Source organism: Oncorhynchus keta, chromosome 32 (genome assembly GCF_023373465.1).
Source record: "Oncorhynchus keta strain PuntledgeMale-10-30-2019 chromosome 32, Oket_V2, whole genome shotgun sequence".
Classification (NCBI taxonomy): Eukaryota; Metazoa; Chordata; class Actinopteri; order Salmoniformes; family Salmonidae; genus Oncorhynchus; species Oncorhynchus keta.
This window is the reverse complement of record NC_068452.1, coordinates 7,629,925-7,773,214: the sequence shown is the minus strand read 5'-3', so window position 1 is coordinate 7,773,214 and position 143,290 is coordinate 7,629,925. Positions and strand designations below refer to the sequence as shown.

The 143,290-nt window shown below is 44.1% G+C and overlaps 4 protein-coding genes across 11 annotated transcripts; all 4 read left to right on the top strand.

Moving 5' to 3' along the window:
* The first annotated feature begins 34,546 nt into the window (after positions 1–34,546).
* Positions 34,547–38,076, top strand: LOC118364976 (myeloid-associated differentiation marker-like). Its single transcript, XM_035746833.2, has 2 exons — positions 34,547–34,827; positions 35,047–38,076. Exon 2 carries the CDS (start codon positions 35,092–35,094, stop codon positions 36,013–36,015), a length of 924 nt encoding a protein of 307 aa, XP_035602726.1. The 5' UTR covers positions 34,547–34,827; positions 35,047–35,091; the 3' UTR covers positions 36,016–38,076.
* Positions 38,077–39,810: 1,734 nt separating this feature from the next.
* Positions 39,811–105,186, top strand: LOC118364975 (testis-expressed protein 2-like). 2 transcript variants are annotated; one of them, XM_035746830.2, is made up of 13 exons: positions 39,812–39,988; positions 40,742–40,826; positions 70,027–71,578; positions 80,232–80,432; positions 82,681–83,005; positions 83,260–83,486; positions 83,627–83,791; positions 84,540–84,639; positions 93,833–93,959; positions 100,884–100,997; positions 101,161–101,370; positions 101,745–101,865; positions 101,965–105,186. In XM_035746830.2, the coding sequence occupies exons 3-13, from the start codon at positions 70,052–70,054 to the stop codon at positions 102,118–102,120; spliced, it is 3,273 nt and encodes a 1,090-aa protein (XP_035602723.1). In that variant the 5' UTR covers positions 39,812–39,988; positions 40,742–40,826; positions 70,027–70,051; the 3' UTR covers positions 102,121–105,186. The 2 variants fall into 2 exon arrangements, with proteins under 2 accessions (XP_035602725.1, XP_035602723.1); XM_035746832.2 differs by lacking the exons at positions 93,833–93,959; positions 100,884–100,997; positions 101,161–101,370; positions 101,745–101,865; positions 101,965–105,186 and adding an exon at positions 87,273–88,468 and having other exon boundaries at positions 39,811–39,988.
* Positions 105,187–105,385: 199 nt separating this feature from the next.
* Positions 105,386–117,827, top strand: ccdc40 (coiled-coil domain containing 40). 7 transcript variants are annotated; one of them, XM_035746824.2, is made up of 20 exons: positions 105,386–105,416; positions 105,899–105,935; positions 106,225–106,407; positions 106,677–106,791; positions 106,950–107,089; positions 107,209–107,292; positions 107,692–107,911; positions 108,468–108,625; positions 109,867–109,989; positions 110,158–110,279; positions 110,848–111,091; positions 111,450–111,632; positions 112,161–112,406; positions 112,673–112,886; positions 113,260–113,429; positions 113,859–113,950; positions 114,243–114,363; positions 114,680–114,868; positions 116,843–117,001; positions 117,245–117,827. In XM_035746824.2, the coding sequence occupies exons 3-20, from the start codon at positions 106,264–106,266 to the stop codon at positions 117,497–117,499; spliced, it is 2,979 nt and encodes a 992-aa protein (XP_035602717.1). In that variant the 5' UTR covers positions 105,386–105,416; positions 105,899–105,935; positions 106,225–106,263; the 3' UTR covers positions 117,500–117,827. The 7 variants fall into 7 exon arrangements, with proteins under 7 accessions (XP_035602717.1, XP_035602718.1, XP_035602715.1 ...); XM_035746825.2 differs by having other exon boundaries at positions 105,416–105,511; XM_035746822.2 differs by lacking the exon at positions 105,386–105,416 and adding an exon at positions 105,425–105,690.
* A 3,538-nt stretch (positions 117,828–121,365) lies between these two features.
* Positions 121,366–135,983, top strand: card14 (caspase recruitment domain family, member 14). The gene is made up of 21 exons (XM_052490618.1): positions 121,366–121,442; positions 122,576–122,913; positions 124,631–124,768; positions 125,187–125,512; positions 125,820–125,978; positions 126,143–126,262; positions 126,415–126,540; positions 128,976–129,122; positions 129,283–129,411; positions 129,612–129,715; positions 130,475–130,533; positions 130,894–130,957; positions 131,265–131,481; positions 131,649–131,775; positions 132,632–132,872; positions 133,147–133,210; positions 133,460–133,565; positions 133,976–134,140; positions 134,668–134,786; positions 134,971–135,086; positions 135,331–135,983. Exons 2-21 carry the CDS (start codon positions 122,700–122,702, stop codon positions 135,536–135,538), a joined length of 2,949 nt encoding a protein of 982 aa, XP_052346578.1. The 5' UTR covers positions 121,366–121,442; positions 122,576–122,699; the 3' UTR covers positions 135,539–135,983.
* The last annotated feature ends 7,307 nt before the right edge of the window (positions 135,984–143,290 follow it).

Here is a 143,290-nt window from a genome sequence, read left to right as displayed (position 1 = left end):
ACAAGGTCTCCACATGCCTCTTCCATTGCTTGCAGAAGAGGCAGGCGGGCATGTGGTTGGCGGTCATACACTTTCCAACGCCAAGCCAAAAATAATTCCTTTAATTGGATTGAGAAATGGGGCGAAAGGGGGCAAGTATACAACTGTGAAGTTATTGTGGTTGGTGAACCAGTCCCTGACCAGAGCAGCCCGGTGGGAACTAACATTATCCCAGATGTCAACAAACATGGGCTGCTCTGGTCCGTCCTGTACAACTGCATTATGTAGTGCATCCAGAAATATGATTATGTGTGCAGTATTGTAGGGACCGAGGGTGGCATGGTGATGGAGAACTCCTTGCAGACATGGGGATATTTCCCCCACGCTGCACAGGGACATTCACAACGGCCCTTAGTTCCATAACATTTCGGCCTCGACGCCTGGCTTTAGCTACATTTGGACACAATCTACCTCCATTACATTACATGGCCAATAGGACACAATCTACCTCCATTACTGTGTAACAGTATAGTACAGTGAAACTTACTTGCACGTCGTCATAGCGAAGCTCTTTGACTCTAACACTTGTTCCTCTCAAATGGAACCGTGGACAGCGGCTTCATCGTACGTTGGCGTTGACAAAAGAAGCGTCGACATACTGACACGGTTGATTATTATGGAATGTTGTGTGGTCTGCGCTGAGTTTTCTCTCGTAGTTGATGTTGGCGGATGGGGTTGTTCCTGTTCATGGGTGAACAGACTTTGCCGTCATCTGGCAGTTCTGTAGAAAAAAACAAGAATGTGATGTTATTTTATATATACTGTACCGTCATACTGTACACAGTAACCTAAACTGTGTTACATGTACTTCACAGCACTATACCACTTTGTTTTGAGGAGCATAGACCTAATATTGTAGGACTACATTGTACTGTACTGTACTGTGATGCAGAATGGTTCTTTTGTTCTTGTTTTTGTCCTCGTCCTCCTCTCTCTTCCTCTTCCCCTCGCTCTCACTGCCTCCATGTTTACATAGTTCTCACTAAAGAGGTGATCTTACCTGAGGTCTATTTGTAGTGCTGAGGCTCAGACTAATTGGTGTTCAATTACTGTAGAAGTGTTTTGTGTGTGTGTGTGTGTGTGTGTGTGTGTGCGTGTGTGTGTGTGTTGCCAATTTCAGGTATGTTTTTGCATTTTGAATAGAAGTGTTTTCCCGATGATCGCAAGAGATTTCATTCTTGAGCCGAGTGTCTAATGTAAGAAACGACATGTAGTGTGTTGCAGAATTGCAAAGCAAAGTGCAAAGCAGAAAATGTGTCCGTACTTTTGGTGCCTTTTTGTTTAAGGCCCGGTTACAAAAGATCAGGTTTTGATGCTTTTGTCTACGCATTCACTTTCAGTATGTATGCAATCAGCAAAAACGGTACATTTTACATTTAGGTCAATGGGAGATTTGCACAAACGTTCAGGTGGTGCGCCTGCTTCCCAAGTTAGGTTTCAGCCTTATGTAGACCCGTATACATGATGAGAGCGCCTCAGTACAAGTCTGAAATGAGTGACACTGAGACTAGACTGAGACAGAGGAAACGCACAGATCCATTTCACTGAGTGTTATTTGCTACAAGCAGTGGGAGACATCTTACCAGGAGGAGGTCCCACTCATTTTGAGCTTGTCTCTCTCACTACAGAGGAACGGATAGTGCTACCGCCTTGCAGCATTGTGAGAGTGGTGAAACACACAGGGGTTATGACAGAAACCATTACACTTACTGTAGATTACAGACACTGATTAGCGTGGCAGGGAAGTTAGAGGAGGGGAAGGCATCCTGGGCTTTCGCGTCTTTCGTCGCCAAATTATGACAGGTGCGCAACACGAAGACGAGGACTTGGAAGAGGAGGAGGAGGTGTGCTGACGATATGACTAAAGTAAATTGCATCAGACACTGAGGAGTCAGCGGGAACCTCCGACAGCATCTCTTTCCTGTGTCTCTCTCTTTCTCTCGGTCGCTCGATTCTCTTGCTCTCTCCCCCCCTCTCTCTGCTCAGTTCAGAAAGACGAAGCCACCTTCCTTTATTCGGAGAGAAAGCTGTTCCTGTCTCAAACTCCTCACACATGAAACGCTAACTGTATGTAAATGTCGTCTTTGATTCTGTTTAATATATCCGGGGTACAAGGTATCAGAATAAAAGAGCCTTTTTCTCTTTACCCATAAAGCACTGAAGTGCACGGGACAGTGGCTCCCCTGCTGCGAGGATAATGGGGAGAAATTGTTTTTTTTTTGCCATGAGATGAAACGATAAAGTAGAAGTGTGCTTCAATGCTTTATGCTTTTCAAAGTCACCCCCTCTCGTTTTTGGAGAGCGAATGAGAGAGAAAATTGTTGCGCCCTAATTGAATGATTGCTGATTGTCGGAGGCTCACCTTTGATGATTTTTTTTTTTTGCGTATGTAAATGAGAGCATGGGTAGAAGACGGGTATGTCAGGTTGTGTATTCAAAGTATGCTGGAAGTTAAACTATGTTAGAAGTGAAGTTTACATAGACTAAGGAATGGGTTGGAAGATCACGAGAGAAGTGTGTGTGTCTGCATATGTCATCGTGCATATTATCTGTGTGTGTGTGTCTGCGTGTATATTCCTCGACACAGTCTAAGTCAATGTGTGTGTCTGGGAGGACAAGGAGCTGTGGGATGAGAGGGTGAGAGGGGTTGTTAAAGCCGTCTGTTTTAAAAGGGAGCCGCAGCCGTGTGACCTATTCAGCCTGGCCGGGGCTTGGTTTACACACAGATCAAGGGGCTGGGCCTCCCATCTGTGGCTAGATGAGGAGAGGCTGTCATGGGCGTGCAGGGTGAGGAGGGTAAGGAGTGGAGGGTGAGGGGCTGCGGGTGTGGGGCGAGAGGGGTGGAGGATTAGGCTGAAGTCAATGGGCCTTGGAATATATCTGCCACCACCAAAGCAAAGCGCCATCTATGGATAGCACAGACTCAGGAAAAGCTATACAGTGTGTGTGTGTGTGTGTGTGTGTGTGTGTGTGTGTGTGTGTGTGTGTGTGTGTGTGTGTGTGCGTGTGCGCGTGCGTGCGCGTCTGTGTGGCTCCACCTCAAAACAAACTATGGATACACGTGTTACATACAAACCTCACCAAACAAGGCTTTTGCCCGTTTTGTAATGAACAACAATGTCATCTTTCTTCAGGATGACAGGGCTCTGTAAGAAACTCTTCCACTGAGGGGTATTCAGTTCATAACTCCCACAGACCATTTCAACACTGTCAGCCAATCACAATGGAGACCGCAGGGCATGTCTCACAATATCTCTCTTTTATTCATCTTTCTTTCTCTTCTTCCTCTCTCACACACACTTTCCACCACCAGCGTTGGCTTGGTGGTGTTTGATGCCACAGTATCATTGGCAGAGCCATGGACCACAGGAGTGGGAGAGGACCACACATGATTCAAATGTTGCCATAAAATGACCAAATATGAAGAGACGGGGTCGGTCAGTCTGCATTTTGATGATGTCATGGGGTCCATTCACAAAAGTCTCAATTCCTATTAAGTCGAACACACATCACTTTTAATGGGTGCTGGGCAGGGGAATGACAATGGAATAGAGCCACCACCACCACAGTCTCCTATAGGCACCATTTCTATTATTGTTTGCTTTCAACAATTACAATAAGTGAACTAAGAGTCTGGATAATATACAGCATGTGTCATTTAGAAAATGTTTTTCTCCAAAGTGACCTCCAATACAGTGTGTTGATACACTTTCAACATGTGTATGTGATCGTTGCGAGATTTGAACACACAACCTTCACATTGCTAGTGCCACGGTCTTACCAACTGATTCACAGAGAACGATTACTTCATTTCACGGGACTTGAGTTGAGCTTGGGTGAGCTGCTCATGTGTACAGTAGCTCACAGATATACTATGGTACCACCCCACAGTATTAGATATACTATGGTACCACCCCACACTAACAGATATACTATGATACCACCCCACAGTAACAGATATACTATGATACCACAGCACAGTAACAGATATACTATGATGCCACCCCACACTAACAGATATACTATAGTACCACCCCACACTAACAGATATACTATGATACCACCCCACAGTATCATATATACTATGATACCACCCCACAGTAATCAAATCAAATCAAATCAAATTGTATTTGTCACATACACATGGTTAGCAGATGTTAATGTGAGTGTAGCGAAATGCTTGTGCTTCTAGTTCCGACAATGCAGTAATAACCAACAAGTAATCTAACTAACAATTCCAAAACTACTGTCTTATACACAGTGTAAGGGGATAAAGAATATGTACATAAGGATAAATGAATGAGTGATGGTACAGAGCAGCATAGGCAAGATACAGTAGATGGTATCGAGTACAGTATATACATATGAGATGAGTATGTAAACAAAGTGGCATAGTTAAAGTGGCTAGTGATACATGTATTACATAAGGATGCAGTCGATGATATAGAGTACAGTATATACGTATGCATATGAGATGAATAATGTAGGGTAAGTAACATTATATAAGGTAGCATTGTTTAAAGTGGCTAGTGATATATTCCCATCAATTCCCATTATTAAAGTGGCTGGAGTTGAGTCAGTGTCAGTGTCAGTGTGTTGGCAGCAGCCACTCAATGTTAGTGGTGGCTGTTTAACAGTCTGATGGCCTTGAGATAGAAGCTGTTTTTTATATACTATAGTACCACCCCACAGTAACAGATATACTATGATACCCACCCCCCACAGTAACATATATATAATATGATACCCCCCCCACAGTAACATATATATACTATGATACCACCCCACAGTAACAGATATACTATGACCCCCCCAGTAACAGATATACTATGATACCACCCCACCGTAACATATTTACTATGATATCCCCCCAGTAACAGATGTACTACGGTACCCCCCTCCCACAGTAACAGATATACTATGATACCACCCCACCGTAACATATATACTATGATCCCCCCACAGTAACAGATATACTATGGTACCACCGCACAGTAACAGATATACTATGATACTCCCCACCCCCCACAGTAACATATATACTTTGGTACCCCCACCCCCCACAGTAACAGATATACTATGGTACCCCCCACAGTAACAGATATACTATGGTAACCCCCACCCCACAGTAACTTATATACTTTGGTACCACCCCCCACACACACACACACACACAGTAACATATATACTATGGTACCCCCCCCCCACACACACACACACACACAGCAACAGATATACTATGGTACCACCCCACAGTAACAGATATGCTATGATACCACCCCACAGTAACATATATACTGTGATACCCCCCCACCCCACAGTAACAGATATACTATGGTACCCCCCACACACAGCAACAGATATACTATGATACCCCCAGTAACAGATATACTATGGTACCCCCCCCCCCACACACACACACAGCAACAGATATACTATGGTACCACCCCACAGTAACAGATATACTATGATACCACCCCACGGTAACATATATACTATGATCCCCCAGTAACAGATGTACTACGGTGCCCCCCTCCCACAGTAACAGATATACTATGATACCACCCCACCGTAACATATATACTATGATATCCCCCCACGGTAACAGATATACTATGATACCACCCAACCGTAACATTTATACTATGATCCCCCACCCCACAGTAACAGATATTCTACGGTACCCCCCCCCACACAGTAACAGATATACTATGGTACCCCCCCACCCCCACAGTAACATATATACTATGGTACCCCCCACCCCACAGTAACATATATACTATGGTACCCCCCACCCCACAGTAACAGATATACAATGATACCACCCCACAGTAACAGATATACAATGATACCACCCCACACCCCACAGTAACAGATATACAATGGTACCACCCCACAGTAACAGATATACAATGGTACCACCCCACAGTATCAGATATACAATGATACCACCCCACAGTAACAGATATACTATGATACCACCCCACAGTAACATATATACTATGGTACCCCCACCCCACAGTAACATATATACTAGGATACCCCCCCACACACACACACACACAGCAACAGATATACTATGGTACCACCCCACAGTAACAGATATACTATGATACCACCCCACAGTAACATATATACTGTGATACCCCCCCCACACACACACAGTAGCAGATATACTTTGGTACCCCCCACCCCACAGTAACAGATATACTATGGTACCACCCACAGTAACAGATATAATATGGTCCCCCCACAGAAACAGATCTACGTTGGTACCCCCCACAGTAACAGATATACGTTGGTACCCCCACAGTAACAGATATACGTTGGTACCCCCACAGTAACAGATATACGTTGGTACCCTCCACAGTAAAGATATACGTTGGTACCCCCCACAGTAACAGATATACTATGGTACCCCCCACAGTAACAGATATATTATGGTACTCCCCACCCCCCACAGTAACATATATACTTTGGTACCCCCCCACCCCCTCAGTAACAGATATACTATGGTACCCCCTCCCCACAGTAACAGATACACTATGATACCCCCACAGCAACAGATAACTATGATACCCCCCACCCCACAGTAACATATATACTTTGGTACCCACCAACCCCCACAGTAACAGATATACTATGATACCCCCCACAGTAACAGATATACTATGGTACCCCCCTCCCCACAGTAACAGATACACTATGGTACCCCCCACAGTAACAGATATACTATGATACCCCCCACAGTAACAGATATACTATGGTACCCCCACCCCACAGTAACAGATATACTATGGTACCCCCCACACACAGCAACAGATATACTATGATACCCCCCCCCCAGTAACAGATATACTATACCCCACACACACACACACAGCAACAGATATACTATGGTACCACCCCACAGTAACAGATATACTATGATACCACCCCACGGTAACATATATACTATGATCCCCCAGTAACAGATGTACTACGGTACCCCCCTCCCACAGTAACAGATATACTATGATACCACCCCACCGTAACATATATACTATGATATCCCCCACGGTAACAGATATACTATGATACCACCCAACCGTAACATTTATACTATGATCCCCCACCCCACAGTAACAGATATTCTACGGTACCCCCCACACAGTAACAGATATACTATGGTACCCCCCACCCCCACAGTAACATATATACTATGGTACCCCCACCCCACAGTAACATATATACTATGGTACCCCCACCCCACAGTAACAGATATACAATGATACCACCCCACAGTAACAGATATACAATGATACCACCCCACACCCCACAGTAACAGATATACAATGGTACCACCCCACAGTAACAGATATACAATGGTACCACCCCACAGTATCAGATATACAATGACCACCCCACAGTAACAGATATACTATGATACCACCCCACAGTAACATATATACTATGGTACCCCCACCCCACAGTAACATATATACTAGGATACCCCCCCCACACACACACACACACAGCAACAGATATACTATGGTACCACCCCACAGTAACAGATATACTATGATACCACCCCACAGTAACATATATACTGTGATACCCCCACACACACACAGTAGCAGATATACTTTGGTACCCCCACCCCACAGTAACAGATATACTATGGTACCACCCCACAGTAACAGATATAATATGGTCCCCCCCACAGAAACAGATCTACGTTGGTACCCCCCACAGTAACAGATATACGTTGGTACCCCCACAGTAACAGATATACGTTGGTACCCCCCACAGTAACAGATATACGTTGGTACCCTCCACAGTAAAAGATATACGTTGGTACCCCCACAGTAACAGATATACTATGGTACCCCCCACAGTAACAGATATATTATGGTACTCCCCACCCCCCACAGTAACATATATACTTTGGTACCCCCACCCCCCTCAGTAACAGATATACTATGGTACCCCCTCCCCACAGTAACAGATACACTATGATACCCCCACAGCAACAGATATACTATGATACCCCCCACCCCACAGTAACATATATACTTTGGTACCCACCAACCCCCACAGTAACAGATATACTATGATACCCCCCACAGTAACAGATATACTATGGTACCCCCCCCCACAGTAACAGATACACTATGGTACCCCCCACAGTAACAGATATACTATGATACCCCCACAGTAACAGATATACTATGGTACCCCCACCCCCCACCCCACAGTAGCATATATACTATGATACACCCCCCCGCCCCCGTTTGTTGCCACACCAACAAAGACCGCGTGACTACACTGGCAATGATGATCCAGCTGGGCTTGACAGCAGAGCACACATGAAAGGAACGGAGGGATGGATGGAGTGTGGGAGAGGAGGGAGAGAACGAGGGATGAACAGAAACACACAGAAGGATCATGCTGTTCACAGCAGCAGGTGCAAGAGAGAGCAAAGGGACGGGGACAGGGGACGGGGGGTGAAGAGAGAAGTTTCATAGAAGAGGGGGGTAACATGTAACATTCATTGGCTACAACTACTACACCATCAAGTCCCAGAGAGAGAACCCCTGCATGGGTCGAAATCAAGCACACTCTGTTTGATGTAGAACCACTGAGGTTTTAGTTATAAACCCTTGAACTTGTGGTGGTATGCGGTGATGACATTCAATGTCCCAAAGGGTGGTGGTGGTTTAGAGTATCAAATATCTATATTTTTTTGTGGGGGTTGCCTTGCAGTGTTTTTAGTACAAAACCCTGGTTTATATGATGTTGAATGTAAAAGATGAGGCAGTGGACGCCACCAATGTTGCAAATTCACAACTGTTTCGTTTCCACAATATAAAATGGCTGCCGTTTGTCAGACTTGGATATTGAAGGAGCCGTTATCCATTACATCTACAATTAGTTTTGCCTACATACAGGCATTTCCTCTTTATGAAGTAATTTTCATTAGCTACTACTTTTCTCAGAACTTTTATGATATTTAGCCCTGCAAAGTAGAACAACGAGTGCTAACACTTTAGCCTATTCCACGGGGGGAACTGGTGCCCTGCGAAACATTGGAAAACATACCCAGTGATATGAAGCTAGAGAGGGAAGAAGAAATCAAATTACAGTAGATATCAGTCTGGAGGAGACAATTCTCTCTGAAAGACATGGCGTTGACAGACACCAGGAGAACAGGCAGGGGAGGATAGCTAAAGATCTTTCCCTTTGATGAGACATAACAATATCCAAATCCCCAACCGCCTCTTATTTAAGTTACTGAGGACTCTAAAAAGGGAAGTTCTCCAAAGTCGCTCAGAAGCTTGCGCTTTAGGTGAGGGGAGGGAAGGAGAGAAGAAGAAAAAAACGAAGATAATGTTTATGCATTAGATTTTCAAAGCGCTTTTTTTCTGCAAGGAAATTCTGATTCAAAGGTGTACTTCTTGCAGAAAGATCTGAGGGTTTTTCTCCCTCCCTGTTCTTGCTTGAGTGACAAAGTCTCTCTGTAGCTTAGCTGAGGCTTTGTATGCATATAGTTTCTGTGTGTGAGTATTATATATAGCTCTATCAACCACGCGGACTGAGTGATGCATAGCTCTATACATTATGGATGACCTTTTCAATAGGCAAACTACAATTTGCATGTGACACTAGAAGGAGCAGTAACACTAGTACGTGTGCTTGTTAGGATATTAGGTGAGGAGGTTCTACTCCCGTACCTAATAAATATCAGTACTGTAATCTTACTCATCTCAATACAACCTCTCACTTCACAATCTCATCACTTAGTCACCACCAACACAATATAAGACATCCAAGACATCACAAAACGATGTCACCACCATTGCAATGTAGCCCATCCATCAGAAATCTATGTCAATAGCATCACAAATGATGCCTGATATCAAAATACTATTTTTGATTTGTTTTATTTCACCTTTATTTAACCAGGTAGGCCAGTTGAGAACAAGTTCTCCTTTACAACTGCGACCTGACCAAGATAAAGCAAAGCAGTGCGACACAAACAACACAGAGATACACATGGAATAAACAATCATGCAGTCAATAATACAATAGAAAAGTTCTATATATAGTGTGTGCAAATGAGGTAGGATAAGGGAGGTAAGGCAATAAATAGGCCATAGTGGCAAGATAATTACAATATAGCAATTAAACACTGGACTGATAGATGTGCAGAAGATTAGTGTGAAAGTAGAGATACTGGGGTGGAAAGGAGCCAAATAAAATAAATAACAGTATGGGGGATGAGGTAGTTGGATGGGCTATTTACAGATGGGCTATGTACAGGTGCAGTGATCTGTGAGCTGGTGCTTAAAGTTAGTGAGGGAGATATGAGTCTCCAGCTTCAGTGATTTTCTGCAGTTCTTCCAGTCATTGGCAGCAGAGAACTGGAAGGAAAGGCTACGGGTGAGTGCAGCTATGGTGACCAGTGAGCTGAGATAAGATGGAGACTTCTAGATGACCTAGAGCCAGTGGGTTTGGCGACGAATATGAAGCGAGGGCCAGCCAACGAGAGCATACAGGTCGCAATGGTGGGTAGTATATGGGGCTTTAGTGACAAAATGGATGGAACTGTGATAGACTGCATCCAATTTGCTGAGTAGGGTGTTGGAGGCTATTTTGTAAATCGCTGAAGTTAAGGATTGGTAGGATAGTCAGTTTTACGGGGGTATGTTTGGCAGCATGAGTGAAGGAGGCTTTGTTGTGAAATAGGAAGCCAAATCTAGATTTAATTTTGGATTGGATATGCTTAATGTGAGTCTGCAGGAGAGTTTACAGTCTAGCCAGACACCTAGGTATTTGTAATTGTCCACATATTCTAAGTCAGAACCGTCCAGAGTAGTGATGCTGGACGGGCGGGCAGGTGTGGGCAGTGATCGGTTGAAGAGCATGCATTTAGTTTTACTTGCATTTAAGAGCAGTTGGAGGCCACGGAAGGAGAGTTGTATTGCATTGAAGCTCGTCTGGAGGTTAGTTAACACAGTGTCCAAATAAGGGCCAGAAGTATACAAAATGGTGTTGTCTGCGTATAGGTGGATCAGAGAATCACCCGCAGCAAGAGCGACATCATTGATGAATACAGAGAAAAGAGTCAGCCCGAGAATTTAACCCTGTGGCAACCCCATAGAGACTGCCAGAGGCCCTGACATCAGACGCCCTCCGGTTTGACACACTGAACTCTGTCTGAGAAGTAGTTGGTGAACCAGGCAAGGCAGTCATTTGAGAAACCAAGGCTGTTGAGTCCGCTGATAAGAATGCCGTGATTGACAGAGTTGAAGGCCTTGGCCAGGTCGATGAATACAGCTGCACAATATTGTATTTTATCGATGGCGGTTGTGATATCGTTTAGGACCTTGAGTGTGGCTGAGGTGCACCCATGACCAGCTCGGAAACCAGATTGCATAGCGGAGAAGGTACGGTGGGATTCAAAATGGTCGGTGATCTGTTTGTTCACTTGGCTTTCAAACACCTTAGAAAGGCAGGGTAGGATATATATAGGTCTGTTTGGGTTGAAAGTGTCTCCCCTTTGAAGAGGGGGATGACCGCGGCAGCTTTCCAATCTTTGGGGATCTCAGATGATACAAAAGAGAGATTGAACAGGCTAGTAATAGGGGTTGTAACAATTTTGGAGGATAATTTTAGAACGAGAGGGCCCAGATTGTCTAGCCCAGCTGATTTGTAGGGGTCCAGATTTTGCAGCTCTTTCAGAAAATAAGCTATCTGGATTTGGGTGAAAGAGAAATGGGGAGGCTTGGGAAAGTTGCTGTAGAGGGTGCAGGGCTGGTGACCGGGGTAGGGGTAGCCAGGTGGAAAGCAATGTCAGCCGTAGAAGAATGCTTATTGAAATTCTCAATTATCATGGATTTATCGGTGGTGACAGTGCTTCCTAGCCTCAGTGCAGTGGACACCTGGGAGGAGGTGCTCTTATTCTCCATGGACTTTACAGTGTCCCAGAACTGATGGTGAGGAAAGCACTTTTAAAGAATAACCAGACATCCTCTACTGTCGGAATGAGTTCCAAATCCTTTCAGGATACCCGGGCCAGGTCGATTAGAAAGCCCTGCTCGCTGAAGTGTTTTAGGGAGCGTTTGACAGTGATGAGGGGTGGACGTTTGACCGCAGACCCATTACGGACGCAGGCAATGAGGCAGTGATCGCTGAGATCCTGGTTGAAGACAGCAGAGGTGTATTTGGAGGGCAGGTTGGTTAGGATGATATCTATGAGGGTGCCCGTGTTTACGGATTTGGGGTTGTACCCGGTGGGTTCATTGATCATTTGTGTGAGATTGAAGGCATCAAGCTTAGATTGTAGGATGGCCGGGGGTGTTAAGCATGTCCCAGTTTATGTCACCTAACAGCACGAGCTCTGAAGATAGATGAGGGGGACAATCAATTCACATATGGTGTCCAGGGCACAGCTTAGGGCAGAAAGTGGTCTATAGCAAGCAACAACGGTGAGAGACTTGTTTCTGGAAATGTGGATTTTTAAAAGTAGAAGTTCAACTTGTTTGGGCACAGACCTGGATAGTAAGACAAAACTCTGCAGGCTATCTCTGCAGTAGATTGCAACTCCACCCCCTTTGGAAGTTCTATCTTGTCGGAAAATGTTATAGTTAGGGATGTAAATGTCAGGGTTTTTGGTGGTCTTCCAAAGCCAGGATTCAGACACGGCTAGGACATCCAGGTTGGCAGAGTGTGCTAAAGCAGTGAATAAAACAAACTTAGGGAGGAGGCTTCTAATGTTAACATGCATGAAACCAAGGCTTTTACGGTTACAGAAGTCAACAAATGAGAGTGCCTGTGGAATGGAAGTGGAGCTAGACACTGCAGGGCCTGGGTTAACCTCTACATCACCAGAGGAACAGAGGAGGAGTAGGATAAGGGTACGGCTAAAGGCTAGAAGAACTGGTTGTCTAGTACATTCGGAACAGAGAGTAAAAGGAGCAGGTTTCTGAGCACCGTAGAATAGATTCAAGGCACCATGTACAGACAAAGGTATGGTAGGATGTGAATACAGTGGAGGTAAACCTATGCATTGAGTGACGATGAGAGAGATATTGTCTCTTGAAACATAATTTAAACCAGGTGAGGTCACCGGCATGTGTGGGAGGTGGAACTAAAGGGTTAGCTAAGGCGTATTGAGCAGGGCTAGAGGCTCTACAATGAAATAAGGCAATAATTACTAAACAAAACAGCAATGGACAAGGCATATTGAGATTAGGGAGAGGAATGCGTAGCTGAGTGATCATTGGGTCCAGTGAGTAGCTAGGCAAGCTGGAGACATGGCAATTCAGACAGCTAGTGGGCCGGGGATAGCAGGCTAGCAGAAGGGCCTTAGAGGAACATCACGATGGAAGAAGTCAGTTGTAGCCCCTTCATGCGGTTACGTCGGCAGAACAATTGTGATGGATCAGCAAGGCTGCGTGTAATAGAAGGTTCCAGACCAATTGGCAAAATCGGGAGAGTAGCCCCAAAAAATTGGCTGATGGACTTCTTCAGCTAACAGTCCGGTGTGCTCTAGACAGCTAGCGGGCTGCGGAGAGCAGGCTAGCAGATGGGCATTCAGGGGACGTCGCGACGGGGCAGCCAATTGAAAAAAAAACCTTGGGCGGAATACGTCGGTAGTCCAGTCGTAAAGGATCGGCGGGGCTCCGTTTCGGCAATTAAAGGGGTCCAGGCCAATTGGCAAAATAGGCATTGTAGCCCAAGGAGTAGCTGATGGACCTCTTCAGCTAGCTGGGAGATCGGTCTAGCATAGGCTAGCTCGCTGCGATGATCCAGGTGAAGAGGTTCAGAGCTTGCGTAGGAATCTGGGCATATGGAGAATAAGAAGTCCGATACACTCTGGGTTGAATGGCATTGTGCAGACTGGCAGGAGTTGTCCGGGCTAAAGGTTAGCTGATGACCGCTAGCAGTGGCTAGCCGGCTAGCTTCTGTTGGGGGTTCCGGTTCTGAAGTAAAGAAAATAGCAGATCCATACCACATTGGGTGAGGCGGGTTGCAGGAGAGTATGTTAAAGTTGGAGTTAAGAAAAAGATTTAAAAAATATATGCGAAGAAAATAATATAATAAGATATATACACGGGACATGACAAGACGAAGACAAAAGACTCCTGACTGCTATGCCATCACAATGTCACCACCAGAACAACATATCACTTTCACTGTATTACCATCACATCATAATACAGCCACCATATAAGTCTAATATCTCTGCTCCCTATTCCAAGCCATTTCCATCAATACTCCATGATGTGTGGCTTCTGCTAAGTAAAAGTCTTAACTTCGAGACTTCAAGAGGTTGAGAGGACTTTAAAACGGCTGCAAGAACAAGCGACGCGAGAGCACGCATAGTGCTGAGCACAGCTACAATACATACAGTATGTGTGATTAAATATTCAAATGAGCTCCTTTAGAATCAATGGAAGGCTTTGAGGGCCCCTAATGAGGACGATGTGTGAAGTTAAACATTCGGAGTCGCTTGAAGTGCCACCATGGAAGAAAGCAAGACCCGAGAAAGGAGGGGAGGAAAAGGGAACGATTCGCGGCTTTGATGCAGGGATTTCACCGTGGGGCAATGGCTTTCTGGCTCCGCTCGGGATCCGGAGATGCTACGGAGCTGGGATGTTAGCGACGTTCCCCAAGACACCGTTTCTAGCAATCCCTCGCCAACACTCTGGGAGAAATGAGGAAGAAGAAGGGAACGAGGCAGAAGGAGATGGAACAGAGAGAAAAGAAAGGAAGAGAAATACAAAAAAATAAATGTAGTGGTTCGTGAGGAAGAGAAAAAGAACAGGGATGTGATGTGGAAAATTAAGGGATAGAAAAGGGGCAACGAAAAAGAAGACAGGAAAGGGCACCTTTTCCCGCTCATCCCTATATCCCTCCCATACTCACGAGAAGGACGTTGGCCAGGGTGGGCTTGGGAGAGGGACAGAGGGAGAGAAGTATGCGCACACACACACACACACACACACACACACACACACACACACACACACACACACACACACACACACACACACACACACACACACACACACACACACACACACACACACACAGAGACTGGGGCTGTGCTATACTTCTATCTCTCCAAAGCAGTGGGAGACGAGTGGCACGACGAACATGCCCACCATTAAAAGCCAGAGAGTACTGAAGAGGCCTGTTGAAAAGAAACCTGTGCGTTTATGATGTAATTAAATGTTGTTCCACTCCTTTATTCATCCCTTTTCCATTTTGATGTGCTTTGAAATGTCATATACACATCCAATTTAACCGACACAGAGGCTTTCTTTTGCCCCCTTTTAACATGTGTAAAAAGATTTGGCTGCATATTTGCCCTTGTTTTTCCAATCCGATCGTCACTGTTGAAATATTTGAACCGCGCGTGCATGGAGTCACAGTACAAGTCAAACGTTTGGACACACCTACTCATTCAATTGTTTTTCTTTATTTTTACTATTTTCTACATTGTAGAATAATAGTGAAGACATCGAAACGATGGAATAACACAGGTGGAATCATGTAGTTACACAAAAAGTGTTAATTAACAAATGAAAATATGTTTTATAGTTTAGTTTCTTCAAAGTAGCCACTCTTTGCCTTGATGACAGCTTTGCACACTGGTTTACCTGAAATACTTTTCCAACCGTCTTGAAGGAGTTCCCACATATGCTGAGTACTTGTTGGCTGCTTTTCCAACTCAGATGATTGTGGGGGCCAGGTCATCTGATGCATCACTCTCCTCCTTGGTCAAATAGCCCTTACGCAGCCTGGAGGTGTGTTGTGTCATTGTCCTGTTGAAAAACAAATGATAGTCTCACTAAGCGCAAACCAGATGGGATGGCATATCGCTACAGAATGCGAGCCATGCTAGTTAAGTGTGCCTTGAATTCTAAATAAACCACTGACAGTGTCACCAGCAAAGCAACCCCACACCATCACACCTCCTCCATGCTTCACGGTGGGAACCACACAAGCAGAGATCATCTGTTCACCTACTCTGTGTCTCACAAAGACACAGCGGTTGGAACCAAATATCTCAAATCTGGACTCATCAGACCAAAGGACAGATTTCCACTGGTCTAATGTCCATTGCTCATGTTTCTTTGCCAAAACAAGTCTCTTCTTATTATTGGTGTCCTTTAGTAGTGGTTTCTATGCAGCAATTTGACCATGAAGGCCTGATCCACGCAGTCTCCTCTGAACAGCTGGTGCTGAGATGTGTCTGTTACTTGAACTCTGTAAAGCATTTATTTGGGCTGCAATCGGCATTTAATTGCCCATTTCTGAGGCTGGTAACTCTAATGATCTTATCCTCTGCAGCAGAGGTAACTCTGGGTCTTCCTTTCCTGTGGCGGTCCTTGTGAGAGCCAGTTTCATCATAGCGCTTGATGGTTTTTGCGACTGCTTTCAAAGTTCTTTACATTTTCTGGATTGTCTTAAAGTAATGATGGACTGTTGTTTCTCTTTGCTTATTTGAGCTGTTCTCGTTTATAGGATGGCCTGGATGACCTGTCTGACTGTCGGCCGAGACAACGTCACTCTAACCCGCCTGACACACTCTGACCCCTGACCCCCCTTTGCCGCGATGAAAGACGAGGGGATGCCGTGACGTCTATTTATTCTTCCTCTCCAATCTCTGGATTTATGTGGAAGAAGAGAGGGAGGAGGTGTGGAGGGGAGGGGTGAAGGGGGTTCAAAGCTTCCAGCTGGAGGCAGCAGTGGCTGAAGGAGGAGCGAGGGTGGAGGGCTGGAAGGGTGGAATGATAGAGGGGGGTATATAGAGGGCGAGATTGGGGTGTGGTGGAGACAGCTGGATCGTGACCGTGGTTCACACGCTTCTGGACCTGATACCCACTTGTCAGGGCCCCCTCCCTCCCCTCCAACCGACCCCTCTACAATGCCTGAATAAAGCTACTGTGACAACCACAAGGGCCACTGGCTGTGAACATGGCCCCAACAAACACACACATAGAGTGAACACATGCATACCACGAGTGGACATTTCTGATTTCTGGTGAGCTCATTCGCACAGCATGGAGTTCTGCACCGCAACAATGTTGTAAGGAAACTTACAGCATTATGTTTCATACTGTTGACTGGGTGTAAGGATACAGATTGATGCTTACTGGATGAACATTGAGTGGAGATTTGTGATCTTGTGAAGAAAAAAAAGGCATGGTGACAGGAATGTGCGTCTGTCTGTCTACAAATATGAGGCTTCAAAGTGAAACAAATGTCACAAACTTCAAAGGAGTTTTGAAAGTGATGGCATTTGGAGAATGTGGATTTCACATGCTTCACTACTTGACAACAGAGGGCTAGTGCGCCATTTTAGAGCTTCAAGAGAATTAAGTATTACAAAGCAATTTTGTGGACTCTTCTGTTAGAAGAGTGTTGATGATTAATTCAGTGGAATAAAGTGTCTCAACCCTGACATTAGTATTAGCAGTTAAACCATCAAAAATCGCAGTTCAGGAGAGGAAAAAGAAATGCGTCAAGTGAGGTTCATGGAAGTGTCTGTTTGATAATGAGGTCTTAAAGCTGACTCACTCAAAAGGCGGCCATTTTGTTTCTGGGTTCAAATCAGGGTTCCAGATGGTGACAAAGAAACCCAACACACATTTAGAACACGTTCAGGGCCTACAGCTGGTCCCAAGACTCATCCGTTTTCTACAGCCATCTTTGAACAGAATTAGATCGACCAATTGTTATGTTTACCTTTGACCTCTCGTTGCGTTTGTGCGTGCCAACAGAGCCCTTGTGCACGATGCACTTCCCATCTCCTAAACTGTCAGTCATATTAGAGAGTGTGAGGATTCTTAATCTGTCCAATCCCTCCATTTCAATAACGTCTCGCTTGCCCCCTAGGGCTGGACATCATGTGCGTATTGTGAGGTGATACTCTCCAAACAGTGCTGCACTGTAAACACTTTGGGATTGAGATATTTATTACAGCTTCCCCTAAACACCCCCTCCTTCAGAGGACAGCCTATAGATTGAAAGATATGCTTTGTGTCTCATCCCTTCACTCTCAGGCCCAGCAAGACACACACAGTGTGTTGTTGTGTGTTTTGTGACTGTTGTCGTGCCCATCCTTCATGATTGAGACTTAATAAAGCCTAATCCCTGCCACGTTGTCCTCTCTCCGTTCGCTCGCTCCCGCTGGCCAGAGTGTCTTGAGTGTTACTGTAGTTTGCAGAGAGAAACCGTCTCAAACCGGCCGTGGCGCACTAGTCCACGGCACACATGAGGGGGGGAACACAGCTCCCCCGGTTCACCGTCACACTCGCTAGATCTCGCCCCCCTTTCTTCCTTCCGAACAAGAGAAGAAAAGGCCTTCAGAAATAATGGGAATACAAGTATTTCTCTCTCCCTCAGACACAACAGCAGTTCGCCCAAGCATTGTTTTTTTTTCTCTCTCTCTCTCTTTTCAGTGAAGAAAAAACAACAAAAAACGAGGATTTGTCGCAGCACCTGGCGACGCGCGACTGCTCTTTGATCACTTGTCGAGCCAAATTCCGCCTCTGGATTAATGCGAACAAATGTAGCTTTTTTGAGACACATACAGTGGGGAGAACAAGTATTTGATAACCTGCAAATCGGCAGTGTTTCCTACTTACAAAGCATGTAGAGGTCTGTAATTTTTTTATCATAGGTACACTTCAACTGTGAGAGACGGAATCTAAAACAAAAATCCAGAAAATCACATTGTATGATTATTAAGTAATTAATTTGCATTTTATTGCATGACATAAGTATTTGATACATCAGAAAAGCAGATCTTAATATTTGGTACAGAAACCTTGGTTTGCAATTACAGAGATCATATGCTTCCTGTAGTTCTTGACCAGGTTTGCACACACTGCAGCAGGGATTTTGGCCCACTCCTACATACAGACATTCTCCAGATCCTTCAGGTTTCGGGGCTGTCGATGGGCAATACAGACTTTCAGCTCCCTCCAAAGATTTTCTATTGGGTTCAGGTCTGGAGACTGGCTAGGCCACTCCAGAACCTTGAGATGCTTCTTACGGAGCCACTCCTTAGTTGCCCTGGCTGTGTGTTTCAGGTCGTTGTCATGCTGGAAGACCCAGCCACGACCCATCTTCAATGCTCTTACTGAGGGAAGGAGGTTGTTGGCCAAGATCTCGCGATACATGACCCCATCCATCCTCCCCTCAATACGGTGCAGTCGTCCTGTCCCCAAAGAATGATGTTTCCACCTCCATGCTTCACGGTTGGGATGGTGTTCTTGGGGTTGTACTCATCCTTCTTCTTCCTCCAAACACGGCGAGTGGAGTTTAGAACAAAAAGCTCTATTCTTGTCTCATCAGAACACATGACCATCTCCCATTCCTCCTCTGGATCATCCAGATGGTCATTGGCAAACTTCAGACGGGCCTGGACATGCGCTGGCTTGAGCAGGGGGACCTTCCACGGTAGGTAATTGACTAATTCATGATTGGACTCCTACGTCTGAATCAGTCCCTGATTGGAGGATAATAATGAAAATCAGCTGTATTTCTGACCTTGATGTCCAAATTTGAGAAAGTGTCACTAGCTCCTTTTGTCATTTAGAAGTGGAAGAAGTGAGAGGACCAGAAGTAAAGGGTGAGTGTGAAGGAGAGAAGGAAAGCGAGAGGGGTAGAAAGGCAGATATCAGGGCCCTGTTCTGTGGTGGACAAAGTACCCAATTGTCATCATTGAATAAAAGTAAAGATACCTTAATAGAAAATGACTCAAGCAAAAGTGAAAGTCACCCAGTAAAATATTACTTGAGGGAAAGTCTAAGTATTTGTTTTTACATTTAGTTAAGTATCAAAAGTAAACCGAATTGTTAAAATATATTTCAGCATCAAAAGTAAAAGTATAAATCATTTAAAAATCCTTATATTAAGCAAACCAGGTGGGACAATTTTATTTTCACTTTTGTATTTACAGATAGCGAAGGGCACACTCCAACACTCAGACACAATTTACAAATGAAGCATTTGTGTTTAATGAGTCCGCCAGATCAGAGGCAGTTAGGGATTACTAGGGATGTTCTCTTGATACGTGAGTCAATCGGACCATTTTCTTGTCAAAATGTAACTTTTTGGGTGTCAGGGACAATGTATGGCGTAAAAAGTACTTTATTTTCCTTAGGAATGTAGAGAAGTAAAAGTTGTCAAAAATATGAATAGTAAAGTACAGCTACCAAAACAAACGACTTAAGTAAAAGTACATTAAAGTACTACTTAAGTACTTTACACCACTGCTAGTAACGGGAGATGCCCTGTACTGAAACAACCTAATCTTCTCCAGGTGTCAGTGAGTGTGTTAGTGTGCGTGTGTCACACGTATGTATGTGCCTGGGTGCATGTTCATAAGAGAATGTTGTCTGCTCCGAGAGGTTGCTGGTTTCAAGCCCCGAGCCGATGAGGTGAAAATCTGTCAATGTGCCCTTGAGCAAGGCACTTAACCTTAATTGCTTCTGTAAGTCTGCTAAATTACTCAAATGTAAAGGTAAAATGAGGAACTTTGAGGATCCCCTAGTCCATCAATCCCCTTGTCTTCTCTTGGTGAATTGTCTCATGACAGGTGACAACCGCAGGCTACACCCCATGCTGAGGCTAGCTCAACTGGGCCTCTCACAAACTATCCCTTTAAGTGGTCTTCAAATTCAAAGAGACAAACCAAGCTTAACAGTGAGCTTGACGGAGTTAGCGCCTAGCGTGGGAGCGACCTTTGACCTAGCATTGGAATCTAGTTCATTTGACAGCTGCCTCTAAGGCCTCCTGACTTTAGCAGTGCTAATGATGCTAACAGAGATGTTGAGGATGGAGGCGTATGCCATGTAGGCTAGGCTAGCTCTGCTGTCTGTTGAGTGGACAGTGAGGTGAGGACAAGGGGCTAACAGTTGCTCTAGTTGTCCAATCTGCCACTAGGGTGGCATAGGGAGATCAAAGGGAAACGAGGCTGGGCTGGATCGGCATGGCAAATGGGGGGGATCGTCACGGCAGCTAATCCCACAGCGATTTCACCAGGGGGGACTACCATCACCACAAGACGAGGCTTCTACAGTACATTATGTCCCTCCTTCCTGCCATTCTGGGAAACTGTTTCTCCTCAGAGTGAACGTGGTGAGAGAAAGGAGTCCGGGAAGGAGTTATCCTTTCTTCATTACAAGTGGTCAGAGAGTGTTGAGGTTTGTGTGTACATGTGTACATGTGTTTGTACGTACATGTGCGTACGTGGATACAGTGCCTTCGGAAAGTATTCAGACCCCTTGACTTTTTCCATATTTTGTTACTTTTACAGCCTTATTCTAAAATGGATGAAAAAAATAAATAAATACTCAGCAATATAACCACAATACCCCATAATGACAAAGTGAAAACAGGTGTTTAGAAGAAAAAAAAACATTTATATAAGTATTCAGACCCTTTGCTATGAGACTTGAAATTGAGCTCAGGTGCATCCTGTTTCCATGGATCATCCTTGAGATGTTTCTACAACTTCATTGGAGTCCACCTGTGGTAAATTCAATTGATTGGACATGATTTGGAAAGGCACACACCTGTCTATATAAGTGACAAAAGTTGACAGTGCATGTCAGAGCAAAAACCAAGCCATGAGGAAGGAATTGTCCGCAGAGCTCCGAGACAGTATTGTGTCGAGGCACAGATCTGAGGGAGGGTACTAAACCAATTCTGCAGAATTGAAGGTCCCCAAAAACTTAAATGGTCTTAAATGGAAGAAGTTTGGAACCACCAAGACTCTTCCTAGAACTGGCCGCCCGGTGACCAAGAACCCGATGGTCACTCTGACAGACCTCTCGAGGTCATCTGTGGAGATGGGAGAACCTTCCAGAAGGACAACCATCTCTGCAGCACTTCACCAATCAGGCCTTTATGGTAGAGTGGCCAGAAATAAGCCACTCCTCAGTAAAAGGTACGACAGCCTGCTTGGAATTTGCCAAAAGGCAAAGACTCTAAGATCACGAGAAAAAAGATTCTCTGGTCTGATGAAACCAAGATTGAGCTCTTTGGCCTGAATGCTAAGAGTCACACCCGGAGGAAACCTGGCACCATCCCTACGGTGAAGCATGATGGTGGCAGCATCATGCTGTGAGGATGTTGTTCAGCGGCAGGGACTAGGAGACTAGTTAGGATCGAGGCAAAGATGAACGGAGCGATCCTTCATTAAGGTTCACCTTCCAACAGGACAACGACCCTAAGCACACAGCCAAGACAACGCAGGAATGGCTTCGGGACAAGTCTCTGAATGTCCTTGAGTGGCCCAGCCAGAGCCTGGACTTGAACCCAATCGAACATCTCTGGAGAGACCCGAAAATAACTGTGCAGCAACGCTCCCCATCCAACCTGAAAGAGCTTGAGAGGATCTGCAGAAAGAAATGGGAGTAACTCCCCAAATACAGGTGTGCCAAGCTTGTTGCATCATACCCAAGAAGACGCTGGGCTGTAATCGCTGCCAAAGGTGCTTCAACCAAGCACTTAGTAAAGGGTCGGAATACTTATGTAAATGTGATTTCAGTTCATCTTTAATAAATGATCAAACATGTCAAAAAAACTGTTTTTATTTTGTCATTATGGGGTATTGTGTGTAGATTGACGAGGGGGGAAAAAAGCATTTAATCAATTTTAGAATCAGTCTTTAACCTAACAGAATGTGGGAAAAGTAAATGATCTGAATACTTTCCAAAGGCACTGTATGTGCATGCATGTGTGTGTGTGTGTGTGTTCATGCCTGTTTGCTTGCACATTTGCGTGTCTGTGCATGCATGTGTGTAACCCCCATTATGATTGATGTGGTGGTGTTTCATGGGAACCTGCGTTCGGGTAATCCCACATTTGGCTGGAGAGGGCTTCTCCAAACAAACCCATCCAATCTAAGACCCACTGCTTCTGAAGTGGCTCCGGGCTCTTACACACCAACCCTCACCAAGACCCAAGTCTCCCTTTCTTTCATTCTCTCCCCCTTCTCTCCTTTCTTCCCTCATACATTTCATATAAAACAGCAACCTACCATGAGGCAACCCCCCCCCATCTCTGTGTCTTTCTTTCAGGAGAAGAGGGGGAACGAGAAAGGAATGGGGTGTGGATAAGCCGAGGCAGCGTGGGATTGTCAAACTGAAAAACTAGCTTGCCTTTTTTGTTGGCCCAGACTGGATAATAGAGGCTAGCTTGGCAGAGCGGTCTGGCTGCTGGTCAAACAAGAGAGAGGGTGTTGGAGAGAGATCCTATTGGACTTTATAGTGCTGCCAACGTGGATACGGATGCCATGGGACCTACCCTGGCCTGGCGGTAATGCTTAAGGGTGATGTTTACCTTCGAAGCAGATCTTGGGTCAACTCTGTAACTGTGCTGTTTGTCTTGTTACAGTCGACCAGTACATTCTATGGCCACAGAAATATGACAGTCTCGGCAAGCTACAATAGGCTATATTGTTGTTATTGCTGTGCTGTAGTTACAGTAGAATTAGAATATATTCTTGAATACATTATGTGTAGCTCGACGCAACTCAGAATTTGAATCATGTCTATCACAATTCAGAGAACACAGTGTACATATGTATCTTCATTTGATCACCCTTTTGTCGCTGAGGATTTTCCTGCAGCGCGGGAAATGCCAATGAGCTTTGTGATGGACATGAATTCACTGAACACACACTAACACAGTGATGTTGACAGTGCTGCCCTTTTCACGTCGACTACTTTTGGCCAGTTAATAGCCCAACCATCTATCAAGCATCATTATGGACTCAAAGTGCAAAGCCTGTTTCTGCAGGATTATTTTGCTGGGACAATACAGGTCAAATTAAGATCCTGTAGCTAACTTGCCTGAAATCCAGACCTGTTATGTGCTAACATTTCAGTCCTACTCTGTGTCATATGCCAAACATGTATGCTAAGTTTGGCATTGCAATGAGTGGAATGTTAGCTCAAGCAGGCTGGTACCCAGGCCAGAAATGTACTATATGTCCCTACCATAATGTGACTGTAAGCGCATCACTGTACGCTAGTAGTCTGTGCGAAGACTGCGCACCACTGTGTTCCTCCCTCTCCGATGGTGTAACACTCCTCATAAACTAAAGAGCCATTGCTTCTTATCCTCTTGTTCTCATTTGACATTTTAGTCATTTAGCAGACGTTCTTATCCAGAGCAACTTACAGTACATTCCTCTTATGATAGGTAGGTGGGACAACTGCATACCACAGGGGGGCAAGCACCATGGTCTTGTAGTGGATGTGAGCTTCAATTGGAAGCCAGTGGAGTGTGCAGAGAAGCAGGGTGCCATGAAGGTTTAAAACCAGGCAGGCTGCAGCGTTCTGCGAGGGCGCCCGGTGATAGATGACAACAATGTTGAGCTTGAGTCGACAAGTGACAGTGACAGCATGGAATTCAAATGAGGAGATGGACAGGTGAGAGAGGGAGAAAAAATGAGAAGGGAAAAAATCTCCAGTTACAAGAAATGAGTAGCCCTGTGCCACCACCACAATGACCAGATGCTCTTGGACTAGGAGAGAAAAAGTAATCCGACGAAGAGAGCAGCTGGAATATCAATGTTCTCTGTAGTGGTCCATGTTTCCTTCAGGACCAAAAAGTCCAGGGACTGAAAGGGCAGCATAGGCTGATCGCCAGAGACCCGGAATTCCACACGGGTCGTGCGTGCAGGGTTCACTAAATTAGAAGGGTTGCAGCCAAGGGATCGTCTGTAATGCATTCGTTTTGCCGACGAGACCGACACGACCTCCTCCTGCAGCTGCTGCTGAGAAACCAAGGGAGACTGAAGTACTAACACTAATTGCCTAGCAGAGGTGAAGAGCACGCCACATTCTACTAATTGCTGATTGCCTAGGAGAGGAGAAACCACTCCCCCTCCAATACAGCCACTGATTATCAAAACAAGTTACAAGTTGCCCTGCCCCTGAATCCTGGTTGATGTGTCAACAATCATCTGCAAATGATGAGCAGTCAGCAGTTCACACACCAAGTAGACTACTGGGAAGACAGGCAGCACTTAAAGTAGATGGCAGTACTAGACAGCAGATAAAGACAACATTATACTTCTCACTCCTGGAGATACCAGGGGTCCTCTAGCTATAGAATGAAGCGCACGTTCTCCATCACCTCGTCCACGTGGTGCTCCATACATCACTGGTGTTGACTTCACTAGTCAATGCGTCAGTCCCAAATGGCATCCTGATCCCTACATGGTTTTGACCAGTGCCCTGTGGGCCCTAGATTGCCCATAGTGATTAAACATCAAGCTTGCGCGACAGTCACTCGCGTCCCCTTACTTCTTCTCCTGTCTGATATGACAGTTTCCTGTCTTTGGATGGGTTAAAAAGCACACACAGAGCTGTACATCAGAGGAGAGAAACACCGTAACATCTTCACGCAACCAAGATAACAGAGATGGCAGTGTTTGTCAGTGCTGAAGTCGTTGTGAAATCCATGAGATTGAAACAAACCTTTCTGAGGATTCGGCAACGTATGTCAATGCAATGTCCAACATGACAAAAAACCTAAATGTGGCCCAGACATCTGGTAAGAGAGAAGATTGTACTGTAAACATTTCTGTATGTTAAGTTGAAATACTGGTTGTTGTTTTTAGTGAAGGACTCCAGGGAACCACACCGTTTTTGAAGTCAGTAACTGCAGTCCAACCATGTTCAGTGGTGCAGGAAGTCAGGGGCTGTGCCTCAAAATGGAACACTATTCCCTATGTACCGCACTACTCCCCATTTGTTAGTAGTTACTGTCTTGTCACTACAACTCCCGTTCGGACTCAGGAGAGAAAAAGGTTGAGAGTCATGCGTCCTCCGAAGCGCAACACAACCAAGCCTCACTGCTTCTTAACACAAGCAACCCGGAAGCACCAATGTGTTGGAGGAAACGCTGTACACCTAGCGACCTGGTCAGCGCGCACTGCACCCAGCCCGCCACAGGAATCGCTAGTTTGCGATGAGACAAGGATATCCCTACCGGCCAAACCCTCCCTAACCCGGACGACGCTAGGCCAATTGTGCGTCGCCCCATGGACCTCCCGGTCGCGGCCGGCTGCGACAGAGCCTGGGCTTGAACACAGAGTCTCTGGTGGCACAGCTAGCACTGCAATGTAGTGCCTTAGACCCGAGAGGCCTTGTACTGCACTACTTTTGACCAGAGCCGTTGGAAATAGGGCGCCAGCAGAGTAATGTGTGTGTTGTTCCTCAGGTCCTAAAGGCAGAAGGCTCTACAGACTTGTGGCTCTCAGCTTGGCACTGCTGTGTGTTCCACCAGTCCCTCTCGACACCTCCCTGCATGTCTAAGGACTTCTATGTGTAGTGTGTTTTTTGAACTTTACATACTGTATAGCTCGGCAGCAAAATTAAGGCAAACCTCTGGCACAATGAAGACAAAATGTTAGTTAAAAGTGAAATAAATAAAGCAGAACAGCATTTGAACCTTTCTCTTTGAGGTTCTTACGTGATAAGCACGATTTCTTTCTAGTGGTGAGATAACAGACAAGCTTCAAACCCACTGGACAGCAGAACTATGCCTATTGCCATCGACAGGACAGTTTGTGGGGTTTTTAAAATAGGTTATCGTCACCCTTCTCTCATTTTGGTCTTGTCACAGTTCGCCCAGTGTAGGCGGCATTTGATCACTATCGTCTAGGTATCGTCGCGAGAAATCAGGTCTTCAAAGGACACCTCCTTCCTCGTTGAGGTTGACAAACTTTCTCAACGGACCCACAGATTCCTATCTTCTTCTGGACTATATTTTTGATTCTCTCAAATGATGTTTGTCTGTCTATTACTCCTCTGATGTCAATGCGGTCAGCGTCAGCTATCGATGGAATAATCAACGACGTCAGCTTGTGCCAGTACCATTCCTTTATGAACTTTGATACTGTGTGGTGCCGAATTGAATTCAAATCAAATCAAATTGTATTTGTCACATGCGCCCGGATGCAACCTTGGAGCGAAACGTACAAGCTCTTTGATGATGCAGAGTTAAACAAGAAGGTAAAATACAAGACAAATAAAACACACAAGAATGAAGCTATATACAGGGATTACCAATACCATGTAAAAATTAATTGAATATCTCAACCCAGGTAGTCTGGTTTCTTATAAGGCACCTGACCAGAAGTGAGGTGAGCGAAGCCACATAGCCCAGGATTGAGTGGGTAACTCTAGTGATGTTTGGGCTGTCTGATACAGCTGCAGTGTCCTGTGTGTGTTGACCCCTGGAGCTCCTTCCATCTGGACAGACAACCTAACAGCTGCTGACCCCTACCTCTGTGTGTGTGTGTGTGTGTGTGTGTGTGTGTGTGTGTGTGTGTGTGTGTGTGTGTGTGTGTGTGTGTGTGTGTGTGTGTGTGTGTGTGTGCGCGCACACTAGCCCCATCCCAGAGCAAGGTGCTGATCTGGTGTGTCATCTGATCACTGTAACTGAACTCTACGGCAGAAACTTCACCATCCACCTTCACTAACCTGTAATTGTTTGTATACTGATCTCAGTCCAGTTGTTCTGTAGAGTTGATCCATCCTGTTTTCCAGTGCAGGGGAGTCAAAGATCTGTTCTGGTGTCAGTCAATCCTGTTAGCATACTTTTTTGTCCCTACCTGTTTTTCACCTTGGGCTATCCTGAGAACAGTGTCCTTCAACCATTTCCATAACCACAACATGACGCCACATCACTGATACGGAACCAGAGACTTAACCTTCACACTGTGTCTCTATTACATAGAAACAGTATTCCCGCGACACGGCCATAGGAGCCTGCGGCCTAACTGACGATTGCTCAAACATCCCCTTTTCGATCTAAAGTCATAAAGGGTTATTTTAAGAGCATTTATGTAACGTCTCAAGCAGATCAACTGTCATTATATCACCCTGAGGTGGGAACATGAAGCACACCTAGTATTGTTTGTGGTGATTGTGTTTCATTGTGCTACTGTGTGAATATAACTATTGTTGTAGTCCAACTGGCTAAACATATTATATCTCATGGGAGACAAAATAGTTGTATGTATCATTGGAATCATTACATAGTACCAGCAGATAAGAGCTGAATTCCTTGATTCAATGAACAATGTTCGGATTGAAAAGACAACGTCTTCAGTTAGAGGGCGCCCTCTATAGACTGGAGGACTGTATGCGGAAGAATGCCCAATCCCATATCAACCCCTCCCCTACCCCTCAGCGTTTTGTAGGTCATGACGAAGCATTTACCACATTCCTTATCCAGTCCTCTCAGGTCTCCACAAGTGCATGAGAGCAGGGGTAAGGGATAGAAGCTAGTGGTTGTTTTGGGATGAGCACCACATGAATGTTCCGTTACAATGACATCCTCTATTCTATTGCACTCCCAGTCACCCCTTTTGTCTAAAGCCCTGTTTGTGTTACAGTCTTTTCAGTGAGAAAGATTATGATTATGAAATGCAAATGGGAAAACAGTGGAGCTTTTCACTAAGATGTGCTACAGGAAGCCAGTTGAAATCAGACAGTACAAGGACTTTACTGCTTGCCCTACCGTGAACACATGCCAACACACACATACATTCACACACAACAAACACACATTTGATGAAGTGATAGGTTCCTAACAAAACTAAAGGGGGCGGCGTGTTTGTGTGTGTGTGTGTGTCACAGGAGGCTGCTGAGGGGAGGACTTGCTCATGATAATGGCCGGAACAGAGTATATGGAATAGCATCAAACCATGTGTTTGATGTATTTGATACCATTCCACTTATTCCACTCCAGCTGTTGCCACGAGGCTGTCCTCCCCAATTAAGGTGCCACCAACCTCCCATGGTGTGTGTGTATGTGTGCGTGCCTGCATTCGTGTGTGCACGGGTGCATGTTCGCGCGTGTTTGGGTTCACGTGTGTGTGTAATGTGTGTGTGTGTGCCGTATGTGCATGCGTGTGTGTGTGTACGTGCGCATCTGTGTGTGTACACGTTTGTTGTGTGTGTGCATTTATGTGTGTGTGCATGTCGTGTGTGCTTGCGTGCAAGTGTGTATGTGTGTGTGTGTGTGGGAGGTTCTGACCAAACCTGATGTTGCCCTGTGGCCTTATAAGGCCCGGCAACTTCAATAGTGTTCTTCAAGTCCGTATCGACTGAAGCAGACAGTGTGTTCACAAGCCTGCCTCACGCGCTCACTATACACTGTGACAAAGCTTTAATGTCCCCTTCCAAACACACACACACACACACACACACACACACACACACACACACACACACACACACACACACACACACACACACACACACACACACATGCCTTCTCCCAGCCCCAGCATGCAGTACAATGTTGTTTGGTTTAAAGCGGAGAACAGAGGCGATTCTCTGCTTTTAAATGATTAGTTCCTAAGTCGGCCGTAATGATATAGTTTGACTGAAGTGTGCAGTTTATTAACTGCATAAAGACGATATTATTAGTGCTGGCGAGAAGGCAATCGGCGGGCTTCGCCTTTCAGCTTAGCAGCGGGAGTCTGTGGCTCTTTGATCTGAATCATTGCTAAACGTCTTTGTGCGATAGTGTGAGCTGCTGGAACCAGCACCGGGACCGGGGCCACATCAATTATTCACCCTCCTCTGCTTTTCTTTCCCTTTCTTTCCCCTACCCTCCCTTCTTTCCTCCCTTCGTCTCTCTTTCCCCCTCTCTCTCTCCAAAATGAAATAGTTGCTCGTCTCTTCTTTGTGTGTGTTTAGTTAGGCTAGTGAGGGGACAATTCCTCCTCTTTCCGTGAGGTGGCTGTGTCCTTCTGGGTAGTCAGTGGTGCCCTTGTTCATTGCTGTGTTACACCATCTACGGCCGTAGATATACAAACTCAATAAATAGGGCCCTGAGTTTTTCCTGGTCAGATCACATGGTCCTGGCAATAGCAGACAGGTAATGATATAGATCCGTCAGTGTCTATGACTCCTTATAATGCATAGCGGTAAAGGATACATAGCATTGAAAACTGCAGTGAGAAACAATTCTACATGACTTATGTGAATGCCGCATACAGGATACGATCGACTCTCTGTCCTCTGGTTGTGTCTTACATTCAGTTGCAGAAGGACACAGTTCACCTTTACACTTTGTAAACCCAGTTTCTTCACTGTTGTCTAATGCCTATAGTCATTGTCTGTATTCATTGGTTCCAATCAGTATTTTCATCTGAATTTTAAAACATTTACATGATTGTTAGTATGATGTGTATGAAATATTGATTCAAATAGACTGAATGTCAATATCAAGTTGTACACAGAAACTATGGTTGTCTGTAATGAGTACATTTGTAGAAGCAGTAGGAGAGTTCACCTCATAGTGATACATTGGGGGTCCCCTCCAAGCCTGAATTAGTACGAGGTCTGGCAGTTTAAAAGAGCCCGTGTAATTCATATATCTACCACATTGTGGCACTGTTACCCAAATGACCTCCTTTTTCAGGTAAGATGGACCACTTTCATCATGGCAGACGTTGAAGATCAGTCATACAACAGACGCGCCTTTTTCAACAAAGTTTCTTCAAACCAAAACTGATAACGATTCATCCGGAGATATTCGACTCCATCCTACATAGAATGAGAGAAGCTCCATCACCACACAGTCAGTTCAAGAAATGAATTAACATTAACAATTCGAAATAAAACTCATTTAAATCAATGAGCAATTTCCACTTTGAAATTAAATTCCAATTTAACTAATTATAATTGTATTAATTCATCCCCAACCTTGAAGCGCTAAAGCCTCATACATTACTTCCAAACAGCGAGCTACCTTGCATGTGTTTCTGTTGTTTATCTGCTATTGTGTCTTTGTGGCATGTGTCTTCTCTTGTCAGAAGGCCGTTTTTGAACTTGAGCAGTGTGAACACATGGGAATTGATGTATCCCGTGTCTATATATAACACAGAAAGCAGGTTCGACAACTGAAGTGACTGTGTCGGATCGTGACAAGACTCTTTGTGTTTGTGTACAAAGACACACACACACACACACACACACACACACACACACACACACACACACACACACACACACACACACACACACACACACACACACACATAAACAAACGGACGCACACGCGCACACAAACACATAAACAAACGGACGCACACGCATGCACACAAACACAAACACACACACACACACACATCATACACAGAGTACACCAGAGGTGGGACCAATTCACTATTATTCCAGTCACAAGCAAGTCTCAAGTCACAAAGGTTCGAGTCTCGAGTCGAATCCCAAGTAGAACGGGGCGAGACTCGACTTCAGTCCAAGTCGTGCATTCTAAGAGCAAGTCGAGTCGAGTCACACATTTTTCCAAGTCAAGTAAAAAAAATCTATACATGCAATGAATTGATCAACTACAAATCGAAAGCTTGGGACTATAAGGTTCCGTCTGACATTTTTGTCAAAAATGAGTTAATCACATTTCATAGATCTTTAGATGGTTCTTCTTATGTCTGTGAAGTTCGATTGTTCAGAAAGTACATTTTAAAAATGCAAAACTAGAAAGATCTGCATAAAGCCATTTGAACTTGGCACTATAAGGTTCTATCTGCAGTCCAATCACAAGCCTGAACAATTAGAGATGGTCCAATCAGAACACATGTCTGTGCCATCACCCTCTAAGTATGGTTTAGGCTAGTTTAGACAGCAATAATGGCACCCAAGCAAAAAAAAAATCAATGATGTCACAACATTGTTCAGTGATGACTGGAGTTTATCTGATGATCCTAATACATGTCTTAATGTATTTGATGATGTGTTCTGACTCTATGTTGGTAAAATGGTGTTATTCTATCGTTTATGTCGTCAAATAGCTAGTCTTCTTAAAAATGGAACATGTCTAACACGCACGCATACGTCATGAACAGAATTCACAGATACATACGCACACACAGACAAATAAACAAATGTACACACACACACTAACAAACACATACGCATAAACTTAGAAACACACTCAGACCAACTTACTCACGAACACCCAAATAAACACATGCATATGCAGAAAAACAGACGATATACTGTTTGTACACACACACGCGCACGCACGCACGCACGCACGCACGCACGCACACACACACACACACACACACGCACACACACACACTCATGTATCCGCACACCTCAAGCACACATACTAGTGTTGTCAAATGAAAGAGCAACTGAGATATTCTTCTCCACCTCCGGTACCCCCCGAGGACTGTGTAGAATCAAATGTTCCACATATAGCTCCTCTGAAAAGCACTTCAGTCAAATGATCTACGACACCCTCCAATTGTCAATGGGCCTTGGCTTGCTTTAGGAGTACCCAGCTGTACATCCAGACCTGATATATAATAAATAGAATCAAACACCTTGTAAACAACATTCAGTTCAAACTGACCATATTTATGCCTCCATAAACAGGGGGGGGGGCAAAGGGATTGTGCGTGTTTGCGTGCATGCCTGCATATGTGTGTACCACATTGTTTACACGAACCAGAAATGAATTGCTCGCCATAATTCTAGAAAAGGGAACAGCATGTCATGCGAACTGTGTCAGGGAGACAGATAGTGATGTTTTGCGACAGCGTTATTGCGGTCACCTGCAGCTACCTACACTATGAGACTGAGAGTGCTGCAACCATAACAGGAAGTGGAGCCAGTGAAGTGAAGAGGTGGGTGGAGGAGAGGGGTGGGGGTATACAACCTGGTCTCAGAGTATTTCGTGTTATTCTCTATGTGAATCCAAGTACCTCCATTTAAAATGTTAAAAAAATTGTATTTGTCACATGCACCAAAAATCAACAGGTTTGGACCTTACAGTGAAATACAAGCCTAACCAACACTGCGGTTTTAAGAAAAATAAGTGTTAAGTAAAAAATAAGAGTAGCAAATAATTAAAGAGCAGCAGAAAAATAACAATAGCGAGGCTATATACAAGGGGCACCGGTAAGTCAATGTGCAGGGCACCTGTTAGTCGGGGGTAATTGAGGTAATATGTACATGTAGATAGAGTTAAAGGGAATATGCCTAGAAAATAAACAGAGAGTAGCAGCAGTGTAAAAAGAGAGGGCGTAACGCAAATAGTCTGGGTAGCCATTTGATTAGCTGTTCAGGAGTCTTATGCTGTATAAGCTGTTAAGAATCCTTTTGGACCTAGACTTGGCGCTCCAGTACTGCTTGCCGTGTGGTAGCAGACAGAACAGTCCATGACTAGGGTGGCTGGAATCTGACAAATTGTAGGACCTTCCTCTGACCCTGCCTGTCATGGATGGCAGGAAGCTTGACCCCAGCGATCTACTGGGTTGTACGCACTACCCTCTGTAGTGCCTTGCGGTCGAGGGCCGAGCAGTTGCCATACCAGGCGGTGATGCTCTCGATGGTGCAGCTGTAGAACCGTTTGAGGATCTGAGGACTCATCTGAGTCTCCTGAGGGGGGAATAGGTTTTGTCATGCCCTCTTCACGACTGTCTTGGTGTGCTTGGACCACTATAGTTTGTTGGTGATGTGGACACCAAGGAACTTGAACTTCAACCTGCTCCAATACAGCCCTGTCGATGAGAATGGGGTCATGCTTGGTCCTCCTTTTCCTGTAGTCCACAATCATCTTCTTTGTCTTGATCATGTTGAGGGAGAATTTGTTGTTCTGGCACCACACGGCCAGGTCTCTGACCTCCTCCACATAGGCTGTCTCATCGTTGTCGATGATCAGGCTGTTGTGTCATCGGCAAACTTAATGATGGTGTTGGAGTCGTGCCCGGCCATGCAGTTATGAGTGAACAGGGAGTACAGGAGGGGACTGAGCACGCACCCTTGAGGAGCCCCCGTGTTGAGGATCAGCGTGGAGGATGTGTTGTTACCTACCCTTACCACCTGGGTGTGGCCGTCAGGATTTTGTATGATATGTTATGTTTCGTATGTATGTATTCATTTGTGGGTGTCCTTCACCCATTTCATGTGATATGTTACGAATTACAATTCGTATTATAAGTTACACATTTGCAAACGTACAATATGTTACAAATTTGCTAAACGTATTATATGTTACGAATTCTAGCTATGTGGCTAGTTGCTCGGCTAGTGGTTAGGGTTAGGGATTAGGGTTAAGTATAGGAGTTAGGTTAAAGGGTTAGCGTTAGGGTTAGGGAAAGGGTTAGCTAAAAGGGTTCAATTTAAGGTTAGGCTTAGTGGAAGGGTTAGCTAACACGATAAGTAGTTACAAAGTAGCTAAAAAGTAGTTGAAAGGTTGCTAATTAGCTAAAATGCTAAAATTATCCATGATGAGATTTGAACTCACAACCTTTGGGTTGCTATACATTCGTGTTATATGCCCATCCATCCTCCTCGACCAACCACCCTACTTTAGATTTTTGCCTCATGTAACCATACTAAACGTAATATATCATACTCATTTGAGTGTCCCGGCTTTATGTTTACTATGATACGTCTAGTCTATGAGACCAGGCTGGTGTATAAGAAGCATGAGATTGAAGAGTGGTGGTTTTAATCGGGTTTGCACTGTGTTTGCATTGTGAATGGTATTGGTGGTACAGGACAGAGTGAAGATGACCGTTGGCTCATGCGCTGAACTGTTGGTTTAAGTGATTTTTGGGGCCTTTAATTTTGGGCCTACCATATTCTTTTTCCGGAGGGTTCTTTCCAGGATTTGGAGTTAGCAGAAATGAGAAATGTACAAGGGGGTTTGTCATCTGACTGAAAGAGCTCAACAAGACAGCGTTCTTTTTCTCAGTTGGTGGGAAATGTTTTTGTGAGTTGAATCTATACTGGTGCAGTACATTCTCCTGGTTAAGGTTGTTGACATCCTTTCGGAAGGTGGAAGCAAATTTCTGTTTTAACCGAAATAGATGTTACAACTTGAAATTGAGCTTGTCCAAACTGAGGTTTAAAGAAGTAATATAGGAATCAAGACACCTCTTTGCTGCTCTACAGCAAAGCCTGTTACAACATTCTAAATCTCTGTCTACAGCCTTTTGGACTTTCTCGTTTTGGATTTTATTTGGGAACCAACACCATGCCTGTAATTGTACTGGAGGCCAGTGATTTGACCAGCCCTCTGTCGCTGGTGCGTATGTGGGCTCTCCTGTCCGGTTGCCTCACCTTCAGCCTGGTAGCCTCCCTGGTTTCCCCAGAGCTGACCTCTGACACCCTCCAGCCCTCCTTCAGGATCCTCTGCATGCTCACCTGGTGCCTCTTCTTCATCCTCACCTTCCTAATCCACGTGGTCAACATCATCCAGTTCCACAGCCTGGTCCCCATCTCCTGGAAGAACCTAACCGTGACTGTGGCGGCTCTCGCCGCCCTCATGACCTTCAGCGCCTCGGTCACCTTTCCTTGGGCGGTCATGGGTCATGAAGGTGTCTGGCCCCGTCCGATCGCCGCCTCCTTGGCATCGTGTCTCACCTTCCTGGCCTATGCAACCGAGGCCTACCTCATCCGCACCCAGACCCAGGACCAGAAGGGCTACATGGCCAGCGTACCCGGCCTGCTCAAGGTGATCCAGCTCTGGGGAGGATGTGAGATGATTGTCCTGGTGGTGGAGCAGGTTCGTGGAGCTTTGGGAAAAGGAGCTGGGGTAGGGTTGGCAGCTGTGGGTTGGCAGCTATGGGTGTCTGGGGCGGTGTATGCCCTCTGTCTCCTAATGTCCCTGGGTACAGTGATGGTGGTTCTAGGGGACTGTGCTGGGCGATGCCCTCTGCCCTTTGACCGCCTGCTGGCAAGCTTCAGTCTGACAGGGGTGCTTCTCTATGTGGTCGCCACCATACTGTGTTTTACCAGAGTCCTGGAGCAGCAAAACCCCGGCCAAGAGTTCACAGACAGGAAAACTGGGCCCACCCTTGTTGTCATGGAAGCAGTGATGACCAGCATTACTCTGCTAGCTTACACAGTGGACCTGGCCTTCTCTATCAAACTGCTGCGGGATAGGAGTCATGCCTGAAAAAGACAAGCCTGGATAGTTGACCTTCAGAACACATAACATGTACATTATGGATATTAACAAAGTCATCGTGTATTATAGGAGAAGGGGACACATTGCCAAAGTCCAAGAAATATTACATTCTGTTGATGTCAATTGTATATTGATTGGAGCCTTGAAAATGAAGAACAAATGTCATAGATATTTTCATGTACGATATCATGTGCACAGTTTTGGGGATTAGTTCCAGCACATGTAATTCAACTAGTAATTTAATTAACTACATGTTGCAGTAGCTTGGTGGTAGTTTAACTAAATTCAAATATTTGTAGTGTTTTCAGTGGTCAATTACTTGTTTGCCATGTAGTGATGTAGCTTTTACTGCAACTGGGTAGTTCCACCAATTCGGTGCCTTTTTGAGATTCTTTAATTTGGTGAAAAAAACCTGTTTGATTTCAACTCATTTGAACATTCTGTCATAATGAGCACGTGTTCAACTTAATAAAAAACTATTTTTCTTATCTCAAAAGGTTAAATAAATAAAAAATGATTATTGTAAGCCTTACAATAATCGTTTTTTATTTATTTAACCTTTTGAGATAAGAAAAATAGTGCCAAATAAAGTAACAGGGTTAACGATTTCACCTTAAATTAGCCATGAATCCCCTTGTGACACGTGGAATGGAAGCTTGTTGTGTACAACAGGTAGGGGCAATTGAATGCAAGCGTCACCCCAAAAAATGTAAGTGTCAAAATATTTCTAGCCTATCTATGAGTTACAGGGTTGACGTGTTATGCTCGACCCACTCAATGATCCATAACAAAACACCAGAAAATAGCCAAAAAGAGTGGAACCAGCCCACCTGCTTTTCCAGAGAATTGAATCGGTCACATTCTAAATGTAATCCGTCAGTTACTAGTTACCTAAAATTCTAATCAGTAAAGTCAATTATGGATTACCTTAGCTCAGTAACATCATTTGATTACTTTCAGTTACTTCTGAATTACTTTCCCCTTAAGAGGCATCAGAAGAAGATGACAAAAATGGATCCATCAAATGTATTTTGTGTGTCATCACTCGCTCAGGTGGAACAAAGTTATGCTGCGTTTGTAACCAAGTGAGAAGTGCGGATTTACCACATACGACTGGGAAAAACCCACTTTAACGACCCTCCAACTGGTCATTACTGGTGGGAAACTCGTCTATCATCCTGAGCGCCCACTTCTTTCACATGCTGACTTCTGATGTCATCGACTAGAAATGACCTTGATATCAGCATTTTCTGCAGTTAATTAAATGCAACAAAACAATATTTATAAAAAGCTATCTATTCACATGGTTTTGAACACTATAATTTGTTGACAAGCATGATAGCTGTACTTTTAGTGTATTAGTTTACACAGCTTGTTGGCCATTAGCCAATCAGTGTTCAAAGTACATGAATGCCTCCAACTGGTATTTACGACTTCACAACTGGTAAATTCCTACCTCCCACTTGGTTACAAAGCAGCAATTCACTTGCACCCTGTTTTTCAATGCTGAATCGAATGTCATTGAGAAAACAGAAAGGTGTCATAATGTATTTTTTCCCCCTGCAAACGCCCTTTCTGAATTTAAAAGTAATCAACAAAAATGATCATTCTAGTCTTTCAAAAGTATCTGTTCTCTGATTAAAAATCTTTTTGCTGGCAGCTAACCGATTACAGTCATTTTTTTTGTATTCAGATTACATGTTTACTACCCAGCTCTGCATTAACACTATTATTTAACTATTAGATGTTCAATGTTTCTTTTAGTCAGAAATTATTTAAACAGGAATAGTTTTACCATATTAAAACAAGAGTTCAGTTCATGTAACAGGGTTGACCTTCACATGAAATAAATAATCATCTTCAGAAATGACTGTAAAAGCAACAAAATGACTAAGGCTTTACAATGATGGTGTATACTTGGATATATTTTGGGTTTAAGTGGGTTACAAACTTCCTGGAAGTCACAGAGGATGCGTGGAGGGATATTTGAAAATGCTGGATTTTGGCACTTGAGAAAATCTTTATTCAAATAAAAAAAAATCTGATTGATTGAATTCTCCATGTGGTTTATATTAAAGGGCACTTCATTGAAAATAAAGGGGTTTTAAAATGTAATATTGGTGCACAATTTTTACTTAAACTATCAAAAGGTACTCATTTCGTGGAACAAGCCAACTGCCCACTACATTTCCTACATTAAAAAAATATATAGCTAAAAAGAAAAAGAATAACTCAATATTAGGATGGTGTTCCTAATGTTTTGTATACTCAGTGTATATTTGTATACTCAGTGTATATTTGTATACTCGGTGTAGCTTTACTCTAGCTGAACTTCTTCCAGTGTGAAGTAATTGGTAACTTGGTAAACCATTTTTATATTTCTTAGATTTGTAAAATAAATGTGAAATAATCAATCATTTTCATCTTTTGAAACTGACATAATGCACAACGATTTGACTGATCCTGAGACATACACATATACATAAGAAGACTACAGTTGAGACTTGAGAAGCAGTGAGGGCGTATTAAGGGAATAAATAAATTAAGGGAATAAATGAAAACAAAAGACTAACATTACATTTATTTCTGTGTCACAACTCATTACCATAACCCAACTGGGGAGTTGGTAGGCAGACAAATGTCATCACACTGCAGATTTCAGATACGGTGCCAACTGCCATGTTTCTATCTGGGCAGAATTCTCTTTCATCTTGTCTGCATGCAAGGGGCTTAGTGATTTCATTTAGAATACTTTGAGTTTGTAACTTGTCTTGCATATGGTTCTGTCTTTGAGAGATGAAAGATACAGAGTTAGGAAGGAAGTGATTGAATTGATAAGACATCTTGAACAAGCAAGGTATGGTGCAATTGTTTCTCAACACTCTTTGTTTATTTTTGGTATTGCCTAGTTTTCTATAAGAGTTTGAATAGAGTCTGTGACGAATCTAAACCTAGTCTAAATGTAATTTGTATAAAGTAAACATGTGCATTAAATGTAATGTAGCTAGATTCCAGAGATGAGTTTCTGTAGTGGATACAAACATGTCACAAATGTGTTGGGGGAGTAGCAACAGTTATAAGTCATTAACACTAGATGGCGATGCTTTCATTACCATATAAGCCTTTAATTCAAATAATTCAACTTCAAACTAATTGCACTTTTCTCAACCAAGGTCAATCTTAAACTGTGAAAGTCATAAAATGTGGAGGTGAAAAAAATCCAACTGTGATTAAATTACATCATGATCTTGATAGTAGTACTCAATACCGCATCAACGTCAGGACCATCAGCAGGTTTACATAAAAAAAAAGATAGAATTCCATTATATTATATAAGAACAAGCAATGTTATGTTTATTTTTTACAATGGATTCAATTACACAAGTACTAATCTACTCTTTGAAATCAAGAAACTCAATGGTGCATCATTTCAAGTGAATGCTGTGCATTTAGTGTGCGTGTTAAGTGTATATGATGGCTAGATAGTCAAGAACAATTATTGCTTATTTTTGTAGTATTATGAGACAATCCACAGTGGAAAGACACAGAGACCAAAGTTACAAAGTGTATCTGTGTCTGTGTTTCGGGAACTTTTTTTAATCTGTGACATGTATTTCAAGTCCATTTTATAGTTCTAAAATAAATTTAAAAAAATAAAAAATAAAATCCGAAAAATGTATGTATAATCAATCCCCGAAAGGGTTCGGGTTGATGATCCTACTTATCTACTTTGATTACTCTAGCCTTGGAAGACGTAATTTTTTTTTTTTTTCACTCAGGAACTCTGTGCTTTCAGCAGTCAGCTGTCAACAGGCTGGGCATGAAATGAGGCTCAAACAACGACGCAGTACGTGGAAGTGATAACAATACAACGTTTTGTTACTGTCCTGTAAAACTGTTCATATCCATTCAGTGGATTTTGTAATCGTGCTTGCTCGAGAGATGATGAACTCGGGACACGGTAAGGTCGCGCTTGTTTAGGCAAAACACACCTCTTTATCGGAGTTTCAGTTTTGACACCTTTGGCTTCGTCGTCGAGAAATCTCACGTAGCCAGCGGTTTACAGAGATTTGTTTTTCCACAAACGACTTCGTTGTTATTTCGTCAAACAAACCGTTTCGAGCAGGGGTTTCACAAGAGTGAATGTTGAAATGTAAAAGCGAGAGTTGTTTTGAGACAATTAACGTTAGCTAGCTAGCAACTAGCTAAGTTAGTCATTCGGTGTAGATGCATCCCAAACTAAACTAGGGAGTTTGCTAGGGCTTTTGTTTACCCGTAGCTAAACGCTAGCGAGTCACTGTTAGCTGGCAAAGCTAGCAGTGTATACATAGTTTATTATGCAACATAAACTTACTGATCGATACAACATTGCCCGCGTTTCCTTATAGTTCATAACATAAGCAGGAAGTTGCTTTCATATGTTTTAAACTGTTCTTTGAAGCAACTCCAAAGCCAGATTGGTAACGTTAGTCATTGCATACGTATACTGTTCTGGCTAACATTTATCTCAAATGCACACTGTGGGTAAATTGGAATACATCTTTGGAAACATTTCTCACCTGAGCAAATGTTTGAGTGATGACAACATCATGAAACCTGCTTAGTTACACAGCAAGTCCAATGTGACGTTACGTTAGTGTGTGTGTTGTGCGATTGCACATGTTTGATGTGCAAAAATCTGTATGACCATTGTTGATTTTGTTCTCTTTGGCAGATCATTGAACACTATGGACATGTGAGACTCGACATGAATGCAGACGCTGAGGCGATGCTGGATTGAATGGCACTGAGGATACGAGGTAAGTACTTTGCCAGTAAATTTGACCCGATCATTGATCCATTCTCTGACACAACTGACCTTTGAGACATGGGGGGGGGGGAGAGAGAAAATAAAAGATCATGAGAAAGAGAGACACTGATTTCTGTATCACACAGCCTTTATTCTATTGGAAAATATTGAGATTACAGCAGCAGTCAAGGACAGGTTCTAGGCGACCCATAAAAAGACAGACAGGGCTCGTGGTAATGCCTGGAGCAGAATGAGTGCAATGGTATCAAATATGTGTTTTGATGCCATTCCATTCGCTCCTTACCAGCCATTATTATGAGCCGTCCTCCCCTCAGCTGCCTCAACAGATCTGTATGTCTCTTTTCAGCCCAAAACAAATACAAGGAAATAAACGCTGTCACTGACGTTCACTGCTGCTGAGACGAGGGCAGAATGCCCTCTGCTGTTAGTCTTTTTGAGCAGACCTGAGGTATTTGTCAGGTACTTTGAAATGGATTTGACTAATTGGCCAAGTGAAAAGTAAATGGCTCTCTGTGGCTGCCATTCAGCACTGGTGATAAAAAATAAACAAGTCCAATAAACAAGTCCTGTAAAGTGATTGTTCAACCGTTTTCCTTAAACAAATGTATCTCAAGAAAGACTCAACAGTTTTGGTTTAGCAACCTTTTGCACTTCTTGTAGGCCTAGGCTTGGCCTTCCTATTCTGCATATACAAGGTGTATTTGTTTTCCATGGAGTTTCCCATAGGCCCGTGTGTAAGGGCTTATCTGTTTGTGCTATTGATCATATGTTTGTGCTATTGATTATTATGCGATGTCCTGATAGTGTGTGCGAAACCTCTCCAAATGGTATTTCACCATGGTAACGGTTTGGTTACAGTGTCATTGGTTAATGATCCAGTGTTGGTTGCACCCTTTTTACACTGCCCTCGAGCATGAGTCATTTCAAGGGACCTCATGTGTACTCAATACAATATTGTGTGTGCTAGGCAAGCTACCGTATATCCTTTACGTCACTCTCGCAACACACATCACCAAGCCTACCACTAAGGCTATTATTAGAATTGCTCGGTGTTTTAGTCAAAAGCACTTTCCCCACATCCGAAAAAACACCATCCACACAATACACACGGCCTTGAGTAGTGTGAAATCCTCTGGAATTGTGTGTCGAGTTATAACGTGTGAAAGCGAGAGCATGGATAGAGTGCCGAAGCACCTGTTTAAGACTCACTAAGCTTAGCCTAATTTCTGTAGCAGGTCCATCAGAAAGAGAAGTTATGCTTGTCCATCCTCAGCAAAACACCGGAGGCATAGTGAAATGGATGTCTGGTATACAGTAGAAAGGAAAATTTAAAAGCGAGCCTTCTGTTCCTGTCAGGCAAAAGCTGCCGTGAAACAAATGTTTTGTTTTCTCACTGGTATTCGTGGCGACTGTTCACTTTGACCACATTGACACATGTGGTCGTGAGGTCGAGGTCTTAGAAGGTCTCACGTTCATTTTAGGCCGGATAGTGACCCCCTACATAACAGCTTTCTGCTAACTTAACTGATTTGAGAACAGGCTGAAATGTTATGTCTTTTTCTTTTTTTTCCAAGCCGAACATCCCATGCTTGTTGTTTAACTTTGGCGACTGATGACGGATCTCCATCTATGCTGTTTTGCAATGTCATAGAACAGGTGTGTGTAGGCTGTTTTCTTCACAGTGCAGAGGCCTCCCTGTAGAATGCTGGTAATACCACACTGCAGTGTGTTATTTGTGCCTGTCGTGAGACTGGGAAAATGTGCTGTTTATCACAGTTTTATGCGGGGCCTACGGATTACACCCTGTTGACTCGGCACCTGTTCATGGCTTTGGAAATATATGCAAATTAATATTAATATGAATACCATTTTAAATGTAGATGTTTTTTGCATTGGATGTATTTACTATATCTTATGGAGACAAACATAAACCTTTTACCGTATCATAAGTAGACATAATTGCAAATGATTAAATCCTTCCAATAATAAAAATGTTAAAACGATTTGGTTACGAATTGAACTTTAATTAAATGAGTTGACTCTTCACATGCGATGATTTCACTGTACAACAAAAGAAAGGGAATATTGAATGATCCCCAATTATCCAACCCATCTCCCAAAAACGTTTTCAACATACATCTGTAAAATGATAGAGGAAGACTTTAGTTTCTAGACTAAGGCTTCCATGTCTTCTCCCTGGACCTCCTCAATGTCCATCTCTTGAACAACAGACTGGGGCCTCATCTTCACTGTCACTTTCCAACCTTGAGGATGGCTCGTTGTCACGCTCAAAAAGGCAAACATTTTCCCGGATGGCCACCAATATTTTTCAACCCTTGTATTGGTCAGCCTGTTGCGTGCTTTGGTGCATGTGTTCCAAAACAATGACCAGTTGCGCTCTGAGGCGGCTGATGTTGGTGGGATTTGGAGGACGATGGAGGCAACAGGGGAAAGAGCCTCAGATCTACCAAGTCCCTTCCACCAGGTGGCTGATGAGATATGTTGGCATGACTGCCATATTGCATCTACACCCCAAAGCCCTTTCTTGGAAGTGTACTTCCTTCTCCAGACTGCCAAGAACCTCGCTCTGATCCAGGCCAAGGTGGTGAGACACGGTAGTGATGACACCATAGGCCTTGTTGATCTCTGCACCAGACTGGATGCTCTTGCCAGCATACTTGGGGTCCAACTTGTATGCTGCGGCATGTATTGGCTTCAGGCAGATGTCTTCACACTTTTTGATGTATTTCAGAACGGCAGTTTCCTCAGCTTGGTGCAACAGTGAAGTGGGCAGGGCAGTATGGATTTCTTCTCTTACATCTGCAAGCAGAGTCTGAACATCAGACAGGATGGCATTGTCTCCCTCAATCCATGCGATGGCTACTGCTATAAGTTTCAGGTTGCTTACCACGCTCTCCCAAAATACATCATCCAGGAGGATTCTCTGGATGGGGCTGTCCATATCGGCAGACTGTGTTATGGTCATTTCTTGGAGAGACTCCTTCTTTTCCAGGAGACTGTCAAACATGATGACAACACCACCCCAACAGGTGTTGCTGGGCAGCTTCAATGTGGTACTCTTATTCTTCTCACTTTGCTTGGTGAGATAGATGGCTGCTATAACTTGATGACCCTTCACATACCTAACCATTTCCTTGGCTCTCATGTAGAGTGTATCCATTGTTTTCAGTGCCAAAATGTCCTTGAGGAGCAGATTCAATGCATGAGCAGCACAGCCAATGGGTGTGATGTGAGGGTAGGACTCCTCCACTTCAGACCAAGCAGCCTTCATGTTTGCAGCATTGTCTGTCACCAGTGTAAAAGCCGTCTGTGGTCCAAGGTCATTGATGACTGCCTTCAGCTCATCTGCAATGTAGAGACCGGTGTGTCTGTTGTCCCTTGTGTCTGTGCTCTTGTAAAATACTGGTGATGTAGTTAATTATTCATTGCCCACGAACATTCGACCACCCATCAGAGATGATTACAATACAGTCTGCTTTCTCGTATGATTTGCTTGACCTTCACTTGAACTCTGTTGAACTGCATCCAGCAAATAAGTAAATAAAGCATGTCTGGGTGGAGCAGTGTAGAACATTCAGAAATCTCTTCCAATACACATTGCCTGTGAGCATCACAGGTGAACCAGTTGCATACACAGTTCGAGCAAGACATTAATCAGCATTTCTCTGAATACGTTCTTCCATTGGGTCAAAAAAAGACCATGAGCTGTTGCTATCGGTAAGGTGTCTGTAGTAGAGGGACTTTTCTCAGAGGTTGCATGTTGTGAGAGCTGAGGGAACTTTATGCACTTGGCCAGGTGATTCTGCATATTTGTTGCATTCTTCACATATGCTTTGGCACAGTATTTGCAAATGTACACAGCTTTCCTTCTACATTAGCTGCAGTGAAATGTCTCCACACATCAAATAGTGCCCATGGAACTTTCCAGTTAAGATTAGAAAATGAGTAAATCAAAACCCAAATACAATTCCATGTACAGATAAATAGTTAAGCAGTTAGATTAAACAATTAATTTGTAATATACATGTTTTAAAATGAAATGGGTGAATGTTATGGAAACTGGTGAACAGGGATGGAAATGTGAATTTACACTCAGTTAGCAGGCTCAAGCAAGCTAAAACCCACATGGTAGCAGAAACTTACTAGCAGAAATTGTTAACAAGTTAGAAATGATTTAAACACAGTTTGCTGTAGGCTACTATTTACTAGTTAACAAAAAAGCATGTATGTCCTATAAAATATATTCACACCACCCAGTATTGTAATCAAAACTTACCAGAAAGCATGTAGTCCTTGGCTCAGACAGTGTAGTAATGTGGGCTCAATAGCATCTCATTAGTGTGCAAGATCTTGAGAATCAGCTGTGATACAAGAATGCACTGTGCATGCAGAGGGTTGCAATTCCATTGAATTAGGGATAGTTTAACCAAAATATGCCGCAAGAACCAGAATTGCCTTATGTGTATCCCACCAAAAAAATGTTTACTGTTATAAGCAAAATTTTTTTTAATGAATTTAAGCAAAATTCCCCAAATTCCCTTAACTTCCCATGGAAAATTTCCATATAAAATTCTGGAAATTTACCGGAATGTTTCCGACCCTTTGCAACCTACTCTTTATAGAGCAGAGCACTGAGTTGTTGACTCAACTGTAGGGTTGTGTGTTGTTGCATCATGGTCCATGTCACAGGTTAGCCATTCAGAGGCCGTAACAGGTGTCAGAAAGCTGAGCAATTGTGGAAACTCACCACATTGCCCTTCCACAGTTGATCAAGTCCAACAGGCTCTTTCTATCAACCCAAACATGTCTATGCGAGTACAGATCAAAGCTGGTGATGTTTAACTCCTTGGAATGGCATTGTTGTTGGTTTTGATCTGAACAGGTTTGACTGGGATTAAGGCAGGAGGGCACAATAGTTCAATAAACAGGCTTTTCTTTTGGCCTTGTTTCCCATTGCCTTAGTATCCTCAAAATGCACTCTCTTATCAGACAGACAACAGTTGATGCATTAGGTGCTTAGGTTAACTGAACCTTCATCTGCAGTGCAACCCAAAACATTATGTAAATCAATAATTTTGTCTCTTATGAGGAAAAATACTTATTGTGAAACATGGATGACTCATCGTTGTGATTTGTGAATCTGGAATGTGCTCTGTGGAATGTGCTCTATGCAGAGCCCTGTATGAGAAATGTAGGCAGAAATATTTTTTATGCTAGTTGTTGGCCGTTTCTATCACCATTATTCTCCTCTTGGCAAGACTGACATTCTTCCCGGGAGACGGTGGGCTTACCCAGATGAAAATGTAGGGCCTTATGATTTCGGCAATGCGGATAACACGGGCGGAATTTGGTAATAAAATGGAATCAACTGTAAAATGTGGAATATTGCAGAATTTTCCATAATTTGGCTGAAATCGATTTAAAAACAAAAATCAGCATTAGGCCTAATTATTGTAGTAGCCTAAATGATTTCATAATTGTAAAATTACAGACGAGAGTAGGCCTTGAGAAATAATTCCGTTTTCGTATTGTGGTGTTTTGAGAGGGGGGTCGGTCGTGCGTGAGACCCTTACGTCACTTTGAGAAACATGTCGAAGAGGCCGTCTGAGGGTCAAGTCATCAAAAAAAACATACAAATTTGACATCAACATACTATTGATTGGACCTGTAAAAATATGTGTGATGACTAGTTAGTCTGAAGCCCATGTGAAGAACAAGGAAAAGCACTGTGTTAGCCAGAGCATGCCTCTTCAAATGACCATTACTAGTGCAGTCTCATTAACAGATTTCAAGACGAGAATTTATTCAGGACTTTGTGGAGTCTGACATCCCCTTTAGAAAATCGAAGAAAGCTACGACCGTTTCTAGTGAATCATTGCAAACGGGGAGGAGCGTTCCCCGAAAATGAGAGCAGCCTCCGTCAAACGCACCCTGCCCTGTGATTGACCAACATTGCCGTTCTACAGAAGATAAGTGGGAAGAAAATTGCGCTGGTTGTTGACAAGACAACCAATGCAAGGGATTGCAGCGTTCTAAACATCGTCATTGGTGAGTTAACTTAACATCCTATTAATATACCGTTGCAATAGCCTACATTTTACGTTCTGCAATGTGAATTGTACGCATGCAAATTGTGATATTCCAAATGACGAGCTATCGTGGTGAAATATAGCGATGCATAGTGTCAGCAGCTGTCTGCCTCTCCATCTAGCTAACTTTTGCTGTATTTATATTGTGTTTACACTTTAAATGTAAATAACACTTACTTTGTCACAATATTATTTTCGGTTAAAACATAATTCAAGTTTTTCCTTCTCTTTCATTGCAGGTGTTGAAAACCAGTGCTTTCTGGCAGATGTCATTTTCATGGAAAGATGCAACTACTCAACGTTTTCCCAAGTTGTATTAGCCTCTCGCTCCACAGCAACCATCAGAACCTGAATGATGCCTGAGAAGTGGTCACAGATGATGCCTCCTACTGCCTGAAGGCATACAAGGACGTTCTGAAAAGAGTGATGCCCAACTGTGTCCATGTAACCTGCCTCTGCCATGTCGTCAATCTGGTGGGTGAGACCTGGCAGCACTACAAATATGTCCCTGAAGTTGCATCACTTGTGACTTGGATGAGATCTGTCTTCAAGAAGCCTGCCGGAAAGAGAAGATAGGCGAGCTTCCTCATTATGAAGGAGTTTGTGCAGGCCAAGGCTCCTCCTGAAGCAGTGAGCTCCAGATGGAATAGCTGTTTTGAGACAGTGAAAGTACCATGTTCATCTGTACAGAGTTTTTTTGTTGCAGAAAAGGCATCTTCCCAGGCAGTCACAAACATCCTCAGCCAGCTGGAAACCGAGAAGGTTGCTGCATTGTTATCTAGATTTTTGCATTACTTTTTTTCATTTGTTATGAAACGCTTAGTAGAACTCTGTATTGAAGCACTTGCCTTGATAAAAAATAGTGCAATGTTGCATCATTACAAATGTATTGTTATCTTATTAATTTGTTGACTTTTTATTCAATCACATTATTAGACACACTTCCTGATGATAAAATTTGCATACATCGTAAAACACAGAATTCAGAAATGTTTTATTTGGGAGAAAATTGACAGACACGGCCCTAAAAATGACAGACACGGTCTAGCACATTTACAGAAATGTTGATAATTCTCTGTCAAACTCAGGCAGCGTCTGGTTGCTCAATTAGGCCCACTTTTCCCATATGCCTCACACGGGGCACCAATAGCCTCTGGAGGAGCCCCTATACAAAGATCAGTGTGTACTGATGGATGGACGGACGTACCGGACAGTGGATGTGGTGGGTCTAGAATGTCTCCCTGGGGTGTCAGTGGACATCTGCTAAGACGACTCTGTCTGGACAATAGGGCTGACCCCATTTATTCGACTGGTCAATAGGCTGTTGGTCGACAGATTTCTTTAGTCGAGCAATAGTAAAAAAAAAAAAGGTGTACAGGACACCTTTCTGAGTGGACTAATCCAAGTCCATCACTCTTAAGACATGCATTACTGAAATTGTATATGATTCTATTACATAAGAACAATGGTGCAACGCTAATAAAAATTATATTATTTTATAACAAATGCGCTTTCTCCCGTGTTGGATTGCGGACGCTGTTCTGAAACATCAGTGCCCTGTTGAATTGACGCCTTTTCCTAGACCATGTTGCTATGTGCATCATAGGAAAGTTAGCCAGCATATTGGTGTTTATAACAATGCGGCGGAGGCAGCAGCAGAGTTAGGAGACAAGAAAACAGCCCTTCCCTTGATTGTCTAAGAAAAGTGAGGAGAGATGAAACCCCAACTTAATTAGGTATATTATCAACAACCTAATTGTTAAATGTGCCTGGCTTTATTAATCATCCATATACACTATATATACAAAGGTATGTGGACACCCCTTCAAATGAGTGGATTCGGCTATTTCAACCAAAACCTTTGCTGACAGGTGTATAAAATCTAGCACACAGCCATGCAATCTTTTCAAACAAGCCAGTTCGTCAAATTCGTCAGCCCTGCTAGAGTGGCCCCGGTCAACTGTAAGTGCTATTATTGTGAAGTGGAAACGTCTAGGAGCTACAACGGCTCAACTGCGAAGTGGTAGGCCACACAAGCTTGTATAGTGCGTAAAAATCGTCTGTACTCGGTTACAACACTCACTACTGAATTCCAAACTGCCTCTGAAAGCAACGTCAGCACAAGAACTGTTCGTCGGAAGCTTCATGAAATTGGTTTTCATTGCCGAACAGCCTAAGAACAAGCCTAAGCTCGCTATGCGCAATGCCAAGCGGCGGCTCAAGTGGTGTAAAGCTAACCGTCATTGGACTCTGGAGCAGTGAAAACGTGTTCACTGGAGTGATGAATCACGCTTCACCAGTCTGACTGTGAATCTGGGTTTGCCGAATGATTTGAGAACGCTACCTTCCCAATGCGTAGTGGCAACTGTAAAGTTTGGCGGAAAAGGAATAATGGTATGGGGCTGTTTTTCATGGTTCGGGCTGGCCCCTTAGTTCCAGTGAAGGGGAATCTTAATGCTACAATATACAATGTCATTCTACATGATTCTGTGCTTCCAACTTTGTGGCAACAGTTTGCGGAAGGCCCTTTTCTGTTTCAGCATGACAAAGCAAGGTCTATACAGAAATAGTTTGTCAAGATCGGTGTGGAAGAACTCGACTGGCCTGCACTGAGCCCTGACCTCGACTCCATTGAACACCTTTAGGATTAATTGAAATGCTGACTGCGAGCCATGCCTATTCGCCCAACATCAGTACATGATCTCACTAATGCTCTTGTGGCTAAATGGAAGCAAGTCCCTGGGAAACTTGTTTTTTGTTAAAACAGCCACTCTGGTGTTATAGTTTATTTAGTGTGTATACTGTTCCAAATGGTCAGAAAAATAATATTTATTATAATAATAATAGCACTCTTTTTTTCTTGATCTCCTTCGTATTGGTATTATTACTATTATGATCATCATTATAATAAGTAGGCTAATGTCATTAGTATAGCAGCATTGTATAACCACCATTGAGCGGTAACTTAGGCCTGGAAAGTATTCAGACCCTTTGACTTTTTCAAATTTTGATACATTACAGTCTTATTCTAAAATGGGTTCAATTTGTTTTTCCCCCTCATCAATCTACATAATACCCCATAATGACAAAGCAAAAAACGTTTTTTTTAGATATAAGAACTGATCACATTTTACGTAAGTATTCAGACCCTTTTCTATGAGATGTGAAATTGAGCTCAGGTGCATCCTGTTTCCATTGACCATTATTGATGTTTATATAACTTGATTGGAGTCCACCTGTGGTAAATACAATTTATTGGACACAATTTGGAAAGGCACACACTCATATAAGAGCCCGCCCGTTTGTTATAACCAATTAAGAGGGCCAGGGTTGAGTGAATAGGGAATGTTTTTCCTAAACAAATGAGGGATTTCCGTAACAGTCAGAAATGGCTGTAACTATGTTGCAGCTTCAGCAACACGACAGCGCGATAAACACTGTTCTGTGGTGGACACTGCAGCAGGGAGCAGAGAGTGACAATGGGTGCTAGTCAGTCACTTGCTGTCATTTTATATTTTTTACAGCAAGTCTGAGCCTGACATGGCACAATCAAATCAACTGCGGTCAGACTACCTTTAGTCATCTGTGTGTCTTAATTTTTTAAAATCTAACCATGCGCTTAAAGCATCAGACGAGCTCAGTGGATATAGTTGCTTTGGTTGAAACATGTCTATATATGGAAACATACACATTTTTTAATATTTCGATTGGACTACTGGACAGCAACTGAAGACACCCGGCTAAGACTTCTGATCACATTGTCCATTCTGTTAACAGGCCCATGCCTCCTCCGGCACGAATGGAGATTGCATTTGGCCAAATTGTTTCAATATGGCAGCTATTCATTTTGTCTTCGTTGCTCAGTGATTCCTCGTACTCCTGAGAGCGCTCTTGTCTTTTCCCCAGGTGTCTGAAGACAGTTGTTTGTGCAGACAGGGTCAATAGCCTCTGATATTCCTCAGAAGTAATGCCCATTTATAGAAACATGTCAGCCTGTCAGCTATGAACGATAACCGAGATGGGCCAGGCATAGTCTCTGTACCTAGTAACGGGCACGTCCATCATCCCTATCTCCAGGATACAATTACTTGTTTACCAGGAGAAACAGGGATGATACAAGGAGGGTGAGAGGGAAATAAATATAGAGTAGAAATGTATTCTTTCCAAGCCAATGTCTATTGCTTTTAAAAACCGATCTGATTCGAGCCGAAAGCAGACCGAAATAGAGATGTCTCATATCAGAAAGCTGAAGCACAGACAGACTGTCATTTTGGTACCGGACCTGTGGCATTCCAGCCTTTCCAGATCCTCCAGTACATGAGGCCGCGACGTAAGTGATTCGTTGGATGGATATTTCTTGGCAGCTCAGCCCTTTTGACCACATTAGTCAATTTCGCCATCGATCAAAATACCGGAGTTCATCGTTAAGTCGGCTTAGCAATGTCTCACCCCTTTTGGTTTCTTCTACATACTGCACTGCTAATAATGCTGTATCACAAACTATTGATTGTTCCTCATTTTCTACAGTCTGTCTAGCTAGGTATCAGTTCTTCTTCAGCACTGTTGTGTGCTGTAGCATACGGTTGCCATGGAAGTTAGTTCCACAACGGCTATGTCGAAGTGGCAGGAAAACCCAATTACTTGAGACAGATAAGGCAGCCAGGCAGATATCCGGCACGCGTTGTCTGCCAAGGAGAAAAAAACATCTGCAGAAGCCAGTTCACTTTCTTAGGTGTGTGTCCGTGTTTGCACACTTTCAGTTGTGTGCAACTGTGTACCACTGTGCGTGGGTGTCCTTGTGTGTCTGGATGACTGAGTGTGTCCGTTAGCCAAGGGGGAGACCAAGTTGGAAGCATTAGAGCCAGTATTGGTGAACACTGCAGCAGTAGACGGCTGGACAGAAAGGCCAAGAAGATCATCAAGGACCTCAGCCTCCCGAGCCATGGCCTGTTCACTCAGCTACCATCTAGAAGGGTGAGACAGTACAGGTACATTAAAGCTGGGACCGAGAAGCTGATAAACAGCTTCTCTCTCCCAGGCCATCAGAATGAAACCGTCAACACTAGCCGTCTTCCGCCCAGTACCCTTCTCTGAACCTTAGACTCTGTCACTAGCCGGCTACTACCCAGTACTTTACCCTGCACCGTAGAGACAGCTGCCCGATGTACATTGAACACTGGTCACTTTAATAATGTTTACATCCTGTTTTACCCACTTCATATGTATTCAGTCTATTCTAGTCAAGACTCATCCTTTATAACTACTGTTGTACACATATTTTCTATTCACATAATGTCCATACTTGAAGGACCTACGCTTTTAAAAATGATTATTTTACAAGGATCACGTGTGCCCCTATGTCGAAAAATGTAGTGGTACACAAAGAAATTTAGGAGAACAATAAAAAAATAATATTTGCGCTAACAAGCCGTTTTCTTTGTAGTCATGGTACAAGCATGACGGTCACAAATCTGCGCTCAGTGTATTCTCCATGGTAGTGGCTGGGGTACAGTGTATTAATCATTTCAACAATTATCACCTAAATTGAAATTCCAGGTATTTAGGTGCAGATGTGAGTGCAAATGGTTGCACTTTAGAGCCCTGATACTGTCTATATACACCATTCACATACAGTACCAGTCAAAAGTTTGGAAACTCATTCCAGGGTTATACTTTACATTGTTGAATAATAGTGAAGACACAATCTATGAAATAACACAAAAGTGTTAAACACTGATGACAGCTTTGCACACTCTAAGCCTTCTCTCAATCGGCTTCATGAGGTAGTCACCTGGAATGCATTTCAATTAACAGGTGTGCCTTGTTTAAAGTGGAATTCCTTTCCTTATTTTGTTTGAGCCAATCAGGTGTGTTGTATTAGGGTAGGGGTGGTATACAGAAGATAGCCCTATTTGGTGAAAGACCAAGTCCATATTATGGCAAGAACAGCTCAAATAGCACAGAGAAACGACAGTCCGTTACTTTAAGACATGAAGGTCAGTCAATCTGAAAAAATGTCAAGAACTTTGAACGTTTCTTCAAGTGCAGTCGCAAAAACCATCAAGTGCTGTGATGAAACTGGCTCTCATGAGGACCGCCACAGGAAAGGAAGACCCAGAGTTACCTCTGCTGCGGAGGATAAGTTCATTACAGTTAACTGCACCTCAGATTGCAGCCCAAAAAAATGCTTCAGAATTCAAGTAATTGACATATCTCAACATCAACTGTTCAGAGGAGACTGTGTGAATCAGGCCTTCATGGTTGAATTGCTGCAAAGGAACCACTACTAAAAGACACCAATAACTTGCTTGGGCCAAGAAACACAAGGAATGGATATTAGACCGGTGGAAATCTTTCCTTTGGTCTGATGAGTCCAAATTCGAGATTTTTGGTTCCAACTGCCGTGTCTTTGTGAGATGGATTGTAGGTGAGCGGATGATCTCCGCATGTGTGGTTCCCACCGTGAAACATGGAGGAGGAGGTGTGATGGTGTGGTGGTGCTTTGTTGGTGACACTGTCAGTGATTTATTTAGAATTCGAGGCACACTTAACCAGCATGGCTACCACAGCATTCTGCAGCGATACGCCATCCCATCTGGTTTGGGCTTAGCGGCACTATACTATTTTTCAACAGGACAATGATCCAAAACACACCTCCAGGCTGTGTAAGGGCTATGTGACAAAGGAAGGAGAGTGAGTGCAGCATCCGATGACCTGGCCTCCACAATCAACTGAAACTACCCAATTGTGATGGTTTGGGATGAGTTGGACTGCAGAATGAAGGAAAAGCAGCCAACAAGCGCTCAGCATATATGGGAACTCCTTCAAGACTGTTAGAGCATAATTCCTCATGCATATCTTGTCTAAATTCATCGTGTGTGTGTGTTTATGTACGTCTAGATTGCGTTTTCAATTACTGTTACAGTAATGCAAATGTTTTTTTTTTGTGTGTACTTGGACATTTTACTGCACTGCTTGGAGCTAGTAACAAGCATTTTGCTGCACCCGCTATAACATCTGCTAAACTGTTTACACGACCCATACATTTTTTGTTTTGATTTGAGATGGATGCCGGCGAAGCATAGACAGGCAGGCTGCTGCCTACGCATTGAACTCTCCTTAACAAAGCCAGGATTCTTTACACACGCTAGAAAACTCCTAGGTTTGCTTGAAGTAGACTAGTTGAATATGATTCACTTTTGAGTAGGCTTTCTTATGTAACTCCTGGTGTAACGTCTGGCATCTGTATCCACAGCCAATTAGACACCGATCTGAGTTTTCCACCTCATCAGAATGAAGTTGTTTTGGAATCAGTTTCAGTTAGCATCTGAATAACAGACGCTTCAAAATGTGCATTTATAAACACCCGGGGAGTGATTCGTCCAAGAGTTGCAAAATACATTGTTTTACCGGGCCAAACGCCCTAAATCCAGTCTGTTTTATACAGATGTCTGATGAAGTTCATATTGTTCCACTTGGTTCTTAAGTTGTTGTATTTGAAACATGCCCACCTTTTTAATTTATTGCCTTCGTCAATAGTGTCAGAAAAACGTTGTACCCGTAAACTGTTTTACAGTATCACTTTCCAGTGCATAGTTCCCACCCTGGTACAGCAATTAAAACTACTCCAAGTTTCTAAGTCGTAACTAAGCTCCCAAATCACAATAATTAGCCTATGTAGATCATGCCCCCTCAAACGAGAACTGCAATTGTTATGTCTGTAATTATAGCTTAAGTTCAAACGAGCTCAGCTGTGAGTGACAGCGTGAACACTTGAACCCTTGGTTCAACTTGGTAGTCCGTAGCAGACCCAAAAGGCTCTGGGTGTTGGCTCAGCCATAGGGGGAGAAAAAAAAACTAACATTGCAACCTACCTGTAGCCGTAATGGCTGACTGTGGCAACAGCCAAGATTGTCTAGCTGCGTCGGTCATGTAATCAGAGCAGTGGAACCAGATCGCTGTGTCGGGCAGCGTAGCAAATATGTCGCTGTCAAGGCCGTGTAGCTCATTCAAAGATAATGAGGGCCTGTTTAGGAAGTTGAGTGGCGGTTAAGTGAGGAGTGCATTATTCATAATGGACGTCATGAGGGGTCAATGAACCGATATAGCTCACATTGATTCAGCCTAAAGTGTGCATGTTAAATCCTTTCCCCTCCGCTGGGGCCATGGAAAGTCACTTAGAATGGGAACCCTGATTTTGTCATTATTCTCTTTTCATTTAATCAAATACATTTTTATTTGTCACATGCGCCGAATACAGCAGGTGTACTATACTGTGAAATGCTTACAAGCCCTTAACTAACAATGCAGTTTTAAGGAAATGGGATGAAGAACATTTTTACTAAACCCTCTTCCATTAATACATTGTGCTGACTGGTAACTCTAGAAGTTATTGTCTGAGGTGTGAAGTTTAATTTGCCCTTTGGTCTGAACGATTGAATCTGCCATCAACACTGGTCTGCTTTCAGAGGGAGAAAATACACACTGTGTGTGTGGGCGAGTGCCCGTTTCTGCAAAATTGTATTGTTCTTTTGAAAAGGGGAATCAAATGAAATTTGATTTGTAACATGCATCAAAAACAACAGGTGCAGTAGAAATGAATACTTACGAGCCATTAGCCAACAATGCAGTTCAAGAAACAGAGTTAAGAAAATATTTACTAAATAATCTAAAGTAAAAAATGAAATATAAAAAGTAATACTATAACAAGGCTATATACAGGGGGTACCGAGTCAATGTGCGGGAGTACAGGTTATTCGAGGTAATTTGTACAGGTAGGTAGGGGTAAAGTGACTGCATAGACGATAATAAACAGCGAGTAGCAGCAGTGTAAAAACAAAGGGGGGGTCAATGTAAGTAATCCGGGTAGCCATTTGATTCATTGTTCAGCAGTCTTACGGCTTGGGGGTAGAAGCTGTTAAGGACGTTTTGGACCTAGACCAGGTGTTCCGGTACCGCTTGCTGTGCGGTAGCAGAGAGAACAGTCTATGACTTGGGTGACTGGAATCTTTGATCATTTTTTGGGCCTTCCTCTGACACCACTTAGTATATAGGTCCTGGATGGCAGGAAGCTTGGCCTCAGTGATGTACTGGGTTGTACTCGCTACCCTCTAGCGCTTGCGGTCAGATGCTGAGCAATTGCTATACCAGGTGGTAATGCAACCAGTCAGGATACTCTTGTTGGTGCAGCTGTAGAACTTTTTGAGGATCTGGCAACCCATGCCAAATCTTCTCAGTTTCCTGAGGGGGGAAAAGGCATTGTTGTGCCCTCTTCTTCTTTCTTGGTGTTTGGACCATGATAGTTTGTTGGTGATCTGGACACTAAGGAACTTGAAGCTCTTGACCCACTCCACTACAGCCCTGTTGATGTGAAAGGGCCGTGTTCGGCCCTCCTTTTCCTGAAGTTCACAATCCGCGTCTTTTTGTCTTGATCACGTTGAGGGAGGTGTTGTTGTCCTGGCACCACACGGCCAGGTCTCTGACCTCCTCCCTCCCTATAGGTTGTCTTATTGTTGGTGATCAGGCCTACCACCGTTGTCGTCAGCAAACTTAATGATGGTGTTTGAGTCGTGCTTGGGACTGAGCATGCACCCCTGAGGATCAGTGTGACCGATGTTGTTGCCTATCCTTATCACATGAGGGTGGGCTGTCAGTAAGTCCAGGTTGCAGAGGGAGGCCTTTAGTCCCAGAGTCCTTAGCTTAGTGATGAGCTTTGAGGGCACAATGATGTTGAACGCTGAGCTGTAGTCAATGAACAGCATTTTCATATAGGTGTTCCTTTTGTCAAGGGGGGAAAGGGCATTGTGGAGTGTGATTGTGATTGCATCATTTGTGGGTGAAGGGTTTCTGGGATGTTGATGCCTTTCAAAGCACTTCATGGCTACCGACGTGAGTGCTTACGGGACGGTAGTCATTTAGGCAGGTTACTTTCACATTCTTGGGCACAGGGACTATACTAGTCTGCTTGAAACATGTAGGTATTAGACTCGGTCAGGGAGAGGTTGAAAATGTCAGTGAAGACACTTTCCAGTTGGTCCGCTCATGCTTTGAATACACGGCCTGGTAAACCGTCAGGCCCCGCAGCCTTATGAATGTTGACTTGTGTAAAGGTCTTGCTCACATTGGCTACGGAGAGCGTGATCACACTGTCGTCCGGAACAGCTGGTGCTCTCATGCATGCTTCAGTGTTGCTTGTCTCAAAGTGAGCATAAAAGGCATTTAGGCCGTCTGACAGGCTTTATTATAATAATAATAATATTACATCTTGAAACCTTTACCCTTGGCCTGCTATAGAAATGTAGTGCCCTATATAATATATTTCTTAATTTTTGTCCTGATTCCATTTTTTTTTAAATAAATAATTTAGGTTTCAGTTTCACTAATTTTATGTTTTTAGTCCAAAACAATACTTAAACCACATCAGAAAAATCTATGAAAGTGATATAATTCTTCCAGGTAGGCCATAGGCTACTTTGTAGTTAAAATTATTTAACTGAGGAGGTTTTTGGGGAATCCTTTCCATCTACCAGCAGATGGTTTTAGTTTTTTTTGTGAAAATAAAAATTTGCACCAAAGAAAATAACTGAAAGACAAACCAGTACAAATAATATATATATATATATATATATATATATATATATATATATTTTTTTTTTAATCATTAGCTTTATTGCTAACGGCTACACAAAGTGTAGACTAGACACACACAACGCACACTGACAGGCATTCCTGTACCGTTTCAGAACGCTGCAGGAAAATATGAATCACTGATCCATTTTGTTCGTGTTTTGTGATTTAAATTCAATTAATTTTTGAATAAGTTCAATACATTTAGGGTTCCATCCGATTCGCTTTAGGCGACATCGGCATAGCGGTTGTGTTGGCGGTGTCTAGGGGGAACTGCATTAGAGCTGTCAAATCCACAAGCTGCTCCTGTCTTTAGAGGACATTTGCCATAGGCTGCAATGGGTCGCATTATGTGAAATCCCATGCGGCCTTGTTTACACGTTAGAACACTGGAATGTGAGATATAATCTACACCTCGATTAGGCTGATAGAAATCGGAATTATTTAGTGAAAAGATTTTTCAATTTGATCGTAATTTTCTATATAGTCTACATTTTCTCATTCTGAACTTCTGACACGATTGGGTGATCACCGACGTGGGGTACTCAACGATTTGACCGCTTCTTTGAAGTTCCACCTCAGACACCGCCAAAACATCTTGTTTGCGGGTTGGTGTCTGCTATCGCCATGTAACGCTTGCCTACTAAATTCAATCAAATAAATGTGTTGTTGAATTCCATTTTTATTGTCTGGATTCTGTGAATCCGCCCGCGTTTTCCACAACGCAGATTTTTAAAGGGCCCTAGAAATGGTCTGATGAATTCACCTGCAACCTCTATCTTTACCTTGAGACTCAGACTTCGGCTCTGTTGTGTTCGTACATATCCAACACCACTAGATACACTGTGGACTTGGAATGCCAGCGATACGGATGTTTTGGAAGATGCAAGTAGAGAGACAAGCCAAGAGCATGTTTTTGGGGTTGTTAACCTCGCGTGACCGCTTGTTTTATGTTAGCATATGGTCAGGGTCGTCATGAAGGACCAATGAACCGTACCAGAGGCCGCTGGCGAGCGAGAAGAGAACGGACATAGAGGATCACCCACCAGCTCTCGCCCTGCTCTTCTCGCTCTGCCTCTCTCTCTCGCGCTCTCTCAGCCTCTCTCGGTCTCTCGCTCGCTGATGGGCTTGTCATGAGCACTTTCTCTCTTTGCTTCTCATATTCTCTCACATCTGGCATCCACTTAGCACTAGGCTAAGTGCCCTAAGTCTTAGTGGGCACTGGGCATGGTGTCACATACTGGAGCCATGCCAGCCAGCCCCTTTCTCACTGAAAAGAACAACTGAACCACAATCAGAAATGTTGTTTGGGATGTATTGGAACTCTATTGGACCTTTTTTATCTGTGTAATACTGTAAGTAGCAGCTCAAACATGGATAGGCTACTGTTAGGCCTGCAGTATGTTTGTTAATGCCTTTGGGCTTTTGTATAGACCCGTGGGTAGGTCCTATATAGTGTGCACGTTCGGTACAGTATCGGGCCTGGGGGAGAAGTATCAGGCCCTCACCCGGACCTTTCCTGTTTAAAGAGAACAAGACAGAACTTTTATTTTTTACATAGACTTCTGGGTAACTGAGCACACTCTCCAATCAAGCCCTGGCCCAGAGCATTGCTCCCCAGCAGCAGTGACAAAGCTTTTCCCTGGAAGTTGCCTCAGGAACACAGTCGGCTCCTTGTTTACAAGTGTCTCTTTGAATTGGCAGTTAGTGAGGGTTGAAGAAACCTCCTGCAAGACCGCGATACCACTACATACCCATTCCAAAAATACTGTTTTAAGCCTGTGCACATACTCTTGAAGTTGAATTTTGTGTATGACTGAGTTCTGACTGTATTGACAGGCTGCCCTGTGGTGACCCTGTCTCATTGACTGGGGTATTTTTACCCAGCCTGTTAGCACTGGCCTGTGCATCAGAAAACGCACGCACACACTGTTTTTAAACTGGCTTGTGTGTCAACACATTATCACTCACATGTTTATTCATGCACACTAGTTCACACTTACTGGTTAACACAACATATGCAAACAGTCAGGCCTCCAGCTCTCTGATCCTCTCATCTAGTGTTCTCTGTAGAGACACACACACACACACCAGCCAGGCCTACAGCAGGCAGCCAAGGACAAATGTTTCAGTGCTTGTGTGTGGGGAACTGTCAGGTGTTCTCGAGTTTTCTAAAAGTGACAGACAACAATGTCCGTAGCATGTGGGTGGTAGAGCGGCTTGTGTCCTGTCCCCTGGATTTACTGGCCGACGCTGTCATCAGTCCTAGTTTAATAGCTGGTTGTGCTCAAGCATGAGTCAATGAGGCTTTCACGTTTAGAGGAGTGCAATCCATAGAAATGGATTTGGGAGTGTCCTTCACTTTTCAAGCGGGGCCGTGTATAGTAACCCTGGCACACAGGTTGTACTCTCACAAACACTTCACGTGAAGTCAATGGATGTCGTTAGCACTAAAGTCGTCGTCTAATAGTAACTAACGGGAGTAGGATGAAGGGGAGCGTAAGCTGATCCTAGATCTGTGCCAACTGCCAACTTCCGACCCAGGGCATAGAAGGTTTCTATGCTTCACTTACTAGAGCAAAAGACCAGACAATTGATAGCCGTGATCTCATTTGACTGCCCGTAATTTCTCCTTGCCCCGCCGGTTTTGACCACAGCAGCTCCAAGTCTGTTGGGTGAGGGAGGCTTGCTACACTAAGATTGTTCAGACTCCAAACAGGGGTCAGGTGTAAGCACACTCACTGGCCTCTCTCTCTCTCTCTTCCTTCACCTCACCTGTCTATTCCCCCCTCTTCTCTTCTCTCTCTCTCTCTCTCTCTCTCTCTCTCTCTCTCTTCAACACCCTTCATTCACTATGCTCTCTTTCTCCGTTTCCCTACCTCCAATCCCATCCTCCCAGGTTCTCACCTTTTTATACTTCACACACACACACACACACACACACACACACACACACACACACACACACGTTGCTATCAGCACAGTCAGTGTTAGCTAAGCTCCAGCATACTGTGCTGTTTACACCTATTCAGCCGCCGCCCCTCTCTCCCGTAATCCCCTCTTTCTTATCCCCTGCCTGTGCTCTGTGTCAATGGCATTAGCACAAAGGCATTTTCATACCCGGCAGACTCGCACCCACCAATTCAATAGCATTGGAAAGATTATTACGCCACAAGTTTTTATTCTACATTCTATCTCCCCCCCCCCCCAGGCTATAGGGGCCCGTCTCGCAGTTTATTGTGAATTTGCAGTGTATTACATCATGTAAAAGCACAAAAGCATCACTGCGAGGGATTCACAGGGGGAGAGAGCTACAAACATGTTTTTACTTCCCATTTCCTCGTTTTCAGCACCTTTTTTTTTTAAGGTAGTGTTATCTTAAATACCCTGGTAAATTGCCTTTTCAAAGGCGGCAGCAACCGGAACTGTTCACGACACATGGGAAGGGGAAGATGCTTTCACCGTTCACAAGTAACCAGAGGCTTTGGGTTGTGTGGGTTGACATTGCTTTGGGGGTTTCAGTAAGCGACTCCGCAGGTAGTTGCGGTATTAGCAAAGCGGTGGAGGGGTTGAATAAGTAAACAGTGGGGAAGTAGTGTGGGGAGATTATTGCTAATCCCTGTCTAGGGTACATGGGCTGGGATTACACAATCTCTCCAACACGCCCTGGAAGGTTGGGGGTGTCATCTCTCTGACAGAATGAAAGTAAAGATCTCTAGGCTTTATCGTTTTATGTGTGTCTCAAGCAAGCTTGGTTGGTGAGCTACAGTATCCATCGGTCCCATTGGGATCGGTAATGGAAGGTAGGTTTGACTCAAAGAACACTTTGGCCAATCGTGTCTTCCTCTTGAGTTGCATATAGATTTCAATTTTCCAGCTCATCTTAATACATTTCTACACATGATTATGAGGACATCCGCCAAGCACCTGTCAAGCCTCCGCAAAACAATGACGGCGCTGCACGTTCTGACTTCATCTTGACTCACACTTCCCCCTCTCCTTCACATGGACTTATTCTCTCACCACTTTCCTAATGTCCCCTGAACTCTAGCCGCCAGAATTATCATGTTTATTCTGGATTGCCATTTGGAAAAACAGCGTTTTGACATTTGAGAAGGCCTCAGAGGGGGCTAGTGATGTGAGGCTATGGTGCCACCCCTCCTCCTAGCAGCCTGTTATTTCTGTCACATGGCAGACACAAGATGACTTGCAAAAAATACCCCTCTCCTGAGGGTTAAACAAGCTACCATGGAAACAAATTATTTCTGAGGTTTATGGCTGTCAGACCCTAGGCAACATGCTATCAACGCTCAGAAAGAATGAGACTATCTTCACCCATAGAGCATTATCAACAGCCCTGGGCTGTTTTTTTAACCCAGTATAATACTATTATTTACATGCAGTGTGAGCCTATAATGCTGTCCCTAGTGGTTGAACCACAGGAAAGAACATCAAAATATGATATATTGGTGGTATTCCCTGGGCAGTCCGCCTATGTCATCAACCCGAGGGAACCTTTTCCACCAGATACCAGCTCAGACTGGTTTGATGTGGTTCAGTTTCGAGTGTTAAATGTGAGAGCAGGGCTGTTGAAAGAATGTCTGATATTTGATATCCTTACTGACCTGAAATCACATCCTTTTTATTTTTTTTTTGCTTAATTTCTAGCACCAGCTCCCACACATTGAGTCTTATTGTCTAGCCCTTTTTCTGACTGCAATCAGCAGTCCAGCTAGCAGGAACAGTGAAGACCTCAAACTCCTTGGGCCCATTTATTTTGCTGCTGGGCGAGCTAGCCGCTAAATCGATGTGAAAGCTAAGCAGATGCTAACATGCTGATTGGATTAGGGCTAGCAAATGAGATATCGGTGAGCGTGATGGGTTTTCCTAATGGCCGAGTTAAAGCACAGAAAATATATTTTTCCCTCTAACTCCACGTGTTGTCGTGGTAGAAAAAAACAATGCATCACCATAACAACAAGTTTAATTCCTTCCAGGAAAGGTTTGTTGCTAGTGGGAGATGTAGGAAATTGTTAGTCGGCATGACGACTAGATATCAGATTTCTTTTTAATTAGCTTGCTACTTAAACTGCTGGTTGCACAATCCTCCATTAAGGAATATAGGATTATCCATTGTTCTTACTCCCTCGACACAGCCATTCCTGTTGGTGCATTATGGTAAGAAAGCATACAACAGTTGCAATTGTTCAGGTTCTCACCTATGCTGGTGAAAGGATGAATAATATTGATACTATTGGCATCACATTAACTTGTATGATTCTGACGGGTTGAAGAAAAAGGGGTCGTTTTGTGTCGGTCAGAGAGAGGGAGACGGGTCAGAGGTCACGGTTCCTGGAAAGCTTATCAAGGAGGAAATCGGCTGCAGCAGGAGAGGTCAGTGTACCAGGCAGCCTGTTCTGTCGGACTAAATCCTCTTGTTTTCACTCCCTATTGTTGTTTTTCTTAACAGTGGCAACGTTAGAAAATGTTTAGGGCTCTCACCTTTTACCGTTATCTTGAAAGGAATTGCTTTTACCTAGGCCTATTTATGTTTTCCTTGTTTGTGCGCGTGTCCGTGCATGTGGTCCCTTCTCAGTAATGTGTGCGCCCCTGTTAGCAATTAGCTGAGCTTATCGCCTCAGAGAATTATAGTAGGTTGTACAGTTTTGTCACTTGTTTGCATTACGTTGAATAAGACCTATATGGGCCCCAACTTGTTACAACAATGAATACCATCCTCCTCAGGAGATTTGGATAGAATTTCAAGGAAGTGCCCTTCGAGTCTGAGAACTCAACTTGCATGACTCGGCATCACCCCACTATGGTCATGCTTTCCTATGATGCCAAATCACATTGATGATATCATTACTCAACTATACACGCTCCTCGCTCACTGTAGCAGTATGATAACTCTATATTAGGGTCTGTCCTTCCTAGTGTGTGTGTTATCTGGTGAGAGTGTGACTCTGAACACCTAAGCCATTTCCACTCATTTGACAATCACCTTTCCCGATTTCTCTTTAGAAAACACAGTAAAAGTGCAATATGTGCCATGTAAAAAAAAGCTAACGTTTCAGTTCCTTGCTCAGAACATATGAAAGCTGTTGGTTCAATATTCCCAGTTAAGAAGTTATTATAGGAATTATGACGCGTCAACTATTTCTCTCTATACCATTTGTATTCCATATACCTTTGACTATTGGATGTTCTAATAGGCATTTTAGTATTGCCAACCTGATCTCAGGAGTCGATAGGCTTGAAGTCATGAACAGCGTTCTGTTTCAAGCAATGCGAAGAGCTTCTGGCAAACAGTAAAGTTTGAATGAATGCTTACGAGCCTGCTGCTGCCTACCAACGCTAAGTCAGACTGCTCTACCAACGCTAAGTCAGACTGCTCTATCAAATATCAAAACATAGACTTAGTTATGATATAATAAACACACAAATACGAGCCTTTGGTCATTAATATGGTCAAATCCGGAAACTATCATTTCGAAAACAAAACGTTTATTCTTTCAGTGAAATACGAAACCGTTCCGTATTTTATCGAACAGTTGGCAACCCTAAGTCTAAATATTGCTGTTACATTGCACAACCTTCAATATTATGTAAAATTCTGGCAAATTAGTTTGCAACGGGCCAGGCAGCCCTAACTGTTGCATATAGTATGACTCTGCATGCAATGAACGCAAGAGAAGTGACACAATTTCCCTAGTTAATATTGCCTGCTAACATGAATTTATTTTAACTAAATATGCAGGTTTAAAAAATATACTTGTATGTATTAATTTTAAGAAAGGCATTGACGTTTATGGTTCGGTACATTGGTGCAACGAATGCGCTTTTGTTAAAACATCACCCGTTTGGCGAAGTAGGCTGTGATTGGATGATAAATTAACATGCACCCCTTTATTATATGCAACGCAGGACAAGCTAGTTAACTACACATGGTTGATGATATTACTAGATTAACTAGTGATTATATGTAGATGTATTGTTTTTTTTAATAAGAAGTTGAATGCTTATCCAGCAACTTAACCTGGCTCCTTGGTGCACTCGCGTAACAGTTTCTCATTTTGTCTGTCATAGTTGAAGTGTACCTATGATGAAAATGACAGGCCTCATCTTTTTAAGTGGGAGAACTTGCACAATTGGTGGCTGACTAAATACCTTTTTGCCCCACTGTATATACTATATTCTATTCTACTGTACCTTAGTCTATGCCGCTCGATTGCTCGTCCATATATTTACATATTCTTAATTCCATTCCTTACTTAGATTCGTGTGTGTTTAGGTATTCGTGGTGAAATTGTTAGATATTACTGCACTGTTGGTACTAGAAGCACACATCTTCTAAACGCGTGTATGTGACAAATAAAATGTGATTTGATTTGACATTCCTCCATTCTTTTCCTTCATTAAACCAACTTCTCCTGCAGAGGCACAGAGAGCAGCTTTTAGCAGCCAAGACCAATCCATAACAATCTGGCAGTCTGCTGAAATCATGCATTATTTATATTGAGGGAAGGAAACTGATCTCGGATCAGTGGTTCTCTGTCTGTAGCTGTGAGCGGGGGAACAGCAGGGTAGAAATTATACTGACCTAAGAGCAGCACTTTGACCACACCTTGTGTGTTTAGCATACAGGTATGTGCATGTTTGCGTGTGTCTGCTTGTATGTGTATTGTTAACTCGTGCGGATAATGCACGATAACTTAGGGTGGCACAATATGGGAAAATAATCAAATTGCCATGTTTTTGTTAACCTAATATTGAGATTTGTGATTTTAGTTGCGATTTAGATAGAAACACTTTGGTGAACTGTTGGAATCATAGAAATTAAATTAGTATTCCGATTCTATGGTTGGTGTTTGGCATGACAACTAATGAAAAAATGGGTAGAGTAAAAGTTGTTGTGACAGGTTAGGAACCATAGTGTTGGTCAGCATCCCAGGGGACCCTTGATACATTAATGGTGTAAAAGAATATATATATATTGCAGCCTCTTGCGACATGTCAATATTGCAATTTAATTGTGCAGTCCTAGTGCATGGTATGCATGCAATGGTAGAGGTGGCAGGTAGCCTAGTGGCTAGAGCTTTGGACCAGTAACCGAAAGGTTGCTAGATTGAATCCCCAAGTTAAAAATCTAGTAAAAATCCCCAAGGTAAAAATCTGTTCTGCCCCTGAACAATGCAGTTAACCCACTGTTCCTAGGCCGTCATTGTAAATAAGAATTTGTTCTTAACTGACTTGCCTAAAAAAAAAGATTAAAACAATTAAACGGTTAAGGCTATGAGTAGAGGAGGGTAGGCTGATCTTAGATCTGTGTTTACATGTAACTTCTAGAGCTGTTCCGTTGGTCACTTCCAAAGACAAGACCTGACAACTAGAGCAAATAACAAGCGCAAGTGTCTAAACAGTACCTTGTTAACCTGGCTTCCAAAACTATCTCCATCCCTTTAGTTTGTGCCATAGACTAAATCCCAGTCTAGGCTTATTAATTGGATGAGCACTCTCTCTGACTTCTCTTGTGACTGTAAGTGGGATACCATGGTCATGTGATGCACGCAGTCGTAGCGTCTTAGCCTAGTGGAAACATCACCAGGAGACCATTGCCCAGGGTCTATTGCTATAATAAAGGTTAAATGACCATTGAACCACAAAGGTATGCAGTTAAACGATAAAGCCTAGGACGCTTGAGATAAGGACGGACTATGTTCGTTAAAGGATAGCATAAACAGCAGTTATGTTTGTTTTCCAAGGGTATGGTTGTCATTCCAGTATGACTATCCTACCTATAGGAAAATGGTAGCCTGTGGTTTGGTCCATTCTACACAGTTGAGTACCCGGTATGGCTTCCCCATCCATTGCTTTATCACTTTCTTGCAATTATTTCCAAAACAACGTCTCTTGTTTATGGTCAATGACACAAGCAGTCATAAGACAAGCCTGTGTTGTGCGTTGCCATGTGTGGGCTGGATGATGACCTCACCGTTTGCTCTCTATCGACATCCAGACCAAGGGTCATATGATGAACCAACCAACCAGTCCCAAATGTCACTCTGTCCCACACTGTTCAATCCATTCCCAGTATTACAGCTTTGAAATTAGGCCTAGATGGTGCAGTCTCGTTATGTGGATATTTTGGTCTCTTATAGCTTGTTGTGAATGTGTTTGTTCCCGTTCTGTGGCAGTCACAGAGAGTACACTCCATCCCACTTTGTTTCTATTTCCATCAACAAGCTTCAAAGAAGTTCCACTTTGGCCTTTATAAAGGATTTATTTATCTTCAAATAATTAGTCAGGCATTTTATGTATTGCTCTGAGGGGTGTGTGTGAGCATGTGAGAGAAAGACCCAGAAAAGGAGGGATAGTGTGTCACCCACACATTTGAATGCTTTCATATGATGTGTGTGTCTCTCACCTGGTGGTGTCACAGTGGGGTTATAATCACTAGGTGTGGGTGGGGTTATCGGCCTGCTGGGAAGGCTGACGCTGAACAAGCACAGAGAGACACAGCATGGCATTCTGTCAGCCTCGACCCACTCAACCCTTTCTCTCCCCCTCACTCCGTCTGGGAATGAAAAACGGTGATTCATATTCAGATAACCATGTAGTCATCTATTCATCCATATAGCAATGCATTCATGCCAACTTGGTAACTTCCAGGAAAGCCTGCATTGATTTTGACGACTCGGTACCATTCCCTGTCTTCGTTTATTAGGCTACCTTCTAACCTTCCTTGCTTCTTGTATTCTGGTGATATCGTAGACTCTTACGATCGATTCAGTACCATTTTATAGGGATCGCCTTTGATTTTGCTCCCATTTGATCATTGCTATCGTAGCCATGATTTCAGCATTAGCCACTCAGAGACTTGGACATAGTATCAGCCTCCAGGGTGTTATTTTAGGTTCTCTTTCACCAGCCTTGCAAGCCAGCTGGTCCCTCAGTGTGGTGGCAATGCTTGTCACAATGGCTCAGACACAAGAGGTATGTGGCAGGGTCTACAGTCAATCACGTATTACAAAAAGAAAACCAGCCCCGTCGCGGACCAGGATGTCTTGCTCCCAGACAGACTAAATAACTTTTTTGCTCGCTTTGATGACAATACAGTGCTACTGGCACGGCCCATTACCAAAACCTGCGGACTCTCCTTCACTGCAGCCGACGTGAGTAAAACATTTAAACGTGTTAACCCTCGCAGGGCTGCTGGCCCAGACGGCATCCCCAGCCACGTCCTCAGAGCATGCGCAGACCAGCTGGCTGGTGTGTTTACAGACATATTCAATCAATCCTTATCCCAGTCTGCTGTTCCCACATGCTTCAAGATGGCCACCATTGTTCCTGTTCCCAAGAAAGCTAAGGTAACTGAGCTAAACGACTACCGCCCCGTAGCACTCACTTCCGTCATCATGAAGTGCTTTGAGAGACTAGTCAAGGACCATATCACCGCCACCCTACCTGACACCCTAGACCCACTCCAATTTGCTTACGGCCCCAATAGATCCACAGACAACGCAATCGCAACCACACTGCACAGTGCCCTAACCCATCTGAACAAGAGGAATACCTATGTTTAGAATGCTGTTCATTGACTACAGCTCAGCATTTAACACCAAAGTACCCTCCAAACTCGTCATCAAGCTCTAGACCCTGGGTCTCGACCCCGCCTTGTGCAACTGGGTACTGGACTTCCTGACGGGCCGCCCCCCCAGGTGGTGAGGGTAGGTAACAACATCTCCACCCCGCTGATCCTCAACACTGGGGCCCCACAAGGGTGCGTTCTGAGCCCTCTCCTGTACTCCCTGTTCACCCACAACTGCGTGGCCATGCACGCCTCCAACTCAATCATCAAGTTTGCGGACGACACTGCAACAACGACGAGACGGCCTACAGGGAGGAGGTGAGGGCCCTCGGAGTGTGGTGTCAGGAAAAATAACCTCACACTCAACATCAACAAAACAATGGAGATGATTGTGGACTTCAGGAAACAGCAGAGGGAGCACCCCCCTATCCACATCGATGGGACAGTAGTGGAGAGGGTAGTAAGTTTTAAGTTCCTCGGCGTACACATCATGGACAACCTGAATTGGTCCACCCACACAGACAACTTTGTGAAGAAGGCGCAGCAGCGCCTCTTCAACCTCAGGAGGCTGAAGAAATTTGTCTTGTCACCAAAAGCACTCACAAACTTCTACAGATGCACAATCGAGAGCATCCTGTTGGGCTGTATCACCGCCTGGTACGGTAACTGCTCCGCCCACAACCGTAAGGCTCTCCAGAAGGTAGTGAGGTCTGCACAACGCATCACCGGGGGCAAACTACCTGCCCTCCAGGGCACCTACACCACCCGATGTCACAGGAAGGCCATAAAGATCATCAAGGACAACAACCATCCGAGCCACTGCCTGTTCACCCCGCCATCATCCAGAAGGCGAGGTCAGTACAGGTGCAACAAAGCAGGGACCGAGAGACTGAAAAACAGCTTCTATCTCAAGGCCATCAGACTGTTCAACAGCCACCACTAACATTGAGTGGCTGCTGCCAACATACTGACTGAACTCCAGCCACTTTAATAATGTAAATTGATGTAAAAAAATGTATCACTAGCCACTTTAAACAATGCCACTTAATATAATGTTTACATACCCTACATTACTCATCTCATATGTATATACTGTACTCGATACCATCTACTGCATCTTGCCTATGCCGTTCTGTACCATCACTCATTCATATATCTATATATACATATTCTTTATCCCTTTACACTTGTGTGTATAAGGTAATAGTTGTGGAATTGTTAGATTACTCGTTGGTTATTACTGCATTGTCGGAACTAGAAGCACAAGCATTTCGCTACACTCGCATTAACATCTGCTAACCATGTGTATGTGACAAATAAAATTTCATTTGATTTGAGCTGTGTTGGACTCGATCCCCTATCAAAGGACAGAGCTCAGCCAGGGGAAGTCTTGTAAGGGCTTAATTCATTTCCCCCTCATTGTTTTGGCCCTGCTTTCAATCAGGGTATTGTAGGGGCCTTCTCATAGGAATCGGCTACTGTAACTCGACTTGATGAACTTTTTGTTAATTGCTTAGTGATACGACTTCTAGTCCTGCTATTGAAGTAGGTTCCTCCTCCAAACCTCGATTTAACAGTCTAATGCTCATTGTTGAACCCATTCTTTGTTCTGGCTGAGTTGAGGGTGTTCGATAATGACACACTATGGGGACATCGTGGACTAAATCGCCTACATGTCTGACATTGCCCTCCTGTTTGTGTAGGTTCATGAGTTTGTATTTGCGTAGGGCTGTGTGTGGTCGATAATATCAATACCCATTTAACGCCATATACTCTGTTTTGTAGTTGGGAGTTTGTTTGATGATGATGATACAGTATGGGGACGTGTGTAACCTTTGCCCTCTCCCTGTCTATCTCCCTAGGCTGTGACCCAGCAGGAGCGCTGCGATGGCCAGCTGCCACAGTAGCCATGCGGACACCGCCGAAGCTCCTCCTCCTTCAGCCTCACGGCCGCCAGCCATGCCCAAGCTCCACGTCCAGGGCTCGCTGTCCCGGAAGTCCATCACCATCCACTTCTCGCCCCTGGGCGAGGAGGAGAAGGAGGAGGAGCTCTATGGGGCAGTTGTGTCCTCTCCTCTTCCCACTGCTGGACCCATAAAGGACCCCCCAGGCATTGTGACGGCCCTGGAGGCCAGCGAGGATCTGATCCTTGATGGAGCCGGGTTGGACTCTGCAGTTGTGCCTATGTTGTCCTCAACTGGTCCTCAAAGCTCCACCTCCACGTTACCCTCTGAACTGAAAAGCTCCTCTCCTTCCCCTGCCACCACCTCCAAATCCACTTCCTCCACCTCCAAATCCACTTCCTCCAAGTCTAGCGACAAACCTTTCTTCAGCCTGGTCAAGTCTCTATCCTCTGACATCATTGAGACTTCTGAAAATGTCTCCATCTCCCCCGCTGCCCCCACTTCCGTGCGCCACTGCCACCCGATGAAAACCCTGGTCAAGTCACTCTCCTCTGACAACTCCCAGGAATCCCCCCCTTCCTCCTCCTCCTCGCCCTACCGCCTCTCGGACTCCCGCCTCAACCTGCACCTCTTCAAGCAGTTCACGCAGTCCCGTGCCCCGGTAGCTGTCGTTGCCGGGGCTGACTCAAAGACCGCCCCCTCCTCGACGCTCACCTCCCCAGACAGCCGCAACTTCTTTAAGGCGTCCGTGGAGGCGAGCATCGAGGACACTAAGCGCCGTTTCTCCGAGGCCATCTACGAGCCTCTCCAGCTGTTCAATAAGATCATGGAGGACAAGACTGGAGGCATTGGCAGCAGTGCCTTTCGGTCCAAAGCGCTCTCGTCCAGTGCTTCGGAGCTCACCTGCCTGGCCTCCCTCAACAACGGCCAACCGGAGAGCAACAACAACTACAGCATCAAGGAGGAGGAAACCGGGGATGAGTGGGAGTCCGAGGGAACCGGAAACGGAGCCAGCTCTCCAAATCCCACCTCTGACACCAGAAGTCCTAAAATGTCTTCCACCTCTCTCAGCCTGGACAATTGCTCCATGTCAGCCCTGTCCAAGCTGGAGGACGAGGACTTCTGTATCCTGTCTAGTGAGGACTTTGAGGATATCGAGGGGGATTATGGAGTCACAACCGACGATACATGTAGCCAAGTCAGACTGCCGCCTAGTGGCAGTCCAGAACTATGTAGTGACGACAAGTCAGAGGGAGAAGATCTGCCACCCAGCATTCCACACTACACCCTGATCATCATCACAGCGCTGGTCTACGGGTACTTCGTGTTGCCCCTGCCCACCTACGTTGGGGGTATGCTGCTGGGAGTGGGACTAGGGTTCATGCTAGCTATCGCTGTGGTGTGGTTGGCCGGACCCAAGCCTTCTGGCAATCGCACCAGACATCCCAGACACCAGGGGAAGCTGAGGAACATGGCCCAGCTGGGCATCAAAGAGCCAAGCATCTTCAAGGTGAGCAACTCCATGATCTTCTAACCTATTGGTTCTCTAACCTCTCTTCAGGGACCCCCAGATGTTTCACAATTTAGTTGTACCCTAGAACTACCACTCCTGATTCACTAGACAAGGGCCTAATGATTAGTTGAGAAGTGGAATCAGTAGTGCTAGCTCTGGAATAGAGCAAATTCATTGGACAGGCTGGGGATCACTGAGGAGAGGTTTGAAATCACTGTAAAACCAATTAACTGAAGATGTGTGGAAATCTATGGTCACACAAATAAGCAGTGGTGCTGAACACACACCCAAAAATGAAAGATTCATAAGGCCATGTTATTATTACTTAGCTAATGGCCAGAATTCCGTTCGTTAACAATGAGAGACCTGCTGTGGTAAGGTATCACGTTGAACTTTCCCAATACTTGTGTTATCAGAGCAAAGTTGCTTTAGACGGCCATTAGATATCTAGGTTGACCTGTGATTCACCAGCCTTGATCCCGTTGGTGTTCATTGTACATATTTTTTAAGAAGAAGCCGGGGTGACCATCTTTTAGCCTGGTCTTAATTGCACCTAATTATTATTTTAGCTCCTGCTGTGCAATACTCTTTTCACAAAAGCGCCTTTAAAAGATGTCCAATGTTCTCAGATTCTTCAGAAGTCCCAGCTGGTGACTTCTTCAAAACCTGTGAACTTTGGGAATTGTGCAAGCCTTGTAGAGAATGAATTGTAAAGGGCACCACGAAGTAGGTCTAGATCAGGTCTCTTTTATTACTGACTGATCACCTACATGTAACTGCCAAACTAATGGAAACGCCACCAAAGTGTCTTAATAGGGTGTTGGGCCAGCATGAGCCGCCAGAACAGCTTCAATGCACCTTGGCATTGATTCTACACGAGTCTGGAACTCTATTGGAGGGATGCAACAGAAATTCCATAATTTGGTGTTTTATTGGTAGTGGTGGAAAATGCCATCTCGGGCGGCGCTCCAGAATCTCCCGTAAGTGTTCAATTGGGTTGTCTGCTGACTTGAGACACACGCAGACGCACACAGACACCCTATGCTCCTTTGAACCCCCTCTTTCAAAGTTACTGAGATCTCTTATAGATATTGTAGCCAAAATAATGGGCAAAGGGGGATTTTTATATGTGACACTAAGCATGACGGGACGTTCATTTCTTAATTACCTCAGGAACCTCACCTGTGTTGGCAGCACCTGCTTTAAATATACTTTATTCCTCATTTACTCAAGTTTCCTTTATTTTGGCAGTTACCTGTACAACGTTTCAGCATCCATCATGATCCGTGACTGGCTTAAAGGCATACTCTAGGATTTTAGCAATGAGGCCTTGTATCTACTTTCCCAGAGTCAGACGAACTAGTGGATACCATTTAAATGTCTTTGTGTCCAGTATGAAGAAAGTTAGCATTGGTTCGCAAAACTACCTCTTCTCGTCTCCTGACTAGTCTCGCCTCTAGACAAATATAGACGACTGTTGTGACAGCCCACATAAAGTGCCATTCAGAGAAGAAATATGCCTATTTGAGCAGTAAATGAGATCGTCCACGCTTCGACTCTTTCACCGCTTTGATGTCAGAGGGAACAAAAGAGTGAGGCTCCGAGGCAAATATACCTCATCCTCCATTGTTAGCGCTAATAGACAATAAATTACCTGAGGGAAGCCAGCTGTGCATTTAGCAGCATTAGCACTCAAATGGATCAGACAGACCATAGCCACTGTGGCTGTATATCATACTCAAAGCCTGTTAGCCTACTTTCTCTTCACTGCTATAATGCCCTCCATGGCTTGAGTGGTCACCCCGTGGCCCTCCTTCCAAATGATGTCACCTCTGGACTGTCAACAAAAGCCAGTCGGTCAGTCACAGTATAATGGAGAGGGTTCACGGTCTTGTTTGACCCCCACATATTGGAAAGCTGATGATAACATCACCAGCAGGCAGCACAGCACACAAACACATTTACTGTCAGGCTTTACTGTCCTGGGCTTGGCCTTGTCAATCAAAGGGACAGTGAATGGTGGCGTTATGGACACAAAGGGGATAGGCTTTGTTCAGGGCTATAATATGACAATTTGGTGACAAGTGTCTTCTGTCTCTCTCCCCTCATTCTCTTATTCCCTCGCATGCCCTCTCTCTCTCTCTGTCTCCTCTTTTTTCTGTCTTTATTTCTGTCATTCTCTCCCTCTCTCTCCCATCACCCTCTTCATATCTAGCTGTGGGAGCAATAGAACCAGCACATCTAGGCCTATATCAAGTTTCCTGCAGGAGACTTGTGTGTCTGTGGTGGCAAAGCTCTAGGGGCCGTCTTGATCTCTGCGAAGAGGAAGGGACGAGATGAGACTGGGGGGTTGCATCCTAAATGGCACCCTATTCTCTAACATAGTGCACTACTTCAGACTCAGCCGACGAGGAGGCAGCACTTTACTAGATGACTGCTGTCGCGATTCTACTATCCTCTTCAATCTACTGCTGTTGGATGAGGATTTTTATTAGTGGTTCAAGGCTAAACCAGTGGTGCAATATTTCTCTACACGTTGGAATTAAAGAACGTGGACAATACACTGGTGGTAAAAGTGATGATAGCCACTAGGAGCAACCAGTTTCAATCATCACTATACCTAACCCACAGTGCAGACCATCAGGGTTGAGGTCAAGTCGTGGATTATTGTGTGTTTGAATCTGTGACGGCATCATCGTTCTTTGAAGGTTAAGCATTTTAGACGTTACTGGTCCCGTCTGTGGCATAGGGCATGTCCAGGGATTTAGACCGACTTGATTTCCACCCCTTTTTAGATTTGATTAGGCCTAGTAGTTTAATGAAGCTGTCGGTAGCAGTGACAATCGAAGACACACACACAGGATGCAGTCTAAGCCTGCATGAGTAATTTAGGAGGAAAATACAGCTAGATAAATCAGCAGTTAATTTTCTACCATAAAGTTTTATAATTGACCTCAACACGAAATATGTTTGGAAGCTATTTTTCAAAAACAAATGATGACTTTTTGACCCACCCACTACATCATTTTGGTCTAACTACACACATGGGGCGCCCTAGTTCACAAATAGACTGTTATTTTTTGTTTTAATACATATTGCCTGTTTATAAATTGAAATGAGAACGCAAACAAACCCAGGAAAGGAGCTGAAAGGCTATCTCGTAAGACAGAGGCAATTAAATTATTGACTCCGGTCTATTGGGAAGACATGCATCATACTTGCGCAACAGCCTACTTATAAGCAGTAGTAGATCCTTCTGATCCATCTGTTCTTGACCATTTTTATCAACATAGGAGTTGTGATCTCAATTTTGACAAACTGATTGTGATTTAGTTTCTATTAAAAAATGTATTTTTATTTTTTAAATAATAATAATAAAAATAATTTTAAAAATGTATTTGTAATGACAATTACAACAATACTGAATGAACACTTACTTTAACTTAATATAATACATCAATAAAATCAATTTGGCCTCAAGTAGATAATGAAACATGTTAAATTTGGTTTAAATAATGCAAAAACAAAGTGTTGGAGAAGAACGTAAAAGTGCAATATGTGCCATGTAAGAAAGCTAACGTTTCAGTTCCTTGCTCAGAACATGAGAACATATGAAAGCTGGTGGTTCCTTTTTTAACATGAGTCTTCAATATTCCCAGGTAAGAAGTTTTAGGTTGTAGTTATTATAGGACTATTCTATTCTTCTGTAGCTCAGTTGGTAGAGTGCATGGCGCCTGCTTCTGTAACGCCAGGGTAGTGGGTTCGATTATATGCAACCCACGGGACCACCCATGTGTAGTTAACTAGTGATTATGATTGAATGTATGCTACACATGACTGTAAGTCTCTTTTGGATAAAAGCGTCTGCTAAATGGCATATATTAAATATATATTAAACATAAAAAATCGCGCGCGCCAAAAATACAGATTTCCGATTGTCATGAAAACTTGCATATATTAAATATATATTAAACATAAAAAATCGGCGCCCAAAAATACAGATTTCCGATTGTCATGAAAACTTGAAATCGGCCCTAATTAATCTGCCATTTCGATTAATCGGTCGACCTCTAGTTTCTATACATAGACGGAATCAGATGTTCATGCATTTAACATTAATTTGCTTTGTCAGGTGCCTAAAATCATTGTAGTGTCTTTTCGGAAGGGTTCAGCAGTACAGAATGTTCATACAGTGCATTCGGAAAGTTTTCAGACCCCTTGACTTTTTCCTCATTTTGCTACCTTACAGCCTAATTCTAAAATTGATAAAATTATCAATTTTTCTCATCAGTCTACACACAATACCCCATAATGACAAAGCAAAAAGTTTTGTGAATTTTTGTAAATGTATTAAAAATGTATAAAAACAGACTTGAAATTGAGCTCAGGTGCATCCTGTTTCCATTGATCATCCTTGAGATGTTTCTACAACTTGATGGGAGACCACCTGTGGTACATTTAAATTGATTGGACTTGATTTGGAAAGGCACACACCTGTCTATATAAGGTCCCATAGTTGACAGTGCATGTCAGAGCAAAAACCAAACTATGAGGCTGAAGGAATTGTCCTTAGAGCTCCACAACAGGATTGTGTCAAGGTACAGATCTTGGGAAGTGCACCAAAAAAAAATCTGAAGCATTGAAGGTCCCCAAGAACACACTGGCTTCAATCATTCTTAATTGGAAGAAGTTTGGAACCACCAAGACTCTTTCTAGAGCTGGCCGCCGGGGCAAACAGAGCAATTGGGGTAAAGGGGCCTTGGTCAGGGACGTGACCAAGAACCTGATGGTCACTGACAGAGCTCCAGAGTTCCTCTGTGGAGATGGGAGAACCTTCCAGAAGGACAACCATCTCTGCAGAACTCCACCAGTCAGGCCTTTATGGTAGAGGGGCCAGACGGAAGCCACTCCTCAGTAAAAGGCACATGAAAGCCCGTTTGGCATTTGCCAAAAGTCACCCAAAGGACTCTCACACCATGAGAAACAAGATTCTCTGGTCTGATGAAACCAAGATTGAACACTTTGGCCTCGAATGCCAGGCGTCATGTCTGCAGGAAACCTGGCACCATCCCGATAGTGAAGCATGGCGGGGCCAACATCATGCTGTGGGGATGTTTTTCAGTGGCAAGGACTGGGAGACTAGTCAGGATCAAGAGAAAGATGAATGGAGAAAAGTACCTTGAGAGAGCCTTGATGAAAACCTGCTCTAGAGCACTCAGAACCTCAGACTGAGGAAAAGGTTCACCTTCCAGCAGGACAATGACCCAAAGCACACAGCGAAGACAACAGAGTGGCGGCTTCGGTACAAGTTTCTGAATGTCCTTGAGTGGACTAGCCAGAGCCTGGACTTGAACCCGGTCGGATATCTCTGGAGAGACCCGAAAATAGCTGTGCATCGACACTCCCCTTCCAACCTGATAGAGCTTGAGACAATCTGCAGAGAGAATGGGAGAAACTCGCCAAATGTGTGCCAAGCTTGTAGCGGCATACCCAAGAAGACTCAAGGCTTTAATCGCTGCCAAAGGTGCTTCAACAAAGTATGAGTAAAGGGTCTGAATACTTACAGTACCAGTCAAAAGTTTGGACACCTACTCAGGCAATGGTTTTCTTTATTTTTACTATTTTCTACATTGTAGAATAATAGTGAAGACATCAAACAATGAAGTAACACAGATGGCATCATGTCATAACCAACAAAGTGTTAAACAAATCAAAAATATTTTAGATTCTTCAAAGTAGCCAACCTTTGCCTTGATGACAGCTTTGCACACTCTTGGCATACTCTCAACTAGCTTCGTGAGGAAAGCTTTTCCAACTGTTTTAGGAGTTCCCACATCTGCTGAGCACTTGTTGGCTGCTTTTCCTTCACTCTGCGGTCCAACTCATCCCAAACCATCTCAATTGTGTTGAGGTTGGGTGATTATGGTGGCAAGTCACCTGACGCAGCAGTCAATCACTCTCCTTCTTGGTCATACAGCCCTTATACAGCCAGGAGGTGTGTTTTGGGTCATTGTCCTGTTGAAAAACAAATGACAGTCCCACTAAGAGTAAAAACCAGATGGGATGGTGTATCGCTGCAGAATGCTGTGGTAGCCATGCTGGTTAAGTGAACCTTTTTTTAAAATTCTAAATAAACCACAGAGTGTGTCACAAGCAAAGCACCATCATACCTCCTCTATGCTTCATGGTGGGAACCACACATGCAGAGATCATCTGTTCACCTACTCTGCGTCTCACAAAGACACGGCGATTGGAACCAAAAATCTCAAATTTGGACACATCGGACCAAAGCACAGATTTCCACCGGTCTAATGTCTATTAATCATGTTTCTTGGCCCAAGCAAGTCATCTTATTATTGGTGTCCTTTAGTAGTGGTTTCTTTGCAGCAATTCTACCATGAAGGCCTGATTCATGCAGTCTCCTCTGAACAGTTGATGTTGATGTGTCTGTTACTTGAACTCTGTGAAGAATTAATTTGGGCTGCAATTTGAGGTACATTTAATTGCCGATTTCTGAGGCTGGTAACTCTAACGAACTTGTCCTCTGCAGCGCAAATAACTGCCGAGATAACGCTGGGTCTTCCTTTCCTGTGGCGGCCATCATGAGAGCCACTTTCGTAATAGCGATTGATGATTTTTAAGGCTGCACTTGAAGAAAGTTGAAAAGTTCTTGAAATGTTTCGGATTGACTGACCATGTCTTAACTTGTTATGGCTGCAATCCTGATATCGGGATAAGTGTCATCAACAACTGCTGAATAGCATAGCTCTACATACAATAAACATTACTATAAATATTTATATTCATGAAATCACAAGTGCAATATAGGAAAACACAATTTAGCCTTTTGTTAATCCACCTGTCGTGTCAGATTTTGAAATTATGCTTTTCAGCGAAAGCAATCCAAGCGTTTAAGTTATCGATCGCACGATAAAACATTAAGTACACTTAGCATCAGGTAGCTCGGTCACGAAAATCAGAAAAGCAATCAAATGAATCGTTTACCTTTGATCTTCGGATGTTTTCACTCACAAGACTCCCAGTTACACAACAAATGTTCCGTTTGTTTTTGTTCCATACAGATTATTTTTATATCCAAAATACCTCCGTTTGTTTGGAGCGTTATGTTCAGAAATCCACAGGAAAGAGCGGTCATGACAACGCATACGAAAATTACAAATAGTTTCCATTATGTCCACAGAAACATGTCAAACGTTTTTTATAGTCAATCCTCAGGTTGTTTTTAAAACATATAATCGATAATATATCAAGCGCAAATGTCTTTCACAATAAGAGAGGGGAAAACCATGGCTGTCCAAATTCTGTTGCGCAAGCAAAACTCATGTGACCACGACGCGATGTACGTTCTGGCTCATTTTTCAAAATAAAAGCCTGAAACTATGTCTGAAGACTGACACTTTGAGGAAGCGATAGGAAAAGGAATCGGGTTCATATCCCTTTAAATTGAGCAAAGGGATTCTATGGAACATGGAGTTTTCAAAATAGAAGCCACTTCCTGCTTTGATTTTCCTCAGGGTTTTGCCTGCAATATCAGTTCTGTTATACTCACAGACAATATTTTGCCAGTTTTGGAAACTTTAGTGTTTTCTATCCAATACTAATTATAATATGCATATATTAGCAACTGAGACTGAGGAGCTGGCCGTTTACAATGGGCACCTTTTCATCCAAGCTACTCATACTGCCCCTGCAGCCATATAAAGTTTAAGTTATGATGGACTGTCTATTCTCTTTGCTTATTTGACCTGTTCTTTTACCAAGTAGGTTCTGTATACCACCCCTGCCCTTGTCACAACACAACTGCTTGACTCAAATGCATTAAGAAGGATAGAAATTCCACAAATGAACTTTTAACAAGGCACACCTATTCATTGAAATGCATTCCAGGTGACTCCTTCTGTGGCTCAGTTGGTAGAGCATGGCGCTTGTAACGCCAGGGTAGTGGGTTCGATTCCCGGGACCACCCATACGTAGAATGTATGCACACATGACTGTAAGTCGCTTTGGATAAAAGCGTCTGCTAAATGGCATATATTATTATTATTATTACTACGTCATAAAGCTGTTTGAGAGGATGCCAGGTGTGTGCAAAGCTGTCATCAAGGCAAAGGGTGGCTACTTTGAAGAATCTCAAATATGACATTTTTTGATTTAACACTTTTTTTTGGGTTACTACGTGATTCCATATGTATGTTCATGTCTTCACTATTATACTAAAATGTAGAACAGTAAAAATAAAGAAAAACCCTTGAATGAGTAGGTGTGTCAACTTTTTGACTTGTACTGTATCTTAATGTGATATTTCAGTTTTTAAGTTTTTATACTTTTAGTAACATTTCTAAAAACCTATTTTTGCTTTGTCATTATGGGGTATCTTGTGTAGATAAATGAGGGTAAAAACGATTTAATCAATTTTAGAATAAGGCTGTAACCTAACCAAATTTTTCCAAAAAGTCAAGTCGTCTTAATACTTAACGAATGCACTGTATAGTCTACTGTACAAATAATTTTATTGCGCCATACAAAGTAGATGTGTTAATTGATTGATTGGTTTAATGTGTCATTGGTTGATTGTTCCACTGGTTTGTCGGTTGATTGACCTGACTGATTTCTCTATCTCCCCCTGCAGGGCTGGATGAACGAGATAGTGAACTACGACCCGGAGACATATCACGCCACTCTGACCCACTCTGTGTATGTGAGACTGGAGGGCTCCATCCTGCGCCTGTCCACACCCAACCGCAACATCGCCCGGCGGGCCACCCATAACGAACCCAAGCCCGACGTCACCTATATCAGCCAGAAGATCTACGACCTCACTGACAGCAAGGTGGGTGCATTTAAAAAAATATCAAAAAGAGAATAAGGCAAAGGAGGTCAAAAGGGAACATTGTTTCCATATGCGAATATGTGTCTTTACCTGTTGCAAACCATGTGAAGGGATTTTTTTTTATTTAACTAGGATATTCAGTTAAGAACTAATTCTTATTTACAATGATGGCCTACTGGGGAACATTGGGTTAACTGTCTTATTCGCGGGCAGAACGACAGATTTTTACCTTGTCAGCTTGTCAGCTGATCCAGCAACCTTTCAGTGACTGGCCCACCGCTCTAACCGCCCCAGGGGACAGCGTGAGTAATAGGGAACCAATCACTTGTCTCAATGTCTGTGCGTCAGTCAACCCCTCCTTGGGGCCTTGGGGGATATTGTTCTCTCCCCTCGACCCCTTTTTAGCGAGGTGGAGACGAAGTAACAGCAAATGCTCTTAGTACTGAACAAAACAACAAGATCTTTGCATTTGGGGCCAAGGTCTGGCACAGGATGTGTGGGGTTGGTGTCCGGAACCATTGTACGTCATCTCTGATGTTGCGCTTATATAGTATATAACCCAGAGGCTCAATCCACTCAGTGGACTCTCACTCTATTCACTTTGTGGGTGGTGAGACCAGATCCCTTTATCGATACGTTTTTAACTTCTCTTGGGTAGGGGGCAGCATTGGGAATTTTGGATAAAAAGCGTGCCCAAATTACACTGCCTGCTACTCAGCCATAAAAATATAAGAAATAAAAAAGTAATATGCATATAATTAGTAGATTTGGATAGAAAACACTCTGAAGTTTCTAAAACGGTTTGAATGATGTCTGTGAGTTATAACAGAACTCATATGGCAGGCAAAAACCTGAGAAATAAATCCAACCAGGAAGTGGGAAATCTGAGGTTTGTAGTTTTTCAACTCTTGCCCTATCGAATACAGTGTCTATGGGGTCATCTTGCACTTCCTAAGGCATCCACTAGATGTCAACAGTCTTTAGAACCTTGTTTGATGCTTCTACTGTGAAGTGGGGCTGATTGAGAGGGGAATGAGTCAGAGGTCTGCCAGCAGCCACGAGCGCTCACGTGATAGTTAGCTTGCGTTTCATTGCTTTTCTACAGACAAAGGAATTCTCCGGTTGGAACATTATTGAAGATTTATGTTAAAAACATCCTGAAGATTGATTCTATACATCATTTGACATGTTTTTACGGACTGTAACGGAACTTTTGGACTTTTCGTCTGCTCCTAGTGAACGCGCTTCGTGAGTTTGTATTTGTTTACCAAACGCGCTAACAAAAGAAGCTATTTGGACATAAATGATGGACATTATTGAACAAAACAAACATTTATTGTGGAACTGGGATTCTGTGTGCATTCTGATGAAGATCATCAAAGGTAAGTGAATATTTATAATGCCATTTCTGACTTCTGTTGACTCCAACATGACGGATATCTGTCTGGCTTGATTTGTCGTCTGAGCGCTGTACTCGGTTATTGCATGGTTTGCTTTTTCCGTAAAGTTTTTTTGAAATCTGACACAGCGGTTGCATTAAGGAGAAGTGCATCTAAAATTCCATGCATAACACTTGTATTTTTTAGCAATGTATATTATGAGTATTTCTGTAAATTGATGTGGCTCTGCAAAATCACCGGATGTTTTGGAACTACTGAACATAATGTAAACAAAATGTAACATAATGTAACGCCAATGTAAACCAATGTAAACTCAGATTTTTGGATATAAATATGAACTTTACCGAACAAAACATAAGTATTGTGTAACATGAAGTCCTATGCGTGTCATCTGATGAAGATCATCAAAGGTTAGTGATTGATTTGATCTATATTTCTGCTTTTTGTGACTCCTCTCTTTGGCTGAAAAAATGGCTGTGTTTTTCTGTGACTTGGCTCTGACCTAACATAATCGTTTGGTTTGCTTTCGTCGTAAAGGCTTTGTGAAATCGGACAATGTGGCTGGATTTACAACAAGTGTATCTTTAAAATGGTGTAAAATACATGTATGTTTGAGGAATTTTAATTATGGGATTTCTGTTTTGAATTTGGCGCCCTGCAGTTTCACTGGCTGTTGACAGGTGGGACGCTACCAAGGTTTTAATAATGTTAATATACTGATTGGTGATTGATCTTGTTTCTCCGCATTGTTAACTTAAAATATCCACTACAGCTCAACTTAATTTTATGTTCCCATTAGACCCACACAGACACACTCAACTCAATCAAACATTCTATTCCCTCTCTAGATCTATCTGGTGCCCCAGAGTCTGGCCAGGAAGCGTGTGTGGAACAAGAAGTACCCTATCCGCATCGAGCTGGCCAAGCAGGACGACTTCATGTCCAAGGCAGAGGGCGACCACAGCGAAACCACACACGAGAGAACCACGGCCACAGGAGAGGCGACCGTGGGGACGGAGGAGGCCAAAAGGTCCGGTGGTCCTGAACTGACCCTGTACCTGTTTGGTCGGACGGGGAGGGAGAAGGAGGAGTGGCACCGGAGGATCCTGTTGGCCTCCAAGCCCCCCAAGACAGGGATGAAGAGAGTCACTGGTCTGCAGGGGAGTAAGACTGGTGAGTGGATGGATCCAGGTGCCACACACTCACTCACGGACCAACACACACACTAACACACACATTCTTCCGTACTAGTTATTTACAGGAAGTTATCGCTTGACTCAACATGTCTGGCGCTAGCATGCTTGCACAAATATAGTGTGACAATGTGAAAGCGACTGAGGGAAGTGAAAGACTGCATTTGTATTTCATAATGCATTGATCCAGCTGCATCGTACTAATATCTTGTTGATCTTTGACCCCTGTGGCAGCCTTGAGCTCCCACAGCCGCAGCAGCAGCCGGAGCAGTCTGGACGAGGTGCTAGCGTCTCAGCCAAGGACCAGGGACTCAACAGCAGGCATAGCAGCCAAGTCCCTACTGGACTACAGTGTCTACATGGCCACCCTGGTGCCCCCCGAGACTGCCACTGCCACGCCCATCGCTGCCACTAGTCCCGTAGTCCAGAGTCCACAGAGTAGCCCTGGGTCGGGCAGCAAGGTATACCTTCAACCCCCTCTCATTTCTCACAACTGTGTACTATACTCTGTTATACATCATTTCTGTAAATACATCTAATTACAGTACACAGTTGTGCTTAAGTTAGTATTTATCTCACTTCTTGTGTACCCGCCTACCAGTTGCAGAGCAGCAGCAGCTTTGACCCTGTCATTTTGCTGGGGGAGGAGGAGCCTGTTGCCTGGGTGAACTCTGCGATTGGCCGGGTGGCATGGGACTTCCTGGGCGAGCCCTACTGGGCTGATGTGGTCTCCAAGAAGATCCAGATGAAACTCAGCAAGATCCGGGTGGGTGGCCTTTGACCTCTCTTCTCTCACCTATGACCCTGTTGTGACAAAGGGCTCGTGTGTTTAAAAGAGCATTCTTACACTGTTGTATCTGTACTGTATTCTGTTACCACTGAGCTGCATATGTTCAACAGAGCAGATCAAAGGACACACAAAAAAGGGATGAAGAAGATGAGGTTTATTTGGCTCAGAAGGATAGGAAGAGGGGTAGAGAGAGAGGAGCCATGCATTCCTAAATATAGAGGAAACACAAATAAAAAGAGACTAGGGGACTCATGCCTCTCAGTGGATCCTTACGACTGCAGGAACGGACACACACACACACACACTCTCTAAATGTCAGCCACTTCCGCTGTGCAGCCCCGCCACAGGACTCCACACTGGGCTCAGAGAGAGAACCTCATTTTTCTCTGTCTCTGTCTCTCTGTGTCTCTCTCTGTGTGTGTTTTGTATCCTGGTCCTTCGATTATCCCCCCATGTTTCATCTTTGGGGTTGTTACTAGCCCCACGATAGCCCTTCGTCTGGTCCTATTCCCAATGCCGTGTGGTGATGTTGGCTGTTAGTCTTGTTGTCTCAGCTAGCCGACGTGAGGGAGTCGATAGGGGCCTTTGTGGCAGATGAGAATGACTGGGAGATGTAGAATGAGTGGCTTGTTACCATCAACCTCTAACTTGCACTTACTATACACCTGCAGCTGCAGATCCTTTGTGTGTGCGTCAACTACTTGACTGTTTCTTTCTCCCCCAGCTCCCCTACTTCATGAACGAGCTGACCCTGACAGAGCTGGACATGGGCGTGGCCACTCCCAGAATCCTTGGCGCCTCCAAACCCTCAGTTGACCATCAAGGTAAGAACCCTGGAAGTGTGCTACTGTATTATCCATCAACCAAATCCTGACCAGTGAAGAAACTGCAATTCACTGTATTTTTACACACACTCAAACACACATACTGTGCAACTAACACACACACACACACTCACTCGCTCAGCCAGGCTCCCACTGTGCAATGTGCTATTAGCAGGGTTGAATTCAACTTCACACCGCCCCATCGTTGCAATTGATCCCCTCCGCTGCGTGGTGCCATCGTGGCAGAGGCATCATGTCGAGCTGTGCTGTGTAATCTGTTTAGTAGAATCACTCTTTCCTTACGAGAAGGCATGAACCGTAGATTCAGTCTAGCACGGCTCTCTATAAGCATAAGGGCAGTATTGTGAGCGTGGGTGTTTTTTATGTCTGTGTCTAATATGTTGACAATTTGGTTGGAGTCATATCAGTACAGGAATTCCAAGTTTTTTTTATCTGCGGTGTGGTCTCATGTGATGAGTTAAAGTGCTACACAGGTCCAGGATACACAGTCTCACACACGCACTCTCTCGCAGGTGCGACACACACACACACACACGTATGGCGCACTGTTGATTTACATCCTCTGATTACTCGCACACGTCACGCTACTGTTTAACACATGTACATTTTCTCTCTTTTCACACACACTCTCCACACTCGGCTCTGTCCTAGTACGGAAGTGTCGGTGTGTCTTGTGACTACTCCCCACCCCTCCATTTCTCTGCCTTTGTAATATTAGGGCCCTGTGTTGAGTTCACCGGCTCTGTCATAAACCCTGGACCAGGGGACAACACCACCACTGACCGACACGATGTAATGCTAGCTGACAGCGTGAACAACAACCAAGAGACCACAGTGACAGCAGATATAGCAATGCTAACAATGCTAAGTGCCAACAATAACACCACTGACCGAAACGATGTCATGCTAGCTAACAACAACCAAGAGACCACAGTGACAGCAGATATAGCAATGCTAACAATGCTAAGTGCCAACAATAACACCACTGACCGAAACGATGTCATGCTAGCTAACAACAACCAAGAGACCACAGTAACGGCAGAGATAACAACGCTAACAATGCTAAGTACCAACAATAACACCACTGACCGAAACGATGTCATGCTAGCTAACAACAACTAAGAGACCACAGTAACGGCAGAGATAACAACGCAAACAACAACCGTGACAACGGTGAGGGCCACAACGCTAACAACAACCGTGACAACGGTGGGGGCCACAACGCTAACAACTGCAGCAACAAGAACAAAAGACGAGTGTCTTTTTACATAGCCACTTAGCCAGTCATGCTAACAGCAATGATCACAACGACATAGGCTAGTCATTCATTCAGCATTAGAAAAAGCTATGATGGCGTAGGAGGATACATTTTTGGAAATGGTTAGGGCTGCGTGCACACATGCACGCACGCAAACACACACACACAAATTAGACCATCATATGATCGATAAGTCATGGGAATAGATGATTAATTGAACAAGACGCCAGACTGGTCCATGTCTGTGATGACTTAACGCTTCCATTCTGTATTTTCAGACGATCTAAGAATAAGAATTCTAGCATTGCGTTCATCAACAGAAGGAGAATGTGCAATCCCAGTAGGGGCAATAGCTCAACTCAATACCACAAGTTGACAACATTATCAATGAATATATCTAACAAGAAGAATTAGATCATTATGTTCCACAGGAGTCAACCCAATCCTGATAGGTGTTTACTCACTCAGTATCACTCATTGACAACATTATCGATGAATAACGTGCTATGTTAGTGACGCTATTGTTTAGCGTGTTTTGCTCGTGTGATGGAATGTGTGTTGTGGGCAAATGCCTTGCTAAGTACAACGTAATCAAGTCCTGAGCTGTTGAGTGGGTCACATGGTTATCTGTTAGACCTGAGTAAATAAAGGCTGAGGTACACTAGAGGGGTCATAGACTTGGCTGTTAGTTGCACAACCGGCTTCTCAGTACAGACACGCTGCAGTTTGTATAGCACAGTTGCGCGGAGGTTTGGACAATACATAATATTAATATTACTGGAGGTAAATGCCTTCACTTTGGTAGAGTGACTGTCAGTTGGTTGCTTTCTAGCAGAAGCAAGTGTGTCTCTCGTAACATCTAACCATCCAGCACCTTCCATATTTGCACAGTAGTTAATCATTATTGGGTGCATACACATCACATGTCATTTCTGGGTACGTACACCCTTACGCCCCACAGTATAGATTTTCCTGCATCTTATTAGTGTGTAAATATTAGGAGAGATGGCGTCATATGATATGTAGATCAGATACTTTACATTGTAGTAATGGCTAAAGATGACTGGCCCACTGAATGCCCCCACTCCATTGGGGCATGGCCCTCCTATTGCCTCTAAATGACTAGGGCCCAGTCTTGAATCTGCTTCTCCCATGGGCTTGAGTTACAGACAGGAAGAGATAAACACTAGTGAAATAATGTGTGTTTCTGTGTCTGGCATTTGGGTTTTGTCGCTTCTCTCTTTCTACCCGTCTTTCCACAGTACCCATCTTTAATTCTCCCAGTTTCTCTGTTCCCTCTCTCTGTTCCTCTCATTCTGTTTCTTCCTCTTTTTGCCGAACACTCTCTGTCTAGGTCTCTCGTTGTCTCCCTGCTGTTCCTCTGTGAGTCACTGCCACCATTGTTTTGTCATTTCTTTCGCCCCGCGCTCCGATGTGACTTAATGACGGAGGAAATGGATTCCACCACAGGCTGAGAGGGGAACAGATTCTGTTGGATCAGAGTTGGAGGAATGCACTTCCACTACACTCAGAAGGACTGGGTTATGTTCATTAGTCACCAAACAGTAAAGCATTGAGTGAAATCTGGAGGGGCTACTTGTACTTTTCCAATAAGAATTGAGCACGACCCATTTCTTTTCTGGGTTGTTAATTGTGTTTTTTTTTTGTGAGTTGTTATGGGTTTAAGGAGTACGGTAGTCAGCTTTCTGTGAAGATATCGTTTTTTTAACTGATGTTATGCAAATGTAATGTTTTGCAATGTAAGATGATGTCAATAATATTGCGGTTCGATCCAACTCGGTTACAGAGTCACACGATCTCGCAACCAAATGTTACTTAGTAATGATCATATGCTGCAACTTGGTTAACCGTTTCAAAATAGGCCCCCAAGTAAGTAGGGATTAGGTCGATATAAAACTCACTAACAGTAGAATTTGCTGTCGAATATAGCTGGAAAACATGATTTTCTATCAACAAATAACCTTTAATTCGTTACATTTTAGTCTCTCAAACCTGTTTTTATTTTGGCAACCCCGCTGCAGTGCCAATCCCGCACCCCCCCAGCCTGACCACTGAATACCACTGTTCTAGACTGAGGCTAACACACAGCTGAACTGGCAATGTGCAGGTTAACCGACAAATAATTGCTAGAATTCACCAACATTTGAATAATTTGCATTGGAACACGTGTATGCAACTATAATGTTTCTTAGGGAAAAGATTCCTCTAGCTTACATTCTAAAGAAACATTTACATAATCCAGGGAGTTCGAGAGGCCCAGTTTGTAGTGTGCAGCCTGCCTGACCTCCAGGCAGCGCCAGGTCTCTGCCTTCTACCCTTACTGGAACTGCTGGGCAACCACGATCAATAAAACTCACTGGCAGTGGAATAGAGGCTGGGCCTAAGGACTAACATTTGTCTCTCTCTCTCTGTGTGTGCACGTATACGTGCACTCGCTTGTATGCTTTTGTGTCAGAGTGTGTACTTTCCCGCGTGCTTTCACGTTGGTATCCTTCCTTCCTCTGAGCCTGTATGCATGGGAGTGCTCCACTCGTCACCAGGCCAGCTCACCCCAATTAAGCCAGAGTTGGCCTTTCGACGCTGCTCTCGCAGCTAGCGATTTGGGGCTCCTCTCCCCACGCCATCAGCCCTGCCTTCCCTAACACTGTCGGACATAGCCTTATTATCACCAGGGCTCGCTAGAGCCACACACAGGGTTAGGCAAGGGCCACAAGTCCCCGGGCTCTCTCTCTCTCTCTCGCTCTCTCTCTCTCTCTCGCTCTCTCGCTCTCCATGGGGATGTGGACAGGGCTGGGGGTGTGGTTGTGTACGTTTGCTTGCCTCTGGTGTCACAGGGCTGCCTTGTGGTCACTTAGCACAGCTGGCGTTTAGTCTTGGAGAGGACGATGTTGAGAAAGAAGCACTAGCTTCTCCAACCCTTCCCCCTGGGAGTGTTCACCCCGTAGGCGAATGGTGTCACGAGTTGGTTGTCCTGCATAGTTCCTCGTTTTCTCAACCTGCTATGTTTCTGTGAAAGCAACATGAACAGTGAGGCTAAAGGTCGGCCCGGCACATTGATGGCTTGCTGGTTTTATGGGCTTTCAAGTCTCTTTATGATTTTATGGGCTCGCTACTCTCTTTATGATTTTCCTCTCACTCAAGCATTGTCCTAGATAAATTAATTTTGGATGAAAGCACACACAGAAAATTGGCCTACAATAAGAATTGAAAATGAATATAATACTCACTGCTAATTACATTTGTACTGAAACTTTGTCTGTCTAGCTATCAAGTTTCTTCTAAGTGTAAGTAGGCCTAACATCTGTCATTTCAAAGCCATGTAGTGCCATGCAGGACACCTTCAGTGGTCTTTCTGTACACAGTGTTCAAAGACCTTCCATGATAAAGTAGACCATGTGATATAGCCATATATATAGCCATGAATAAACAATGGTACCAACACATCCTTCGAGAGCAACTTCTCCCAACCATCCAGGAACAGTTTGGTGACGAACAATGCCTTTTCCAGCATGATGGAGCACCTTGCCATAAGGCAAAAGTGATAACTAAGTGGCTCGGGGAACAAAACATCAATATTTTGGGTCCATGGCCAGGAAACTCCCCAGACCTTAATCCCATTGAGAACTTGTGGTCAATCCTCAGGAGGCGGGTGGACAAACAAAACTCACAAATTCTGACAATCTCCAAGCATTCCCCCCCAATAAAGGTACGTTACAGCCTTATTCTAAAATGGATTAAATTATTTTTTCCCCTCATCAATCTACACACTACCCCATAATGACAAAGCAAAAACTGTTTTTTTTTAAGTGTGTGTGTGTCTACACTACCTTTCAAAAGTTTAACTTCACTCAGCTAATCCAAGTTTATGGTTTTAAAAGGCTAATTGATCATTAGAAACCCCTTTTGCAATTATGTTATCACAGCTGAAAACTGTTGTTCTGATTTAAAGAAGCAATAAAACTGACCACCTTTAGACCAGTTGAGTATCTGGAGCACCAGCATTTGTGGGTTCGATTACAGGCTCAAAATGGCCAGAAACAACAAACTTTATTCTGGAACTCGTCAAGTCTATTCTTGTTCTGAGAAATGAAGGCTATTCCATGCGAGAAATTGCCAAGAAACTGAAGATCTCGTACAACGCTGTGTACTACTCCCTTCACAAAACTGTGCAATCTGTCTCTAACCAGACTAGAAAGAGGAGTGGGTGGCCCAGTGTACAACTGAGCAAGAGGACAAGTACATTAGTGTCTAGTATTGAGAAACACGCCTCAAGTCCTCAACTTGTATCCCGGAGTCGTTTCTATACTGTTGACGTTGAGACTGGTGTTTTGTGGGTACTATTTAATGAAGCCGCCAGTTGAGGATTTGTGTAACTGTGATATTTCATTTTTTCATTTTTATAAATAAATAAAAACAAGAGATCACGTTTACATAAGTATTCAGACCCTTTACTCAGTACTTTATTGAAGTACCTTTTGCAGCGATTACAGCCTCATGTGTTCTTGGGTATTTCTCCCATTCTATGCAGATCCTCTCAAGCTTTGTCAGGTTGGATGGGGAGCATCGCTGCACAGCTATTTTCAGGTCTCTCCAGAGATGTTCGATCGGCTTCAAGTCCGGGCTCTGGCTGGGCCACTTAAGGACATTCCCAACACTTGTCCCGAAGCCACTCCTGCATTGTCTTGGCTGTGTGCTTAGGGTCGTTGTCCTGTTAGGTGAACCTTTGCCCCAGTCTGAGGTCCTGAGTGCTCTGGAGCAGGTTTTCACCAAGGATCTCTCTGTACTTTGCTCTGTTCATCTTTCCCTTGATCCTGACTAGTTTCCCAGTCCCTGCCGATGAAAAACATCCCCACAGCATGATGCTGCCCCCACCATGCTTCACCATAGGGATGGTATTGGCCAGGTAATGAACGGTGCCTGGCTTCCTCCAGCCTTGAGGCTTGGCATTCAGGCCAAAGAGTTTAATCTTGTTTTTATCAGACCAGAGAATCTCGTTTCTCATTATCTGATAGTCCTTTAGTTGCCTTTTTAGCAAACTCCAGGCAGACTGTCATGTGCCTTTTGTTACTGTGGCTTCTGTCTTTTAGAAGGTGAACCTTTGACCTAGTCTGATGTCCTACCCTAACCAGAAACTGTGGATGGATGGTAGCATTCGCGCGAAACTGGAAGTGCGAACCACTGCATTTAACCATGGCAAGGTGACTGGTAATATGGCAGAATATAAAGTGTAGTTATTCAATCCGCAAGGCAATCAAACAAGCTAAATATCAAATACCAATTCAACGGCTCAGACATTAGACGAATGTGGCAGGGACTACAGACAATCACGGACTACAAAAGAAAAACCAACCACGTCGCAGAGACTGACGTCTTGCTTCCGATCAGGCTAAACACATTATTTGCACGTTTTGAGGATAAGTGTCACCGACGCGGCCCGCTTTCTGTGGGCTCTCCTTCTCAGTGTCCGACCTGAGTAAAACATTTTAAACGTGTTAACCCTCGCAAGGCTACAGGCCCAGACAGTATCCCCAGCCGCGTCCTCAGAGCATGCGCAGACCAGCTGGCTGGTGTGTTTTACGGGCATATTCAATCTCCCTATCCCAGTCTGCTGTCCCCACATGCTTCAAGATGGCCACCATTGTTCCTGGACCCAATAAAGCAAAGGTAACTGAGCTAAATCACTATCGCCCCATAGCACTCACTCCTGTCATTATGAAGTGCTTTGAGAGACTAGTCAAGGATCATATCACCTCCATTTTACCTGCCACCCTAGACCAACTTAAATTTGCTTACCACCCCAATAGTTCCACAGACGATGCAATCGCCATCACTCTGCACACTGCCCTAACCCATCTGGACAAGAGGAATACCTATGCAAGAATGCTGTTTATTGACGAGCTCAGCATTCAACACCATAGTACCCTCCAAGCTCATCATTAAGCTCGAGGCCCCGAGTCTGAACCCTGCCCTATATAAATAGTCCTGGACTTCCTGACGGGCCACCCCCAGGTGGTGAAGGTAGGAAACATCACCTCCACTCCACTGATCCTCAACACTGGGGCCCCACAAGGGTGCGTGCTCAGTGTGTTCTCAGCCCCCTCCTGTACTCCCTGTTCACCCATGGCTGCGTGGCTAAGCACGCATCCAACTCAAGTTTGCAAACGACACACAACAGTAGTATGCTTGATTACCAACGATGATGAGACAGCCTACAGGTAGGAGGAGGTGAGGGCTCTATGAGTGTGGTGCCTGGAAAACAACCTCTCACTTAACGTAAAAAAACAAAGGAGATGATCATGGACTTCAGGAACAGCAGAGCGTGCACCCCCCCAAAAAAAAAAAACAATCTACATCGACGGGACTGCAGTGGTGAAGGTGGATAGAAATGGACCACCCATACAGACAGTGTGGTGAGGGCACAAGCATTTCTCTACACCCGCAATAACATCTGCTAGTCATGTGTGGTCCAGAGCTCTCTGGAGCAGGTTTTTCATCAAGGATCTCTCTGTACTTTGCTCTGTTCATCTATCCCTCTATCGCTTGCTAGGGCAAAGTTTCACCTATCCCTTACATCTCAAGGATAATCAATGGAAACAGGATGCGCCTGAGCTCAATTTCCAGTCTCATAGCAAAGGGTCTGAATTCTTATGTAAATAAAGTATTTCTGTTTTCACTTTGTCTTTATGGGTTATTGATTGTAGGTTGATGAAAGAAATGTCATTTTAATCCATTTTTAGCATAAGGCTGTAATGTAACAAAATGTGGTTAAAGTGAAGGAGTCTGAATACTTTCCGAATTAACTGTATGTGTCTGTTTTGTCTATTGATTGACTGATTAAGACCGATAGAATTCCCATCATTCCTGCTGTAGGAGAGGTACAAGTGATGTGTTAGTGGGAAGTCTTACTGTGTTGCCAAGAGAAAGTGTGTGTTCTCTCTCTCTCTTGCTCTCTCTCACACACACACAAGCCTGCATCATCTATCAACCCATGATTGCCCCCTAGTGGTGTAAAGTAACTCTCCCAAAGTACAGTTCTGTGTGTGTTACCGTATATGTGCTAGTGTGTATTCACATGCTGTGTAATATTGTGTGTGATGGGCCCCCTGTCGGAGAACCCAGGCCTGCCCCATGTGAGGGCGGCTTTGGGCCGGGGCATTGATAGGAGATTTCTCTAACCCAGATTAGCAGGGCTGGGGCTTTCAGAAGAGAACCATGTTTATACAGCGAGCAGCATCCCGCTGACATCAAACGAGCCCTATGAGGGGTATCGCACGGTGTCCAACTGTTTCCCCTCTGTTCAAAGGGTCCTGTGATCTCTCCCTCTTTCTCTCTTTCTCTCTTTTTGTATCCCTCACTTCGGTTCTCTTCCACTGTCAGGCAATGAGAGAAAGATGGAGGGAGATTTGAGAGAGGGATGATCGTGGGGGTCCGAGATGCTTGTGGGAGGGGAAGAGGCAGGGGAGCGAGGAAGACTGGGCGAGGGAGAGAAGGAGGCAGAGGTGAATGGCAGACTGAAGGCTAGTGTCCTGGAGCATTTGCCACAGACTGAGAACCTTTAGCCAGATCTACTCAACTTTTAGGCTCTGCAGATCTGGAAAGTTCATCACTTACTGTAGTTTCCAATTACTTTACCTGAAGCACTGCTTTTCAGCACTGATATTTTTCATACTACAGTCAATGGTGGTAGGTTACTGATCAAAGTTGGTTGAAGTAGTTTGGTTTTGTCAAAATGATCATCTGATGTGCGTTCTTCCACTCCGTTGTGATTCTTCTCAACACACACTGAGATGTGCAATTGCGACCACACACACGGACACACAAACTTGTCGTCCCCCGCCCCACACATACTCACAATGACCTACGTCTGTCTGTCTGTCTGTCTCTCTCCCCCAGGTCTGTGGTTTGACTTGGAGATTTCGTACAGCGGCTCCTTCCTGATGACCCTGGAGACCAAGATGAACCTGATCAGACTGGGGAAGGACGGCGACTGTATGCGCTTCAGAGACCTCAGCAAGGATGGGTAAGGGGAAGGAACGGTCCTCACTAAACACTGACTGGTGTGTGACCTACTCTAGTAATGATTGTAAACATTAACACTGTTAAAGGTTCACACTGTTTTCCTCCTCTGAACACCATCATAATGACACAATTAGCTTTCCACGGGGTCAGGGGTTAGCTACACTTCTCTTTTAACTCGTCTTCTGTACACCACCTTTTTCTCCGTCCTTCCTTACGTGTTCCTGGACGCACACCCTTACGTGTTCCTGGACGCACACCCTTGCGTGTTCCTGGGCGCACACCCTTACGTGGATATTTTCTTCACCTGGTGAGTGCAGCGCTTCTCTGGGGCCTTCTCGTTTCCATGTCCGTTCCATTTCAATCTGTTTTGGTGGTCATTTCATTACGTGTAGCTTCCATCCCATCTAACTGACATTGTGAATGGGTTCATTTTGTCAGTGTTCAGACTGTGTCCTCATGTGAATTCTAAAACCAAGGGGATCTCAAGAGGATGCATCAGTCCATACTCAATCAGTGTTTTCCATTAGCGCCGGCTAATCAGCTGATTTACCGACTCATTTACAGATTGCTACATTTTCCACTTCATATTAACTACGTTACTTTTCATTCCCTAGTCCGTCGAGCCCTGTCGCACTCGAATGGGCGATATGCATCTTCTAAAGAGCTATTGGTAGGATAGGCGCCTGTCAGTCACGAAGCGAGCGACGACAGGGAAACGCAGCAGAGAGGAACATGCGAAGCGAGAGGTTTCACTCTCACCCAAAAATGTTCCAAAATAATCCCAATGCGTTTCTATGGGATTATTTTTGACCGACGCTTGTCGCCTGTCGAATTTCTTTACACAGAGTTGGTAGAGAGCTTGATGCTCATGATTTTGCATGTCCTATGTAATATACAGTTGAAGTCAGAAGTTTACATACACTTAAGTTGGAGTCGTTAACTTGTTTTTCAACCACTCCACAAATGTATTGTTAACAAACTATAGTTTTGGCAAGTCGGTTAGGACATCTACTTTGTGCATGACACAAGTCATTTTTCCAACAATTGTTTACAGACAGATCATTTGTTCAATTGAAATTGAATTAATTTGACTAAGTTTATCGTAAGACATGAACAGAATGCATCAACGCAACTTTCTAAACTGGCAATGAAAATGACCGTCTCTTTGTGTGCGGTGCAGGGGTCTACCACTTTGTGTAAATCATTAGCAATTATGCTAAAGAAAACAGTCTTCTGGTAGATGGGAAAACCTTCCCAACTTGCACAGTTAAATGTTAACTACAAAGTACCCTATGCTTACCTTGGAAAATTATATCATGAGTGGGCATTTGTTGAAGCTGGAAACTACACACTAAATTTCTCTATAGTTTTATTTTTCCCAGACCTCAAGTGGTCTCCTGATGTGGTTTAAGCATTCTTGTGGACTTTTAAATTGTGAATTTGAAATGGAAAACCTGACACAAAGGTAAACCTCATAAAAACCAAACCTTTTAATACATTTTTCTAGATCATGTGGGCTATTTACTTCATATTTCTGTTTTAATTAAATACATAATTTGAAGAACAAACATCAATGTGGCATTTCATATCTCGCAGTTAAACTGTAAATAAATCTTTAATCTCAAATGTTTAATGTTCTCTTACTTAGTCCTGATCATATAAGCCTAGACCGAGACAATATTCAAAACCGCTAACAATACACTGAATTCATATATTTTCAGTCTTTCTGCACAATACCACAACAAATGTTTCCAATCTGAGAGAAAAACTTGATAAAGTATTCAATAATTCAATGTACCAGAGGCCACCAAAATGGAGTTCCTTCTTCAATAATGAGCTCTATTTTGCCCCCAGGATCGGGGGAGCCTAGCTGGCAATAGTATTTCTATTTGGCTGGCTACTTACTCTATGTACTTGTGGAAAACACTGCTCAATCGTTTGACCACCGGAGGGAACCTTTGAGACGCATTTGATAGTATTCCGTATTGGCATTACCAGAGAATTTAAAACCTTTTTTGTAATAACATAGTATATGGGATTGATTTAAGAAATTTGGCTTAATTAATTTGATTAATATTATGGTGTTTCTATTCAGGGAAAAACGAAACCCCTCAGGGTTTACGTTAGGATGGAATGGAAAATATGGCGCTGAACAATGTGACAGTCAAGAGGAGGCTACAGGATTGGAGGATTCATAATTGTTTGCCTTCATTAGACAACTTTGTTCCAATATTTCTGTAAATCAGTGATATTTATTCCCATAGTAATTTGTTATGGATCATAACTAAAGCATTTTGACAGTTTTTAAAAAAAAAAATTTTATTAAAGAAATATATTTTTGTATATTAGGCTACTGTGCAGTCTATAATACATACTGTAGTAAACATGGGAAAGTGTCTAATTCCTTACATAAGGGAGAGCAGGCCATGTCTGTACTACAGAATGCGGGAGACTGGGGTTCAAATCCCCGTTGGGGAGGAAGGAGTAGCCTGTCCCAGATGTGTTATTTCATAATTGTGATGTCTTCACTATTATGGTACAATGTAAAAATATAGAAAAATCTTTGAATGAGTAGGTGTGTCCAGACTGACAGGTACGGTTAAATAAAGGTTACACTAAGAGCATAACATTTCTGCACCCTAATTTTCAAATTATTGTCTAACCAATACCCAAATGGAGATTAAGTGAAAATAAAAATCTCATTGATTTATCAAGACCAGTCCCCATGCTTCCTCAGAGCAGCGCGAAACGGTGCTAAAATAGTTGTAGGCTTTTGCTTGTATGCTCTTTAAATAAATAAGACCAACATCATTTTTAACAGCACATTACTCAACACTAGTGAGACTCATTTCGCCTATGGTAGGCCTGTACTGTAGTACATCGATGAGAAAAATTATAATTCAATGACGAGACTCTCCGCCAATAATTACATTTAGAGGATTGGAGGACTCTAAATTAATATCTAAGGGGTATTTTCCATTAGGATCTGTGATAATATCTGATAATATCTAAGGGGCTTTTATATCATTCTAAATTAAATAATAATAATAATCACTTTGTTTAAAAAGTAATGAATGGCTACACCTGCTACAGTTGTGATGTCTTCACTATTGTTCTACAATGTAGAAAATAGTAAAAAATAAAGAAAAATCCTGGAATGAGGAGGTGTGTCAACTTCTGACTGGATTAATATTATGGTGTTTCTATTCCACGAAAAATGAAAAACCCTCTGGATTTCTGTTAGGGTGGAACGAAAAATATGGCGCTGTACAACGTGACAGTCGACAGTACAGCACTTGGCTATTTAGGTAAAGAATCCCTGTGTCGAGGAGACGAGAGACCGGGGTTCAAATCCCCGACGGGGAGGAAGTAGGCTTATCTCAGAGTCCCCATGCTTGTCTCAGAGCAGTGTGAAACAGTGCTAAAATAGTTGTAGGCTTTTGCTTCTAACTTCAATATGCTCTTTAAATAAGACCTACACCATTTTTAACAATATATCTACAAATGTTTTTTCCAACGATGGGACTCTCCGCCAATATTTACATGTAGAGGATTGGAGGACTCTATATTACTAAGGGGCATTTTCAGTTAGATCTGTGAGAATATCTATGGGGCTTTTATATAATTCTACATTTATTAATAATCGCTTTGTTTTAAAAAGTAATGATATTTTGGAGATTTAGTTTTCATGTAACCTGGAGTGAGCGAGGGAAAAGGGCAATTCTTGAACATGGGGTGAAACATTCTCAGTAATTTGTAAATAAAGGCAGTTTGTTATTTAGAATGATTTATTTCTGGAGAATCCGAACTTGTTTATTTAGCAGACATCACTTGCTTATATTCAGCCTACACATATAAGAATATCATGGAATATTTTTACATTTTTGTTTCTCCATGCTTGTCTCAGAGCGGCGCGAAGCGATACACCGGGAAGGATAGATATTTTGTGCCCACTCGTGATCTCTCTCTTCGGTTACACATCCTTGGAATAGCAGAGCAACATAACGGTCCGGGCGGCCCTTACTGTGCCTAGTGAGCAGTTGGTCAAGTTCTGTTGTCAGAAGAGGAATGGGAATGTCAGTGTGAACCGAAAACCTGACGAACCGTATGTTGACTCTGCCTGTCGGTGGTGTAGTTCCAGAGCTCACAGTGTGTGCCAAGCATGGATTCATCGCCCTTTTCAACGCCTGAGTGAGTCAATGATTTCAATGATTCGTCTGACAAACAAAGATCTTTGTGTCCTGCGTGCCCAGGCATGGATCAAGGCTGGCGAGACATTGAATAACGTCATCTTCACAGACGAATCAACCGTGGAAGAAGATTCAAAATATTAACGAAAGCATAAAGATGTTGATGAAGAAATGTTGTTTCGAGTTAGATATGTAACACTATAGAGTACATAAGCATCGAATACATTGCAAGTTGAAGGACTTTCACAACAGTAGCCGGGCTATAAAAAGTATATTGATTGACATTTGATTGATGAGCTACATTCTTTATTGTAACCACAATGTCACACACAATTTGTATCTACCTTTCCAATTACTTTTAGAGTTTGAGATTTATAAATGTGCGCTTTTAATGATTGTTTTAGTCCGGCGGTGGAGATTTTTTTTCTTTAAATTATTGTTTTATGTAGGATGCTACATTTGACCAGTTGCAATTGTAAGTAGGCCTAATAAAATAAAAATCTAACTTCTACTAGGTTGTTAAGCCTCATAGCCTTCCTCAGCCAGTTAACCTGTCTATGACCCCCCCAACATTCTGCTGAGAAGGCAGCGCGGGATATTCAAAAATATTTTTTTAGAAATATTTAACTTTCACACATTAACAAGTCCAATACAGCAAATGAAAGATAAACATCTTGTTAATCTACCCATCGTGTCCAATTTTTTTAATGTTTCACAGCGAAAACACAACATATATTTATGCTAGATCACCACCAAATCCCCAAAAACACAGCCATTTTTCTCAGCCAAAGATGGTCACAACAGCAGAAATAGAGATAAAATGAATCACTAACCTTTGATAATCTTCATCAGATGACACTCATAGGACATCATGTTACACAATACATGTATGTTTTGTTCGATAATGATGCCATCTATTTTGTGAAGTGCACCAGTCCCTTCTGCAGCAAAGCACCCCCACAGCATGATGCTGCCACCCCCGTGCTTCACGGTTGGGATGGTGTTCTTCAGCTTGCAAGCATCCCCCTTTTTCTCCAAACATAACGATGGTCATTATGGCCAAACAGTTCTATTTTTGTTTCATCAGACCAGAGGACATTTCTCCAAAAAGTATGATCTTTGTCCCCATTTGCAGTTACAAACCATATTCTGGCTTTTTTATGGTGGTTTTGGAACTGTGGCTTCTTCCTTGCTGAGCAGCCTTTCAGGTTATGTCGATATAGGACTCATTTTACTGTGGATATAGATACTTTTGTACCCGTTTCCTCCAGCATCTTCACAAGGTCCTTTGCTGTTGTTCTGGGATTGATTTGCACTTTTCGCACCAAAGTCCGTTCATCTCTAGGAGACAGAACACGTCTCCTTCCTGACCGGTTATGACGGCTGCGTGGTTCCATGGTGTTTATACGTGCGTACTATTGTTTGTACAGATGAACATGGTACCTTCAGGCGTTTGGAAATTGCTTACAAGGATGAACCAGACTTGTGGAGGTCTAAAAATAGTTTGATGGTAGGCCTTGAAATACATCCACAGGTACACCTCCAATTGACTCAAATTATGTAAATTAGCTTCTATATCAGAAAATCAGAAGCTTCTAAATCCATGACATCATTTTCTGGAATTTTCCAAGCTGTTTAAAAGCACAGTCAACTTAGTGTATGTAAACTTCTGACCGACTGGAATTGATACAGTGAAATAATCTGTTTGTAAACAATTGTTGGAAAAATGACTTGTGTCATGCACAAAGTAGATGTCCTAACCAACTTGCCAAAACTATAGTTTGTTATCAATACATTTGTGGAGTGGTTGAAAAACGAGTTTTAATAACTCCAACCTAGCTCAAGCTAACTTCACACCTAGCTCAAGCTGAGGAGAGCGGGGGGTTCACACCTAGCTCGGCTATTAGACAATTCTTTAGTAAAAGTTGAATAGTCTATTGTTCAGTTATAGCCCATCCAGTTACGCTTGTGAAAAACTAATAATAATGCTTTTTCCCCTTTCCACATGTTAAAGATTCCAATTGATGAAGTGTTTTTAGCCACAATCGGCCCCAACTCCAATTAATACATTTAGGAACAGTCGATAGCGTTCTGGCCTTCGGACTAGAATGTTGAGGGTTCGAAACCTGCTCCCTGCTTTGTTTCATTACATTATTATGCCAGTCTCAGAGCAAATAGCCTGGATTGTTACTCCCATCTCGTTCCTCGCTCTCTTCCACGCGTCATTCAGCACGCTTGCGGGCGTGCTGGCAGGATATACTGCTATTTTATTCTGTATATATGAATTACAAATCAGCCTTTACGTAAATCATGTTTCTCGTCTATAGCATAGTTACAAATATGCACAATCGTTTATCTCTACATTAACTAACATATTCCTCTCAATTGTACATTTTTTGCTTGACTCGTTAAGACATTATAACAACTTACATTTGCTTCCCCCGTAATGTTTTGTCAGCCATCTTTGCTGAAGAAAGTCACCACGGACGGGTGGCATTGGAACCACTCGATATGATGGGTCATATAAAAACCTTGGGACCTAAATGCATAATGAGGGCTCTAACTCCCCCTTGTGGTGGTCTGTAGCAATGGGTACCTCTAAGTCCCGCGGTGTAAGCTTGCAACTTTTTAAATGAGGAATCACTGTATGAACAGGCTTTGTAGTTCTAAGAGTCAGCTTTCCCTCTGAAAACAATGGAGATGAATCCATACTGGATCGTGTGTGTGTGCGCCAGGTACAGACCACGGACGTACTGCCTAGCTGACAGTGATGAGGAGTCATCCAGTGCTGGGTCCTCAGACGAAGAGGATACTTCAGAGGTCACCAATGACGTCCCTGGAACAGAGGGGTGAGTATTTACTTTTACCCTGATTATTTACCTTGGTTACCTTTAAAGTACCTTTCCATACAACTTTCATGTAATCCAGACTTGATCTTAATGCAGACTTTCACGTAAATCAAGGTAGGTTTGCGCGACAAAGTTCAACCCCTAAATCTCTCCTCTCCTTCAGACACATGGGGGGCCGCCAGCCCAGTAAGATAATGCGCTTCGTGGACAAGATCGCCAAGTCCAAGTACTTCCAGAAGGCCACCGAGACGGAGTTCATCAAGAAGAAGATGGAGGAGGTGTCCAACACGCCCCTGCTGCTCACCGTGGAGGTTCAGGAGCTCAGGGGCACGTTGGCCGTCAACATCCCACCCCCGCCCACTGACAGGATATGGTATGTTCTAAGACAGCTTCATAGAGTTACACATCATACCTCTGCCCAGCAACAGGATACAACACATTCATACCACCACAATACATAATGAATACACTTTAATATTATATTATCGGGGTGTCAATCAAACACTTGTTGGCATTCTTGTGCATTAGTTAATTATGTTCTGCAATGCACTTGTGCCCTCTGCTGGTGACTGATCACATCGCTGGAAAACTGACATCTTGTGTGCCTTATTATTCTGAGTAACCTTTACCATTAACTTGCCCACATACTACAATAACAAATCGCTCATTGCTGCATGATCTGTTATAATTGAAATCTACACTCTGGTGTTTCTCTAGTATGTTTGTTGACTCTGATTTGAATCGCAGGTATGGTTTCAGGGGTCCACCCCACCTGGAGCTGAAGGCTCGGCCCAAACTGGGAGAGAGAGAGGTCACACTGGCCCACGTCACCGACTGGATCGAGAAGAAACTGGACCAGGAGTTTCAGGTATGTATGTGTGTGTGTGCGCGTGATACTGTACTTTGTCCAAAATCTGTCAGCATACTACATCAAATGTAACATCTCTGAATCTTCTCTTCGACGTAGAAAATCTTTGTCATGCCAAACATGGATGACCTGTGGCTGACCATCATGCACTCTGCCATGGACCCCCGCTCTTTTGGAACGCCCTCCACCGTCGATACGACCCAGAGGGAAACGGAGCCTTCCGAAACAGAGGGGGGCACCACTAACGGCATATGAAGGATTGTTTACAGTATTTGCCTGAAACGTGTGAATTAGAATGGGAGCCAGGTGGCTTTGAAGTAGTATAAGGCGCTATTGGTGCATAAGGACATACAAAAATACTTCTGTTACCACATTGACATTCCAATAGCTCCATACCCAAGGGTCTTTTTTGTCACTGGCAGAACAGGATGACCTCAGTCATCAGGTGAACTTTGACTTTTTAACAAGCTCACTGACCGAACGAGACAGAAGTCAGTCAACCAACCAGGAAGGAGAAACACTAAAAATAAAAACTGACTTTCTGCTCTGTTTTTTTTAATCTGTGTAGGATGAACAGACTTAGAAAAGTCGATTTTACTCAGAATGGCACAAATGTAACAGTGATACAACCTAGTGGTATAGGTGGAGCGGTGTGGAGAGTTTCTGTGAGTTATAAGGTTACACAGTGTCCTATGAACACATGGTTATTTCGCATTCGCCGTTCACCTTACGTCCTAGGTAGGAAACAACTTATGTTTGGGGACCCAAATCAAGAGGGAGAATGAAGTGAAAAGAAATGGTTGAATGAGACGGGCAACCTCTAGATTATACTTTTGTTATTGTACGGGTATGTCTGCAAGAGAGTGCATGTGTGTGTGAAGCCTGACAATGAAAGCAGGAGTGCATACTTTTGACAATGTCACATGTATTATTTGCCATATGATATAAGACATCTAATGCACCCTATGCTTTGTCCAGGTGAACACTAAGTGTATTCACTTGTGTTGTGACCCCACATCTCTTACTGCTCGGGGTAGAAGTACCCCCTTTACCACAGGTCTAGAATCAGAAAATCAGAAGCTTCTAAATCCATGACATCATTTTCTGGAATTTTCCAAGCTGTTTAAAAGCACAAATTACCCCAAATCCTAACCGTTTTGTGGATGAGAAAATGTCTGACCCTATAGCAGTGGTAAGGGGGAAAGTTCTACCTAAAGTATTCCCCTCTTAACTGTACACCACACCGCTTTATATGCAAATGATCACTGTGTCCATATCTGTATGGAAGCAGCTATATGAAGCCCCTCCCCTCAATTTTCTCTGCAAGCCAATGCTATAGGGTTAGCCGTCATTACCTAGGCAACACGTGTCTTTAATTCACTAATGCCTATGCAAGTTCCTTGCTAACTAAGGACATGGACATGAGGTGAGCAATGAGAAAATAGTGTATATATATATATCTTGTAAAGATATGTATTTCTGAAAAGGTGTACATAATGGGCCTTAACACTTTTGTTGAATGTATGTATGTATGTATGGCTATATTGACATTGGACTGTTTTATTGTTAGTTGTATGGAAACTATTCCTAACCAATCACATGGATTATGTTGATTGGGGTATGCCAAGTATTGCACAACTAAAACAGAAGTTTTGATTGATGTTTTCCTTGTAAACACTATTAATGAAATACCATCTACAGACATGTATTGCATATTTGCAGTGCTATTGTGTTATGCTCTCTAGCATGTACAATACCCGTGGCACATGTTGAGACCATTCCTGTTGTAACCTCGGAACAACAGGTTTTCATGTTTGTTTGTTTTTTCAAATGATGTAGGAAGTGTTATGCTTTTTTTTTTTTTTTAAATGTTGTTTTATGTATTTTCAAATGGCCATCATCCACAGTTGCCAATGCATGGAAATGAGCCCCCTTGCCAGACATGCTAAATGACACTTGGTAGAGTTAAACTATATGATGTACTGTGCCCTTTGCCCAAACCATCATTAATATTAAAATAAACTGTTAACTCAAACCATAATTGTAGTCTCAAATCATCACTATTGAAGTCTGAATCACCTCCTATACTCTACTGTTATGTTTTCTTCAGTTTGAGTTTAAGTTTTAAATGCACAGTTTTAGCATTGGATTTGTTTACATTAATTCCTATTTGTTTTTCCATTCGTTCCATTTATTTGTCAGGACACTAAAGAACTGTTGTAGAATGTCATTGATGAAGGTTTTTAACTTTCCTTCTACTTCTAATTCCAATACTTCTACTTCTAATTTGGTTTCTTGTTTAATTTTCGTTTTAGCGATTATTCAGTTAGTAATATTATTATTGGAACCCTTGATAAAGATGAGGCAAAAATACTCAAATAAATGATACAAATACTGCGCTATTATTGCATGCAATTTTGTGTTGAAAATTTGATTTATTGTATATTAACACAATTGCCCAGAGAAAGAGATTTAGTTTCAAAAGTAATAAAACAATTCTCAAAAAGATAGGTGTCAAAGTTATTGGCCCCCCTGTTTTCAGTACTCTAGCACCGTACCTTTGTGAGGATAATGACACTGAGCCTTTAAAGAAAAAGATTAGAGAACACAGTGGGAGGGATCTTGGACCGTTCATCCATACAGAATCTTTCCAGATCCTTGTTAAGGGGATGGTGCTAAGACTATTGAAAACAGGGGTGCCAATCATTTTGACCCCTCTTTTTTTATTTTCTTTAATTGTTTAGCAAAATCTCGTTCTCTGAGCAATTGTATTAGTATAAATAATATAATTCCCCAGTTTTTTGGAGTGTACAAAATAGCTTAGTATTTGTATTTATTTTATACAGTATTTTTGCTCATCTTTATGAAGGGTGCCAATAATTATGGACCTGAATGTAGGTCTAGTACCAGGTTGGATTTAGAATGTTTTGTAACGCTTTGTCTGCTTTCCTGAAATACAATGACAGAATAATGGTATGAATAGCACATCAGATTTATAATAATAAAGAGTTGATGATTCTGCAAATAGATGGCTTATTTAGATTTTTAAGGACAAATTTGTTGAGCCTCATCCATGTCTACTGCTTGGCTGAAACTTGGTCTCTTAGTTGGTTGAGACCAAATTTCCCTAAAGGAAGTGCTTTAAAATAATGCCTTTTTATTTTTACAAATGTTGATTTAGCAGGCCTTGTTATTTTCTGTTATTGATTTTGTATGACTGAATTGCAATGGTATTGTGGTACAAAAGATTAAAAAAAATATCAACTTGCTTTGTAATTATTTGCTCTTGATTGAAATAAAGATTTTTTTTTAATAAACCAATTTTTTTTTGTCATATACTGAAGTTATTTAAATTGCCACACTCGCATGCCATGCATTAATATTTAAAATGTTCAAATTCCATTTCTGATAATCCATGCACCTCAACTTGAACAGTCTACAAATGTCAATATTCATCAGGGGCGGCACTATCCAATGACTAGGCTCTACCCCTTGTCCCTTCACGGAAGTTAATCGTTTCCTAGCAACGCCTGGCCGGCAGACAAACAGAGGTGAGTCTAGCTGTTTTTAGTTTGCAAATTCAATTTCGTACTACGAGCTGCAGGATTATTTGTTGTTGCTGAAGAGGTGATAAAGCAGCCGTAAGGTTGAGTAACTTGTGCATTTCGAGAACAGTTAAAACATTGTGGTATTTTAAATTGTTAGGTAATCTAGCTAACGTTAGCGTTAATAGCGTATTAACGAATAAGCACGCTTACTTCAAGGCAAGTGGATAGCAGTATTCCACGGGAAACATTATAAGCGTAGGAGGCATAGCCATCATAGGTATCTGTCTTATTTAATTTTTAAGCAAATGTACAGTATGAGGGCCTAATGAATGATTGTCGTCAACTTCATAACGTTAGTGAATATTTAAATATGTGTGTCTCTGTCATGTTTTCCCAGGTGATGACAGGAAGGAAGCTTTGTCAGACAACTTTTAAATGTGCATTTTTGCTTCAATACATTATTTTCATTCTGACCTTTCTTTCAGTTCTGAAGAGATAACTCCTTAATAACTCAAGAAGCAGGTAAGGCATTCAATGAAAGGGCGTTAAAAGAGCAGGTGACATTATTTAGCAGACACTCTTATCCAGAGGGACTTACAGGAACAATTAGGGTTTAAGTGCCTTGCTCAAGGGCACATACACTGATTTTTTTCACCTAGTCGGCTTGGGGATTTAAACCAGCAACTTTTCGGTTACTGGCACCAAAGCTCTTAACCGCTAGGCTACCTGCCAACATGACTGCAATGAAATCCAATGTCGCTGTCACAAAGGCAACCTTCTTGTAGTGCTGACAGAGTCAACCATCTTGTAGTGCTGACAGAGTCAACCATCTTGGTTCCCACCGAGTCCAATGGAGGGTGGAGGAAGTGAGGGAGGAGGAGAAGAGGAGAGGAGGGGAAGCCCGCCACAGGAGGAGGGGAAGTACAATGAACAGCCAGGTGGTGCTGACGAGGCAGCAGAGGACTCTGGGGTTACTGTACTACCTGGGCAGGAGGTTTGTGAAAGATACTACTCTACAGTAACAGGATATGTTTTTTTTTTCACACGTTTCTCAAGTTAGGATTTGTGACTCATGATATTGTGTCATCTGCATTTTATTTGTTGTCATTCAAAATCATGAACTTATTTCCAAAAGACGATTTGGACATGATTTAGGCAGTGGTCCAATGCACATAATTAAATATAACCCTTTATTATTTGTATTGTAACCTTATGGATCAAAGAGGGACTTCCTGAGTGTCCTCCTGTCTGTCCTCCATGCAGGGTGGATCAGCAGAGCAGTCAGACAGAGAGCAGGCCGAGGCGGGGGCTGGTTACCCAGTGTCACAGTCAGGAAACAGTGGGACAGGCGCAGCCTTCAACCCCGCCAGCAACTCAGGTCCGCTGGGTTTCAATAAGAGGGAGGGATAGAACAATGGTGGACTTTTTTAACTGATTTCTATCACTTTTTGCCATTGACTCGAGCACTGTGACTTGCCAAGCGCGGTATCTGTTGAGGAGTGATCATGAAACGTTGTTTTTTTTGGGGGGTGCCAGATAACGGAACGATGCCCTTGCCGCCTCACCCCTCGTTGCACCTCTCAGTCCCCCTCTCCGACAGCGATGCGGACGGGTTACGCAGGGCGGCGGAAGAGGGCGATGAGGAAGATGAGCTCATCGTGCTGGACCCTGAACACGTAAAATAAGTTTCCCCGCTTAACATCACTGCTAACGTGGTTTTAAATACCTTAAGGTTTAAGCCCCGTCATGCTTATCAGATGAACGTCTTACTGTGCTTTCTCCCATCTGCCTGCAGCCGCTGATGAGAAGGTTCCAGACTGCACTGAGGAACCACCTCCACAAGCAACTGGAGAGACTCAACATGGAGTTGCGTGAGAAGGTGAAGTAGCTCTCTTCTTCTGAGGCAAAGATTCTTCATCTTTTACAATGGGCCACAATCAAATCAACATGGACATCCACTTTACAGTTTGCATAGAGTACGATTCATGCCATTTATAGTCACTCTTTTCCCAGGAGAGGGCGCCATTGACTTGTTTTGGCTCAATCTCAAACCGTGACCCTGTGCTTTCGTTTTTCAAAACACATAATAAACTAATCTGCTAGAAATTATCTATAAGTGGCAACAATTGATTTACAAGGATTAGTCACTATTGTTATAACATTTTTTTTTTTTAAGACATCCACAGGCCTTGCAGTACGTTTCTAATGCATTTGCCCTGTGCAATTCTGACCCCAACCTATGCTCTCTTTCCCTCCCCTCCTCCACCCATCTCCCTAGATGGCCATAGAGAGGTCTGAGAGCGACCACCGAGAGGAGCTGGGCGTGGAGCTGTACGGCATACAGCAGGAGCTGGCCAGACTCCAGGCCTGTCTGGAGGGCCGTCACGAGACCAACGCGCAGGCGGCCGCCCAGCGCAGACAGGCCCAGGATCAGCTGGAGGGGGTCCGAAGCCAGTACCGCACCACAGCCAGCCAGGCCGGCAAGCAGAGATCACACGGTGAGACCCATAAAGATACACAGTTAGTATGTCTTTTTTCATTCTGTGCTGAGACCACTCACTGACTTGATAGGGACAGACACTATACAAGGATTGTATGAATACTCAACAACTGCTCAAGAGACATTGACTCATCAACTGTCCTAAAGCACACGTTTCTGTAAACGTAGGGTGTTGTCACTTTGCTACAGATGTAGGATCTTCATTTGATCACTTTTGTTGTCTGTGCAGATAAGCTTTGTGATTTACATAAATTAACTGAAGACCCATACTAACAGTATTGCACTTTTCAGGTAACCTACTTTTGGCCAGCTAATAGCTTAACCACCGATCAAGCAGCATTATGCGCTTATTTTGCCGTGACAATATAGGTCAAATTAAGATCCTATATCTGTACTATGACTTGGGCCAGGAGTTTTTCTTGACCTAATCAAGGGAAAAAAATCAGGACCCTAGCCTAGTTATAATAGTCCATAACGATATAAAGGTTTTCCTGGTCAGGTGACAGTCAGGAAAAACTCCTGTCCCTAACTACGTCTATCACCTCCTTCCTCAGTGTCCCAGCTGCAGAGTGAGGTAGAGAACCTGGCACTGCGTCTGTTCTACATGCAGGAGGTTAACGCCGACCTGCGCTCTGACATCACGGCCATGAAGAACGCCTCGCGCAAGGCCTACTCCGAGAAGACCCAGGCAGAGGAGCAGAAACACAAACAGGTCAGGACACACGCCTTCCTTCTTTTACAACTGATTCAAGATCAGCTGATTGGCATGTTTGTTCTAATGTTAACCGTTCTGAGCCAAACCGCAAAACTGGTCCTGGACCAGATGCTAAGGGTCTAGAAATAGAATTTAAAATAATTCTTATTACTGTGGCTAAATCTTCTCTTGCAGTGTATTACAGGTGATTCCTTATATGACCCTCTCTCTCTCTCTACCCCCCCTCTCTCTCTCTCTCTCTCTACCCCCCCCTCTCTCTCTCCCCCCCTCTCTCTCTCTACCCCCCCTCTCTCTCTCTACCCCCCTCTCTCTCTCTACCCCCCCTCTCTCTCTCTACCCCCCCTCTCTCTCTCTCTACCCCCTCTCTCTACCCTCCCCCTCTCTCTCTACCCCCTCTCTCTCTACCCCCTCTCTCTCTCTACCCCCCTCTCTCTCTCTACCCTCCCTCTCTCTCTACCCCCTCTCTCTCTACCCCCTCTCTTTACCCACCCCTCTCTCTCTCTACCCCCTCTCTCTCTACCCCCCTCTCTCTACCCCTCTGTCTCTCTACCCCCTCTGTCTCTCTATCCCCATCTCTCTCTCTACCCCCTCTCACTCTCTACCCCCTCTCTCTCTCTACCCACCCTCTCCCTCTCTCTCTACCCACCCTCTCCCTCTCTCTCTACCCCCTCTCACTCTCTACCCCCCCTCTCTCTCTCTACCCACCCTCTCCCTCTCTCTCTACCCCCTCTCTCTCTATCCCCCCTCTCTCTACCCCCCTCTCTCTCTACCCCCTCTCCCTCTCTCTCTACCCCCCTCTCTCTACCCACCCTCTCTCTCTACCCCCTCTCACTCTCTACCTCCCCCTATCCCCCCTCTCTCTACCCCCTCTCTCTCTATCCCCCCTCTCTCTACCCACCCTCTCTCTCTACCCCCTCTCACTCTCTACCTCCCCCTTACTCCCCCTCTCTCTACCCCCCTCTCTCTACCCCCTCTCACTGTCTACCTCCCCCTACTCCCCCCTCTCTACCCCTCTCTCTCTACCCCCTCTCACTCTCTACCTTCTCTCACTCTCTACCTCCCCCCTACTCCCCCTCTCTCTACCCCCTCTCTCTCTACCCCCCTCTCTCTCTCTCTGTCCCCCCTCTCTCTACCCCCTCTCACTCTCTACCTCCCCCTATCCCCCCTCTCTCTCTACCCACCCTCTCTCTCTACCCCCTCTCACTCTCTACCACCACCCCAACCCCCCTCTCTCTCAGGACTTGTATGTGGAGCGGTTGACCAAACACATGGAGCGGCTGACGGAGCAGATAGCTCTGTATAAAGTACAGACCATCGCCCAGTCTGAGGAGACCCAGGCAGCCAAGGAGGCCCTCTCTGAGGTACACTACTGTCCACTCCCGGTTGGGTACAGGCTTTTGATCCAGCCAATCAGTATAACACAATAATAAATGTGTTACTGCTTAGGCTGAGACAAAAGCTGTACACACAGAAGGAATGGGGAATGGTGGTGAACGGTGTGCCTTTTGCCTGTGTGTCTCTCGATACAGGCCCAGATGGAGATGGACTCTTTGGGGATGGAGAGGAAGCAGCTGCTGCAGCAGTGGAACAGCAGCCTGGTGGGCATGAGGAGACGAGACGACGCCTACACCGCCATGGTGGAGGCTCTACGGTGAGGCCACGTAAACGCCTAGAGTCTACACACATCACAGGAGGCTGCTGAGGGGAGGACGGGTTCATAGTAATGGCTGGAACGGAGTGAATGGAATGTTATCAAACACATGGGAACCGTCTGTTGATGTGTTGGTTACCATTCCATTTATACCGTTTCAGCCATTACTATGAGCCCGTCCTCCCCAATTAAGATACCACCAGCCGCCTGTGACGCGCACACACACACACACACACACACACACACACACACACACCTCACCACTCAGTGTAGAACAGCAGCCTGGCAGGTATGACGAGACGAGGCCAACACCACGGTGGAAGAGAATACACACTGGATAGACTTAAAATGGCAACCCTATTCCCTATATAATGCACAACTTTTGGCAAGATGTACATTGGCCACTGTCCAATGTCCGTTTACAATACAATTTGTATTTGCCGTGCATCAGTCCTGTTGGTCTGCTCTGGTCAGACGTTTCTCCTTGAGACTGGACATGCTGTACACCTGTGGGATGCCACCGTGCACACGTCTGTCAATCTCCCTCCCTCTCCCTGCCTCCATGCAGCGCGGCCACCCACCAGGTCCGCTCTCTAGACACCGAGATCGAGGGCTTCAAGAAGTCCATCACGCAGGAGGGGGAGCGCAATGAGCTGCTGACAGTACTACTGAACCGGACCCGGCTGGACAGCGCCACCTCCAGGAAGCTGATCTCCCACAGCCACAGCCAGCAGGAGGCGCTGCAGGTCCAGTACAGCATCTACATGAGGACCCTGCAGGAGACCGAGCAGACGCTGCAACGCGGCAACACGGTGAGTGAATGGATTGGTTTTATTTGACACTTTTGTAACGCGCACAGGTTGCTTTAACCGATGGGTAAACACTCAATGAAGTCAAAAGACTTGCGTTTATTGTGGTTTGCTTCTTCTATTTCTTTCTCAAGTCCGCAGTTGATTTGTGTATCTATCGTGTATCTATTTGTGTATCTAATGTCCTTTCCCTATGCAGGCTCCTCTGAATGCAATATCCGCTCAATGTGAAGTGACTGGAATGTATTGTCGTTGTCGTTGACTCGTGTAAGTGGGCGATAGTACGATGAAACCCTTCTAACCTCTTGTCCCCCTCCCTCCCGTCTCCCCATGTCTCTTCTCCCCCCTCCCCTCTATCCAGGAGTGTGGGGTGCGCCAGGTGGAGGTGTCCTCCCTGAGGAAGCAGACGGAGAAGGAGTGGGTGCGGCGCATCGAGCTGGAGGACCGCATCGTGTCCAAGATGCAGGAGCATCTCACCCACGACAAGGCCACCAAGTACTCCCGACGCCTCACCGACAAGATGGCCGCCCACAAGAGGGAGAAGGTGAGCGGGGTCGGTCGCCGTATTTTTTGGGGTTATCCTGAGTGGCGCAGCGGTCTAAGGCACCGCATCGACGGCGGTCTGAGGCACTGCATACAGACCCGGGTTCGATCCTGGGTTGTATCACAACCGGCCGTGACCGGGAGTCCCATAGGTCGGTGGACAATTGGCCCAGCGTCGTCCAGGTTAGGGGAGTGTTTGGCCGGGGTATGCTGTCATTGTAAATAAGAATTTGTTCTTACCTGACTTCATAATATTACAAAGACTATTTAGCGGTGTATAGTCAATCATATTGTGGAGAGGTGTTAGGAATGGGAGACTTTGTAGAATTACAGTACAGAAGGAGTTACATCTGGTTGTTATTTAATATCTTGAGCTCTAGTTTTTCAATGACCTGTGTAGACAAAGAAAGGGTACATTGAAAACCACACCAACCGCAATGCTACATATGAAACTCTGCAAGCGCAATGTATCACTGTGTTCAAACCAATCTCTGTGTGTGCGTCTCTCTCTCTCTCCTCACCCTACCAGGAGACCCAGCTGTCCCGGCTGGAGAACGAAATGGCGGCGGTGACGCTGGAGAGCAGTGACCTCACCCTGCGCCTGGAGGGTCTGGCCCGCACCCTCGCCTCGCTGGAGACGGAGATGAGCCGCCGCAACGAACTGCTCGGCGCCAGCGAGGCCAGGATCACCAAGCGCGTCACCGTCATCGAGCGCAAGCAGGCCACCATCAACGTTTACAACAAGAAGATTGAGCAGCTCGTCGCCTGCACTGGGGTGAGAGTTAACTTACAACCAAGCACTGACCAGTAACCAACTGAACACTGGGTTTATTTCCCTTAGAATAAAGGACTATAGGTACTGAATCTAAAATAGGTGGCACCTACAGATCTAGAATGGTATTCTATTTCTATGGTAGCACCATCCTCTACAATAAGACCGGAGCCAGAATGGGTTTGAAACGTTTCAGCTTTGGGGGGAAAAAATGCACATTTTCCTGACTTTCTATGTTGTCTTGATCACGTCCCTACGTACATCAACAGCACGAGGACCTGGGCCCGTTGGAGATCCAGGCCAGTACTCTGACCAAGCAGCTGGAGGCGGTGGGAGGAGAGATCAAGGAGCAGCAGCAGCTCTGGCTGCGGCAGCAGGGGGAACTGGTGAGACTGACCCAGGAGAAACAGGCCCGGAGCGCCGCCCTGCTCACACTGCAGACCCAATTCACCATCCTACAGCAGAGGAAAGTCCGCACCGAGAGTACGGTAACACACACGGGCGCGCACACCCACTGACCATGGAGAAATGGTCCCGGAGCACCGCCCTGCTCACACTACTACTACTAATACACCTACCGGTACCCAGCCCCCATGGGCTTACAAGACACTACAGAATAAAATATAATTTGACAAATTATGGGCATAGAATACAGCTACCATATAGCCCCACTACACAAACAGTACATGTATCCTTCTCCTCCAGGCATCGTGAACGCACTGAGCAATCACAAACACTCCCGGTCTGAAACAAGATTCCAGACACTTCACCATTTTTGGGGTCTTTGTGACCCTACCCTAACAAAACACACGCTAACCCATGGACTCTCCCCACCTCTCCGCTGCCTCCCGTCCAGGTGAGATACAACAGGAGCAGCGGGAGCAGGCCGAGCTGGAGAGACACATGAAGGAGCTGATGGCGGACATGTTGAAGCTCAACTCCCTGCTGAGTGAGAACAGGCATCTCCACCAGGCCCTGGAGCAGGGCAACGTCGTCATGGAGACGGACTTCCTGCACAGACTCAAGGTCAGACTGGTGGTCACGGTGGGGGCTATTTCTGGTGTTCATCAGTCCCCCAGTCAAATACACACACGTGTAAATATGTCTGTTTCAGTCCTGAACCACTGCATTCTATATTGCCCCACAAAAGCAAAACGCAGTAACTACGTTGTTGTTTTTTTTACTACAAAATCTGACTTACAAAGTCTTTTTCTATCTCGACGGACAGCAATTTCTGATGCACCACGATCGATGTTGATCAACAGGCTTGTTCTTGTGTCAGGAAACGAAATACCGCGTTAATCAGATATACCTGGCCGTTACAACCGATCAAAGTCCTTTTTACCCGAATCCAAGGGCAGTATGCTAGACATACTGTAAATGGACGTACAGAAATGCCTCCGCACCATTGTACCTCATGTATAACCGTGTACTCCTGTGACGTTGTGTGTTTAGGAGGCGGAGAGAAACTCCATTGAGACGCAGATGAAGCTAGAGAGGATCCAGGAGGAGAAGGACAGGCTGTTCAACAGTCTGGTGGAGTCAGAGTGAGTCAAACAGTAGCAAAGTAGTCCGCCTAGAAACATGACCCTCCGTCTATCTGTCTGTCTGTGTCTTGTCCTCATGCGAGTGTGTGTGTGTGTGTGTGTGTTTCACGTGCTTGTGTTATACGGGGTGTGTGTTTTTGTTGAGTTCACCCGCGCTTCCACATCTGCGTCGCTTGCTGCTTGGGGTTTTAGGTCGGGTTTCTGCGGCGCACTTTGCAGACATCATGTAAAAAATGGCTTTAGAAAAGACATTTGTTGATGTTTATTTGCGTGCGTGCATCTGTGTTTTCAGGCGTCAGATCATGCTGTGGGAGAAGAAGACCCAGCTGGTGAGAGAGACCAGGTCGGCTGTGGACTCTGAGGTGGGCCAGGGAGACATCCGCACCATGAGGGCTGAGATCCACCGGATGGAGGTAAGTAACATCACACACACTGGAGAAACCAAAAGCGACTCTCACATCACACAATCTTTCACTTAGTCCCTCCTACTGTAGGTCGATACACTGTGTCTGCATATAGAAAATGACAACATTGTGTTGCTGCCTTGTACGAAATGTACGATACAAATCATGTTTGATTTGATTCCTTAGCGCGCTAAATGTGGAATAGGTAGGACACCTCACATACTCGTGCACCTGTTTCACCCCCTCCAATGCTTTCACTGGGTAATGAATCAATGCTGTGTGCTGGGAGTAAGAATCAAGTATCAATGTGGGTGTGTCCCTACAGGTGCGATACGGTCAGCTGATGAAGCAGCAGGAGCGCCTACTGAGGGAGATGGAGGGAGTGGTGGCTCGCAGGGAGACTATCGTGATGCGCAGTGAGGCCCAGGCACGCACCGACCGCAAGCAGCCCACTCACACCGACTTCCACGGCATCCTGCAGGGCCTGCGTCGGAAGATACTGGACACACAGAAGGTGGGGGTGTGGGTCGGTGGGTCAGTTGGTGTGTTGGTGGGTGTGCGTTCCTGTGTGTATGTACAGTACCAGTCAAAAGTTTGGACACCTACTCATTCATGATTTTTCTTTATTTTTACTATTTTCTACATTGTAGAATAATAGTGAAGACATCAAAACTATGAAATAACACATATGGAATCATGTAGTAACCAAACAAGTGTTAAACAAATCGAAATATATTTTATATTTGAGATTCTTCAAAGTAGCCACCCTTTTTCTTGATGACAGCTTTGCACACGCTTGGCATTCTCTCAACCAGCTTCATGAGGTAGTCACCTGGAATGCATTTCAATTAACAGGTGTGCCTTGTTAAAAGTTCATTTGTGGAATTTCTATCCTTCTTAATGCGTTTGAGCCAATCAGTTGTGTTCTGACAAGGTAGGGGTGGAATACAGAATAAAGTCCTATTTGGTAAAAGACCAAGTCCATATTATGGCAATAACAGCTCAAATAAGAAAAGCGAAACGACAATCCATCATTACTTTAAGACATGAAGGTCAGTCAATCCAGAAAAGTTTATTCAATTGCAGTCGTAAAAACCATCAAGCGCTATGATGAAACTGGCTTTCATTAGGACCGACACACAAAAGGAAGACCCAGCGTTATCTTTGCTGCAGAGGATAAGTTCATTAGAGTTACCAGCCTCAGAAATTGCAGCCCAAATAAATGCTTCACAGAGTTCAAGTAACAGACACATCTCAACACCAGCTGTTCAGAGGAGACTTTGTGAATCAGGCCGTCATGGTCGAATTGCTGCAAAGAAACCACTACTAAACGACACCAATAATAAGAAGAGACTTGCTTGGGCCAAGAAACACAAGCAATGGACATTAGACCGGTGGAAATCTGGCTGATCAGTCCAAATGTGAGATTTCGGGTTCCAACCGCTGTGTCTTTGTGAGACACGGAGTAAGTGAACGGATGATCTCTGCATGTGTTGTTCCCACCGTGAAGCATGGAGGAGGAGGTGTGATGGTGTGGGGGTGCTTTGCTGGTGACACTGTCAGTGATATATTTACACTTCATGGCACACTTAACCAGCATGGCTACCACAGTATTCTGCAGAGATATAGCATCCCATCTGGTTTGTGCTTAGTGGGACTATCATTTGTTTTTCAACAGGACAATGACCCAACACACCTTCAGGTTGTGTAAAGGCTATTTGACCAAGAAGGAGAGTGATGGAGTGCTGCATCAGATTACCTGGCCTCTACAATCACCCGACCTCAACCCAATTGAGATGGTTTGGGATGAGTTGGACTGCAGAGTGAAGGAAAAGCAGCCAACAAGTGCTCAGCATATATGGGAACTCCTTCAAGACTGTTGGAAAAGCATTCCAGGTGAAGCTGGTTGTGAGAATGCCAAGAGTGTGCAAAGCTGTCATCAAGGCAAAGGGTGGCTACTTTGAAGAATCTCAAATATATTTTGATTTGTTTAACACTTTTTTGGTTACTACATGATTCCTCCATATGTGCTACTGTGCAGCCTACATACTAATACATACTAATACATACTAATACATAACCTACATACCTAATACATACTGTAGTAAACGTGGAAAAAGGCCTAATTCCTTACATAAGGGAGAGCAGACCATGTCTGTACTACAGAATGCGGGGCACGTGGGAGTCCAGGGTTCAAATCCCCGTTGGGGAGAAAGGAGTAGGCTGTCCTTGTAAATAAAATGTATTCTTAACTGATTCCATGTGTGTTATTTCATAGTTGTGACGTCGTCACTATTATTCTACAATGTAGAAAATAGTAAAAATACAGAAAAACCCTTGAATGAGTAGGTGTGTCCAAACCTTTGACTGGTACTGTATATGCTTCATGTGTGTGTGTGTGTGTGTGTGTGTGTGTGTGTGTGTGTGTGTGTGTGTGTGTGTGTGTGTGTGTGTGTGTGTGTGTGTGTGTGTGTGTCCACCCTAACAGCAAGCGGAGGAGTGTGACGGGGTCCTCAGGGAGCTGCAGCAGGGCCAGGCCAGTCTGAGCTGCAGTCTGCGGGACAAACAGCTGCAGCTGGGAGAGCTCCATAGTGCCAGAACTGTCCTCACCTCAGACTTCCAATGTCTGCAGGACACCAAGGAGAGGGTACGCGATGTAGACACATTCACCCATTCACTCTCAACATTATTCCTGCCCAATGTATTGTTATCCATAGTTGAGAAGTGGTTTGCGCTGTGCATAGCTATTTGAATATCTCTTTTCATCTCATGTCTTTTTTAATCCCTTTATCCATCCTTCTTTTCCTCTCTCGGTCTGGTTCTCTTGCTCTCTCACACCCAATCTCTCTCTCTATCCTCCCTTTCTCCCTCTCTCTCTCTCTCTCTCTAGAACCTGGCCCGTCTGGTCTCCCTCCAGGGCCATGCCAAGCAGCTCCAAGCGGTGCGTGAGGGTCGCTACAGCGCCCTGTCCACCAGCGAAGCTTTGGAGCCTGCGTTGCAGAGGCAGGAGGAGCGTCTGCACGCTGTGACCACCATCCTGCACCGTGTCCAGCAGGAGTTCCCCCAGCACCAGGGGGCGCTACGACGCCTCTCCCTCGCCCTGGCCGCGCGCCTGCAGACTCCGATTGGTCAGGAGACCCACTGACTATTACATGACTGAAAACCCCCATCATAGGATTACCCACGGAGTAGATTGGAGATAGAGATCCATCATAGTTGTCGGGTATTACTGCTCTATGGTGTTCTATGTTACTCTGGCTGTTAGGATTAGAGAGCTGGACTTGGGGTGGAAGCTCTCCTCCTGGCCATGTTTGGGCAATTTTGGTTTTCAGAATATTTCAGTTTATTTTGTTTCACTTGATAGAATGAAGAGTTGATTTAATATACCGTATACACAGATATCCTACCAGCGTGTGAAAATAATATTGTCCATGGATAAACTGAAGATACACATAAATAAACAATAAACGCAACATTTGGAATTCTTTCTTTAGTTAATATCCACAAACTAGCTAACTCTTAAGTGTGGAATCACTAAAGCCAGCCTGTGAATGATCATATGTCATAATAACAGAGAAACATCATACAATGCCATTAAGCGTCACTTAACATAAATTCTGTCCATCAATGTCAAATATCAGATAATACTGGATAATAATCAGTCAATTGGCTGGTTCCCCCACCCAATAAGCAGTCGCTGACATCATAGTCAGGAAGTGGTCCCAGGTGGTCCCCTCTCTCCAGGGTTTTCTTTGTGAATAAACACCAGACCCCTTTGGAGTTGATTCTCTATTCACCTCTGGATATCTAATCCATTTATATAAACAGATTACCACCCCTAATCTCATGCGTTCCTGAAGTGCCTTTTGTCACGGTTTGGGGCTCCTTCAAGGGAAGGGAACTCCCGAACTGTCCCTAAATGAGTGATGATCTGGAACCAGGCCAGTCACCAATTACATTCCCCCTCTTTTCAACAGCTTTTGTTATTCTATATGTTTCACTGACGACTCCAAAAAGTAGTTTGTGTACTTACTGTTACAGGAATCTTTATTGTCAGCGATGGCTGTTATTTAGAGGCTTGGCCTCAATCTCACAGATAGCTTTGCCAGTGGCTTTGTTTGCCTGTTACATGACCGGTTTGGTGCTATTATAATACACACCGTGAATGTAATTGGAAGGGTGAGAAGGCCTGGCCAGGTTACATATCAGTGAGGCCACAGTCCTTCAGTTGGTACAGATCAACATCAGCTGGTGGACCACCCACTAACCTGTTATGTTTCGTCCTAGGATGCGTCTCAATGGTCTATAAAGGCTTCCTTTCCTCGCATCCTCTCGCTCATCTGCTCTGATCTAAGGATACATGATAGGTGAAAGCATATAGTGGATGCCTACTAGGAATTTGCTTTCAAATCAGAAAATGACAGGTTTACAGCACAAGCACAGGAAATGTATTATTTTGATTGAATACCTTTCAGGGACACTTTACTTAAAGCATCCAGGTATAATTCTTTATAACTTGTTATAATTATGTATAACCCTTTTTAATGTAATTCAACCAGCCTTATAATGTGTTTGTGTGTGACCTGTATTTGAAGGCTTATAGCTGCACTTGCAATGTGGTCTTACAGGTATTGTCAACAAGTACTTGGAGAGGTGTACATTAAGGCATCCCAATTCTGATATTTTTTTTTCCTCTAGTTGGTCTTTTGACCAATCCCATGAGATCTTTTCACACCAGATCTTTTTCAGAGCTGACCTGATTGGTCAAAAGACCAATTAGGGGGAAAGAATATCTGAATCTGGCTGCCTGTGTAAATGCAGCCTTCGGACACATACCGAATTGACATATTTTTTAAATAGGTAGTTGGTATGTTCTGCACTTCCACTGTGACACCAAATGACTGTATACATGTCTAGTCAGTCTCATATATGGGCATCTGTCGGTGTTGATTGAGAAATCAGTCACAGTGAGGTGGATTCATATGGTTTCTCATAACTTAAACTTGTGAAAACTGCATGTTGTTGATGGTTTCATTGGTTGTTACAAAAACATCCTCGTTCCATTGGTCTTTGGACTACTACACCCATGTATTGCACACAAAGTGTCTCGGTTACTTTTCCTAAAAACCTTTCATGTCACAGGCTATAATTGTCATCAGCTCCAAGTAAAAAGCCTACATAGGCCGTAAGGAAGTAACTCAATGGAATGAATGTGGTTTTGGAGGTGCAACCACTGATGTGTCATCTCAATGACCGTTTATTTTCCAGTTCAGTTCTGGCGTCATTGCTCATGTCTTATTTAAATAGCAACCAGGATTGTACATTATTCAAATATATTTGGTATGTGGCATCACATGAGCTAAAAAATTGATACACTATACAGTACCAGTCAAAGTTTGGACACACCTACTCATTCAAGGGTTTTTCTGTATTTTTACTATTTTCTACATTGTAGAATAATAGTGAAGACATCAAAACTATGAAATAACACATACAGTGGGGAGAATAAGTATTTGATACACTGCAAATTTTGCAGGTTTTCCTACCTACAAAGCATGTAGAGGTCTGTAATTTTTATCATAGGTACACTTCAACTGTGAGAGACGGAATCTAAAACAAAAATCCAGGAAATCACATTGTATGATTTTTAAGTATTAATTTGCATTTTATTGCATGACATAAGTATTTGATACATCAGAAAAGCAGAACTTAATATTTGGTACAGAAATCTTGGTTTGCAATTACAGAGATCATATGTTTCCTGTAGTTCTTGACCAGGTTTACACACACTGCAGCAGGGATTTTGGCCCACTCCTCCATACAGACCTTCTCCAGATCCTTCAAGGTAGGTTTCGGGGCTGTCGCTGGGCAATAAGGACTTTCAGCTCCCTCCAAAGATTTTCTATTGGGTTCAGGTCTGGAGACTGGCTTGGCCACTCCAGGACCTTGAGATGCTTCTTCCGGAGCCACTCCTTAGTTGCCCTGGCTGTGTGTTTCGGGTCGTTGTCATGCTGCTGTACTATTGGCCAATGTACAATCGCTGGGTAATAAATTGGACGAACTAAAAGGAAGTATATCCTACCAACGGGACATTAAAAACTGTAATATCTTATGTTTCACAGAGTCGTGGCTGAACGACGACATGATGACATACAGCTGGCGGGTTATACACTGTATCGGCAGGACAGAACAGCAGCCTCTGGTAAGACAAGGGGTGGCTGTCTATGTATATTTGTAAACAACAGCTGGTGCACGATATCTAAGTAGGTCTTGAGGTTTTGCTCGCCTGAGGTAGTGTGGTCGACAGCTTATCATGAGATACTCTATCTACCTCTGTATTTTTCGTGGCTTTCTACATACCTTCACAGAGCGATGCTGGCACTAAGACCGCACTCAATGAGCTGTATCCCGCCATAAGCAAACAGGAAAACCCTCGTCCAGAGGCAACGTTCCTAGTGGCCCGGAACTTTAATGAAGGTAAACTTAAATCCGTTTGACCTAATTACCATTAGCATGTTAAATATGCACCCAGAGGGAAAAATCTCTAGACCACCTTTACTCACAGAGACACATACAAAGGTCTCCCACGCCTTCCATTTGGCAAATCTGAACAAAATTCTATCCTCCTGATTACTGCTTACAAGCTCAAATTTAAGTAGTAAACACCAGTCAGGAAGCAGATGCTAAACTACAGGACTGTTTTGATAGCACAGACTGGAATATGTTCCGGGATTATTCCGTATTAATGCCCATGATTATTGAATGAGATGTTCAACGAGCAGGTGTCCACATACCTTTGGTCATGTATTGTAAGTCCAACCACAGCCTTTTAATATTCAATTTCCCAAGGAATAACCCAATTACCCTAGGAATGTTACCAGGAAATATCTTAATATGTCTTTGTGCTTTTACTCAAATAACCTGGATGATTTATTTGTTTGATTGGTTGATTAGTAACTTTGTATGATTAGTCAGTTTGGTTGCCCTCCTCGCGCATGCGCTGTCATTGGAGAAAGGAGCGCTGCTCGCACGCATGAGGTCGTTCATTGTGATTATATGTAGGCTACACCGGCGACTCTCAAGAAAAGGTAAATGGCACTAATCAATTTTAGTTATGTTCTGTAAATATTATAAGAATTCATTTTACGCTATTTTAAGTAGGCCTATATGTATTTTACTTTATATAGATGCGTGTGAATTGTACTCATTTCCTGAAATTCCTTATGGTTATTCAGTAACATCTGTTAATTATTGTTTCTCAGTATTAACTCCCTGCATTTGCCATTTTTGTAGCCTATCGTGTACAGACCAAAAGCAAATATGTAGCCTACTCTTTTTATCTAGGGTTTTGTTACTATAGCCAAACTTTGGCATTGTATTAGTTTACTCGTGGTAATAACAGTCACATATGGTAACAACACAATATGAAGCATGCATATACAAGTGGTACATTTCCAGCGAAGATCCCCTATCTCTTGATCTATTGTTTCCCCCCCATGATGAAATCGAGGAGGGGACTGTGGATGTGTGTCTGTCCATCCGTCCGTTCTTTAGTCACACGCGATATCTCGGACTGTACGGAAGATAATATTTGACGAAACTTCGGTGAATTACGCGTTTTGCTATAGAGATCCGGCATTTACAAAGTTACACTGATTGGCCCAAATGCGGGAGCTATAGTAATTGGAATTGATGAAATTAATGAATTAGTGAAGTTAATTCTGTATCTTTATGACAGTGGCTGTGAATCACAAAGATACAGAAGTATTCATTCCTTTGTGTGACGTGGCCCCATTCAACAAACAGTGCAATAATGGCTTCAGTAATAAAGAACATGGAGGAAGGCAAGTAAAGCTTTGTGTTCTAGCTGCGGATATTGAATCAGAGCCATGTCGTGCAAACAAAGGGTACAATAGGCTACATCAATGAAGCACGGGTGCTACGGCACAATATGATGTTTACAATTGTGAAATGTACACATTTTCAGGTTATTGTGTGCATGCATGGGCAGTCCCTTGGTGTGTGCATGGGCACTGATTCACTGGGGATTCTGTTTCTTGTCTTTCAGGTTTTCCCACACACACACACACACACACACACACGCGCGCACCCTTGCATGCATAGACGCCTACACCAGCTGAGAGCGGAAAATAAATCTCTCTCACACAGTGTTGAAGTTCCTGTGTCTCTGACATTTTGCTTTTCTCCCACCGTCGGACAGCGATGATGCTAGGTGTGTGTGATTGAGTGTGTGCGTCTTCGAGGACTGCGTCTGCTTGCGACCACCATTGACTGTGGCACTCACCCGAAGTGTGTCGCCTCACACACACACGTCCACACTCATCATGGCAGCGGAGTGTGTTCCGGAGGGGCCCGACCTTAAGGAGATGGGCGACGAAGATGTATGGGAGCTGATCAACGACAACCGCCATCGTATCTCCCTGGGTGTGAAACCATGCATGTTGATCCCCTACCTGCGCCAGGCCAGGGTCCTCACAGAGATGGATGAAGACGAGATCCTCTCCAGCCTCAAGCTCACCAACCGCTCCATGAGGACCAGTAAGACTTCTATTCTATTTGTTTCTATGATTTTCTATTGAATTACCTTTGAATGCTCTCTGTATTTTTTTCTATTCTGTTGGATTATATTCCACTCAATTGTATTTGATTCTATCGGTGTTAATTTTTTAAAATACATTTCTTTGGTGGAGTAAGTAGTAAACCTTGTCCCAACCAGAACGGACCGTAGGGACTATTTTGTGTTTCTGTAGCTGAGGCAGCCTGATGTACAAGTATACCCCCTGGGCAGGGCACTAGACTGTCACAGGGTCTTTCGGTGTTGTGCCGAAAATCTCTCCCCTGACAGAATCCCCCCTTCGAGTTCTTCATTGCTGAGGCTTGCTTGCAAGTCGAGATTTCATCTCTTCACTCCGTTGTCAGTTTAGCCTACATTTCACTGATCTTAGTTGCAGAAGGCATTTTTGTCTGCAGTTTTCGGTTTGGCTATTTGTTTCAAGTGTATGTAGAGATTCTAGCTTGTAAGGCGCCCAGGGCGACCCCCCGGCAATCCATCATCCTTAATATTGAGTCTCAAGCACAGGCATCAGGTCCCATCTATTTTTAGATTTTTTTCGTTTGAATCGACCATGATCCAAAATTCCAACCTAAATTGGTAGGAGTTTGTATGAGTAAATAGATACTGTTCGAGGGTTACCACCCACTCACCCAGTTTTGGTAAGGGAATGTAACTTCCTCATGTTATAAAATACATTTTACAAGACAAATATGGTTATTCATGTTTTGAATCATTCAGTGGGTTCATTCTCTAACATAGTGTAACAACCCTGGGTTTATAAGCGCGGAAATCGACTCTGCCGCACGAGCATGCTTTTGCGGCACAGTCGATAGCGCGCAGGACCTCGGGCTAGAAAGTCGAGGGTCACAATATCATTAGAATATTTAAAAAAAAATTGGATTCCGTGTCTAATACGTCCTTTAAAAATCAGCAAACTCTGTTGACATAGCTTTTGAGTTTTTTTCATTTTGTTGTCGTCTTCAAAGTTGTTTCCGCGGGTCGCATAAAAACAAAGGCTCGGAGCTGAATGAAATCTAAAAGGCCTTGAAAATAAAACGCATTGTATACGCTCAGTGCTCCGTTGACTTTTCACAGAGATAAGATTGTTTTTTTATTGTTTTAAAAAAAATCTTCACGAAAGGACAGGAATTTCGAATTCAAATAAAAAGCGTGTACTACAATATGAAAATACTACATGGCATGTCTCAAAATCGATGTCCATCTTACCTATATATTGTTTTATGTCCTGCGGATTCAAGAAGAAAGATGTTGAGTTCAACGGGAAAGTGAGCCTGTCATGTAGCCTTAGTTCTTGCACAGAATCCAGTTCCACGGGCCAGCACTCCTGTGGAAGCTTTCAACACCTAGAGTTACTTGCCAAATTGAGGCAAAAGGGGGTGGGGTGCAACTCAATGTTAGGAAGGTGTTCATCATGTTTTGTAGCTCAGTGTATATCTACGCACTTGAGCATAGTCTTATAACTGGTGATGAAAATTTGTTCTGCAATTCATAAATGTTTATAACTCAACAAGTCCAAGTATTTGAATAGTGTCTGTCCCTGTAAAAAAAAAATTAAAGTAATGATGAAATACAACAGTACATTCTTTCTGAATAACGGTCCATAAAACAGTCCATCTACGTGTTTGATTTACGTTGTGCCCTCCCTGACCTTCCTCCTATTCAACCCTTTATCTTCTTTAGGTCACATGCTGGACCTGCTGCGTATCCAGGGGAGGAACGGCGCAATGGCCCTGCTGGAGAGCCTGATGATCCACTACCCCGCCCTCTACACCCAGGTCACAGGCCGCAAGCCCAGCACCGAGCCCTCCGGCTTCAGTGGTGAGTAACACACAACACATGCCCTGTTTCCCATCTGGCTCATTTAGGCCCTGTGTTAAGGAGTAGGATAAGGGGAAAGGGGGGGGGATACCTAGTCAGTTGTACAACTGAATGCATTCAACTGAAATGTGTCTTCCGCATGTTACCCAACCCCTCTGAATCAGGGCGTGTGTTACCCTGTGTGAAGGATGGTGGCTCTTTTTTTAAGTTGTCCTGTCTGCTTGAGAAAACGGCACAATGTGTTCATTCTATTCACCAGTAAACAGTATTCTCACTATAAATGATTCACATCATCTCCATTTGGGGTGAATCATTTAGTCCAAATATTTGTTTGGGAAATGATACATGGCCCAATCAGTAGTCATGGGTTAGCAGAAGGGTGTAGTGCGTCCATCTTATTAACCTGATTTCCTCCCAGGCCTGATTAAGTGCTCGGACTTGACCGAGTACTTGGTCAGAGCCGTGACAGGGATGCAGAAGGAGCTGCAGGAGGCTCGGCAGGAGGCCAGCCGGCTGGGGTCACGTTGCACCTCCCTGGAGGTGGAGCTAGGTCAGACTCTGGAGCAGCAGGAGGAGGCTCGACGTCTTAAGGCCGACCACGGCCGCATGAGGAAGAACTTGGCTGCCGCGCAACACGACATCTTGAAACTGAAGGACGAGAAGTGTGACCTGTATGTGCGGTACACGGCCGCCATCGAGGAGAGGTCGGCCGCCAACATCCACTGCAGCGACCTCAACCTGCAGGTTAGGGTGAAAAAAACGACCAACACCGTTTCTTTCCCTCTGACGTCATTGCATGAGTGATAGAACAGCATCTACGACACTTTTCTTCTCTCCGGCTCTGTTTAGTCAAAAATACAAAAACAATAACCGCCATGGGGTGGACAGTGGCCCCGTTTCCACTACTGCGGATTCCATCTTTAAGAGATACATTTCATTTACTTTAAGAAGCAACAAGGGACAATATAAAACATGTTGAAGCACCTGTGGTCAAATGCTGCGGTCACAGAACTTGTGACAAATAGTCTCCTGTTTTTCTATGATGGGGCAGGTATATCAGCTTCAGTTTGAGCTGCGCAAAGCCCAGACAGAGACGGACTTCGAGAGGCAGCGCTCGCTCAAGTGCACCACCCCCAGCGAGACGCAGCAACTGCGGGAAGAGATTAGCACTCTGCGCAGGCAGCTACTGATGGCCGAGAAATTCACCCCGGTGAGTGAGGAGGAAACAAGCTCAGACTTCTACTGTGGAATTTCACTGTGCTTTGGACTTTTGTCTCTTTGTCTGTCTCTCGGTTTCTCTCACTATCCCTCTTTACCCTTTAATTTTTCTCTAATTTTCTATCCCCAAATCTCTGTTTCCCTATACCCCCCCAGGCACGTGAGGATATCCTGGCCCAAGACCTGGCTGAGGCAAGGGATGGCCGTGTGGAGCTGGCTGAGCAGCTCAGGTGCTACAGAGAGGAGAATGAACAGCTGGCCCGCGAGAGGCGGGAGGTGTGTGTGTCTAGGAGATTGTGAACAACTCTTTTGAGTTGGCCATTTTATTCGACAGCAAATATCTGCTGAAAGGCTATATGCTTTGTGTTACACAGTACATTTTAGAGTGGCCAAACTCTAAACACCGCCTGGTATGTGTTTGCTCTTAGACGGTGGAGCATAAGGAGTGTCTGACGCTGCAGGTTCAGAAGCTGACTCTGGACTGTGAGATGTACCAGCAGAAGAGTACTGTCATACAGAGCCAACTGAGGGAGCTGCAGGCAGAGAGAGACCACGTACGGAGCTATAACCTTATACCTTATGGCGTCATTGCTCATCCTGAAATCTATTATTGGAATGCCATACCTGTCTGCCTGTCTGCCTGTCTGCCTGTCTGTGTCTGCCTGCCTGCCTGTCTGCCTGTCAGTCTGTCTGTCTGCCTGCCTGCCTGCCTATATCCACCTATCTGCATACTGACCTGCCTGTCAGTCTGTCTGTCTGTCTGCCTATATCCACCTATCTGCATACTGACCTGCCTGTCAGTCAGTCTGTCTGTCTGCCTATATCCACCTATCTGCATACTGACCTGCCTGTCAGTCAGTCTGTCTGTCTGCCTATATCCACCTATCTGCATACTGACCTGCCTGTCAGTCAGTCTGTCTGTCTGCCTATATCCACCTATCTGCATACTGACTTGCCTGCATGTCTGTCTTTGCTAGTCAGTCCACATACACTGAGTGTACAAAACATTAGGAACACCTGCTCTTTCCATGACATAAACTGACCAAGTGAATCCAGGTCAAACCTATCTCTTATTGATGTCACTTGTTAAATCCACTTTAATCAGTGTAAATGAAGGGGAGGAGACAGGCTAAAGAAGGATTTTGACGCCTTGAGACAACTGAGACATGCCATTCAGAGGGTGAATGGGAAATGGGAAAGACAAAAGATTGAAGTGCCTTTGAATGGGGTATGGTAGTAGGTTCCAGGTTGTGTCAAGAACTGCAAAACTGCTGGGGGGTGTCCTTAATGTTTTGAACACTCATTGTATGTATGTACAATGGGGGGGGAAAGTATTTAGTCAGCCACGAATTGTGCAAGTTCTCCCACTTAAAAAGATGAGAGAGGCCTGTAATTTTCATCATAGGTACACTTCAACTATGACAGACAAAATTAGGACAAAATTGTAGGATTTTTAATGAATCGATTTGCAAATTATGGTGGAAAATAAGTATTTGGTCACCTACAAACAAGCAAGATTTCTGGCTCTCACAGACCTGTAACTTCTTCTTTAAGAGGCTCCTCTGTCCTCCACTCATTGCCTGTATTAATGGCACCTGTTTGAACTTGTTATCAGTATAAAAGACACCTGTCCACAACCTCAAACAGTCACACTCCAAACTCCACTATGGTCAAGACCAAAGAGCTGTCAAAGGACACCAGAAACAAAATTGTAGACCTGCACCAGGCTGGGAAGACTGAACCTGCAATAGGTGAGCAGCTTGGTTTGAAGAAATCCACTGTGGGAGCAATTATTAGGAAATGGAAGACATACAAGACCACTGATAATCTCCCTTGATCTGGGACTCCACGCAAGATCTTACACCGTGGGGTCAAAATGATCACAAGAACGGTGAGCAAAAATCCCAGAACCACACGGGGGGACCTAGTGAATGACCTGCAGAAAGCTGGGAGCAAAGTAACAAAGCCTACCATCAGTAACACACTACGCCGCCAGGGACTCAAATCCTGCAGTGCCAGACGTGTCCCCCTGCTTAAGCCAGTACATGTCCAGGCCCGTCTGAAGTTTGCTAGAGAGCATTTGGATGATCCAGAAGAAGATTGGGAGAAAGTCATATGGTCAGATGAAACCAAAATATAACCTTTTGGTAAAAACTCAACTCGTCGTGTTTGGAGGACAAAGAATGCTAAGTTGCATCCAAAGAACACCATACCTACTGTGAAGCATGGGGGTGGAAACATCATGCTTTGGGGCTGTTTTTCTGCAAAGGGACCAGGATGACTGATCCGTGTAAAGGAAAGAAGGAATGGGGCCATGTATCATGAGATTTTGAGTGAAAACCTTCCATCAGCAAGGGCATTGAAGATGAAACGTGGCTGGGTCTTTCAGCATGACAATGATCCCAAGCACACCGCCCGGGAAACGAAGGAGTGGCTTCGTAAGAAGCATTTCAAGGTCCTGGAGTGGCCTAGCCAGTCTCCAGATCTCAACCCCATTGAAAATCTTTGGAGGGAGTTGAAAGTCTGTGTTGCCCAGCAACAGCCCCAGAACATCACTGCTCTAGAGGAGATCTGCATGGAGGAATGGGCCAAAATACCAGCAACAGTGTGTGAAAACCTTGTGAAGACTTACAGAAAACGTTTGACCTCTGTCATTGCCAACAAAGGGTATATAAAAAGTATTGAGATAAACTTTTGTTATTGACCAAATACTTATTTTCCACCATAATTTGCAAATAAATTCATGAAAATCCTACAATTTTGTCCTCATTTTGTCTGTCATAGTTGAAGTGTACCTATGATGAAAATTACAGGCCTGTCTCATCTTTTTAAGTGGGAGAACTTGCACAATTGATGGCTGACTAAATACTTTTTTGCCCCACTGTATGTATGTATGTATGTATGTATGTATGTATGTATGTATGTATGTATGTATGTATGTATGCATGTCTTATTGCCGCCCTATCTGTCTGTCTGTCCATCCTTCCAGGCGTACCTGTCCAGAGACGAGGCCCAGGCCCAGATAGCCAGGAGCCTGGCTGAGAAGGACACGCTGCGCAGCCAACTGGTGGAGCTCCAGGAGGTCTTCACCCTCAGGGCCTGGGGGCCCTACCGAGGAGGCCCCGATACCCCACGGGTAACACACACACACACACAGTATGCATGTACATACACACATGCACAATGCATACACACTCACGCACACTCCATACACACATTCACATTGTATACAGATTTACTTACAGAGCAGATTCTAAATTCGATACTAAAGGCTAACGTGTATCTGTCTGTTCCAGGAGAGGAAGTTTAGCTGGGAGAGCCAGGGCTCCAGCAGTGACAGCCTCCCCTCCAGCCCCCCACCTCGTCCACGCCTCCGCCGCATGCATGCAATCTGCCCTGACTCCTTGAGGGGATGCAGTATAAAGGTGTGTGTGTGTGTGTGTGTGTGTGTGTGTGTGTGTGTGTGTGTGTGTGTGTGTGTGTGTGTGTGTGTGTGTGTGTGTGTGTGTGTGTGTGTGCAGGATTTATATCAGTCATGCCAGCTGTTTATATCATCTGAGTTGACTTTAATGATTTGCATCATAAACTTGACTTCTGGTCATTGTGTGTGTCGGTCTGTGTGTAGAGTTGCGATATCACTCCAAGTAGTGTCCGGTCCCAAAATGTGGAGCCTCCATGCCCAGAGTCACTGCGGAGACGAGAAGAGACCCTATGGTACAATCGAGACAGGTAAGGGGGGGAGGTTGTGTTTTAGACAATGTGTGTGTTTAAGACACAGTCCAACTCCTCATTCAGAACAAGTTGGACATTGACACAGTAGCACAGTTGGCGCGCTTCCTTCTATATTCCGAGTGATGTGATGTCACTGTCCAAAGTCTGCTTTTTTTTTACCATGAAGGCCATGTGTTTACTCTTTGTGTTGCCGGGAAGAGCTTAATTTCAAGGATTTTATTCCCAGCGTCCCCGGCCCTTCTTTCAGTTGTAGTAACATGAGATCATTCTACAACAGAGCCATTTTACTACTAAAGCTGTGTAGAGGTAGATTTGATCTTCCTATAAACTATGTGGGGTCTCTCTCTGTGTCCCAAATGGCATTCTAATCACCGTGTATTACAGTAGTGTTGACCAGAGCCCTATGGGTCCTGGTCAGAAGCAGTGCACTATATAGGGATTAGGGTGCCATTGGAAACGCACCCTTGGTGGTCATATTTGATTGAGGATTCAGGTGTTATTTTTGGAACTAATTATAGGTTGTTTTCACAGATGAACGGCTGCCCATGTTCATGTTTATTGTCGTAGTTTTGTGTTTACAGTGAAGACAAAAGTCTGTCTAAGTGCCATGATGGCAATTCTGGATTTCTGCAGTCGAACTCACTCAACCAGTTTATCTGTCGCAGCATACATGGTTAGAGAGAGAGAAAGAAAATAAGGGCAAAATAAGAAGACACCATTTTGTAAACAAGTGTTATCCCCTCTTCTTGCCCCTAGCTCGGAGACGGCTGAATGTGACGTCTTACTTGACAATGACTTTGTGTTCATCCCCAGTGGTACGTAACTGAATAAACTCCAACCTTTAACAACCTCTCACCTTACTGGGACTTACCAGCTTCTGTGTGAGCGTGCATGCGCGTGTACTTACAAGTGTGTTTGTGTGTGTGCTCTTTGCGTGCTTGTGTACATGGATATAAGCGTGTGCTTGCGTGTTTATCTTTGTGGGTAAACACCCAGATGAGACATCCTGAAAACCAATGGAAATGTTTTGGTTGGCCACTCTGAGCAGATATTAAATTAGCCTTGGGTGAAGTCTGGATCCTGGCCTGGTAGGCTAGGTAACACATTAACGGTTGGGCGTTTTCTCTGTCGACACATTCTTGAACAGTCTCTCTTTTGTTTTATTCGATTTCCAGGCAATGCGGTTGAGCAATCTGTTATGTCACCCACACCTTCCTGCCAAAGCAACAACAGTGATGGGTGAGGAATTTGAATTTACCTTGATGTACTGAAATCTGTCTCGAATTGTTGATGATGAGTGGAGGGAAGGCTGAAGCAAGCATAAGTACAGAGGAACAAAGCCATCTAGCCTGCATATTGCAAGGAGAGGGTATTATGATGACGACACACAGAAAATGATTTGCTCCATTTAACAATACACTCCCGAAACTAACATAACACGCAAATTTGGTCAGATGCTCGATTGTTTGCGAACTTTCCGTAGTCTGTCCACGAGAGAGTAATCTAACAACCAAGTACTCTCATCTCCTCTCTATCTCAACCCCAGTCTCTCCAGGGCATCAGCCCCCCCGTTCCTGCTGCGCTCCCGGCCCCGGGCCATGCGCATCACGGGCCGGGTCCTGACCATCTCCTTCCAGGGGGAGGCGCTGCTGAGCCAGCTGCAGGTGGTGGGGGGTAACAAGACGGGCGTGTTCGTCCACCAGGTCACTGAGGGCTCCGCCGCCAACACAGTGGGCATTAGTTCGGGGGCACAAATACTGGAGGTGTGTGTGCGCGTGTGTCTGTGTCCCCACAACTCCCGTCTCCTATCCAGCACGCACCTGACAGGTCGATTCAATGCGGCCATTTTGAGTCATAACTCCCCCCTCTTCCTTATAGTTTCTGTGAAGGCACTGTAATTCCAATGGGTGTTTGTGCTACTGGGTTCCAGGTGAAGTATGAACAGGCTCAGCAGGCTCTAAGGATGGTTCTGGAGGACTCCACCCTGGAAGAAGCCATGTGGGCTCTGGGGCAAGTCCGAGGCTTCTGCCACCTCTCCCTGAGGCCCAACCAAGATGGTGAGACCCTGGCCCTGTTAAAATATATGATTATGTCATCATTATGTTCAAATACAGTCTGGTTAAAATAATTGATATGTCATCACATTCAAATACCCTGCCCAGTGCAAATGCTCGTAAATTGCGTCCTTTCTTTCTCCCTTGCTTGACGTTATCCTTCTGATGTGACAGAATTGTAAAAGCAAGGATGTTCTTCAAAATGTTAACGCGACTTTGGTGGAGTTTGTCAAATCACTCGGATCAGGCGCCAGAGAGATGTAAATATATGCGCTCTTTGCTGATTGGAAAGAATGTTGTTTGACTAGTGTGTCTCTCTGGATTTTGTCACTAAAAAAGGAGTGCAGGAGTTCCTCATTCTCATTGTCAGGTTGAAGTTCCTAGGTTATCTGTTTCATATGTTTTTAGGATGACTGTTTGTTTTGAGGTAACATAGCAACATAGGGGTGAAAAACAGAGTGACATACTTGGGACACTTAACATTTACATTTACATTTAAGTCATTTAGCAGACGCTCTTATCCAGAGCGACTTACAAATTGGTGTATTCACTTAACCCAAAACAACTTCAAAGTAGTCAATTTCAGCACCTAGCTAATATTCACAACAACAGAAAAGAGTGCTCTCTTCTTTTCTCACTGGTTCTCACTAGAAAGCTATTGGCTAATAATAGCATTGCATACATACCCTTCTCTGTGTAATTGGCATTTCATAAATATGCTATTTTAATGTTTCTGTATTCATATTGGTCGGTTGTGTGTGTGTGTGTGTATATGTCACACCTTTAACATTGGTGCCGTGACCCAGATCTGTCACAGTCATAATCCTCTACGGTCCCTCCCCTTTTCTCTCTCTCTCAGCCTATGAGAAGCTCCTGCTCCAGCTGCAGAGTGGCGAGGCCATGTCAGGTGACTCCTTCTACGTGCGCGTCAACATGTCGTTACCCGGGGGCTCGCAGGACGCTCTGACCGTTTCCTGTAACGACATCCTCCACGTCACGAGCACCCGCCCAGCGGGCGCTGACCGCTCCTGGAGGGCCAGCCACGTCCACCCTTGCCAACTGCTGGACCTCAAGGCTGGCAACTTGCCCAACTACTACAGGTACTAGGCCCAGTGCCCACCATGGGGGATTGGATTGTTGACATGGATTCTTTCTATCCTAGCCTGGTTCCAGGTCTGTTTGTGCTATCTTACCAAACTCATATAACCACTATAGCACAGACAGATCTGGGACTAGGCTATATCTATCCCCCTCTGGAGAACTAGCATGTACTACAAGTCATCTATGTTTGATACAATCACATGCTGTTGGCCAATGCATAAATGGCATGCTGTATAAATGATATTAGTGAAGATGTGTTCATTGTCATCGCAGGGCCCAACGCCTGCTGATCAGAGCTATCGAGGACATGAGCTTCCAACCCATGACACTTAGAAAGGTATAACATCATTCACTAGCTTCATAGTTTGCAGAACTACTCGGGACCTCAATCCAACTCGCTTTAGGGTTCTGAGTTACAGTTAAGGGGCGCTCCTTTCCCGCGAATGTGTTCCAAAAATGTTTGCTTTTGACGTTTCTGAAATGTGTTTAACTGCACATTCACGAAGAAAATGTTGTGGTCATGTGAATATCCCGCCGAACCGCGGTCAAACGTTCGGGTTAACACATTGTTTTGCTGGGTCCTCAGGCCCAGGACAAGAAGAAGACTGTGAGGATCGTCAGTACGGGGAGGCAGGGGAGGAATCCTCTGTGGGTCTGTGTAGAGGACAGCAAGGACAAGAGCACTGGGCCAGGTATATATCAGATACAGTCACGGCTGGATAGGAAGTCATTTTTGTATACAATAATATACAACACTTAACAGAGCCAGAACCATAGAGGCCGTATCATAACAGACTATCCTCCACGTTGGAGTCAAACACTCCATTGAATTGTCAAGATGGCGCCCATTGAAATTCTGCATCAAACCAAGTTTGCTAAACTGTGCAAAACCATTGCTGAAGCAGGTTGGATTAATTCCTATGATATTACCAAACCTACTAGGGCTGGGACGATACGGGTATCGTGGCATGTATCGTGTTTTCATTTTTGGCCAGGAAAAAATATTGCGTTTCTGGTATCGTCACAGCTCTAATACCTGTAATAATGTTGCCTTAGTTATTGACCTGAACCTGGTGTGTCCTAATATTGTCCTCTGCTCTAGGGGATGCCTCTGCACCCAGAGGCTGTTTGACCCTCATGCCCTACACCCTGGTCACGCCCCACTACCCACCCGTCTGTCGTCCGGTCCTCCTGCTGCCCACAATCCTCGGCCGTGTCCTGGATCAGAAGCTGGCCGAGTGGCAGGGCTTTCAGTTGTGTGTGCCAGGTTAGGGAGGAGTTTTTCTTTTTCTGATGTTCTTCTCTTTCTCTCTCTTTCTCTCTCTCTCTCTCTCTCTCTCTCTCTCTCTCTCTCTCTCTCTCTCTCTCTCTCTCTCTCTCTCTCTCTCTCTCTCTCTCTCTCTCTCTCTCTCTCTCTCTCTCTCTCTTCTCTCTCTCTCTCTCTCTCTCTCTCTCTCTCTCTCTCTCTCTCTCTCTTTCTCTCTCTTTTCTCTCTTTCTCTCTCTCTATTTTTCTCTCTCTCTCTCTTTCTCTCTTTTTCTCTCTCTTTCTCTCTCTATTTCTTTCTCTCTTTTTCTCTCTCTCTTTCTCTCTTTTTCTCTCTCTCTTTTTATTTCATCCAATAACTGCATATCCTCCTTCCCGATGCCCAGAGGGGAATTCCAATGAGATGATCTATTATTAGCACGGTAGCGGAAGGTGATGTTGATAAAGATGTGAATGTTTGTTTTCTTCGTACCTGCTGTCTCACCTTACCCTCTACTTATCTCTCTCCCTCCCTCCCCCTATCCCCAGAGTTATTGAGTTCCAGTGAGCACGCTGCCAGGCTGCAGAGCTCTGAGGTGCTGGAGGAGTGTGAACAGGGGGGTCAGCGGTGTTACACCCTGCAGAGTGTTGAGAGGGTCATGAAGCAGGTGGGATAGTCAAAAGGACAACACTGTATTTGACGTACTGACATTACATATTTTTTTCTAATGGTTTATAGACTGACTTGAACCGTTTTACACGAACGTCACGAAAAACAACAGATGATACCTCCCTTTTTTCAGTGGCCCTGTTATTTGATGTACTCCTCTCCTCTTCTATCTCTACTCTCAGGGTACCCACTGTGTGCTGCCTCTAGGCCTGGACTGTGTACGCCGCCTCCACAGGGCAGAGATCTTCCCCATCATCATCTTCATCGGCCATTCCAAGTGCAGAGCACGCAAACTCAAGTAGGCCGTTGTGTGACTTTTGATACGAAATATGAATGGTAGCAATATTGTTCCCTTGCCTCTCATACATGGTGTATATACGTGTTTATTTCTCTTGTTCTCTCTCTCTCTCTCTCTCTCTCTCACTCACTCACTCACTCACTCACTCACTCACTCACTCACTCACTCACTCACTCACTCACTCACTCACTCACTCACTCACTCACTCACTCACTCCTGTTTTCTCCCCCTCCATCTCTCCCAGGTCTAAGCTGCAGCGTCAGGGCTGGTCCGAGGAGCAGCTGCTGGAGTGTTCCCGCAGCGAGGAGTCCCTGCTGGACAAGCTGCCCTGCCTCTACCGCAGCGTCAGCCCTGACTCATGGTACGACAAAACCACTCTGCTCACCACCCTGCGCTCCATCATCTGGGAGGAGCAGAAGAAGATTGTGTGGGTGGAGCCTGATTTGTGGTGATTTTTAGGGCATCTGAGGCGTCAATGTTTGTTGATGAGGTACTGGTGGCTAAATTGGATGTCTTTTGAATTCCTTATTTGTAAAAAATAATAATAATAATAATGATTTAGAATATTTGTAAATGGATAAAACGGAGAAGGGTTCCAGTAGGCATTGCCCACCTGGGCATTATGAGACAAGGGAAATGGATTGTGTGTGCATGTGTATCTATGATAGCTACCTATACATATGACTTGTGTAATGAAGGTAGTAGTATGGGCATGAAGGTAGTATGATGAGATGTACCAGCACTTTAGCTTCATTCAGTTCCTGTTGTTTTTCCCCACCTATATTTACCTGAAGTTGTGTTTGGAAACACTTTTTCAATTATCTTTAATATCATAAAGATATTAGACTATGTATTGTATTATATACAGTATATATATATATATATATATATATATATATATATATATATATATATATATATATATATACATATATATATGTATATATATATAATGTACTGTACTGTATTATATACAGGATTTCAACAAACCTGTGAAAACATAGTCATTCCCAAGTTACACCAGAAATGTAATGTAGATATTCCAGTCAAACTATGTTGACTAACTGTCGGACATTTTTTACGTTTCCATACAATGAGGGACTTCGTTGCCTATTCTGAAGTGGGCAACTCAAAGAAGGGTTGAAGTAGGCGTCATATGGATTTATGTTGGAAGATGTTTTTGAAGGTTTTTTTTTTTTTTGAAGATGTTAAATTGAAGGTTATTTGATTTACAGATTTTAAGGTTGTAATCAACACATTTGGGGTGGGGTTTGCGTGAAATTATTGGGGGGAATGGGGTCCTCTGAATTTTTTTGAATAACACTTTTTTTAACGGGTGAAAAAAGTAACCGGTATTACACGATATATTAGGGCGTTAACTCGTTGTATTTGATGATATATGCAATGACTACACAGAGCTCAGGTATCATTGACCCTCAGTCACTCACTCTAGGAATGAGAACGAAGAATTGTCAATCAGGGTTTTTCCTCATGTGCAACGCTTAGGCCTACTTGATTTATGTCCAACCCCTCCCTCTCTCTTCCACCTACATCCTCTCTTTATGATCTTTCCCTGCCCTCCTAAAGAACCACCAGGTACAGTATTAGGCACTGTCCCTGAGCCAGCTGTGTAAAAACCTACTTATTGTGTTCTGAGATGTGTTATGCCATCATTTTTGGTAAGAATGTTTCTGATAATTTCCATCATAGATATAGGCTATGCGATTCATTAACAGATGGTGGTGGATTAGAGTTATGGCAATACTTTTTATTTATTTTGTGTAATTAAACATTTTTATGATGCATTTGTCTTGCCATATGATTGTTGTGAAATGTGTTTACAGATGCATTACAATCTTTTGGATGTACTGTTATAAAATATGTAACTATTTTGTAACCAAATACATTTTATCATACTATTCCTTTTGTATTTGCACATTTATGTCAAAGCAAAGCCCTCAGCTAACACCTGCAATTAATTGTGTGTGCATGCGCCAGGTACATTTTAACCGTCGATGCTCCAATCTAACCAGCAGAGGGGGCAAGATTAAAAGGTGGACGTAGGAAACTCACAACATTTCTGTTTCTCCAATTTATCAAACATGCTGTATTTTGTAAATTATGTTATAGCCTATTACTTAACCAACGTTTAGGTAAAGCAACAGTTAAGCTTAACGTGGGGAGTTTAGATAATTAGCGTCTTTAGGAATTGTTGACGTTACAACTCGTGCCTGAAAACATAGGTAAGTTTAACAAGCAAATTACTGTACCGGTATTTTCGAACTATGTCATAGCAATAAGACACATTAAACACCAACAACATGGACGTTGGTAGCAAGATTTGTATCGAGAAACTTTGAGTTTGGCTGAATAAAGTGTCTGCATTAATATTTGCAATGCAAATACTGCTAGGTTTTATTTGGGGTGTCTTTGATTTGCCAAAATATCTATAGAGCAATGGAGAAATTGAATGGAGCAAGTTGTATTTTTTACAGACCTTTGGCTGCGTTTAGACCGGCAGCCCAAATCTGATATTTTTTTTCACTAATTGGTCTTTTGACCAATTAGATCAGCTCAGATGTTAAAAGATCTGATGTGAATTGGTTAAAATACCAATTAGTGGGAAAAAAAGATCAGAATTGAGCTGCCTGTGTGAACACAGTCTTTGAGACCTACCATTCACTCTCTCAAGGTGGGGAGAGTGTGTAGGATCTTAATTAGATCACCCTGTTGCAGGAGAACCATCCTGCAATGCAGGAAATGTAAAACTTCTACTGTATTTGAGGTTTAAAAAGGTTTCTGAAGTTTGTAATCTCCACTAAGAAATGTCAGACATGTTCTTCACTTTCGAAAAAAATGTAGAAACCCCTACAAGAATGTACATAAATTATTTTCCACGTAGTAATGCTTTCACTGCATATTTATTTTCCTGCTGTTGAAACTCTCAAATTAAGCTCCGATACCTGCAGGTTAAAATTGGCGATGCATGCCGAACGATGCATCCGTTCGTTAATTTTTCTACCAAAATGTATTAGATGTGTGCTAAATGACTTTATAATGATATAAAATTGTACATTTAAGTATTTTACAATTAACAGACCTCATGACCACAACCTCTGGCGTATCATTCACATTTTATGGGGTTTCTCACAAGATAAGCATGTGTTATGACATCATACTCTTAATTTTGGAGTTGGGAGTTATGAGATTTCACCACTTTCAAATTTAGCCTCAAGTTAAAACTCAACTATCAAACGGTTGGTTTGGGTTTCGGGGCATTGACTGCATTCCTGCCTATAAATGTCAACGGCCACACGGGGGGAGTCGTAAGAAAGAAATGAATAACAGTTTGTGGGAGTGGTTGAAAGAGAGAAAAAATGGTGGTGGAAGAGGGAAGATTAAGAGTGAGTGGGAAATAGATTTTGGGATATCACCACAATGTGAAAACAGCACGTCTTTCCTATTTTGCGTGCATGTGGCAGACTGGGCCGGCTATTCTCTGGCTGTATGTCAGGGTTGACTTCTCTGATATATCTACTGGCAGGAAAACAGAAGACTGAATCAATGTCCTCCTTTAGCTCTTGTGGTGATTATTGACATAGTTGTTTATTTGTGAAGACTTCCACTGAATCTATTTCCCTGCTGGAAGACGGTCTTGGCTCCACCCAGGGTCCAAAATCCCTGCCAGTTGCCGAGAAACCACTCCAGTGATTTGTGTGATGTCGGCGTTCATTAAAGACAGTGACATGCCTGCACTCTGAATGCAGCCAAGACCCTGCTATGGAGGGGAGAGGAGGAGGAGGAGGGTTTGGCCACAGCCCACACACCCTATCCCCCATGCCTCTCACGCACACTGTCTCCCTCGCTCACACATACCACGCGCGCACACACAAACACCATGTCTCTCACACAGACAAACATGCTGCCCCCACTCACACACACACATGTTGTCTTCCCCCCAACACCCCTGCACCATTTAACATGCTTAGATTGTTTTTCTTTCGCCACGCTAGCTTGTGAACTGGGCTGGGTTTCAGTATTGAGGATTAAAGCAATGAAGAATGGGTTTGGCAGGGAAAACTATCGTGGAGGATCAGGATTTGATGTTTAATTGATAGAGTTTGGATGTCGGAGCTGCAGGCACGTCACTTGCAATCACTCCAGATTTATTTCAGTGTGCCTGCACGCTCCCCCATGCCTCCTGTGCCTTTTCTATACTGGTTTCCTCTCCTTTAGCAGCACAGTTCTATCAAATAAAATGGTTTCACAGCCTAGCATTGCATATTTAAACAAGGGAGGGAAACCGTGGCTCTAATTGAAAACAACAGCCCACTCATAACTCTGAACTAGAACTTAAAAATGTGCTCTTCACATCAGTCATTCGAAACACTTCGAAAAGAAACGCTCTCTCATTTCGACTCTTGCCTCTCGTTTCCTTTGGTACTGTGCCATGGCTCCTGCTGCTATGTGCTGTACAATAAATTAATGCTTGATCTTTCGCTCTCTCTCTCTCTCTCTCTCTCTCTCTCTCTCTCTCTCTCTCTCTCTCTCTCTCTCTCTCTCTCTCTCTCTCTCTCTCTCTCTCTCTCTCTCTCTCTCTCTCTCTCTCTCTCTCTCTCTCTCTCTCTCTCTCTCTCTCTCTCTCTCTTCCTTGCTGGGTGCTGACCCACTGCTGACCTGGCATGGTGTGAAGCAAGTGACCAAGGAGAGGCTGCTCCCTCGTGTGAATCTGTCCAGACATCTGTCATGCACACACTTGTTCTCGCTCTCTGTCTGCCTCTCTCTCTCTCTCCTTCTCCCTCTCTCTCTCTCTCACACACACACACACACACACACACACACACACACACACACACACACACACACACACACACACACACACACACACACACACACACACACACACACACACACACACACACACACAGACGAAGACACAGAGAGAGAACTCAGAGATCTCAGCCAGCTCCCGCCCCCTGTGTGTGTACCAGCATGGACCAAGCCCTCATGTTCCATCAACATTTTCTCTACACACAGAGAAATTTGCGGAGTTTTTAAAAAATCCATTAAAGATCATGCATTGCACAGCTCCAGCAAGATCTTATCATTTTTGTTCTTATCATTTGTTGCCACCGATTTCCATGGAGCACATTTTTGGTTCACTGTTCACACCTGTTGTAGGTTACAGTAAATAGTACAGTCTCTCTGTCTCTGTCTCTGTCTCTGTCTCTGTCTCTGTCTCTCTCTCTCTCTCTCTCTCTCTCTCTCTCTCTCTCTCTCTCTCTCTCTCTCTCTCTCTCTCTCTCTCTCTCTCTCTCTCTCTCTCTGTCTCTGTCTCTGTCTCTCTCTGTCTCTGTCTCTCTCTGTCTCTGTCTCTGTCTCTGTCTCTGTCTCTGTCTCTGTCTCTGTCTCTCTCTCTGTCTCTGTCTCTGTCTCTCTCTCTGTCTCTCTCTCTCTCTCTCTCTCTCTCTGTCTCTCTCTCTCTCTCTCTCTCTCTCTCTCTCTCTCTCTCTCTCTCTCTCTATCTCTCTCTCTATCTCTCCCTATCTCTCTGTCTCTCTATCTCTCCCTCTCTCTCTGTCTCTCTATCTCTCTCTCCCTCTCTCTCTGTCTCTCTCTCTCTCTCCCTCTCTCTCTCTCTCTCTCTCTCTCTCTCTCTCTCTCTCTCTCTCTCTCTCTCTCTCTCTCTCTCTCTCTCTCTCTCTCTCTCTCTCTCTCTCTCTCTCTCTCTCTCTCTCTCTCTCTCTGTCTCTCTCTCTGTCTCTGTCTCTCTCTCTCTCTCTCTCTCTCTGTCTCTGTCTCTGTCTCTGTCTCTGTCTCTGTCTCTGTCTCTGTCTCTGTCTCTCTCTCTCTCTCTGTCTCTCTCTCTCTGTCTCTGTCTCTGTCTCTCTCTCTCTCTCTCTCTCTGTCTCTCTATCTCTCCCTCTCTCTCTGTCTCTCTATCTCTCCCTCTCTCTCTATCTCTCTATCTCTCTCTCTGTCTCTCTATCTCTCTCTCCCTCTCTCTCTGTCTCTCTATCTCTCTCTCTCTCTCTCTCTCTCTCTATCTCTCTCTCCTCTCTCTCTCTCTCTCTCTCTCTCTCTCTCTCTCTCTCTCTCTCTCTCTCTCTCTCTCTCTCTCTCTCTCTCTCTCTCTCTCTCTCTCTCTCTCTCTCTGTATCACCCTCTCCCTGTATCACCCTCTCCCTGTTTTTCTCCCAGTGAATACCAGGGGTGCAGTGAGGCTGGTGGCAGTGTGTGAGGCACCATTGTGTGAGGGGTCGAGGAGAGTCAGGGGCCAGACAATGCCAGGGTCAGAACACTCACGGGACGGAGCGGCCATCCACAGGGCTGTCAGCCAACACAGCCAAGCACACAGAGAGAGAGAGAGAGAGAAAGAGACAGAAGAAGGAGAAGAAAGAAAGAGACTGAAAGAGAGCGGTGTGAAGTAACAGGAAGAGCGCAAATGGGGAAGAGAAACAGGAGGGATAGATAGAAATAGTGAGAAAGAGAAAGAAAGGGGGATTTATGGGCGTCCATAGTCTGTGTAGGAGGACTGAAAGGCACTGTGATAACAGAAACAGACGGATGACAAAGAGAAGGAGTTGGTCAGCAGAGTGAACCAGCTTGGTCAGCAGAGTGAACCAGCTTGGTCAGCAGAGCTAGCCAGGTGAACTAGTAAGGCCCAGGCATTCAGTCTCACTGCTGAGCCAAGCTGAATTGGTCTTGCCTGGTTACACGCCCACTTTAGTTATCATCATTTGGCGGGTGCTTATATTTGTCCTGTTTCACAGATGTACAATTGTGTATGAATACACATGTGAATTGGAAATGTGTTTTATCCCAGTCTCCCTGAGACACTCTCAGAGAGTGGGGTCACGGCCAGGGTCTGCCATTATTTACGGCGACCCTGGAGCAATTAGGATTAAGTGCCTTGCTCAAGGGTGACAGATTTTTCACCTTGTCAGCTCTGGGATTCAAACTAGCGCCCTTTCGGTTACTATCCCAACACTCTAAGCATTAGGCTGCCTGCCGCCCTATAACTCTGTTGGAAGCATTCTGGTACACTGTGAACATACTATACCAGTGCTAGCAGTCTATGGTTGGGGTCGGCACAATAGAGTGAAAATGGTATATGAGTGGACAGGTCCCAGTCACCAAGGAGCTAGATACTCTGACCAGCATGGTCCTTGAGGCTCTACGATGACCATTTATTAGCTGACCTGCTGAGCACTGCTGAGACCCTGAGAGAAAATACCAATACCTTTCAATTATGACATCACTTCCTCTCAAGCAATCCCTGGATTGCGATGAGCTTCGTTCTCTTGATACTGCTTCTTTTGGTGGGTATTACTTCGGTCACAGTGTTTGGGATATTTGGTTATGCAATTTATGTAAATGTATGTCGATTATTCAAATGAATCTAAATTGCCCCCTTCATTTGCTGTCAGTGGTATTTGTATCATGCGTGGTTGTTGCATGAAAGAAAACATTATTTTTAAAAGAAAGAGTATTGGTCAGTCTATCCTTAAAGAAGTGTGTGTGTGTGTGTGTGTGTGTGTGTGTGTGTGTGTGTGTGTGTGTGTGTGTGTGTGTGTGTGTGTGTGTGTGTGTGTGTGTGTGTGTGTGTGTGTGTGTGTGTGTGTGTGTGTGTGTGTTGACTCGAGGGGAGCCTTCAGCCCTTGGTTGATCTATGCTCCATCTGACACGGCGCAAGGGGGGATCCTGAATATCTGCCCACAGCCAACTGACCCCTCCTCCCACCACACACACACACACACTCACAGGCACACGCACTCACAGACACACCCAGACACACATCCCTCCTCCTCAGGTTACCACCACAGCCCACCCCCTCCCCCACTTCCCTCCTCCTCCCTCTCTCATCCCTCCAGGATGGGGAGAAAGAAAAGCCGTCCGAATTGGATGTCAGAGGGAATTAGATGGAAGACAATTTGATTTCTCCGTCTACCCTACTTCCTTCTTTCCTCTCCTCCACGGAGATGGAGAACGAGAGAGAGAGAGGCAGGCGGGCATCGGCGTCAGCCAAGGAGTTGATGCTCGCAGACAGGAGACAGTTACAGAGAGAGAGAGAGAGAGAGAGATGGAGTTAAAAAGAGACAGAGAGGAGAAGGAGACAGACAGAAAGACAGGGAAACAGACAGACTGAGAGGTAGAAAGCAGCAGCCCATGCAGCCATTTAATAGTCCTCCCACTCAGTGTCC

Excerpts from the sequence above, each read along its gene's own strand:
- LOC118364976 (XM_035746833.2), top strand. The coding sequence starts at position 35,092 with ATGCCTGTAATTGTACTGGAGGCCAGTGATTTGACCAGCCCTCTGTCG.
- LOC118364975 (XM_035746830.2), top strand. The coding sequence starts at position 70,052 with ATGGCCAGCTGCCACAGTAGCCATGCGGACACCGCCGAAGCTCCTCCT. Across the intron at positions 83,006-83,259 it reads TCTGCAGGGGAGTAAGACTG|CCTTGAGCTCCCACAGCCGC; the intron begins GTGAGTGGATGG and ends CCCCTGTGGCAG. Across the intron at positions 100,998-101,160 it reads GACGTCCCTGGAACAGAGGG|ACACATGGGGGGCCGCCAGC; the intron begins GTGAGTATTTAC and ends CCTCTCCTTCAG.
- ccdc40 (XM_035746824.2), top strand. The coding sequence starts at position 106,264 with ATGGAGGGTGGAGGAAGTGAGGGAGGAGGAGAAGAGGAGAGGAGGGGA. Across the intron at positions 106,792-106,949 it reads CAACCCCGCCAGCAACTCAG|ATAACGGAACGATGCCCTTG; the intron begins GTCCGCTGGGTT and ends GGGGGGTGCCAG. Across the intron at positions 114,869-116,842 it reads AGATACTGGACACACAGAAG|CAAGCGGAGGAGTGTGACGG; the intron begins GTGGGGGTGTGG and ends CCACCCTAACAG.
- card14 (XM_052490618.1), top strand. The coding sequence starts at position 122,700 with ATGGCAGCGGAGTGTGTTCCGGAGGGGCCCGACCTTAAGGAGATGGGC. Across the intron at positions 125,979-126,142 it reads TGGCCGAGAAATTCACCCCG|GCACGTGAGGATATCCTGGC; the intron begins GTGAGTGAGGAG and ends ATACCCCCCCAG. Across the intron at positions 133,211-133,459 it reads AACCCATGACACTTAGAAAG|GCCCAGGACAAGAAGAAGAC; the intron begins GTATAACATCAT and ends CTGGGTCCTCAG.